The sequence below is a fragment of the Typopeltis vanoorti genome, chromosome 8, assembly GCF_054136105.1.
Source record: "Typopeltis vanoorti isolate ZY-2024b chromosome 8, IOZ_Tvanoo_1.0, whole genome shotgun sequence".
NCBI classification, from domain to species: domain Eukaryota; kingdom Metazoa; phylum Arthropoda; class Arachnida; order Uropygi; family Thelyphonidae; genus Typopeltis; species Typopeltis vanoorti.
The window spans coordinates 57,584,445-57,712,764 of NC_143556.1; the positions used below are offsets into that span (position 1 = coordinate 57,584,445).

A 128,320-nucleotide genomic window follows, 5' to 3' on the forward strand; every position below is an offset into this window, starting at 1 on the left:
TAGCCAATGAAGTTTTAACTGAGGTTCAGCTATTGCTGTTACCCTCCTGCCATGATCAAAGCTTATAGCCCTATATTACCCCATCCATACATTTTCTTCTACAGATAACGGGGAATATGAAAAGCATTCTTGCTTCAGCCATCTAGCCAAACAAACAACAACAACAACAAAAAAAAAATTCCGATATAAGGCAGAGTGAGGAAGGACAATACCCAGGGTAACGGATGGCAATGCTGTAGCCAATGAAGTTTTAACTGAGGCTCGGCTATTTCCGTTACCCAGCCATGACTAGAGCCTTTAGCTCAATAACAGCCCATCCACACATTTTCTTCAATCAAGTGAAGGGATAAAGAGTCAAGGACTTAGTCAAATTCCACCCCCCCCCCTCGGGAAAAAAAAAAAAAAACTCCGATACGAGAAGTAATTCCAGAGGGTAACGAATGGCAATGCTGTAGCAAATGAAGTTTTAACTGAGGCTCGGCTTTTGCCGTTACCCCAACATGATCAGAGCTTATAGCTCAGTAAAACGTTATTCATATGTCCATAATTTTCTTCTACAGATAACGCGGAATATGAAAAGTATTCTTGATTCGCCCATCTAGCAAAAAAAAAAAAACAAAAAAAAAACCTCCGTACGTTTTCATTCTGAACATATGCTAAGAATGAAAACGTAAAGAGTATTAATGATAATCCAAGAGTTTTAGTCTTATCAAATATGTCTGGTTATTTAGCTAAATTCTAGGAAAACATAGCTTTGATTACACGTATGATACTTTTAGTTAATCTTCAAATTAACTGGGATGTCTGTATCATTTAAGAATACCATTCGTGGTCTTAACAGTTGTTCCAATGTAATTCTAAGTTTTTATTTCTTCCACTCATTCATAATAGTTAGTTATTCACATTTGATACCGTATGGTTACTCCGTGCCTCAATAGGGTTTTGGGAGTGAAGTCTTCTACCAGTAGTGGTAGAGTCGCAGAATCCCTTTCCACCAAAATTAATAGGACAATCACAAGCATTTGGACTCGAACTTGCAGGCTGAAGAGCCGATACGCTAATCACTCGGCCAACAGGCCAGCATTCATTGATGTTTATAATTTCTCCATCCTCAGTACAATTATTTTTCGTATTAAATTGCCATTCTTCATTACTTCTGTTTTGTTTAAATTTATCTTTAGCCCAATATGACCAGACACTCGAGCTAATTTCCTTCAATTTATTCCTAGATTTCCTTTCTCTCGAAACAAGGAGAGCAGATACGTTTGTGATTGTCTGTGGAAGTAGTAGTGGTGGCAACGGACGGTAGATGGCGTTGATATAGTTCCGGTGAGTTGTAGTTGGTGGAATCAGATGTAGAGTAGGCGTCCTCCCTCGACGAGTCTTTGGACTCCCTAGAGGTGTCACGTGATAATAATATTGCATGCTTTTTATGCATTATTATTTTCACTCTGTTTTAACGGTGATTCTAAAACTAAAACATCTCTTGATTTTTGATTATTTTCATTTAAATCTTTTCTTTTTCTTTGCTCTCTGATTTTATTATATGAATATTTTCTTTTAAAGCAACTGTTCACATTTTGGTTAAATGCATAGAATTTCTCTTTAATTAGTTTATTTCTTTCTAGTTTTTTTTTTATTAATTATAATTTTAAATCTAACTATTCTATAATCATTTGCAGTATTAAAATAATTTAATAGTTTAAAGCTTTAATAGGCTACATTATTTATAATATATATCCTGTTTGTTATTATAAAATCTATTTCGTTAAAGGTTATTGGGACTTCTTCATGCCCAGTTACGATGCTTTTTTTTAAAATAAAGTTAATAATAAAGAGTTTGCTATCTTCAGTAAATAAGAAGTCTCTCCTCCTTAATGTTTCTTTCCAAGTACGAACTTTTTACTAACGAATTTAAAAGGAACTTCCCCCCCCCCCCACACACACACCCAGCTGGAACTTTAGCAATCGAATCCTTGCCATCGAAAACGAAACAGCAAATAAACCATGATCAAATTATAGATCAAAGTAAAATTTCAATATATTTTTACTGAATTCGTACTTTTGAATGTTTGCCGAATAATTTGCCTTTTTGTTCGAAGAACAAAACATTTGTGCTTTTAAAAAATAAAGTTAAATTTTTGGTATTCTATAAGAGGAGAGACCAAAATTAGAATGATATAGCATTCTAATGCTATCTTCTTGTAATAGATATACTTTGTATACGTGTTCTATTTCTTATTTTTCTTATTTACTTCCTTTCTCCATTTTGCTAATATTTCTATTTTCGAGACTTCTGAATAATGATCTGAAAAAATTTCACTTTCTCTGTAAATATGTGTATCTCTCACATGTGGAGAGATGACTAGTTTCTGATTAGTAATGTTCTAATCAGTTATAGATCTTGTTCCTCTACCATTCAAAGTATATTTATTTATATTCTTTTTTCGAAAAATTTTTCTAATAGTTCTTGATCATTGTTGTTCATGCAAATTTCTCCATATTTTCCTAAGATATTTGGGATTGGATTATTTTCAACTGTAGCTTTAAGATCCCAACTAGGAAAGAAGATTCCGAACAATTTCATGAGAAACTACAAAACAGCCTTTTTTATTACATTTCTTTAACTGTTTTTTAGTTCCTCGTGAAATTGTTCGGAATCTTCTTTCCTACCCCCTTCAGAGGCATATACTCCTATGATATTTAAGTGACTTCTATTTGTTTTTAATTTAACTGTTATGATTCGATCATTTACAAAATTGTACTTTCGTATTTTATTTTCCCATTTATTATCGGTTAAAATGGCCACACAACTAAAAGCTCTGATATGTTGGTCCACTCCACTATATAGCATAGTAAAACCATCAATATCTTTGTTCTCTTTAATTTCTTTTTTTTTTTTTTTTTGGTTCTGTAATCACGGGTATATTAATATTTTTAGGTTTCACTTGTTTTACTAATTATAATTCCTTTATTCTTATGCTTCGCACATTCCACGTGGCTACTTTTAAAATGTCCGATATTCCTAATAGGTTACCTTTATTCTTACTTGGTCGTTTTCCATTGTTTCGGTCTGATGAATTTTCCAGTTCAAACGTCTGAGTTGTAGAATTTTTATTTTTTTTTTAAATTTGGTAAGATAACCAGCCTTACGCAAAACCCTCCAACCTGGAGGACCAGGATATCTCTCTCTTCGTTTGGTCCCTGCCTCTCGACCTGTCCAGCTAGGGAGGCGCAACCAGTAGCTTAGCTACCGTTGGCATAGCTCTTGAGGTCATTGGTGCGCACAAGCCTCCTTAGTAACACTTCATACCCCTCCCCTCCCCGACTTTTCCATCTAGATTTCAATCTGTATCTCCGAAAGTACAATATTTACTTTGAGTTCTGAAATACATATGTTCGATGCTAATGTAATCAGAAGGTTGTCGTTTCTATTCAAATGAATACTTTCATACGTTTCCATTATGATAATCGACTCTTTTTTATTTGCTTTGAAAACGTTCCATGTCTTCGAAAAAAGTAGATAGAAATTTCAGAAAATTTCATAAATCTTCTGAAATTTCAAGAAATAATTCTTGTTAGAATAATAATAATAATGAAAACCTTCTTCCCATGATATATGGAAACGTTTGTTAGCTAGGTGGAATCAGTAAGAGTGTTTCTAGAAATCCAGTGTAAATGAAGGAAGCGATATAGAATTATTTGTCCTTAAAGAAAAGAGAAAATAAGACAAACCTGAGATAGCATCAAATATCCTGGGAACTGACTATATGTGTATAGATTGCTTAATTGAGAAGTGAAGTATCTAATTTTTCATCAGATACTTGAGGAATTCCGAGATTTAAGAAAGACGTCACATTTGTATGCAATAAATATATACTTTGTTCATTCAGGGGGTATATTGTAAAAATGTTTTAAATAGAGAATTAATAATTTTGTAATATATATATATATATATATATATATATATGTGTGTGTGTGTGTGTGTGTGTGTGTGTGTGTGTGTGTGTGTGTGTGTGTGTGTGTGTGTGTGTGTGTGTGTGTGATCATAGGCTTTTACTCGGTTGTTGTGATACATTTTAAAACATAGATTTAATGACTTAAAAACCTAGATAACTTATAAAGATTTTAATGAGAATAATACAACTAGTTTCGGCTTATAACAGCCTTACTCATGTATTCATAAAGGAAAAGAATAGTAATAAACATTGAAGTATCCACAACGTTTTTTAGATACAGTTTTTTTAGATATTCAATATTTATTACTATTATTTTCCTTTATGAATACCTGAGGAAGGTTGTTATAAGCGGAAACTAGTTGTATTATTCTCATTAAAATCTTTATAAGTTATCTCGGTTTTTAAGTCATTAAATCCATGTTTTAATATATATATATAATGAATTTCTTTGTATGAAACAAGTATGAAAATTATTTGGTATAATCATTAAAATTACTTCATAATAGCATTCCTCTATTATATTTAGTAAAAATGTATTTCTCAATAATATTCCTTTATCATATATAATGAAAAAGAGAAAAACATATCAATAATGTATAATATTTTAAGAACTATAAAATATAATTAAATTTTTGAAACACGATTTATTTATTTAGATGAATCTAATATACAGGGTGTTCGGGATAAATTTGACAGTTTCGTAAGGAAAAAGAAAATCTTCTTTGTATCTATTAAATTTAATGAATTGACAAAAAAACATTACAGGCAGAGTTAATTACAATACTATCAACAAGATTTACTCAAAATAACCACCATTAGCATCGATCACAGCTTCAATTCTGCTTCGGAACCTCGAACAAGCTGATGCTACAGTCTCCCTGGGAAGGGCCGCAAAAACTGTTTTAATTTTATCCATTAACTGGGCTTTTGTATTACTGGAAGTGCGATTGGTGTCTTTTTCAACTGCGCCCCATACAAAATAATCCATGGGGTTAAGGTCTGGGGAGTTTGGAGGCCAAACATTTGGACTGGAGAAGTCGTAGAAATTTTCAGACAACCATTTTTCACTTTTCCCAGAGGTGTGGCAAGGGGCCGAATCCTGCTGCCATACATACGGCCTACCATTGGCTACCCTTGTTATCCAGGGCTTGACTACAGTTAGCAACTCCACGAACAAAGCCCGAATTCCAATGCCAGGGTTCTTCAACACCTGTTCCTGCAGATTTGCGAGGAATTCTGCTGTACGAACGTAATCAGATCGTCTGCTAGGGATCTTTCTTCTTGCTACATCCTCGTAGTCACCATTGCAAGTCTCTAGTTCATGCCTGATTGTTTTTACTGTATTCAGGGAGCATTGGGCAGCAGTCGTAATATCCTTATTTTGATGGCGGGCACGAATCATCATGATACAAGTTATTCTCTTCCATGATTCAGGTGGGTTCCAGCTATTCATCCTTTCTGACATCTTGTATATGAATGAAGAAGGGTCCAAACTTTTAAATGAAGAGAAGTGTGTGTTAATACATGTAACTTACGGAAAAATATAATTAATTATAAATATGTCAAATTTATCCCGAACACCCTGTACAAATAATTTAAGATCATTTAAGGTAATCTATTGCTGTTACCCTCCTGCCATGATCAGAGCTTTAATAGCTCAATAACACCTTATCCCTACACTGTCCTCTACAGATAACGGGGGAAGATAAAAAGCATTCTTGCTTCGCCCCTTTAAGCCAGTCTTTATAAGGACTATAAGGACTATTAAAGTAATTTAATGGGGCAGTTAGAGATACACTTAAAACTCATAGAAACCAAATTTGCGATAAAAAATTATCCTCTATCTCTCCTATTCATCACTATCTGGGAGTTACTGGAAACACAGAAATAAAAACAGTTCCCTTCCCCCATAATCTCAAACCATGGCTTAGTTTACACAGGTGTAGATAAGGCAGAAGCCATACCAAAGACTCTAGAGGAGCAGTGCAAACCCTCTTATAACAACTTAGATTTCAATCACTTGTACAAAATCCACATACAGGTCAGACACGCTTTAAATCTCCCGGATACCAGCGCTGACCATATTGCATCCACATCACCTGTTGAATTATATGATATTATTAAAAAACTTAAGAACAATAAAGCTCCTGGACCAGATGGCATCTCAAACAGGGTGATCAAGCTGCTGCCTCGGAAAGCTGTAGTGCACCTGACCAGTATAATAAATGCAATCGTAAGATTTCACTATTTTCCTTCCACCTGGAAACTGGCTGATGTAATTCCTATTCATAAGCCAGGCAAAGACCCACACCTACCACAAAATTATCGTCCAATCAGTCTTATCTCTAATCTAGGTAAGGTTGCGGAGAAGGTCATCCTCTCACGACTCCAAACCTCAGTAAATGGCCCAGACATCCTCCCTAAAGAACACCATAGTACTACCCAGCAAATCCACAGAATTGTGGAATACATCACCACCAGTTATAACCGGCTCCAGTACTCACGAGCTGTTTTCCTAGACCTATCCAAAACATTTGACAAAATCCGGCATTTTGGACTCCTACACAAACTCATCTCAGCTGGTACGTCACTAAAAATGGTTCATCTAATCCATTCATATCTTCAGAATATATCAGTGCAAGTAAAAATCAACGGTTCTACATCGTCCCAGCGACATATCTTTGCTGGAGTGCCACAGGGATCCCTACTGGCTCCATTGCTGTTTTCTGTATACATGTCAGACATCCCACACAATCCGATGTCTTCCATTTTAGCCTTGTATGTGAACGATACAGCAATACTAACCAGATCTCTCCGACCCCATTTCGTTACCAGAAAGCTTCAAGAAAACCTTCTAAAGCTGGAGGGTTGGTTCTCCAAATGGAGATTGGAAATCAACCCCCAGAAAAGCTCAGCCGTTCTTTTCTCAAAAAGGCCAATGTCTCCTGCAGGAGATGTGTTACTATTCAATACTAAAATTCCCTGGAGGACAGAAACAAATTACCTGGGTGTAATTCTCGACAAAAGGTTATCTTTCAACCAACACATCGAGTCTACGTGCGCAAAGGCATCTAAAGCAATAGCTCAGATCTATCCGCTAATTAATAGAAATAGCAAGCTCAGCAACAGAATCAAATTGCAGCTGTACCAGATGACGATTCATCCTATAATCACCTATGCCTCTCCAGTCTGGAGCCACACCGCTAATACTAACATTATCAAGATAGTGTAGAACAAGTGCTTGAGAATGATTCTGAACGCTACGTGGTATGTTAGAAACAATCAACTTCATAGAGATACAAATATTCCTTATATTTTCTCTTTTCTAGAATCCTTAGCACCCAAGTTTTCCCTAAAGACGTCCACACACCCCAACGATTTGGTTCAGCAAGCTGCAGCATACGAGGCAACGGACATATTCAAATATAGAAGACCAAAAGCTATATTAGCTTCCTTTAGCGATGCATAATCTCCATGCCCATTCAGGGCGAGCAAACTGCTCATAAATTTTACCCTCACTGTAACCACAACAGATAGCGGGGAATATGAAAAGCATCTTGCTTCCCCCCTAAAGACATAAATGTCAATTGTCAATTAAGATAATCACGAAAAAGTGGTGTGGATTGAATCGACCGTGTGATGCGGTGATTAATACCCTTGGAGGGTAATGGATGGCAATGCTATAGCCAATGAAGTTGTAACTGAGGCTCGGCTACTGCTGTTACCCTCCTGCCATGATCAGAGCTTTATATTATATAGCTCAATAACACGTTATCCTTACACTGTCCTCTAGAGATAACGGGGAATATGAAAAGCATTCTTGTTTCGCCCCTTTAAGCCAGTCCTTGGTGATTTTAAGGTAATCACGAATGTCTTGAGTATAATCATCTCATGGTAACATATGGCAATGCTGTAGCCAATGAAGTTTTAACTGAGACTCGGCTATTGTAGTTACCCAGCCATTACCAGAGCTTTTATCTCAACAACACTCCATCCAGACATTTTCTTCAATTAGATGAAGGGATAAAGAGTCAAGGACTCAATCCATCATCCCCCCCCCCCAAAAAAAACGAAAGTCTTTCACAAGTGTATTTTCCTCTCTTATATCTTGTATTTCTCTCTACTTGTGCGGGATGTATATTTTATTACTTCAATTTCTTAATGTAATTAGTTGGGCTACAGAGACCTTCAAAATTATGAAAATATAGTTTTCATTGCTTCATTTTAAAAGAATCTTGTTTTACACACAAGTATATTCTGGCGAGTGATAACAACTAGAGAATTGTTCTCAATGATTAATCTAGATATTTTTCGCGTAAGTAGCTAAAAAAGTTAATTAGAGAAAAATTATTAAAAATTTTTGTTTTAACTATCTTGGAGTGATTTCAATCGAGTTTTCATAATCTTGCATAGAAAGATAGGTTTCCTGATTCATCCAAATGGATTTGAATCCATCAATTATTTTTTTCATTGATAGATGGGGAAGAAAAGTGTTCATAGAATTGCGAAGATGGTATGTAATATCGATGCAGGTTTCTTCTTGAAGTTTTTATTCTGTTTCTTCAAGGAAATCTTATGGTTTGAAAGTAGTTCCAGATTATTTTGATCTCTACAGATAGTCCTTATAAGGACTGGCTTAAAGGGGCGAAGCAAGAATGCTTTTTATATTCCCCGTTATCTGTAGAGGACAGTGTAGGGATGAGGTGTTATTGAGCAATTAAAGCTCTGATCATGGCAGGAGGGTAACAGCAATAGCCGAGCCTCAGTTAGAACTTCATTGGCTACAGCATTGCCATCCATTACCCTCCAAGGGTATTGGATTGAATGAATCAATCACTGCATCTCACAGTCGATTATTCTCTTCATCTCTACAGATCCTTATAGTCCTTATAAGGACTGGATTAAAGGGGGCGAAGCAAGAATGCTTTTTATATTTCCCGTTATCTGTAGAGGACAGTGTAGGGATAAGGTGTTATTGAGCTATTAAACTCTGATCATGGCAGGAGGGTAACAGCAATAGCCGAGCCTCGATTAGAACTTCATTAGCTACAGCATTGCCATCAACTGTAATTAACTTCCGTATATAAAAGCAAGATTGTGGTAGCTGTTCATGTCGTCACACATAATTTTAAATAATAAGGATTATAATGGTGAAGTTTTTATAATAAAATGTTTAAATTCGTATTACCTTATCCAAATTTAGTTTAAGCTACGTTGAAATGTTTTTAACTACCAGTACTGATGAAGGACACAATAACTGTTGGTGCAGTTTTTTTTTGCTGCATTTTATTACAACTTATGCCACTATGCCTACTTTGCGTTGGCATCATCACTACGCACGTTTTCCTAACTCATTCCATATGATTTTATAAAGTTATCGATGTAGTTAATTATGTTCCACATGTCGTATAATTTTGAAAGTTTTCCAAACATACAAATACAAAATAAAAATGGATGTTGGATGAATCTAACGTTAGTGGCATTGTAAAATTTTCTGAAGCGAACAGTATTGTTGAACAAGGGCAGTGCTTTCACTTTTTGCCATACCTTCTGATTTAACACACAATGCAATATTTCTTATTAGTGATTTTCCAACTGTATACTATATGGAGGGTTATACGATAGATCACTTTGTAAGAGGCCTCTGTTTCATATTTTCATTATCTGTTTTTTTTTGTTTGTTTGTTATTTTCATATAAAAAAAAACGTCTTTAAATTTGAAATTTATTCACAAATGCCATGTCATGTACGAGGTGGTAAAGGAAGGATTTACTAATTCAGTATTTTATCGCATACTTTGCACTGAACATCAAAAGCAAATTTTTGATCTTCAGTGAATCCAAATGACAAATAACTCGTGTCATCTTTACGTGTTTTTGTACTAGACGGTAATGGAGTTAAACCGAGTTAGCCAGTTCTCCTAACGAAGCAGATGGATGCCTCTCCTCTCGCAAAGAGTGATTTTTCATCCCGCAGAACACACCACTTAATATACAATATAACACAACACTGGCCTCACAGATTTAGTTGGTTCGTGTGTAATTCAAAAGATTCCAAAGCTATGGGGATTATTTTTATAATATATATAATGTCTTATATTAAAAAAGACAAACAAATATATTTGCCTCTTTGACCTGTTCTTGGAGTTTCTTATCCAGTTATATATATATATATATATATACTCGTATATGAGAGAGAGAGAGAGAGAGAGAGAGTAATATGTCTACTACATGTTTCTCTTTATACACCCTCTGTCCAAAAAGAAACCGAAGTTTTCGAAAATAGAAGAAACTAGTGGCACCACCTGTTGTATCTTTTTCTTGTCGAAAGCGGCAACCTTCAATAGTGTTGTGTCAGCTGTTTATGACATTTTTTTCATTAGAAGCTTAGTTATAGTGCCAAGAGTGAAAGTGTGTTTTACGAACGGTCGGAAAAGGAGTTTCAAACAGAGAGCTGCGATTGACTTTTGTGTTACAATTGGTAAACGTTTTACCGAAACGCATCAAATGTTTCAAAAAGCATACAATGATGAATGCTTATCCCGTACTCAAGTTTACGAGTGGTTAAGCGATTTCAAAGTGGTCGTGAGACTCTTGAGGACGACGAAAATCCGGGCCGTCCAAAAACTGGACTGAGCGAAGTTAACATCCAATAAGTCCGTGATTTCATCAAAGAAAACCCGAAATCGTCCGTGAGATTGATTAAATATGAATTGGGAATTCCAAAATCAACTGTGTACAACATTTTGACCGAGAGTTTGGGTCTTCGCAAATTGAATTCGCGATTTGTTCCCCACAAGTTGACCGACGACCAAAAAGTGTATCGAATTGAACACTGCAAGGACCTCATTAAAACCGCTCGTAAGGACTCAAACTTCCTTGAAAAGATCGTTACTGGAAACGTGATGTTTTGAGTATGAGTCCGAAACAAATCGCCAGAGTGCTGAGTGGAGATAACCAGAAGAGAGGCATTCGAAAAAAAAGTCGCTTGGAGAAGTCAAAAGTAAAGCCAATGCAGATTTGTTTCTACGATTCCAAGGGCATTATCCACAAAAAATTCATTCCGCCTGGCCAAACGGTCAATAGTGAGTTTTATCTCGAAGTTTTGAAGCGATTGATAGCGAGAATTCTTCGCGTACGGCATGAATATCGTGACGACCGACCGTTCGTCAAAACACACTGTATCTCTTGGCACTATAACTCGGCTTCTAATGAATCAAATGTCATAAACAGTTGACACAACACTAATGAATGTTGCAGCTTTCGAAAAAAAAATGATACGACAGGTGGCGCCACTAGTTTCTTTTATTTTCGAAAAGTTCGGTTTCTTTTTGAACAGAGGGTATATATAATTTTATGTGACTTCCACTCATAAAAGATTATTTGCAAACCTCTACTACATTCTTACCGTGGGGGGGGGGGAGTTGAGGAACTTTCATTTTTCAAATTTTCATATTTTATTATTAATTTGATTTATTTTATAAATGTTTATTTATATTTAAGTTAATCTGGAAACCCTGCTCTAGAAACCAAACACGATCTTTTTCAAGCGACTTCAGGCCTCCATAATTTATTCCTAATATTTCTTACTCTATGTGTTTAATAAAAAAAATTAACTGCAGTAGATTTTCCAAACTTAAATCGTGTTTATTCTTCTTCATACACAGTACACAGTCTCTTTAATCATATATTTTAATAATTTTGAGTATGATATTTTTGTTTGTCCATTTTTTAAAGAGAGAGACTATTACTGTCGTTTCCTGATCTTCAGCGTTATTACTGTGGACAATATCTTCTTAGAGAATAAATATTTTTAAATTTCATACTGTCCGTTTTAGGTAGTTAGCAAAACAAAACGTCCTTGAACAAAAAGTAAATGCAAGAGGATAATGGGAATCAGAAAGTGGAATGAGAAAGCCACAAAGAATTATATAAATCATAGTTAAATACAAATTCACTAGAAGCAGAAATTAATTATAAACACAAAAGACTAAATAACAGAAACGCATGCAGGAAAAGAATAGAGAAACAGGGGGATCACTTCATTGGAAAATTGTAAAGAATTTTACGGTAAAAAGACCATATAAATACAACAGTGAAAATCACAAATAAGAAAGTAAAAAAAAAAAAAACAGTAATCAAAGAAAAATCATAGCAAGATTTCTTCCAAAACTTATGGCAAGATAGTAAATAAATATAAAACCTATTGATGAGTCATTAATAATGACTCAAGCATCCTGTTTGTCAAACAAACTCAAATTATTTAAAAGTATCTAGTAGCAAGAAAAATGCAAAATTGGAATAAGCTATTATCATTCCGATATACATAACAGACGATAAGTGTAAATGTGAAGCTGTAGAGGAATAAGTCTTCTAAATACTTGCTATAAGTTATATACACCAATATTTATTTCAAAACTCAAATCATATATAGAAAATGACCTTTGTGAAAAACAAAATCATCATCATCATCATCATCATGCATATCAAGGATTTAGGCCAAACATAGCCTGTTCCGGCCTTAGAAGTCATCGTTGAATCGTTTAAGAGGACGTCCTGGTTTTCTTTTTCCGAATGGCTTGTACTTTAAGGCTTGTTTTGGTAATCTTTCTGTTTTCATTCTTTGAACGTGTTCCATCCATTTATGTTTATATTTTTTAATTTTTTCTATTACTGGTTCTTGGTTTAATTCTTTCATAATATCTTCGTTTCTTTTGTGATCTAATAGGGTATACTTTGCAGTTTTTCTCATAAACTTCATTTCTGCTGTTGTTAATCTTCGTTTGCCTTTTTGTTTTATTGTCCAGATTTCGCTTCCATACATTAAGACCGGTAGGACTAATGTATTGTATATTTTAGTCTGGTTTGTTTTTGAACTAGGTTTGGTTTAAATATACAGTTAATTACACCTGTTATTTTTAAATATTTTGCAATTTTTACGTTTATATCTTTTTCATTTTCATATGTGGCCATACATCCTAGGTAGTTAAATGAATTCACCTGTTCTAAGATCTTGTTATCTATTACTATTTTAGTTCTTTCTGGATCTTGTCTTTTAAAGGCCATAGTTTTCGATTTTTCTGTTGATATTATCATACCATAATCGTTGGATATCTCATTTAGATCTAAAATAGCTTTCTGTAGTTTATCTTCAGAATTTGTAATTATTATTTGGTCGTCGGCAAAGAGGAGAGTGTTTAAGTTTGCTGTAGGAGAAAGTTTAATTCCTTGATGTAAATTTTTATTCCATTTTATTACTATTTCATTTAAGTAGATATTAAAAAGAGTTGCTGAGAGGGGACATCCTTGTCGGACCCTTTCGTTTCTCTCTCGTATATGATAGCTCGTGATTTAATCTTATTTGTATTTGAGTATTTTCATATATACTTGTGACAGCTTTTAGGATATTATTTCGTATTTGTCTTTGTTTTAATATGTTAAATAATATGTTTCTTTTAACTTTGTCAAATACTTTTTCAAAGTCAATAAATGCAATATGTTTTCTAATTGTATTCTCCTCTTTTCTCTTTTATTAATTGTAGGCAAAAGGCCGGGTCTATACATGATCGTCCATTTCTAAATCCATTCTGTACTTCTAAAATAAAGTTTTCGGAATATTTCATTAGTTTGCTATTTAAGATTCTGCTATATTTTGAAACAGGAATTTAGTATGCTTATACCTCTATAGTTTTTAGGGTCATTTCTATTACCTTTTTGAAAGATAGGAATCACAATTTCTTTTTTCCATTCTATAGGGGGGATACCAGTTGAATAAATTTTATTTCAAAATAATAAGAGTCTTTCTTTGAATCTTGTTCCTGCGTATTTATATAGTTCTGAACCTAGCTTATCTTCTCCAGGTGATTTTCCATTTCTTGTTTCTTTCAGGCTGATTTCTAATTCTTCTTTAGTTGTTTCCTTTTCATTTTCGTTAATTGTTTGCCAGTTATGTTTTTTAAAATATTTATCTGTCCACAATTCTGTGTAGTAATTTAGAAATTCTTCTAATTTCAATTCGGTGCTTAATTTTATGTTTTCTTTAGGATCTTAGTGGATTTCTTTAGTGGATCTTATTTTGTATAAATCATGTTCTAAATTAGAAACAAATTTGTTCCTTGATTCTCTATGTCTTTTTCTAACTTCTCTTTTAGCTATGGCTCTTTCTTTTTCCTTTTTGATTATTTCTTTGATTGTATCATTCCAGATCTTCAGTTTTTTCTTTTATTGAATTTTTTGGTCATTTCTAAGCTTTCATTTGCTGCTTCATTTAGTATCATTTTTATATTAAGCCATTCTATTTCTATTTCTTCATTTTGTTTTATTTTGTCTAGATATTGGTTAATTCTTTGTTCATATATCCATTGTACATTTGTGTCATTCGATAGTCTAGTTTTATAAACAAATGTTTCAATTTTTCTTTCTGTTCTTGTTACTTGTAGCCATTTAGGTGGTAACCTTAATTTTATTTTAACAAGGAAGTGGTCACTGCTTATTTCATATCCTTTGTGAACTCTAACATCTAGTGAAAATTTTGATGTCTTTTCATTTAGTATAAAGTAATCTAATATTGATTTCCATCCTCTTGCTGCTTAAGTATATTTCTGTATGTGTTTATGTTTATAGAAGGAATTCATTTTTTTAGGTTATTATAAACTACAAAGTCAATCCATTTTTTACCATTTCTGTTTAGAGCATGTTCTCCATGTATTCCTATATTGTTATTACTTTTAGTGTTTCTAATTCTTTCTTGCATTTGTTTCGTGCTAAAATTACGTATTCATTTTTATTTATTTTATTATATATGTCTTGTAGCTGATTATAAAAATCAATATTATCCTGTTCTCTTCCTTCCTCTGGGGCATATGAACCAATTATTGCTAAATATCCTCTATCTATTTTTATTCTAGCTACTATTATTCTTTCATTCCATAATTTATAATGGTTTAACTGTTTTGAAAGGGAGTTATGACAAAAAGTCTTCATTAAAAACAAAATGGCTTCATTAAAAACAAAATGGCTTCAGGGAAAATTGGGAAAACGCAATGGCTTCAGTAAAGGACGTGTTGACATGTATTGACCCAGCTTTTATTAAAAATCTTAAATGAAAAGAATTGTGAATTCAAAATAGAAACATACATATCGTTTTTAGACTAACAGAATTAAAATGTGATTTATTTTTCGTTTTATGCCATAGTGCCATCTGTTTATTCCCTTGTTACTTTCTGTATGTAAATTATTCGCTAAATAAATAAACATGGAACAAATTGTGTGGATCATACTCAAGAATTTAAACATTCCCAATTAGCTGTTTTTAGCAAAAACTAACATATATCAAAAGAAAACTGTGAGAATTAATCAAAAAATTGCAAAGTGGAACATAAATTGAAGAGTCCGTCAATGATGCCCTATGTCACCGCTCTTATTTTGTGTGCTTGTGTGTAATAATAAAGGAATATAAGAAAAATATAAAACCACATATAAACTGAATCGTGGAACTATACTTAATACTTTTTTGTTGTTTCCAGATAACGAAATAATCATAGCAAGAAGTGAAGATGTATTCCAATTATCCTTATATTCCCTAAACATAACTATTAAAAAAATTAGAATGCAAATATTAGCAGACAATAAATCGTGGGTTTTAAAGCAGTGCTTCCCAAACTTATGGATGTAAAGGCCCCCTTGGAAAAATTAAAATATTTCATGGTCCCCATCAAAAAATAAAAAAATAAAAAATTCTTAATAGAGAGATATATTATTATAATATTTATTGTATTTATATTCAATACAAAACATACACAGCGAATATCGCAAAAATCAAATGCAAATATTACATTTTTAGCATCTTACATACACATTTGATATGCCACACTTAATCTTAAAACATTTTAAATTTGTTTTCATTATTTCACGGCCCTCTCAACAAAACAAACGGTCCCTAAGGGGACCGCGGCCCACAGTTTGGCAAGCGCTGTAATCTAAAGCACTATCTCTAGTCAGGAATAAAGCCTTGATTGAAAATAAAATTTTAGAACAAATTCAGTGCTTAAAAACACTTAGTACGAATTCTTTTATAAATGATAAAGAAGTTGAAGTTGATGTCAAAATTTCAAACTTCCTACTGATAACAGGGATGGTCAATAATATTTTCAAACTAACCAAATTCAAGTGCATATAAGATATGCACTTGTAACTTTATAACTAGTGATAAAGTTCTTACAAAACCTTATCTACTGCAAGGAAGTAAATTATGGACCAAAAAACAACTGCAGAAAAAAAAATTGAAACCGGAGACTTCCAAACCATCATTATGAAATTACCAGTAACTATAGTTTGATCATTAACTGTACATTATCTTTATAAAAGTGTTAGAAATAAATAGTTGTGATCTGGGGGTTAACATTAAGCTTGAAGATAATAAATAATACAGTAAAAATAAATCCTAAGCTTCATTCTTTATTCACTCCTATAACAAAATACAAACAACATAGAGAACAGTATACAACAAACAGGTCGTGAAAATCAGTTTTTTTTTCTCCATCCTCGACGGAAAAATTCACAAGAAATATAACTTACTGTATAAATGAGTATTTATAACCGTCTTATAAACTAATAAAATGTTTTAAACAACCATGCTTCATCTCAATTCTACTAAATGAATGACATTACATCTTAGTAAACAGTAAACTGACATAAAACATCAACATTCTTTGATTATATGTCTTCGTAAGAAACGATAAAGTTTAAAAAATGGATCACTATGAATACAATGTATAAAATTCTATCAACCATTCACGTGGATGTCGCTTTAGTCGAATCTATTTCAAACATCACATTATTAAACACATTCTAAGCATGTCAAAGGTTTAAAGCGTGTTTGTTATGCTCGTATACTAAATAGCATTAAAAATGGTTTAAAAGCTCATTTATTCCATATATTTATATATCAAGAGGTTTAATTGTTTATTTTTAAATTTAACAATATTTATTTGCTAACTTAGCACAACCACTTCGTTAAAATCGATTCTAACCAACCATATACCAAAAATATTATGCAATGCCCCAATTATTTAGAAAGAATTTATTGTTAAAAATTTTCGACTTTTTTTTATGAAAATAACAGTAATTTATGTTAAAAACAGTAGATCGTCATAACGCTTGAGTGACATTTATCATAGCGAGTAAAGAATCGTATAGGGAGAAGATGCACACCAGGAATATTTTTGTTTGTTTGTTTCACAGTTCAAAGAACTCTCTACTCATTCTCTAGTATAATTGATTGTCAGAAATTCAATCGAGAATTAATCGTTTAATTATCATCATTGAATTCAAGGTAAACAATAGTGTTAAAATAATTGTCGAGATCCTTAGAAAAATGATTAATTTCATTTTATAGTTAATTAATTACAAGTAAAATATATTTTAGTATGCCCTGGGTGTTTCATGCATAAATTATTATTTTTTTTTTTTATTGTATGTTCCTTTCAGAACATTCTATTATAACCGCCCTCTACCATCGGTAAATGTAAATAATAAAATCTTATCGTATGTAAAATACAATGTGTATTTTATTACTAATATTAATATTAATAATTTATTACTAATATTAATATTAATAATTTATTACTAATATTAATATTAATAATTTATTACTAATATTAATATTAATACTATTGATATTAATATTAATAATATTAAACAAATATTAATCGACGATTTACTTTTTTTTTCTTGCGCAACAGTTGTCAGATTTTAAACTGTTGAGATACTGATTGACGTATTTTACTAAATCTCTGTTATTAATTGTGTTTATATTTATCTTTATTAAAAAAATAAAGATAAATCTTCTAATGCCTTTTAGTCCCGAATGGAGTACACGGGATTACTTTAGCCTGACTTTTTTTATTTTTTTTTGAAGATCGGTGGGGTAGCTGGTGTCTATCTGTCAGTCATCCCAAGTGAGCTCAAGCGATTAATAAAAGTTTTTTCAGGGTAAAGATTACGACAAACAAGTGCTGCCATCTTGTAGACTTAAACCTTAACAGTTATAAGTTATGTATTTTTCTGGTAGATTTTTAAAAATCCAAGATTTCAAGACTGAAATCCTACTTGTTTGTATCCAAGATTAACTCGGATACCAGCCGAAGAAAGGTCTAGAAAAAAAGTCTCCTAGTCGCGACTAGAATCAAACCTATAATGGTAATTCTTCTGGTAACCTATGGAAACAAGCATCGTTTTCGCAGGACTATATTAGGTAATTGTTATTTATAAAAAAAAGTATTCGATTTATTCAGTTAATACTTTTCTTCATATATAATGGTTATTGATTGCCCTTTTCATATTTAGAAATATCATAGGTGATTAATTAGTATATATTCAAAATATTGAATATTTAATTCTAGTATTATTAGGAATTTATAATTTAAATCTATCATTTGTTTTAGATTTTAAATTATACTTAAGTTATAATATTTTTATTTTATTAAAATACAGACACCTTTAAAATAGCTGGATATTTGCTTTATTTGAAATCATACTAGATTACTTGTGTGACGTGATTCTCAATATCCAACAACCTAAAGTCCTTTTTCAGGATTTCCAGGATAACAAATGGCAATGCTGTAGCCAATGAAGTTTTAACTGAGGCTTGGCTATTGCCGTTACCCAGCCATGATTAGAGCTTTAGCTCAATAACACCCCATCCACACAGATTTTCTTCATTCAGATGACGGGATAAAGAGTCAAGGACTCAGTCCATCTCCCAGTTCTTTTAAGAACTTGTGTGACGTTTACAATAGTTTATATAAATATAAATATAGTAAACGATGTTGTGTTTAAATAAATATAAATATAGTAAACGATGTTGTGTTTAAAGCCACTAATGTTTAATTTAACTACTGTTTTCTAAATTTTATTCTACGTGCGATGCATAAAATCTCAATATAAATTTGGCTCGATAAATTTTTAGCGTAAATAATATATGAGAGTAAATTTATGAGGCTTTCTCGTGAACATTAAATTGTATTTCTGGCTAGATATTCAAACACAATTTTTTAATATCGGAATTTTTTTTTCAGAAACTAAAAAAAATGTTTATATAATTTAAGTAGTCTACGGATAAACATTTGTTTGGCATTAATTTTCCTGTGTGGTGGCCGGGATAAGAATAGCTCCACTGCAGCCCATGCATGTCGTACGAGGCGACTAAAATGGGTACCCAGGGAGGGTAAAGCTGTAGCCAATGAAGTTTTAACTGAGACTCAGCTATTGCTGTTACCTTCCTGCCATGATCAGAGCTTATATAGCTCAATAATAATACCCCATTCAAAGATTTTCTCAATCAGATGACAGCATTAAGAGTCAAGGATTCAGTCCATATACCCAAAAATAAAAATTATGCCATTAATTTGGGGAAAATGTTCTCAATACTGTTGAAACAGTCGGTTTATTTGTTTATCACGACAAAATTCATACTTTTATTACTTCGAAGTTCGATTTAATACATATCGCAATTCTGATTTCGAGAGTTCTGTATAGAGTAAATGAATGTGTGCTACTTCCCTATAGAGTTTACTCTGTAGGATGGTAATTATATAATCAACCGAATCATTTATCGGTAGATTTACCCTGTTAAATGTATTATGAAAAACGAGGAAATTATGCCACCTCATATGCATAACGTAGTACTCATTCTAGTTTGAAAGCGATGAACTTGGGGGGAGGGGGGGGAACTAACAATGACAGAAGTAATTCACATTTATCAGCACCTTGTTAAAATACTTTGGAAGGCGGTATTCTAAGGATTATATAACAATCAACATTTATTCAAGAGTTGGGTTGACCGGCATTGCATCTACCAGTTGTGATAGTTTAGAAATGTCTACTTTCTAACTTCTATTCAATCAGTTCCCACATAAATGCACACTCACACAGAAATCCCATACAACAATAGTATTAAATAGGAAGTTACAGGAAATGAATGTATTTTATAAAAGAATGACAAATCGATAATTATATCTAAATAAAAGTACGTTGGTGGATTAATAAATTTAATCCCAAATTTAAATTAATTTTTGCAGTTCTTTCTAAATACGACAGCATATTTTGATATTAAATATAATTACTTCTGTTATAAGACGAACATTCTTTTAAAAACAAACCACTAAGCCTAAGAATCTTCGTTTCTAAGAAGCTATTCACAACATAACTGACAGTTTCTTCACAACAGTATATCTACACCTCGTAATTCTTTGTGTCAAAGAAGACCACACTGCTTTTATTCCACCTCTATCTTCTTCTGTGTGATATGGTTTGGTACTAAGGACGTTTCCTATAACAAGAGCAGTGGCACAATACTGAAGATATGTTATATCGATAAATGTCTCTTTACCGTAAGATCAATATCTTTAGTTTCGAGGCAAACAGTAAAGGAGCATTGCACAGTTTAGCAGGTGTAGAAAGATATTAATACTGCTGTTGAAGAAAGACAAAATTATTTTACCGTACAACAAACGTGTGTGATAGAGAGAGAGAGAAAGAGATGACTGCATTTTTCAAGCACTCTCGTACCATTGAAGTAGTGAAAACACGCACACACACACACGCACTCACGCACGAAGATTTCTTACAACATTCTTTACTCACATATTACGCTCACTCTAGGAGGGGCAAAAATGAAACTTGTTTTGAGCTCATTCTACTCTCCTCCATCTGAAAGTAAACTATGTTCATCGATTGTTTAAGCCGTTAGGGATGTTAGCATTTGGATCATCTTCATCGTCGTCACAAGGTGGCAGCACATTCCGTTCGAATTCTCCTGGCATGTTATTGTTGCCTGCAGGTCTGTAGTTAGCTACCACAAAGGCTTTTGGTTGATCCTTTATTTTAGCTACGCCAACCCCCATTTCAGATGTGCTTTTCCAAAGTAGTTGAGAAAAACGGTGGGCACCTATAGAAAGGGAGCAAAAAATAATACGATTTATATAATTTATATACATGTATACAAATTAATTAATATGAAAGTAAAAATCAAACGCGAAACCAAAAAAAAAAAAAAAGAGGTGAAAATCGTGGAATTCTTTAAGAGGCACAATCTCAAATATAACCCAAAACAATTCAGACTGAAGATAGTGATTAAAATAAATTTAGTAACATATCAAAAGTTGAAATAAGAATTTGCCATCGGAAGATATAACGAGGAAAGAGAATGAAAAGTTTATGCGCAAAATTCAGTTGAAACGAGTCAATTATGAGAGAGATTTGGTTCGAAATAGGAACGACCAAATAAGGCTACTTGGGGTAGTTTGTATCTGATATTTTGTTTAACAAGAGACGTAGAGGAGATCAAGTTGAAATCGATAAGTTAATTCAAGGCATGTACGAGTACGTTAGACAAGAATGTGCTGCACTTGGCTGAACCAGAATCTATTAGAAAGATATAATAACTAAGTATTGAGGGAAAGAAAGATAAAATGAACAAATATATGAAGTTTTTCATTTATTAGCGTTATGGTAGAAAATATATGCAATGATCTGCCACATAACATGTATCTTACAGAGAGCTATAAGATAAGATGTGAATGAATTTTTACAAAAACTAACTTATATGTGGGAGGTGAATTTGGGCACAGTGGCCGTTACTCAGTACATGATTCACCTATTTCATTTTTTTTTAATTCCAGTACTGCATTTGTTGGTATCGAACTATTTATGTAAAGATACTTCAGGTTTCTTCTCATAAATATAAAAAATGACCTCAAACACATTTGGAAACCGTCATATTTTTATGTCTCCGACCCATGATGGTTGTAAACCTATAATACATTTGATAATGTGGCAAAATAGGGACTTTTTTTTTACATTCACTGTAAAGGTACAAATATAAAATTTGATAACTTATGCAAATACATGAATAAACTCACTTAAGTCTTCTGTGGGTGTTAAAAATCGTTTTCTAAGAATTTCAAGAAACAAATCTCAGAAGAATACTTCTAAAAAGAATCCTCAAATATCTTGCATAGAAATAAGAAGACTTATGAGTGCTCACGCTTAACATAATAATAATAAACATGGATAAATATTCTTTGAATCCCGTCTTAGACTGGATTCGAACCCAGGTATTTCGAACGGACTGAACAACGAAGGATCTGGAGACATTTGGATGTTTTGCTAACCGAACTGATTTCATATATTGAATACATTCTTTCAAAACAATGAAGGTTTTAAACAGGCTTCGATACGTCCTCTAGGGGTGCAGATTGACCCAAATAGAGATGCTACTAAACCGATTACAGTGGAATTAAAATTAAATTAGAAGAACAGGAGAATAATAGCTTAGTAATATATCAAATCAAAACCAACATTTATATAAAAAAGACATTATTTGAAAATTATGAAGTGAAAAAATTAACTGAGTGCACTCGGTCTGGTTTACCGACTGATTAACGTACCTGTTCCAACAGAATTCGTATGTGGTATGGATGTTTGTGATTCTCTTCAGGTAGGTGGGAGATAATATTATTCCTCGCACCAGTGCGAAACTACACCCGAAGTCATTTGTCAAAGTTCCTTGTTTGATTACTACAGCAGTTTTCACATTATATATTTTAAAAAAATCAGTTAACGACCTTTATTCCCGAATAGGGAGTAGGTGAGGCCGTTTTTTAGTTCTATCTAACATTTGGAGACTGAGTGCACAGTTCAATCTCCACCGGTAGCCAATCAGAGATAGCTAGCCCAAGGTTATCACAAATTTAATCGCCACGCAGTGAAGAGACAACTAACAAGTGCAGCCCTCTCGTGGTTACTAACCCTAACACAATACTTTTAATATCTGAAAATGGTGTGGGTTCGACGGTTGATTTTCTTCAGTTTCTGGGAGAAAAAAAAATCCGCTTGCCCGTGCCAGAGATTGACTAACGAGCAAGCTATTTTTTTTTTTTTTTTTTTTTTTACTCCAGGAAATTCGGATTTTATTAAATCCTATTAAAGATGAGATAATAAAGATCATATTAAAGATTTAAGAATCACGTTAAAAATGAGGACGTTAGGAAGGAACTTCCTAACGTCCTCATAATGATATTGTTTGTATTCAAGAATGTGTGAGCAGGGCTAATGTAAAGTGGATATGGTCACTTGAATAGAATGAGAGAAAAAAGGTTGGCAAAACAGGTGCCAAGATGGCAGGAAAGAGACCCAGAAGAAGACCAAGATCTAGGTAGGTTGATTCAGTAAGAAAATTGCTTAAAAGCATGAAATATTAGATACAAAAATACTGGAGTGCAGATAAGTAATAGATTAATTTGGGGGAAAATTGTTGAGAGGAGATTGATAAAAATGTAAACTTAATCATGCAGTGCTGTCATAGTAGACTGAACAACCCTTGAGGATACATATCAGGAAATTGATGATGATGACGATGAAGTTCCTTCATAAGATGTCGCCTTGGCTATGTACAAAACAAGACGCACAAGGGTTGTTGACTAAATCACACTAAACTATAATATATCCCTTTTCGAAAACCACTTTATCTCCGATCTCGTATCAGTAAAATTTACCTCAATAAGCACACAACCAGAACTTTGATTGGTCACGCTTTTTTTTTCTTTTTTTTTTGCGAATCAAACTAGGAAATAACGTATTAAGTACTGCGGATAATACTTATTCCAGGGGTCTTCAACCTTTCAGACAGTGCGGGATGCATTAAAAATTTCAGTGAAGCCCGTGGGCCACTTTAAAATTGTAAGATGCTTTCCAGATTCACAGGAACACTGTGCATTTGATACTTTACATGAAATCCTATAAAAATAAACAAACTCAGCTTTAAGAGCGTAGGTAGGAGTCGGATTCATGATAAATAAATACAATCAATACTTGAAAAAATATAATATAATGAAGAAAACATTCATTTTTTACAATGTCAATGGGAAACTTGGCAATGGTTTTCCTTGACCAGCTTGTCGATGTTGGTATCAATGTTGGAAGTCGTTATGCGCAGAGTGTTCTCGAGATGTTGGTCCGTAATCTGAGTTCTTGTCTTGGACTTCACATGATTCATTCTGGAGAAGAACTGCTCACATAAGTATGTGCTTCCTAACAAAGCACACATTTTCAAAGCATGCCGGCGAAGATTAGGGAATGCGTCCTCAGAAATGTAGTCTTTGTGAAATGTAAGCAAGGGCACAGTGAATAATTTTTCTCTCAAAGAAGATTGTTTCGGAGTGCAGCATTGACACTAAATAGCATTGAAAATAAATCTAATGAAGACTGTTAGTTACGAAAATCACTAAATCTCTCTTCGAACTCACTTCGCAACACGGCTCATTTTGTAGCGTATTCCTCAAGAGACGAACAGTTGGACTCAGCGAGAAGCTGAAAATGAGTTAAGTCTTTTTATGCGAGTTGTGCCTCCCAAAGTTTGAGCTTAGTCACAAAAGAGCTTTGATGTGATCAAACAGTGTGCACCAGTTGATCTTTGGATTGTAGCCGCGTATTTAGGTCATTCATATACATCGAGATGTCGGTCACAAAGGCAAAGTCTGCCATCCACTTCGGATCGTTGAATTACGCATTCGGCTTCCCCCTTGGTTTGCATGAACTCTGTATTTCGCTCCTTAAGTCAAAAACTTTTTAAGAACCTTCCCTCTGCTCAACCAACGCACATCACTATAATGAACCACATCGTCGTGATCCGCTTCGCATTCTTGGGTCAAAAACTCTTGGAATTGACGATGATTCAATTCTCTTGCCTTAATAATGTTGACGACAGTCACAATAACTTTCATGACATTCTCAAATCCAATAGTTTTCGCGCACAAATTCTCATGGTGGATTAAACAGTGGTAATAGACGAAATCGTTTCCTTCTAGTTCCGGTTCTTTCCGTAGCAGCGCAACAAACCCTTCGTTCTTTCCCACCATCAAGTACCGCTTGGCGCTGGTAGATGGCTGAAGAAGCATGTCTATTTAATATTTATTTTTATAGGATTTTATGTAAAGTATCAAATGCAGTGTTCCTTGTGAATCTGGAAAGCATCTTACAATTCTAAATGCCGCAGTATAGCTTAGTGGCCCGCGGGCTTCATTGAAATAATTTTTTATTTAATCGCGTTTTAATGTTAAGTAGTCATTTTTTCAAAATGGCCGGCGGGCCACAGTAAAGAGCTCCGCAAGCCATGCGTTGAAGAGACCCCTGACTTAATCGAAGGAAATAAAAGAGCAAGAAATGTTCACTAAGAACCCAAATAAATTTTTAATTCAAGTAATTTTTTTATTACTTTACAAACATTAAAATATTCAGTTTATTCATCTATTGAAAAGATTTAGTGGTTATTTTTAATTAAAGCGAGATACACAACATTTTAAAAATAGTTTATCTGATTATGAATGTATGAAAATACTTTTCTGTAAAGCATAATGGAATACTAATAATTAAAAAACAAGAAAAAGTTCGCAATTTCCAATTACTGTATTGAGATTTCAGAGAATCAGAGCAACATCATTAAAACTATAAAAAGTAATTCTAAAATCGTTGTGTATTTACAGACGAAAAACCAATCATGAACATTGAACTCACAACCCACATAATCATTATTTGATAAAGTTGAATAACAAAGTGTTTTTTGGGGGAATGTCCGACCATACCTCCTCGTGAACCCCCCCCCCCACCTGGAACCTTGACGCTTTTGACCAAATTTCTTATGGTTCAATCTCAAGGTGACTAACGTGACAACGTTATCCAATTTTCCAATGAAGAGTCACAGAAAGAACTCAACCAATGCTACCGTGTCCTGGAAAGCCGACGTGTCTTGGGCTGCAGTCCAGGCTCCTGATAGGAAATATGCTACGAGGACTCATATTAACATTTTGCAATTCAATATCAATGGTACTCAGAGAAAAATGGATTAACTTAAATACATGCTTAAATCAGCATCAAAGGATACACAACTCTTAGGAAAGAAAATGAGAGAAGAAATGGTAGAGGGCTTGCTATCCTTTTGAAGATCAGAAATCAAATTCAAAGAAATCATTGTATATCAATATTTAAATAATAACAGTTTAATGGAAGCTTAAGCTGTTGAAATACATCTACCAAACCATTCTATTTCAATTACAAACGTCTACCATCCTGATTACACAAATAGCGACACAGGCATCATTGAAAAGCTAAGCGAAGCTCCAACTGACACAACCGTCATACTTGGTGACCTAAATGCAAAAGCCCAAAGTGGGGCTCCCCCGATTTAGACCATAGAGGTCAATATTTGGAAAACTTCTTTACATATTTGGAATTCACAACAATTAACAACGGACTGAGTACTTATCTCTCTAAAACTACAGGAACTGAATCTGCTATCGACATCACAGCTATTAATTATAGCATTGCATCAAGGGCAGAATGGAAAATTTTGGCAAACGCCATCAGTGACCACAGATCCATAATAACAACACTAAATTTAAAGATTGATCAAGAACACCAAATCAAGAGGACATGGAACTTTAGAAAAGCCGACTAGACAAGGTTTATCCAAATCTTGGAGACCCTTTGTCAAGATGAACCTGTCTTTGTAAACCTTGATAGAAAATTACAAATCCTTACTTCACACATCAATAAAGCTGCCAAAGCCACAATAGCAAGAAGCAAACGGAAAAATATCTGGATACCATATTGGAAAGATCACAATATCGATTCAATGATTACAGAAAGAGACATTATCAACGAACAATTTAGAATTACTAAAACTGATGAATCCAGAAAGAAACTAATGGATATAACACACAAAATAGATCAGGAAATTTGGAAGTTCAAGCAAGAGAAATGGCCGGAGCTTTGCGGTAACCTGGATCCAAGAAAAGACAGCCAACACTGGAATATTATTAGAATCCTAGACAGCAACATCAAAGAAAAGAACCAACAGAAAACAAATTTCATCATAAATTCTGCGAAAAAAGATATTACAGATCAAGAAATTGCGAACACACTGGCAAAAAAATTATTCAATGAACTCCAAATTTCAGTATAAACAGAGAGGACAAGACCCTCAATAAACTCACAAGTAAGATACTAAAACAAGTAAGAACATACCAATCTAATGACATCTACATCTTCTCTGAAGAATTTACGCTAAGTGAACTAAATTTATCAATTGAGAAAACTGCACCTAATAAATCTCCTGGTGATGATCTTATCTTTGGTCATATGGTCAAACACCTTGGCAAAAATGCCAAAGAACAACTTCTGGACATTCTTGTTACTTCTTGGCGAACAGGCAAACTACCAAAAGAATGGAAAAAATCAGTTACTGTACCCATCCTAAAACCTGATAACAATGCTGCGGAATGTCAAAGCAATTAATTAGTATACTCTGCAAAATTACTGAAAGAATCATACACTTCAGACTCGTCCACTGGCTCACAAAAAATAAGAAAATTAACTTCTATCAAACTACGTATAGAGCGCGTCATTCGACGACAGATCAATTATTCTAATTCTGGCAAACAATAATAGACTCATTTCAGGTAAAGCCAACAAAAAAGACAGCTGCCATATTCCTTGATATGACTTCTGTTTTTGACCCTGTTTGGATCAAAAAATTAATACAAATAGAACATGATATCTAAATTAGAGGAAATGCTTTAATCTGGATCACTGATTTCATGAGAGGAAGAAAGATCAAGGTTAGAATCAATGCAGCAATATCTAGAGAGCAGAGAACCTGGGCTGGTTCCCCAGGGCTCAGTCCCTTACTATTCCTTTTATACGTCAATGACATTCATCCTTACCTTATAGAAGACACAAAAGTCGCTTTCTACGCAGACGATATAGCCATCTGGCACACTAGTGATATCGGAAGAGATTCTAAACAAATCCACGAGAGGATTATAAAAATAGTCAGATGAACTTAAACTCAAAATCAACCCAGATAAAACAAAACTAAGCATCTTTAGTACAGACAAGAAAAGTTGACATTCCTACAATCTCAAAGTGATGATCAACAACAGACTAACTGAAGAAGTCGCAAATCCAAAATACCTTGGTATTACGCTTGATGAGGAATTACGTTTTGCTCAACGCATCTCTGACACTTCCAACAGGGCCCTCAAAAAACTAAATATATTGAAAAGGCTTTGCAAAACAAACCAGGGCGCAAAGCCAAAAATTCCCAAACCTGCTTACACTACTAATAAGGCCAATAATGGAATATGCAGCACCATTCTAGTAACCTTCGGCTTCGTCGGTAAAGGAAAAATTAGACAAAGTACAAGTAAAAGCGTCCAAGATTATCATTGGTGCAGTCTCATCCACTAACAACATCAGAGCCCAACAGGAATGTGGGCTTGAGAGGACAGACGGAAATTTGCCACCATAAAATTCATTAATAATATCAGAAGCCTACCAAAGCGATCATATCTCCCTAAAAATTTATGAACATTGGAATCAAAAATGCAGACTTCACAGATCATCAAGTTTACAATATAATGAAGGAAACAGGTTTTGATCATCTAAATGCGCACATAAGTAAAAAAATCTCTATTTTCCAGTCCTTTACTTTCAAATACCTTCATAAATCTAAACCTTACCAAATCCTATACAAAAAAAGAATCAAAAGAAACGCTCAAAGAAAAAGGCCTAAATATTATCAACCTTCTTTCATCCTCCAAACAAGTTATTTGTTATACCGATGGATCATCAGACACCAATGTCTGATGATCCATCATTTTTGAGATTGGTGTCTGATGATGCTAACGCATTAGCAAAAGTTAAACTAATTCCACTGAAATCAGAGATACACCACCGAATTCCCGAAATTAATGTTGACAGGAAGACCTCCACCTCGATGGCAAGACTCCGAACAGGACATTTTAGAGAAATGAAGATTAATACAGATGATACGAGAACATATAGAAACCGCAACAACTGCCCTAATACTGAACTGACACTCATTCACATTCTTCACCTGTCCAGCAATTACAGCAGCCTAGCAAGCAATAAACTCTAATCCTGAACAATAGCTCTATACGAACAAAATCATCGACAAAGCCAAAGCAGTTAAAGGAGCACATAAAAATATCTGACTCTTCAAAGGACAAGACGACAACAACAACATAACGAAGTTTCACTAAAGAAATAAAAATCGAAGCAATTATGACAAAAGGCAGTGGAAAGGTTAAGCTTTAGTGAATATGAATGGATGAAATAAAAATACATACTTTGCAACAATGTTTCATATTGTTGTTTGCGCGACAATTATGAAGCCAAATAACTTGAACATTTCGTTAGTCATATCTCTGTCAATATAAAGTAATTAAAACTTCTAATTTGTAAACTATATCTATTTTGAGAAATAATGGTAATAACAATGATGATGGCGAGGACGCAATGATGATGATGACCCTTTCCAAAATTCTAGACTAATTACTAAAATAAAAACGCATGTAATTCTTTTTTCAATGGACGTTTTTTGTTCGTCAGAGCTTTATGTTATTAAAAAAAGCAAAATATAAATGAACATATCAATGACTTTTGCTATTTTTTCCAAACGTTTTGGCAGTACATTTGTTAAAAACTGACAAAGAACATTTTTTAAAGAAATATAACTTTCTACTTTTCAATATTGCAACATTAATATTACATTCCCTCCATCTGACAGCTTTTATTAAATAATGCATATTAAATATTCATACACAGTAGATTAAAATTCTGCCCCGTGATGGTTATTTATTCAATGTATAAATAATTCACTGAAATCCCCCCCCCCTCTCTCCCATCTCCCTTGGAGTGGCTTCAAAGTCGTTTACTGTTCCAGGTGTGGCTAGGGGTGGAGACATTTCGAAAATCACTTTTAATATTGGGTTTGAAATATTTTTTGTTCAGAGTTTTCCAAACTTTGCTAACATTATAAAAAAGGAAAGAAAATTGATTATTTTTAATTCTTTGAAGCACAGTGATCATTCGGTTACTGTAAAATGTCTACACTAATCGTTTTGCCAAAATAAGTCGGTTACATAGAAATAAATAATCAACTCTAAATGCGGATAATTTAATGACAAAATAAATAAATGCACCTTTTTTCCATCCTGGCTTGTTGTAATTATAGTTACGAATCTCTTTATACCATTCGGTGACTACATGTTCGCCTTTTGGTGGCCGTGAGCTCAAGTCAACTACACAAATGTTTTCTCCAAGAGCTGAAAGTAAACAGAAAGGAAACAACATAATTAAATATTGTAAAAGATACCACAAAAGAAATGCTCTTTTGAAGGCATCATAATAACACCATATTATTTTAGTTCATCGATTACGGTAGCAACGAACCTTGAATAAAATATTTGGTTTAAAATACAGTATATATAAACGATATTTTAGTAGTAATCATGAAAAACGAACACTTAAAATAAACTAAATTATGTACGCAGACTATGCGATGGTTCAATATTAAAAAATACAACGAATGACAACATTCGTCATTTAAAAATGATCTTTGCAAATCAGCCTTCTTTCAATACTTAGATTCTTTTCATCTTTTCTCATTCATATTCGGTGTTCAATATCCAAATGGACAATTACTATTCTCCTATTGCGTTCCAATTGACATTTAAAAACCACGCAGCACAGCACTAATAAAAAAAAACGAAAGATAAAAAAAAAAAGAAAGAAAAACAACTCACTTCGCTTTTTCGGTATTCATGCATGATTGCCGTAATTAACGATGTCTTCTCTCAAGTGTTTATTCTCTCACACACAATTTAATTTCTCTTCGTGTAATCTTATCGATGTTCAGTCATGCTCGTAATCGAAAGGAACTACATTTATTATTACTGTTTTTTTTTTTAATGGGGAAAAAGTCGTTTTGTTACTATGCAGTTAATTGACAAATTCTTTTGAATTTGTGCTCCAAAATTAATTTAGTGATAACTACGGTATTAATTGAACATAATTAGTATGAAAAAGTTAGAAATAACCAGTCAAGCATAGAAAGTACATACATCAATGTGAATTACAGCTAACGTATATCTTAAGGTTGATATAACTAGAGTTCATATGACCATCTTTTTTTTTTCTTTTTTAATACTCAGTTAAGTAACCTGTGGTTCGTACAAACATCTTTGAAAATCGTCCTAAGGTTTTCCATCTATGTATTCAGAAGTAGAGAGTCGTTTCCACGTTATATTTTGACAGGAAAATGCCAATTATAGATCATTTGGATTGCACTGATAAAGTTAAATCGAACAATTAAAAATGCTATAATGGATTAATGGCGTTCGTTGAATATCTCATACTATACACTTAGCTACACCACTTCCGGAGGATGGACAGCACTATCTAGCACTAAGATTGCTACACTCCTCAAGTCACATGGAATACGAGTGGCTTTTAAACCTCCAAAAGACAGTCATCCTTTTTTTTTTTCAAATATGCCGGAGTCTACAACATCCCCTGTTCGTGCGGCTTAAACTATATTGGTCAGATCTCTAGAAGTTTTGAAATTAGAAAAAAAGGAACACGTAGGAGACGTAAACAATAATAGAGAAGACAAATCGGGGTTAGCTTTTCATTTCTCCAGGACAAAACCATACCAGAGAATGGGACAAAAGCTCCATGCCCTACTTAGAGGAAGATTTCCACTCTAGAATCATAAAAGAAGCCATAACAGTGATCCGTTTAGAACAAAACCTAAATAGAAACGAAGGATTAATTCTGCTTGAGATTTGGAAGACCCTCATAAGATCTTTAAGCATGCCAGAATTAAATCTTACTGCCAATTACAGACCGTTCCTACATAACAACAAGTGAGATCATACACGCTCCATGCGTGTGATGTACGCGTTCTTCTGTTTTTTGTAAAAATACAACTGTATTCGGTTCTTCCTTCATTTATAGATTTAGTGTAACAGTGTTAGCGTTTAAGTTGTCTTACATCTATTTTTTACCCTGACGAAGCCAAACAGCTAAAGTTGGCGAAACTTGTCGTTTTTTTCTAACTTAGTTTGAAATAAATTTGACCTATAAAAACCCAAATAGAAGTCAATCTCTCCTAAAGCACTTGAAAGCTTACACATAAAATTAGGAAATCTCGTTACTGAAAATTTATCATTTTTAGTAACAAAGTACCGTCTCATATTTTGTGTAAATTTTTCTAGAACACATTCGCCAAATACAATAAGAAATGTTTAAATATTCCTATTACGCTTCAGTTTCTCCTTTATATGAATGGATCCAATACAGCTATTATTGGCTTTGACCTAAAATAGTGAGCATCAATCGTTTCATTATGCATACGTAATAATGCGTGATTAGTATAATATAAAGCCATTATTTTGCTATACAGTATATGTTTTTACTTTTATTCTACTTTATTTTAAATTTAACTTGTCTTTATTTTATTATTATTCTATTTTTATTATTTAGTTATTATTAAATTTCATTTATTATTTTATTTTATTTATTTTTTTGTGAGGAGATTGTAATCAGCCCTAGACCCAGTAAGAAAAGCTATGGCTTCGGACAACCATAACTTACAACTTATACTAAAAATGGTGACAAATGCAAATTGAAAATAATAAAAACATTTAATGTCTAGACCTTCAGCAACATAAGTAACCTGCTAAGGCATAGGACGTAATCGAGAACAAAAAACATGGCAATTTTGCACTAATACAAATAATTAAGTAGTTGACATTTATCGCTGAACGTTGAATCGTGCCTGCATCGTTTTCACAGGAACGAAATATCTATATAGCAGAAAAAATGCTCAAAATAATGAAATAAGAATGATGCAGCCACTCATCCTATCAGCGAAAAGGACTCTATTGTTATAATAACAAATTGCAGCATTCCAGTTATTTAGAGTAATGCTTTAGATCATATTAATAAATAAATATGTATCATTTAATGCATCTCATTTCATTCTTAAATAATAAAATGCATGAATAACTTGCAACAATTAATACTTATTCAGGATATACGAGAAAATAGCCTTAGTTATAACTGATTAACTTTATATTAGATAAATTTAGAAACCTCATACATTTACAAATAATAACTCAGAATCAATTATTTTTAACATTAAGGTTCAAGATGGAGCTACTTTTCTTTCACTGTCAAAGTGACTAGAAGTAGTTCGCATTATTGAAAAATCCTTCATTTTATCTGACTTGGAAAGTTCTTATGGAGCCGTTTTATCAAATTCCTTAAGTTCTCAACTTTTACATACCTGGATTTTCACTATATTGAAGAAATCCTTTTTCTGACAACTTGCTAGCCCAGCCCTGAGCAATATTGGCTAACTCGTCAGACCAGCATAGTGGAGGACAGCCGTGCAAAGTGCGGTAATTATTGTGAACGTTGAATGTTTCCTGTTTGAATGCCTCTAAGTTCATCCCAGGATCTGAAATTATATAGAAACTCAATATTTTGTATAATCAAAGGAAATAAAATCACAGAAAGTAAATACAATAACCACCAACATATATAGATAAAACTACATACAGAAATCCTTAATAACCAAAGGAACAAGTTATTTGAGCAGTATATTCAATTCATATGCTAAAATGTAAGTATCTGGAATCTCTTTGATTCAGAATGTTAGTGTGTTCATTTCTAAATTAATTAATTGGAATGTTTATTGTCTGACCTTACATTAATCACTCTGATAGCTGAAATCTCAAATAAATAAGTAACGTAAAATTAAAAAAAAAAAAAAGAATAACTAAAAGAAAATCAACAATCTTCATCAGTGAAACCTTAACTTAGGGATCAAGAATATTTACTACCTAGCGTCTATTCGATCACAATTTGAATTTAATCTTAAATTTTAAGTAAAAATTAATATAATTTTTTGTATACTAGTATAATATAGCAGAAAAAAGTTAAAATTTTAAATTTTTCTCAAAAACTCGATTTTTACTTGAAATATAATTATGCACCTTTCTAATTTTTATATGCAATTGTTAAAATAAATTATTTCAAAAGTTAAAATATGATGGAGGAGGTGGGGTTTAAGATTCAATCCAATACCCTTGGAGGGTAATGGATAGCAGTGCTGTAGCCAATGAAGTTCTAACTGAGGCTCGGCTATTGCTGTTACCCTCCTGCCATGATCAGAGCTTTAATAATAGCTCAATAACCTTATCCCTACACTGTCCGCTACAGATAACGGGGAATATGAAAAGCATTCTTGCTTCGCCCCTATGTAAGCCAGTCCTTATAAGGACTTATAAAATATGATAGTAAAGGATTAGATTGAATCAATCGACCGTGAGATGCGGTGATTGATTCATTCAATCCAATACCCTTGGAGGGTAATGGATGGCAATGCTGTAGCCAATGAAGTTCTAACAGGCTCCGCTATTGCTGTTACCCTCCTGCCATGATCAGAGCTTTAATAGCTCAATAACACCTTATCCCTACACTGTCCTCTACAGATAACGGGGAAGATGAAAAGCATTCTTGCTTCGCCCCTTTAAGCCAGTCCTTATAAGGACTATAAAATATGATGGTGGAGATGTGAGTGATTAATACCCTTGTATGGTAATGGATGGCAGTAGCCAATGAAGTTCTAACTGAGGTCAGCTATTGCTGTTACCCTCCTGCCATGATCAGAGCTTTAATAGCTCAATAAGACCTTATCCCTACACTGTCCTCTACAAATAACGGAGAAGATGAAAAGCATTCTTTCTTCTCCCCTTTAAGCCAGTCCTTATACGGACTATAAAATATGATATTGATAATTTAGTAATGAAAAATTTTCCTAAATAAAAATTGATAATTTTTTTTAAATATAATTAAAATAAAATATTTTAGTGATAGTATAAACGAATTGTTTGATTAATTTAAAGGCGTTATTATTTTTTTTTTCGTGAATCTCACATTTGAAAGACTATTAACCAGATATGTAGGTTAGTACCGTGGTAAACTAAGGGTTAATTGATCCAGAAATCGTGCCCTTCCAAACCAAACATGGAACTTAAAAAAAAAAAAAAAGAAAAACTACTTCAGGCCTCCAATTGGATGGATAGTAATGGTTTCACACCGGGGAATAAAATTCATCTACCACCCCAAGTAGATTAATACTTTTAGTATTAATTTAAAAACTTAATAAAAATTAATTAAGAATTTACGTTGAAAAAGAAAAAATTAACTTGGTAATCTGATATGATACTGATAATTTTGAAATGGAAAATTTTCCGAAATGAAAATTGATAAAAATAAATAATTAAATATATTTTGATAATTCCATTTTAAAATTTGATTTGAAAATGGGAAATTATTCGGGATAAATAAAATACTAAAGTAATTAATGATTATATTACTTTTAATTTATTTTGAAAAGGGAAATTATTCTGTTTTATGAGATCTTTTCTATTTATATATAACAAGTAAACCAAATAAATATCTAGTACCTCTTTATTTTTTAAATAAATGTGTTGAATCACATTTAACTTATTTCTATACTGAAACACGTCGTAATAATGACATATTTTATCTGCCTATCACTATCATCAGAGTAATTTGTTGAATACTGGCAGTTTACTGTGAAACTGGTTCTTATAATAATAAAAGAATTGTTCTTGTGCCTGAAAGGTCATCAGCTCGCTAAAACATGAATAACTTCTTAGCAAAGTGTCCTTAACAAATTCTTCTCATTTATTATTTAACTGATGCTCTAATTTTTAGGATAATTTAAAGGATAATTTATTTGATCCAAATTAGCGTCATTTCTCATATAGACAACGAAATATCACTGCACGAAAACTAGCATTTGTTTGTATAGTGAGTCACATGCATAATGAGGTCTCGACCTTCCATCTCTTTACTACAGACGTTATCCAATTTGTGTGTCCGGCTTATGACTGCTATATTTACAACAGTGTGACAGAGCTCTAGCGGATTTTAAGCACAGGAAGAAGATGACGAAGCAAAGAACTAGGTACAGGAGGGAAAACGAAAAGGACACCAAAAAAGTTGAAAATTAAATTGTCGTCACGGTCTGTAAATTGTGATCGTGTCTATTTCTGCAGTTATATAGTTTACTTTTAATTTGAATTAAAAATCTTAATATACATTATTTCGCTCTTTCTGAAAACTATATACAAACTAGAACAATTTTATTCTTATACTATTCAGTTGCAATTGATAGTGACAAAATTAATAACTGAAAATTCTTAAATAATATTGAGAAATTATGATTTTAATTAAAATATGGTAATATACCATTTTTATTTATATATATATATATATATAAATAAAAAATATATATACACAACTAGCTTGATTACGGTATCAAAAATAATTGGATTTCCATGATTAATTCGTCAATCTTATGTTTAAGTAGCCCATTTAGTAGATAATATGTACTGATTCGATCATGTGATCAGTTTCCTACTTAATAACAACAATATAAATAGCTTGGTTACGGTATCAAATAGTTTGATTTTTGACTAATTCGTGAATACTATGTTTAAGTAGCCCATTTAGGGTAATCATCATATGTTACTCTTTCGCGCAGGCCTACACATTTTACCGCGTAAGCTTCCGTAACCAATAATCCATGGAATTGGTTGGTTGCTCCTTATTTCCAGTGGTATCCCATGTCTATCGAAGCGTGGGTTCACGGAGCCGGTTTGCTTGCTTTTCGGGAGGAAAAACTCTAGGATAAATTGGGGAAAAAACACTGCTGTCCTCGCCCAAGACCGGCTAACTTGGCTATGGCAGATCCTTAAGTTCCTCACGTCTCCGACGAGGATCGAACCTAGGACACTCCTTCTCCAGGCATATGGTTGCGAAGCGCATAGCCACTAGACTAACCGCGCGAGAGTAGGTAACATATATTGTATTTAGTAGGAAATATGTATTGATTCGATATCTTCTATCCGATCAGTTTCCTGCTTAAAACAGCAATATAAAAAGCAAAATAATGGATAAATTGTACATTCGAATTGAAAAAAATCCTATTTTAGATTTGACTGATGTAATGTTATGAGTCTAAATGTACAATAAATTAGCGACATATTTTATAAATACTCTGATTTAATACAGTAACATCATCTGAGTACATTGTCTCAAAGTGAGACACTTGAAACATATTGGAATTCAGATTAATAGATTCAACCGCTGCTAATAGTCCACGTTTTAGATTTTCATAGCAAAGGACATTCGTTCTTTTGTATGCGAAATAACTTCATATCTAGAAAGAAAAAAAAATGAAAAAAATATTCGCTTTCTCATTTTAGTATTATGCAGTCTCATAAAATTCAACATAATTAAACCTTTCAATAAATACTTACATTTTTTTTTTTTCCATGGTGAAGGGGAAAAAAGTTCTTGCTGTTATTAATTCAGTATTTCCTCTTCATTTGCGTACTTAGGGAATCGAGAAATTTTTCTATAAGTATTAGAGTGGACATCAGCATCTGTTGTGGCCATTTTGACCTCTTCCGTGGCAATCTTCAAGTCTTGAAAGGGAAACTCATTTTTGGAACGATGTGTATTAAGTTACATGTAAGAGTGTCTCTTAATGAATATAGAGGGCGCTACATTATATTTTACGGTACACGTCAATTCTGCTTATTAATTTATAGTTGTCTTGTAGATACGAAAGTGCTTTAAATTGACCTGAGAACTGTTTGATACGCCTTGGTCATTTTTTTCCAAGTTGTTGATAATAATTATACAGTAATCATTCAGTGCAAATCACCCATAAATATAGAATTAAAAAAAAAAATGTGAACTCTTTTAGAATCTCTAGATTCACCAAAATCTGGTGGTTTTTTTTAGAACAGTACTTTAGTTGTAGTTCTCGCAAATTGTTTTTGTCCAAGTCAGCCATAGGCACTTCATGAAATATAATAATAATGAGAGATGTGTCTCAAATTTACTGGTGGCATAATTTGCAACCAAATCAGTTGCAAATCTCTGCGGTGTTTTAACAATTTAATGGCAGTTTCAGATTGGCTTTAGATATTCGTTCGTTTGGTATATAATTTAAATATACTGCATTGCCTCTTTCAAGGAGTTGATAGCTAAATTATTATGAACATAAGCAATCGTAGTTCAAAGGTCCTTTTTCGAAAACTAGTGCCATTGTGTGCAACTCAAAATGATATTACTAATGTGTTTCTTTCATGTTAATTGGATGGATTTAAGGTCGCTCCCTTATGAATAATAAAAGAGAGAGAGAAAGAGAGGAAGAGGCAGAAATGATAAATAAAAAAAAATCAGCTGTTCCTTCCACCAAGCCCTGAAACCAGCCACTGAACAGATTAATTGCCAACCATAATGCACATTGCTTCATGGCCTATCCAGCCGGCCCCCATGAGCGTTATCTCTAAAATGACTGCACCGTGAATCATATCTAGATCGATTTTCTCTGAAAGTAATCATTCTAATCACTACTAACTCGGCCGCAGTCATTTCAACTTGTATTTTTTATTCTCTGTACTAATGGAGGTATTAAGAGATGAGTAGAAAATTAATCTTTACAGGTTCTTTTTTATTTTTTTATGTTTACTATATCATCTCCAAAAATGTTTGCAGAACAAATGATGTCTTTTACCTATAACCATGCAAATCAGCCCACTCTTTTCACAGGGATAAAAAAAAAAAAAGCTAAATGCTCTCTGATTTGTGTTTAACTGTATGATAAAGAAATGATACTTTTTATTATGCACAGCATTTACAGATTAAAGTCTTCGATTTAATAATAGCTCAGAGATAAAACGTAGTTTAAGATCAGTGTGAGATTCTTTTGTACCTACCTCGCAAAAGAAACAGTTCACCTTATTTTATGAAGCACTTTAATTAATAAACGAGTAAAAGTCGTGAGTTATCAGCTTGCTTGTCATCCCGTGATATTTAGTGCTTCGAATATAATGAGCTTATTTAATATTAGTCTATTATGCAGGTGTCAACACGTCACTATAAGGTTTCGAGTGGAGAGGTACACCAGAACAATCGGTGCATAATAAGAGACTGGTGTGACTAAAAGCGGCTCTCTGTAGTTCGTATACGGCTCCATTGAAACTTCTACTGCTTTATATCTGCTATGCTACGTCATGCTTGGAACGTCACAAGGGTATTTACTGTGGCTGTTAAGTGATGATGTACATTGCCGTGTTATGTCTCCGACTCATTTCAAGTTGGTCACCCTTAATAGAGAGAATGGTTGCCTACGGAAATTTATCGACATTGCAGAAGCGTGAATCCACCCTAAGGATATAGGTGGGAATAAATGGCGATATATTTTTAATATGTCGTGATTTTAAAAATATGAAAGCGCTCTAGTCACTACTGAAAACTGAAGCTGAGAAAGTGAAAAATCATTCTTTTACCACCTTTTTAAAAAGAATCATTTTCATGATGATTCATGAATCTTCTCGTGAAAAGGTGGGTGTGGTCTTTGCTCTTGCAGTTAATAAACTACCAGAAAACATGCGCAGTTAACAGATATAATATAATATACCAGTCTTAATTAATATAAACATAGAACCATCTCAGAAACATTAGATTGGTTGTAATATTTTCGTATCTTTGGCCAATTTGGCCTAACCAATTGGCGAGGATATTTTTGCTTCTTCAGATATTCATCGGATGGTCAGCCTTCCGTTTTTCCTATTAAATTGCTCTCTTTGTCGGCTAATTCTCCATCTATTGCTGTTGAAAGTGTTCCAAGACGTTCGTTATTTTCGACAGTTGTTAATCTTTCAAAAAAACGATCGAACAAAGTGAAAACCTGAATGGCTTTGTATCATCAAAATGCTATTTTCATTCATCCATGTATTTTGATGGTCATCACACCTCTTTTCATAAAAAAAAAATTAACATATACTTTGTTAATTTTTGGCTGACAAAATACGATGCTGCACCACCAGGATATGTGATTTATCACAGAAACAAGGGTAAACGCCATACTTATTCTTGATTATACATCATATATGTACATGTGTATCCAAATCCACCCACAAATGGTTGACGATTTATTGTGCAATTAGTAACGTGGCGAGCTAAGGATTATATAATCCTATTTCATCGGTTCTGAACATAAAATTATTTCAAGCCACTGTAGTCCTCCAATAAGCAAGACTCACTGGACGATGAAATCCATTATCCTTTAAAAACTATCAGTTAAGTCACAAGTAAATGTTACTGCATACTGATCTAGGAACCATTAAATTTCAACATTAATAGTTTTAGCATAGCAAATAAATGCAAGCATATGTGCTATTTTTCAACTATTAAATCAAAAATATTATTTGGAAAAGGTGTCTTCAACAGATTTCATTGATCTCCCATTGTTTGTGTTGGGAATTAATTCCGTGAATTTCCTGCCTTTCTTTTGTTTGTCAAGATTACATATGGTGCTGACAGTTAGGACTAATTAATGATATGGAAGATCGAGCTATTATTCACATGAACGAATTCGTTCAACGCATGATAAGTTTAGATGGGGAAAAAGTAAATTCTATTATTATAATCATTACATCACATCACGCCATGACTTAGAAACGGGATAAATAGATCGATATGAAGCTTAGATTTCGATGTATAATGCAGATGTTACCCTAATAAAAATAACTGTACTAATTGATAAATACATTTAACATATGTATTAAGCAAATGAACACAAATAATCATCGATATTTCCACATCTCGCCTGATAATGACCATTTATTTAAAGTGCACACAAAAGTTTTAAAAGTATTCAAACATTTTAAGAGTTTATTACTACTTAACGGAAAAATTATGAGTCAGAATGAAGGTCCACTGAAATTCAATAAAAGAAATGTATAGTTGCCTAACATCAATTAAATAAGGGTGAATAATTAAGAATCTTTACACACATTAAATATCTGTTTACTCTGAATACAGTCTTAATGCGATTCAACTCAGTACCTCCCTTTCATTTTGGATCACGACTATTCTTTTAAGATTTTTGGTGAACATGGAAGAACCGTTTTGAAATTATTTATTTTTATTAAAATTCGATTAGTATAGTATTATACTGTAGCTAGATTATTCACCAAACAAATATTAGGTTTGACGATCCATAAAATAAAGTCAAACAAAGGACAATTGACTGACTGAAATATTAGGTTTGACGATCCATAAAATAAAGTCAAACAAAGGACAATTGACTGACTGAAAGGGCAACCCATTCCTTTCCTTTTAATAATCCATAATTATTATATATTATGGTTTTGGAAAACCTTTCAATTATATTTTGTATTGCATTAGTTTAAATCCATAAAAGTAATTTAGTCACACGGTAATTTAAAAATTAAATAATTTTGTATAATAATTATATATTTTTTCTTCACAGAAAGACTTTTAATCACCTCTGGAAGTATTATCCAGTTCATTTTTTCCCCACCACCAGCTATTAATTAACATTCTACAATCTCGGACTATCATCAAATAAATATCGATTAATGCAGTATGGCGCTAGATTACCTGATATGTACACAGCTTTCTGTATTACAATGGAGCGTTTCTAAAATTTACTTCAAATATGTAAATATTTTTAAAATACCTTCTAAAAAATAAATGTTTGCAGTTCAAAAATTACTTTAATAAAAGGACGTATTTTTGTATTTTTAAATATATTGCAGTTTTTCTCAGAATAGCCACTAGAATTAGAGACTTCATTTCCCCCTCTTCCATGAATTTTAATTCCTATATCTAAATATGAATATTCTTTCCAACACACTTTATATTTTTACTTGTATCATTTTCATAATTTTTGGATTAATTCCTTTCTCTCTCTCTCTCTCTCTTTCTCTCTTTTATGTCTTAACGAATTCTTGGGATTTTTCTTCAGTTCCAGAGATCTTCCTTATATTTCTATTTCTTTCTCTTCAGATTCGACGAAGAATTTACAAACCTGATTTCTCTTCGTTATTTTAGTTTCCTATGCGAATTTGCATTTCCAAATTTAATGACGTTTATTTCTATTTCCCCTTCCGTTTCAAGATTAGTGATTTATTTCTGTCCGCATTTAAGATAACCATTTCTATATTTTATAGTAATTTATTCGTTACTTATGGTGTAATTCTATTTTAAAATAATACTCTCTAAATGTTTTATTATATTAGAAAATTAAATTAAAATTTTAACTATAATTTCATTTTTAATTTTTTTTACTGATATAAGTCTGTTTTTTATTTTGCTGTTTGATTCATTTAGACATATATTTAGACTTAAACAAAATAATATTCGGAACTGCGCGAAACCATTTAGCCGTTACTAACAACTATTGTGATAATTTGTGACGTCATGAGACGTACACTGGTGTTGTTGTTGTTGTTGTTGTTGTTATGTGCCACCCAGTTGTTTTCGACTCTTGGTGATCTTGTGAACAAAGGCCATCAATCCCACTCGGTCTCTTGTCATTTCTTTCAGTAATTTTAAGTTCAAGTTGGTAAGTTCTTTTATGTTGTCCATCCAACTCTTTTATGGTCTTCCTCTTCTTCTTCTCATTCCCTCAATCTTCCCCAACATAACTGCCTTTTCCAAATGATTCATCAGCTCGCAATAATATGTCCAAAGTACATCAACTTTTATTTAATGATCATCGCCTCCAAGGAGCATTTTTCTCGTTATATTCTCTAAAAACTTTCTTATTGGTCATTCTTGCAGTCCACGAGATTCTTAATACTCTCCTCCACACCCATAATTCAAATGAATCAATTCGCTTTCTATCTTTCTTCTTAGTAATCAGCTTCACATTCATACATCACTATTGGAAATACCATTGCTTTGACAATTCTAACTTTCATGGCCTTAATTACACCTCTAGCTTTCATAATTTTTGTCAGGTTCAACATCGCTTTTCTTCTCATGACTATCTTTCTTTTAATTTAATCTTCACATTTACCATCATTTCTGATTCTGGACCCCAGAAAAGCATAACTTTCAACAATTTCTATTTTATCTCACTCTATTATAAATTCGTTTAAATTCCCAGAAGCCATCACTTTTGTTTTGCTGATATTTAAATTAAGCCCAGCTTTGTTACTTTCCATCTTAACCAATAACCGCTCCAGATCTTCTTTAGTTTTTTCTACGAGAGCTGTATCATCTGGATATCTTAAATTATTTATTTTCCTACCACTTATCTTAATTCGAGCTGAATTTATACTGAAGCTTCTTGATTGTCATACAGCTCTCTTATCAAGATTAGATGTTCAGATATTCCCTTTGATCTCGTTACAGTCCAGTCTGTTGTGATCCGCACAATCAAAAGCTTTCTTAATCAATAAAACAGATGAATACTTCCTTATGAAATTCTCCTGTTCTTTCCATAATCCATCTCATGCTTGCTATTTGGTCTCTAGTACCTCAACTCCCTCCTAAAGTCAGCCCATTCTTGTGGCATTTCTCTATTCACATATGGCTCCAACATTTGTTGAATCACTTTGAGCATAACTTTACTTGCATGTGAAATTAAAGAGATGATTCTATAATTCTCACAATTTCTAGCATTTGATTTTTGGGGGGTGGGGTGAATACTGATGTTTTCCAATCTCTAAGCCAGTATATTTTCTTCCAAACCTGTTGACAAATTTCAGGCAATATAGTGACTATTTCATCCCCAGCTGCTCTCGATAATTCCACTTATACACCATCAGCTCCAGGTGCTTTCCCTTTTGGCAGCTGTTCCATTGTTGATATCACTTCAATTTTCATTATCATGGGTTACTCAACAAATTCTCTCCTTCAAATTCTCCTTCCATATTATTATATTTCTTGCACAAATCCTCTACATACTCTTTTTTTCACTGCTTCTTCTTTCTTAGGGATAAGCTTCCCTGTAACATCATTTATTTTTCTAAACAGATCTTTTGTTCTATACATAATATTGCTTTCTTTAGTTTCCTTGCACCTTTTGTTTATGTTTTCCCTTATCTTTCCTAGCCTGTCTTTGGAAATCTGTACTCAGTCGTCTAACCCTTTCTTTGTTTCTCTGAAGTTTCATTTTTCTTCTTTCCTCTATTTGAATAATTTCTTTTGACAACCATTTACAATCTTTCTTTCTTGTTGCTTTATTAAGAGTCTTCTTTGCTGCTTCTATGACTGTACATTTTGTTTCTTCCCACAGTTTCAATTCTTTTCCTGTCTTACCCATTTTTTTTAATTTCTTTCGACTTCTACTTTAAATGCTTCATTTATAGGATCTAAATCAAATCTGATACTGTCCTTTTGTTTCTTCTTAACCGTTAATTTCAGTTTAACTTCAGCTATCAATAATTCATGATCTATCCCATAGTCTGCACCAGGTTGGGTTTTTGCTGCTTGAATAGCACACCTCCTGCTGGCAACAATATAATTTATCTTATTTCTGTATTCTCCATTAGGTGAAATCCATGTGTATAATCTTCTTTTATGTTATTGAAAGCAAGTCTTTGCAATAAAACGACTGCTCTCAACACACAGACACACACAACATCCTTTCTCCTGCTTCATTCCTCAGTCCAAAACCAAATTGCCTCATTCTTCTTTTCACCCACGAACACTACGTAACTTTATTGGACATTAGTCCTAGATTTCGTAACAATCACAAACACAGTGGGTTATAAGTGCGAGAGATATGACACATTGATAATATTCCTCGTTTCTTTTCTTTCTTTCTTTCTTACAGTTCAAGACGTTTTAACTACAGGCAAAGCCAAATCTAAGACTTCGCTGTCATCGCACAGGTTTAGCCTGAGCTTGTTTAGAATTTGTGTGGAACGTGTTTCCGATGCGTCCTTCGCTTGGCATGACGTGACCGTGTGTGTGTGTGTGTGTGTGTGTGTGTGTGTGTGTCGTGCATCACACGAATTATTGGATTTATTTGCGGGTGTGCTTCTTCCCATTTCACTTCTTGAAAACCGATATACCTGTTCGAGAATATACACAATTGACAGGCCTACCGTTGTATATGATCTTAGGTGCTGTCATTAACAGAACAAAAATAAAAAAGTAAAGCTATTCATAGATATATAAATAACCTTTCGCAACTTATATATACAATTAATACATAACATTAAATGTATTAATTTTTAGTAGTCAAGCGAGTGTTTAAATAATCTAGGAACGTATTAAATGCCTGTACTTTGCATTACAAATATAAATTCACCAAATATGATAGCTAAGAATTTGTTTTTATTGCAATATAAATATATAGAATTCTCTTGAAAATAATTTAAAAATTAAAGCTAAATTCATTCTGTCCTGATTAAAGATCTCGTCGTCCACTTCTCAGAACATGGAAACAATTTACCTTAGTTGAATTATAAGCAGATTATGTTGGCTTCTTGCGAGAGATTTTGCATTCTGTAACAATAACAACAATAATAACAATAGCATAAGAATAACGATAATAATCGATAACTATGAAAGATAAACATCTGCTTTTAAACATTAGTAAAAATTCTGTTAATCACAGAGGTCCTCAATTTAGTTAGCGTATGCTCGCGTATGAGCTGTTAATGTAAATGGGGGGGGGGGGTCAACAAATCTAATAACAGATATCAGGGTTTACAGATTATAAAGTTACTGGGGGAAAAAAGTCGATTTCCAGGATGGCTAAAGATGGAAGTATATTAAAAAAAGTCGAGAGAAGGTGTATTCAAAATAAAATTCATACAAGAATAAAATATTAGAAAATTGTACCAAAGAAAATGAAAAATAATTTACTACAGATGGAGGGTAATGAAAATATGAAAAATAATATTACACACACACACACACGCACACCATAATAAAGAATTCACCAAATGAAGCTGGGGGGGGGGGGTATAGTAAATAGAACATAGTCATCAATATATAAAATCCTGTAATACATGAATCATAACTAAAGAGAGGAATAATTATGAAAATGTAAGGAAAGATAATGATTTGAGCACTGCTAACATAAATAAGTAACAGTAACAAATCAGAAACCATAATATTGGTTGAATTAACTGAAATTCTTAAAAAAAAATAAATAAATAAAATAAAATAAAAATTAACAAAAAAAAAACAGCAAGAAATGATGGAATAAATACGCTGGCTTGGAACAACACAAGAGAGTATTAAATTTATTGAATAACATTTTTATGATTAATAATCGCTTCAGACTATTAAAAGGAGAGGGAGACTATTAGAGGGAGAAAAAAAGTCCTTTTTAGGACTCCCAGGGTAATAAATGGCAATGTTGTAGCCAATGAAGTTTTAACTGAGGCTCGGCTATTGCCGTTACCCAGCCATGACTAGAGCTTTTTAGCTCAGTAACACTCCATCCACACAGATTTACTTCATTCAGATGACGGGATAAAGAGTCAAGGACTCAGTCCATCGCCCAGTTCTTTTAAGAACTATTAAAAGGAGTCCATTCTATTGCCTATTTTCAAAACAGGGAATATTACGTACACTATATAAACTGTCGTATTAACGCAGTTTACGAAGGCTTCAAAATACTCTGTATGCATTGCCATAAACGACAAATAAAAAAAAATTACACGCCTGAAATATATCTTTTATATTCAACAATAACTCCCAGCAACTAACGGATATGCTGTCCATTATGTCAAAATATTCTTCCTCTCTTTCCCACAAGAAGATATCGAAAACGTACATTCCTAAAATTCCCATATATTTATATAATCTAAAAAGCGCTCAAGTGCATCTTCGTATATTTTAATTATAAAACTATCTTCATCCATTTATTCACCAACTTCAAAATTCATTGTCAATCCGTTGTAACATTCCTCACATCAGATCCATCATTCGTTCTTTAAGATAGCGCTTAATTGAACATTACTGCAATTGTAATATCCTTATGATACGGACTATTTATATTCATGGCCAAAACAAAATACAAACACAATAACGACAACAATATTAAAAAAAAAAATAAAAAAAAACATCATCTGTGAAATATCACTAAATTCTCTACAGTTGAAGCACATCCCCCCCCCACACTGAAATCGAGAAAAGCACCATTATGAATTTCCAAGAAAACGAAAGCAAATTAGGAAAAAACTGATTTGAATCCATTGCAATAAAAACCGACCAATACGTTATAAACATTATAAGACCCTATTTAATCTCGCTTTGATCCAAACAAAAAGATACATTACTCCTCTTTATTACTCTCAAACCAATCCAGCATGTTTTCACATTCTACTATCTAAAGAGGAGTTCTCCAAAATGGTAAGGGCATCATACTGCTTGCTTTTGCTGTATTACTATAAGCTTTCAGTTCTTTCCTTTTAAATATCATAATTTTTTATTGTCTTTTAGTCTTTTATTCCATTCATTTATTTACGTCTTCGATCTCTGCATTTATCTTATGTATTGATTCCATACTTCCGCATTTTTGACGCTATTGTCAAAGTCAGCACTACAATTTTAGCATCTGATTATCTCCAAAATTATAGAAACAAAATTGATTCGACATGTAAACAGAATGTCACCCAATGGACTACCCAAAATAATACTAAACTATAAACCAAAAATAAAATAAATTCGAGTTTGAATACATTTGGGTGTTACTTAGGTGCATATACATGGTTGTCAATAAACAAATATGAATTTGGGTGTTTTGTGGTGTTCATGCCGTTGCCACCATTGATGGGAGTCTTCTAACTCCTGGTGGAAGGTAGATAATAATAATAATAATATAAATAATTTGAACTCAAAGCGTAGTTTATATCTGATGTCACGCTAAAAGATATGCTTCATTTAGAGTCACCGATCAGGCAACCGTTCACGAAAAAACCAATAATTGAGGACCTCTGTATGTGAAAACAAAAAAATACTAAATGATACTTACCTATTTGGTTACGAAGAATCTGTCTGTGGCGATACAATTCACACAAAGACGAAATAGAATGAAGAATCACTGGTAGAGTAAATTTCATCTCTCCAATGATCCCTATTTACAAAATAAGAGATGAGGATGAAACAATTGACTATTAGCAGTTAATAATGAATTGGTGGCTAAAGAATACTCGGTTGCATCCATGATATAAATGTTGGGTGTAGACTGAATGATCATGTCGATAGATGAAGCTAAGTAGATATGGAGAAGGTTTCGTAACACATCACTTTTTTCCCCTTCTGTTTTGCTTGTTATATTTTTGGGAAAACAGCTTTAGTTCAGGGAAGGAAAACTTCAGCTTGTGCATTCTATAACATGAGGTATTTTCTGAATACAATGTGTGAGAGTACAATATTTTTCCTTCAGAATTGGGGAAAAAAACAAATACAGAACGTGTTTATTTTCCTAGGTGAATTTGATTTATTTGCAACAATTTGCAAAAATTAAAGAATGGAGAATGACTTGGTTGCATTTCTTTCTGTAGTTACTTCATAATTTACTTCTTTTATTGTGTTAATTGTATTGATATGCATCTTGTATTTACGTTTCTTTAATCCGAATAGGTTTCGATGAAATTTATGAAAAATCCTTCAACAATTCTACTTTTATAATGGGGAGAACTTTGTAATCATTACGAATTCTAATCAAATAATCCTGTTAACAAAGAAAGGAGAGCTTCTTCTATCTAGGAAACATAGAAAAACCAAATGCCAGTCTGAAGATTATCAGATACATTTCTCTTCTTCATGGTAAAGTTACTAACGGTAACACGTGCCCTTGTCACTTAATATTATTTGAAAAATTATACGTAACGTTCTTCTTGCACATTTCCAAACTTCTCAGAGAACTTGATTCCACATATAAAGGACGAGTATTGTATCATTCTATGCTAATTTTCCCTACAAAGTTTAAGTAGTCTACCAACTGATCGAAATATAGATTTTGTCTTGCAAAAATCCATTTTTGATTGCAGTAAAGTATATAGCTGAACTTTAAGACCCAACAAGCTAAACAACTATATTTGTTATTAAGATATTATCTTCCAATATTACTTTAATTTCAGAGCCCTTTGTCATGAATAAAATCAGAAACATTACCAGTAGAAACGATTGTCGGTTGCTCTTTATTTGAGAAGAAATTTCTTCGAACTTGGGAAGACGAGAGTGTTTACTAGTCATGATTCGTAGAAGTCTTTTCACAACTGTGTTTAAATTGGTAATTGTAGGTAAAAGGAGTCGGATCTTTTCTATCTATGACAGTTATTATTCCTGTCTTACATTCTGTAAGAGTAAAACTAGTCTTCGATAATCACCTCTACAATTCTGTTCTCTGCAAGTTCACTTCCATTTAGCAAGAATACATGCTTTAAAGCCGAAGCAAAAGAATGTGAGATAAAGCGAAATTATATTGCAGAAAATTACAAAATTATAATGTTTTAGATTTATAAATTACACGTGATCTGCTCAAAGTACGTATATTTTTTCGCACTTCAAAAAATGTCTTCATCGAATTTCCTTTAATATCCATTAAAAAATTTTTGAGCCTCGATAAAAAAATACAATCTGCATGGAAACTTGACGAATACGGAGAACTTTATTTCTTATAAAGCATCCTCTTTTCAGGATTCCGTGTTTTTTTTTTTTTTTTTTTTTTTTTTGTGCAAAATCAAAATTATTTGTTGATTGTTTGTCACACCTTCAACATATTACAACTACGATATCCTCGAATACTCTTCTGTTAACACACGACAAACGAATTTTTGGAACTAAGTTATACGAACTTGTGAAAATTTGAACCTCTTCCACTGTTTTTCGTTAACACATTTAATCGTCAATCATTTCAAACTATACTTCGTACGTTTCCATATTTTAGTCTTTTCTCGAAATGAACCATCATACACAGCGTGGATCACTTTTATTACGTTTCTGTTTAAGTCGATGGAATCACTCAACACTTATTGGGGGCTCTTTGCAATAAATCACAATGGACAAACTTGTCTAAGCCTGCACAAGCATGTTCTGTACTGTCAATAATATGAGCGCGTGATTCACATTGAAATATACAACAAATCCGAGTTGTCGTTTGTTTTTAATTTTTTTAAAGTAATTATTGCGTGTATTCAATGGGGAGAATGAGTTGAAGCAAGTGAACACAAAGCAACACAACACAATTTGTTTTGTCATATTTGGCAACAATTTCGTGAAATTTGTGAATTAATTTGATTTATGATTTGATAATATGAAAATTTTAAATACATTGTCACATATTCATAAATTGAATATATATATATATATATAAGTCATCTTTTCTTCTTCATTTTTTCTACTCACAATTTAGACATCCGCCACTAATAATTTTGGGAATTCATTTTCTAAATTAAACGAAAGTCCATTTCAAAATTCTAGACACGAACATCGAACGGTTTAACTTTTCTACCATCAAAAAGTAAATGTCAGATTTCCACCCAATAAACAGACGACCACACGCTCCGTTAGACAAATGGATTAGGGAATATGAGCCATCCCCATAGTAAACAGTCACACCGGTTTTATCTTGTTAACCAACCCATGAAGCACTTTTCTTAAAAGGAAAACATCGAATAAACTTCACGTAAATTAGATTAACCAAGAAATGAATCACCACTAATTGGATACACTTCTAGAAACAGTCATGGAGAATATGTTAAGTAACATGTTTCATAAATTAAATGTAAAACAGAGTGTACTTCAAATAAATAGAATAATCACATGAAACATAAGAAGCGTTTTGAAGAGGAGGATGGAATATATGCGGGGATTTTTCAAAAAGAAAAAAATGAAACATGAAAGCTTCTCATATGCGCATGAACAAATTTAAAGTTTTATCATTATTATCCTTTTTTTCTCTTTTTTTTGGGGGGGGGGTTCATGCGAGAAAAAAAAATGAACCACCATTCATTTCACTTTATTAATAGACATTTCAATATCTAAGTGCATTTTAAAACTAATTTATACTTTTTTGACTTATTTCTTTAGATTTCTATGAAATAAAAGTCAAATGGAAATAACGGAAAGTTCACTGGGAAATAGTACTAGAACCTCTTTATTATTCACGACAGCAATACCAAAAGGTCAAAATATAAGAAAGAAAAATCATCATCATTATTTCCAAACCTAGTCGTCAGTTATCGGAAGGGTAACGTATTGATCGTAGAATCAATAGGACTTTTCCTGGAGTTGTCAAGAGGTACAATAAATATCCTATCCCTCCAGCTTTGGTTAGCATAACTTTATGATAACGTCTATGACACTAAGTCTGCAGAAAAGTTAACAGTTCGATTTTTATCACCGATTAAATGAACTTTTTATAGGCTTTTTTTTTCAACCGACTCTAAAGCTAGTCAATCTCGAATGCTGAACATTTAACTACTAGCACTCAGCACTCTAAAATATAACCGACAGTCAACTATATCAGTGAAACTAAATTGATCATCGCTGAATGACAGAAGTAGCACTGATTTTTCTCCTAGAAATTTTGACTTTTAATCCCACATGCAATTAAATCGACCAAAGAATACGCGCTACTAACAAATAAAAATACTATGGGCAGTATGTGTGTGTAAATTGAGTAGTGTAGACAGCAGGTCGTGTATGCCCTCCAGCGATGATTTCTTGGCGTTCATAGAAGAGTCAAGTAATAATAAAAATAATAACAGCATTAATTAGGAAGTTATGTTACTTGACGATGACAAGCCATTGATCCTAACACAAAAGGAAAGACGAGATAATAATAATAATTAATAATTCAGAATCTCTCCTAATAAATTCAACTGATTTCGCGTTATATAATCATAGCCCACATTTCTCACAATGTTTGTCGACACTTAATGAGTATATGAATAATAATTACTTGTATAGAATGGCAATTGCATATTAAAGCAGTCTTAGTTTTCAAATGCATGGTTTCTAATGTAAATAATTTACATATGATGGATTTTTACGGGAAGGTAGGGGTATAAGACAGGATTTCATTTCAACAACGGTATTCTGTCGCTTTAAATTCTTGCTATGAGAAAATAAAAATCACACTGTTAAAGTATTTGAATAATTCTAACTTTCGGAATATGAACTATCATTCTAATTATTTACTTAAAGTCGCGTTTAATACTGAGTTGGTAGCACGATTTTAATAATTAACATACGAATGCTACGTTCTCTTCAGTTGTTTATAAAGTGCATAAATATATATATATATTTATTTTTTTTTTATATTTATATTTATATTATATTATATTTTTTTTTTTACTTAAATGTACTTTTGTTTTTTTTTCTCTCTCTCTCTTTCTCCTTGTACTACTTTTGCATCCTACTTTCGTGATTATTCCATCGATTCTTATACGCAAAAGGAGGGATCAATATTTCTCTTGTTATAACTTCTACAGAAATATTTTAGGGCAGAGTACTTAAGCCTTTTAGCTTAGGTATCGATTACAGCCATAATTCTGAGTAATGCCAAAGATTCAGTTTATACACAGGTATCTACATGAGTTCACAGACCGTCATCATTTTAACTATAGAAACTCATGGTGCGTGCTTTTTCCATAGACTTCATTAATAACATTATAACAGTGACCCAAAAATAAAGTAGGTCGTAAGACTTAACTTTTCCACCATAAAACCGTTAGTAACTAAAAATAGGTATTAATGTACGACGTGTTATTCTCCCTTCAGAAAGTTTAAACACTACAATCACGAAATGTCTTTGTCGCCAGCTAAACGTAACGGCTCCCAATGTTCACAGAGGGAGCTGATAACAATGGGTGCGATGTGACACTCTGAATAGCATCCTAACCAGAGAAAAAATGTTAATGGTTGTACAAGCCTGTCTAATTTAGACAGGGAAATTTAGAATTCTTTGCATTTTTTTTCCTGTTCTTTAAAATGAACTCGAATCCTAGCAGATTAAATTTTAAATTAAAAAGAATTATGTCCTAGAAAAAAAGAACGTTGGTTAATTTTCCATTTATGCAAGCATTACTAAGAATTTTAATTACCTACTCGGTAACTACATTAAAGGTATTAGCAATATCTATTATTACCTCAAGCTAATTAGCGTGTGTGCTTTGCTCACGGAATCAGCTGACTACACTGTCGCCTTTATTCGTTACAAAAGTGTTGCCGACACGAACGGAGACACGTCGATAAGAAAACTAGGTCAGGAAAGTTTTGCTTTTTTTTTTAAAAAAAAATTTTATTTTTATTTTCTGTCTCTTTCTCTTCTCTCCTCTGCATTTTTCTTTCTTTCATTTTAACAGAAGAGTAGACATCTGAAACGTTGCTGGCGACATGATCAAAAACAAATTACCTGAAAGGGAATGTAAATCACCTTCAAAAATAATAGAAGCGTAGTTAGCATGTTACATTCCAGTTGTTACAAAATACTCTACGTAAAAAGACTCGATAAATGATAGAATTTTAGAGTGTTCTTATCATATTGTAAAATGAACTAATGAAATTATCTTCATAACTATTATTTCGAACTTAAGGTTTAAATTTGACTCATATTTTGATTCATGTGGATTTCATGATTTAACCGATATTTTTCGAAAACGCATTGCCTGTATAAATACAGTGGAGTCTCTTTTGTCTGGAGCGCCAGAGATTTCATTCAGTTCTGATGAAAATTAAAAAAATTATTGAATCGCTTCCTTATGTATAAAAAGCAACAATTAATAATTATCATATTATTGATAATTTAATTGATAAATTAAATTATCAAAGCGCTTCTGAAATTTATTTTGTATCATCCTGGATGACTAAAATACCCAAATTACCGAAATTAGGATTAGTTGAAATTATGACCAAGCAACTATTGTCATGAGATTTTTACACACACACACACACACACACACACACATACTTGTTAATGTAGGTTCTCAGGTCACAGTAGAAACTTTTCTCCAAATGATGCACCGGAATAAATAAATGATTGCTATTTCATTATAAAAATAAATAAATATACTACTACTGCTATAATCATTCGAATAAAACTTACAGAGGAACTCTTCACTCTTAAGAGGAGATTTTCTCTGTCACTCTCTTAAAATATGCTTATTCTTCAAAAATGCACTGGTGTCCAAAAGCTAAGGACGAGCTACCTTTCTATCTGTATATGAAAAACTTTTATGACTATAGCCAAATGTAGACATGTATTTATTGTTATCATACTAGTATTATATTAATCAAAAACGTGTTATAAATTTCATATAAATTAAATTGCAATACATTTTGGTCAAACGCTACAAATTTCTTAAGTCCATAGTTAGTAATTGACTAAGTTTAACAGACGTCAACCACAGTAGTAGTTTTTTTATTACGTAAATATTTCGCCCTAGGTATCTTAGGACATAATAATATGCATTAAGGGAAGAGCCACTACCCAGACCAGTTTCGACCTTTATTGAGGTCTCTTCAGTGAGAGCCAGGCCCAGATGTGGAGATACCAGGAAGAAGCAATAGCAAGGTCATCTCTACCTATAGGAGTTGCCAAAAGGTGTGCCACCTTTTTTATTAAATTACTCTGGATTTAGAGAAAGATGTTGAAAGTTAATTTTTCACTTCGTTAGACTGTATTAAATTTAGTTTAATCCTTTATCCAAGTGTGAGCAAACAAAGTTTGCGCACTGAGATAAGACTGATGTAAGCTTGCTCCACCTTCGCAGCGAGTTGCCTGGTGTTGTACTACTTTACCCCAGTCCTGAAGATATTTTCAGGCGCAAACTTTGTTTGCTCACACTTGGATAAAGGATTAAACTAAATTTATTACAGACTAACCAATTGAAAATTAAACTTTCAGTTTCTTAGGACATCACCAGTACAGTAGCGCAATACTAGGATGACAAGAGAAAGGGCGCGTACGTACAAAGTAATCCAAATTGCCTGCAGTGGCGCGTTGCGGCCTGAACTTAAATTAAATTAAATTGAATTAAATTACTTAAATTAAATTAAAATTAATTACAGTTAAGTTATTATTTTACACAATTTTGTATGACAATTTCCCATACTTTAGGGATGGCAAGAACATCATTGCGGTTTAGATTTGGTCTGTGGAGTAGGGAATCGGCACTTTCTTTATATAAACGTTCATATTTATATGAAGATCTGTGTAGAAGTTTTGTCTTTTTCCAATGGATCTTGGGGTTTGGGTTTTCAACTCCGTGTTGAGCGAGGCCTGATTTATGCTGTTTGATGAGGCGGATATGGTCTTGATGTTCCGAAATGCGTTTAAAAACTGATCTGCCTGTCTGTCCAAAATAAGAGAGTTCACAGGAGCATGGAACCTCGTATACACCAGCTAGTAGCATAGGTGAAAGTTTGTCTTTAGGCGAAGGTAACAAGTTGTGGATCTGGTTGATGGGTTTGTAGGTGGCAACAAGATTGTATTTCTTCATAATTTTCGAGAGCCGTTCAGAGATGCCTTTGATATAAGGTATGGGAATCCTATGGGATTGTTCGTGTCTAGGTTGAAGTGCGGAGAAATTGCTGATGATTTTTTGAGTTGTTTTGAGATTGTAACCATTTAGAGTGGCTGTGTTTTTGATTAATTCCAATTCTTGTTTTAGAGAATCTTCGGAGGAGCATAATTTGTGTGCTCTGGTTATCAATGATTTAATGATGCCAAATTTTTGAGAGGGATGATGAGCTAAAGTATTGTGAATGTAACGGCCTGAAAATGTCGGTTTGCGATAGACAGAGGTAGAAATGGAACCGTCTTGTTTTCTTTGGATGTGTAAATCCGGAAAAGGGATGCCTTGTGGGGATTCTCTTTATAATGTAAATCTGATGCGATGATGAAGAAGGTTGATTTTTTCTAAAAGCTGAAGTAGCTCTTGTTCGGAATGACTCCAGACTGCCAGGATATCATCGACATATCGAAGCCAAAGTTTTGGTTTCGGTTTGTATGCGAGGATTTTTTCTTCTAGATGTTCTATAAACAGATCTGCCAAGTTGGGTGACAAGGGAGCCCCATTGCTGTTGCCTCCACTTGCTTGTAGATTTTTCCTTTCCATGTGAAGTAACCAGAAGATAACAAATTTGAACAGTTCAACAATGTCCGACGGAATAGGTCTACAGTTTATTTATGGGGGATATTCGTGAAGAGAGAGACGATGTCGAAGCTGATTAGCATGTCTGTTGTCAGCAGTTTAATATCTTTTATTTTGGTGTGAATATCTGTGGAGTTTTTTATGAAGAGGTTGACTGGCCTATGTAAGGACGGGGAAGGCTTGATGAAAATTTTGATAACTTGTAAGTCGGACTACTAATTGAATCAACGACAGGTCTGAGTGGGATGTTGTTTTTGTGAAGCTTGGGTAAACCGTATATTCTCAGAGGGCTAGCATGGTATGTTTTGAGTTTTTTTTTATGTTTCTTCATCTAACGACGTTGTTTCATCGAGTAGCTTGTTCAGTTTCTTCAGCTGTCTTTTTGTGGGATCATAGTCCAGTTTTGCATAAGTATTTAGGTCTCGGAGTAGTATTCAATTAGTAGTCCGACTTACAAGTTATCAAAATTTTCATCAAACCTTCCCCGTCCCTACATAGGCCAATCAACCTCTTTAATAAAAAACTCCACAGATTTTCACACCAAAATAAAAGACATTAAACTGCTGACAACAGACATGCTAATCAGCTTCGACATCGTCTCTCTCTTCACGAATATCCCCCATAAAGAAACTGTAGACCTATTCCGTCGGACATTGTCGAACTGTTCAAATCTGTTATCTTCTGGTTACTTCACATGGAAAGGAAAAATCTACAAGCAAGAGGAGGGAACAGCAATGGGGTCTCCCTTGTCTTTATAGAACATCTAGAAGAAAAAATCCTCGCATACAAACCCAAACCAAAACTTTGGCTTCGATATGTCGATGATATCCTCGTAGTCTGGAGTTATTCCGAACAAGAGCTACTTCAATTTTTAGAAAAAACCAACCTTCTTCATCCTCGCATCAGATTTACATTAGAAAGAGAATCCCCACAAGGCATCCCCCTTTCTGGATTTACACATCCAAAGAAAACAAGACGGTTCATTTCTACCACTGTCTATCGCAAACCGACATTTTCAGGCCGCTACATTCACAATACTTTAGCTCATCATCCCTCTCAAAAATTTGGCATCATTAAATCATTGATAACCAGAGCACACAAATTATGCTCCTCCGAAGATTCTCTAAAACAAGAATTGGAATTAATCAAAAACACAGCCACTCTAAATGGTTACAATCTCAAAACAACTCAAAAAATCATCAGCAATTTCTCCGCACTTCAACCTCGACAAGAACAACTCCATAGGATTCCCATACCTTATATCAAAGGCATCTCTGAACGGCTCTCGAAAATTATGAAGAAATACAATCTTGTTGCCACCTACAAACCCATCAACCAGATCCAAAACTTGTTACCCTCTCCTCAAACTTTCACTTATGCTACTACCTGGTGTATACGAGGTTCCATGCTCCTGTGAACTCTCTTATTTTGGACAGACAGGCAGATCAGTTTTTAAACGCATTTCGGAACATCAAGACCATATCCGCCTTATCAAACCGCATAAATCAGGCCTCGCTCAATACGGAGTTGAAAACCCAAACCACAAAATCCACTGGAAAAAGGCAAAACTTCTACACAGATCTTCATATAAATATGAACGTTTATATAAAGAAAGTGCTGAATCCCTACTCCACAGACCAAATCTAAACCGCAATGATGTTCTTGCCATCCCTAAAGTATGGGAAATTGTCATACAAAATTGTGTAAAATAATAACTTCACTGTAATTAATTTTAATTTAATTTAAGTAATTTAGTTCAATTTAATTTAATTTAAGTTCAGGCCGCAACGCGCCACTGCACGCAATTTGGATTCCTTTGTACGAACGCGCCCTTTCTCTTGTCATCCTAGTATTGCCTTACTGTACTGATGATGTACAGTACGTTCTAGCTAACATACCTAGGACGAAATATTTACGTAATAAAAAAACCTACTACTCTGGTTCACGTGTGTTAAACTTAGTCATGAATTCTCCATAGGTTTCTCTATATAATCATTGTTAGTAATTGATGCAGAGTGCTTACTAACAGAAAACTATGGGTAGAGATATTTCAGTAGGGAATCCTAACTGAGGTGCAGCTGTAGCAATGTCGTGCCATGCTTAGCCGCAAGTGATTCACGAGTTCTTTAGACAAACTTGCCCATTCCTCCTTCAGAGCAAAAGATAAGACCTTGTTTGTTTTCTAGATGGGGGGGGGGGAAGACGCATTTCTAATGAACATCAGGAATGCGTCTCCGTATTCCGTCCCAAACGTTTTCTATGAGGTTGAGATCTGGGGAGCGTGCTAGCCACTCGATTCGATTTATATCGTAGTTCTCCAGAAGTATCTCCATTACTCATGTGTATGATGTGGTGTGGCATTGTCATCCATAAAAATGAATTCTTCACCTATAGCACCACAGACGAATTAACTTTTGCAATATAGTTCAGCAGTCATAGTCCCCTTTTCCAGCACTTGTAGTTCGGTGCGTCCATTAAGCATAAATCCTCCCCACACTGCCGTATCAATCCCTTTCAAGAACATTCTTGCAATGATACGCAGCATCATTTTCACGTCAGATCAAGTGTTGTCTAGAATCTGAGGAAACACTAAATCGACTCTCATCTGTAAAGAATGCGTTAGCTCATTGGTGTCTTGTCCAATTGTTATGGGTTCAACATCACTGAAAACGTGCTCTGCGATTACCACTGAAAACGTGCTCTGGATAAAGGGACGTAGACAACAGGCCTACGGGCGTATAGTCAGTCCTATTTGTTGCAGACATCTTACCACAGTTTGTTGAGATATCTGCGTATCTATCCTTGAGTGGAGCCGACTTGCAAGCTAACCTGCCCTAGTGCGTCGATTACGTCTTGCTGTCATAACCAAAAATATGTCTTCATGCTCCGTAGTAGAGCGAGGGCGACATCTTAGCAGACGTCTGGAAGACATTCTATTGAAACGCTGCCCAGAGCCTAGATACAACACTATGTGAGATTCCAAACTCTTTGGCAATGCCAGTAATTCTGCGGCCTTCTTCAAGCGTTTCAAAAATTCTTCTCCGGATGGAATCATCTAGATGATGTCTTTGAGACATTACAAAACATCCAAGTTTGATACGTCTGTATATGCGTTGTAATTCTTTAGAAATAGTGTTGGTCCTTAGGTTTTGGACACCAGTGTATTATCCAAATCAAGAATTCACAGTTTAAATCTAATTAGAATGGTACATTGTAATCCACTCCTACTCAGAAATATATATACTTTAGATATCAGTTAAACGTTAGTTACTATTAATTGCATATAAATGAGTAGTTACCTAATTAAGCTCATTTCCTCTAATATTATAAATTAATGATGCTAAATCTACTTCATTGTAGCTTGAAGGACAATATAATCAACGATTTAGAACAATAATAAAAGAAAATATCCAATTATTGCCGACTAAATAATAAAAAGGACGATCCTTCTGTGAACAGAGTAGAATTTACAGCCAGTTTTTTTTAACTGCATATAAAAGTATTTTTTCCAAGAACAATAACATCAATTCATAATAAAAATCAGAGAAAAATAAAAATCAGAAATAATTGTCACAGGAAAATCGGTAAGACAATTGTCAACATCATGACGAGGCTCAATTTTCTAGAAACATGTAAGTTAAGAATTGAAGTTACGATCCATCTTATTTATTTTAAATACGAATTAAATGCAGTTGGAGAAAATAAAGACCTTTTAGGCAATCACCTAAATGCATTCTGTATCGCATAAAAGTCATAGAATAGAGACAAATAACTGATGAAAGAAATGGCAAATCTGACAGTTTCTCTTTCTTAACTACTTTTTTTTTTATTATTACACAGTCCTCGTCTAGCCTAAGGAACAGGTTGGAGATATCTAATATTTTTCCTGACTGACCCTTCTTTCGGTATTCTAGTATATATGCACTGCCTGCACATGTTAACAAGTCTATTATTGATTCAAGTATCTTATACACTTGAATCAAAGTTTAAATGGATAGAAATTGGTTAAATAATATTAGCTAAATTGCGTAAAAACACCATTAAAGCTGACATTTCAATGCTAATATACATAATTGCAAAATCAATAACACAATACTACAAAAAGTTGACGTTCGCTTGCGTTTTTTAAATGTTATGAGTTACGTACATAGAGATTAGATTGAAAATTTTATTCTTATTGCAGAAATAAAAAAAAAGAAATATTCCTTCAATAAATAAAGCATGACGCATGCTTTGTTTAAAGACGGTGGTCAGAATCTGTTTTTGATTTTTTGATTTTTTACTTGCTATTCTAGTCACGTTTAACAACGACAACAAAAAGCAGCCTGTGTTACAGAGGTCAACTTGAGCGTTATTCCGCGAATGTTTTAACCCCCATCAAAACTTATAAACGGATATTTGGATAATTAAAACTTTATATTTTTTAAATGTGACTTCCACTCATGAAAGGTAAGTCTATAGCACATTATATCGTAAATGGACTAAAGATTTTTTTTCTATTTTTTAAATTAATTTTATATTTTTTGTACTTTTATTAGTTTTTTTTTCACATAGTCTGGAAACCCTTCTCTAGAGATCATACATGCAACTTTTCAAGCCACTTCAGGCCTCTATTAAGTGGACGGTGGTGTCACACCAGTCGAGGAAATTCATCGCCCACCTAAAGATAATTACAAACATCCATGCCCACAGTGGGATTCCAAACAATGGCCTGTTGATTGGTTGGAGAGCAGATACGCTAAAGACTTAACTCCCCAGGCTGATTATGCAAGGGAAACCAACATTACTTTAATGAAATAAACCAAATATTGGTCCGAAATTCATTTTCATTTTTGTCTTATATTGTTTATCTTAATCTTCAAAGGTTTCAAGGATATCTAATGATACAATAATGTCATTAATTAAAGCTTAAAAAGGTGCTGTATGTTAATATATATTTTCTAAATGCGTAGAATTTCATGTCTTAAATAAGTAATGGAAGATATAAAACCCTTTATTCTTCAAAATTATATATATATATATATATATATATATCAAAGTTCAGTCAAATCGGAGACAAGTGATCGATATTTACGACCAAGTTCGAGAAAACATTTGCACTAGCAACGGTGTAATCTTTGATAGATTTACAAGCGAAAAAAATTACAAAAAATAAAATAATAAAAAATCTCAGCAGGATATGTTTTTCAAACTCATGATTGGGGAGGCAACTCGTGGCAAAGATGGAACAAACTACAATTATAAAAATAATTTTAAAAAATTAAAATAAAAAAAAATACTTAAACTTAATATTTGTTTATCTGTGCTTGAAAGAAAAAGTCCTTGCATCCAGTATGACTGAACTCATCAAATTTCTAAGAAAGCATTTGAAAAACAGTAAAATTAAAGATATTACTAAGAATATATCTTTTTATATATAAAAAGAATTTGATATATATTAAATATATACAGGAAATTTCATTATATAACTTTCTTTCTATCTTATATGAGACATAACGTTCAGCCACTAAGTGCTACCGCCTCAAGTTGGCTTCCTTAGTGAACGCGTTCTATTAACCTCTTTTACCGTCCACCTGCCAGTGTGTAGGGCATTAGAACACGCTACTGTTGACTCACCTGAATCGGGCGAAGAATCCATAGCGATTGCCAGACGTCTGCCGCGACACTAGGTGACGTGAGTCTATCCCAGCCTCACGGGCGCCGGCTGTTGCGGGTAACCTGTATATGTTGCGGCGGTCAGGAGCCAATAGCACCGGAGTTTAGTTGTTCCTTACCCCAGTTGATGGGCTCTTTTGGTCTGCAAGGGTTGGCCCAGTGTGCATGTACTTAAATTCCTGCGAAGATAAACAAACAGCATTCACTATTTTGAGTCAATAACTGTCTCTGTAACTGTTCTTAAAGTTACAACTCACAGCATATACACAGAAGGGAAGCATCACACAGCGGACTGCACGCCCTTGGAGAGCGTAGAAATGATATAAAAGAGTAATGGGATAGACTGAAGAAAGTCACAGTAGCTACTCAGAATGGTGCTGACATAATTTAGCTGTCTGTAAATGAAGGGCATTATATGTAGCAAAAAACGGAGAGTAATTATTCAGAAGGGCTTGCACATTGGTTTTATCTTAACACTTTTTTTTTTATTATTTGGAGTATTGATATTTAAAACCTTTTGTTTTGTTTGCATTCGTAATGAATTTATGAACTTTTTTTATTTTTTATGTTTGAAATGCATTACTTTCAATTTTAAGATACCATCTTCGAAAATTCAAGAAAATTGACGGTTTATCCCACGTTTTCCAGTGCTCTTTCTACATCAAAAGTAACTTTGCCTAGCAATAATAGCCTGCTAACAACTTCACAGATCTGGTGATGTATTCTGTATTTAGAATTCTTCTTAAAACATGGTTAAAAAATTGGTGTATATTATAACGATGTATATAATATATATGATTGTATTTGGAAACATGTTTATCATGTTTCCAAACACAATTAATTGCATGTAATATATATATATATATATATATATATATATATATATATATATATATATATATATATATATATATAATATTATGTTTCAAGTTATGACAGATGTGCTGAAACAAGTAGAATATAGCATATACGGGTCGAAACTCTAGACGGATAACAAGCAGAATAGTTCTTATCTGGTGAATTGTTGAGAAAAATGGAAGAAAAACAAAAAGAAGACGCGGGAGGTGCATGAACTTCAGCTGCGAGAACGGAGAATCTAAAGTGCAAGTGATAGATGAAACTGCCCTCAATATGGTGAGATGCCTTTTATGAGGATATCTGTTAATCTAAACATGAATCCAGGGCTGCTGCAATTAAATTATCTTCGCATATACCGGAACCTTCTTAACATTGCCAGTCAAAATAGACACTAGAATGTGGATAACATTACGAGTATATACAGGGTGGCCATAATTAAACTTCCCCTATTCAGAGCCTTATGTAGCTCTATTTAACAATAGGAATGTCACCAGATTTGGTAGGGAGAGTAATCAAGCCATGGGAAGAAGGATACCTTGAAAAAAAAAAAAAAAGTTCGAAAAGTCGCCGATAGGGGAAATATGGTTCTATTGTAGCCGAGGAAGCCGAATTTGCATAAAACGAAATTGAACTTCTTTGCTGGCATCACAGGAGCTATAAAGTAAAGGGAAAACTTCACAAACGCATTCCTATTGAGAGTACTATTCAACATGTGCCTCACTTTACCATACAGCGCATTACTAGTAAAGTTATTTTACCTTAACGAGTGCAATCCATCAGCCGCTCTTCGTTAGTTTTAGAACCCGCCAGAACTTGGGTGAAGGTCCTCTGTTAGCGCAGTTAGATCGATGATTTGGAAGTTTGATGAAACAGGATCTTTGAAAGTTCCACCTGGGAGATAACGAAATCAGTGCCACCATGGGTAATTGAAAAAGTTGCCGCCGCGATTGTCGACAGATCACACGAAAATGTTGCTGGTAATAGTGCCACAATTGGATATTCCTTATTCCACAGCATGGAAAGTCTTCTTTGTGCAAAATTATTACATTTTATCCATACAAGATCAGCCACATACAGCAGCTGCTACACGATGATTATAATAAGCGACTAAGATTTGCTATGAGGCTTCTGGTCAAATTGGAAGTCGACGATGCTTGGCCTTGGAAAATTATGAGGGTGGGGAGGATGAGGGACATTTTTATCTGAACGAGACTGTAACCACCCAAAATTGTCGTATTTGGGCTTCCGAATGATCCCAAGCGCTCCAGCAACTCCCATGATAGTCACATAAAATTACAGTTTTTGGTGTGGCTTCACAGCAGATTTTATAATAGGGACATTCTTTTTTTTGAGGATATCACTACGACAGGACCAGTAACTCGTTCCGCTGCCGCACGGAAATATCGCGAAATGCTGAACAGTTTCGTTATTCTGAAATTTTAGCAACGACGATGTCTGGACGAGACCATTTTTATGCATGATAGAGCGCCTCCCCTCACATTGCACGAGCGGTAACTTCTACGGCATCACTTCAGTGGGAAAAAAAAAAAAAAAAAAAAAAAAAAAAAAAAAAAAAGATTTTTAGTTGCGATTTTTAGTTGTTGTGGTCACCTGAAGGTGCAATTTCTGGTTCACGAGAACTACCATTCCTGTGGACTAGAAATAAGGGCTAACCACTGTATATTAAAATTGTGATATATATATATATATATATATCACAATGGAACATCTCAGAATGGAAAGATATATCAATTTTATATGAAAATTCGTTTCGTATAAAAATGACGTTTTATTATTTAGTTATTTTTTAATTCCATGCTGATCTGGAATTTATAACTACAATAGCATCTTAAATACTTTTGAAGAATGAATCACAAATTGAAAAGATATTGTCCAATCTTAATACCTAAACAGTAAAAATTTAAGCAAGCGTTTCTAAAAGAAATGATTAAAAATATTCATTGATATTTCGTAGTCTAGTGGGTAAACCGTCTTTGTTTATCAAAATAATAAAAGTTGCGAAAGTAAATGAGTGCTTACTAAAGACAGATATTACTTGTCTTTGTAACAAGTGGTTACTCTTGGTTTGAAAGTAAATTATATATGATAAGAAATTATATTTTATTTTAATCCTTTAGCCAAGTGTGAGGAAACAAAAGTTTCCAAGAAAAGGATCGTCATGATTAGGCTACTTAAATAGAGAGATTAATAACTTCACACCAAATTGCATCAGTATCCCATAATGCATAGCATATTCTCTTTCCGACGTGTAGGTTGTTATTTCTTTCTCCGCTTACGCTCGATTTTCAGCCGAATTCGAAGTCTATAATGTTATGTTTTTATTTTCTTACCTCCCAAAAGTTAGCAAAACGTTTTTTTTTTTTTTTTCACAAGGCACCTGCTTATCCCATTCCAAAACAATGAGTTTCAAATTCCTAATCGATCATGCTAATTAAATATATTTCAGCACAATTGGACTAAACACAATATAACCATTTCGAAAAGTATTGACTTCTCAGAAAAAAACTCTGCATAATTACATTCGAACTGATAGTATTATTGGAAAAAACTAAACAGCAGTTGATTTCCTTAGACAGCTGATATCTGTCTAAGGAAATACAAGAGAAACACAAAGTACTCTTGACGCATTATTTTCAGAATATATATATATTATATATATATATATATATAATAACAATCTGGAAACAGCATAACCCATTACCCATTTGGTATGCAAAAGACTCCGCAAATAAAGATAGATACACTACTATTTGCAGATGATCAAATAGTATTAGCTACATCATAAGATAATTTACAAAGATCGTTGAAATCATTAAATGATATCTCAAAAGAATATAATAGGCCAATACTTAAAGAAAAAACAAAAATAATGGCATTCAAAGGAGAAAACCCAATAAGAAGTAAAATAGTGATAGATAATAAAATACTAGAACAAGTAAACACTTTCAGATACTTGGGATGTGATCTATCATACGAAGAAGAAAAAGACATAGACACTTAAAATATTAAACTTTGTCAAGGTAAATGGCATAATAAATAATATATTTAAGCCATCCCTAGTACAAAAGCATACTAGAATCAGACTATATAATTATTATTTGACACCCCCAGGAAGTTCAAGGACTCATCGAGGATGGGTACTTGCTCTACAACTCTGTCTCCACCATGCAATCCACCAACTACCGCACTATACCAACGCCATCTACCTCCGACCACTACTACCACAGACAATTACAAACATCGATGCCCACGGCGGGATTCTAGCCCGCAACCGTTTGGCTAAAGAGCAGATACGCTAACCACTCGGCTAACCAGGCCGAGTAATGTTTTATCAAAACCAACTCTACGGAAGCGAAACATGGAGCATGAAAAAGAAAGATGAAAAACGAATTCAAACAATAGAAATGAAATTTCTCAGAAAAACAGTTGGATATACCAAATGGGACCATAAAGCAAATGAAGAAATTTTACAATCCCTGAATATAAAATCAATTAACTACTACATAAGACAGTATAAAAAATGGATAGAACATCGAATGAACAACAGCAGACTACCGAAAATATTATACAAATATAAAATAAGTGGGAAAAGAAGAATCGGAAGACTAAGAAAGAGATGGCATGAGACTGGAAGAGGCCACTTGGCCCAAAATCCATGTTAGGAAGAAGAAGAACATAAAGTTAATATATACAAGAAAATGACAGTTATGACAAGCCCAAATATATTAGTGTGTGTATATATCCAAATTATCAAATTCTTATATTTGCCTAATGATTGGAATAAAATTGTTCAAAAACCCAGGTTTGTTTTCATCCCTCTTAAAAATAAATAAATAAATACGTTTTCTAATCAGCAAATAATATCTGAGGAGAAATATCACGTTCAATAATTAAATAAATTATCATAGGTCCTAACTCTGCTAATAATAATAATAATAAATACTACTGGATTTCTTAACTCAAGTCCAGTAATCCGCCATTTTGTTTTATAGCCTATCAGTAATTAATAAGTATGACAATAATAAATTAATAAATAGACCCAATTATTATATCGTTACTGAACAGATTATCTCATTCAGGAAGTATCGTTCAGGAAACGAAACCAGTTAACTGTAGGAGAAACAAAAAGAGTGCATAATTTTGTATCAAAAATCGCAGATTGCGTAAGGTTAACAATGGCTGTAATACGAGAACTGACACGTGATATCTTCTCTTTCTCTTACTCACTAACCAGTGACTATGAAATTTCAAGGCTTGTGTAGGATACAAAATAGTAACTTGCTCCAAATACATCTCATTGTATCTCTCAGCCACATTTTTCTTCTTATCAGTGTCTCTTAATGTTCACCGTGTAGGCTATTTATTTTGGGTGTAGTTCACTAGCTTGACTGCTAGAGGTTACAAAAAAAAAAAAAAAAGAGTATAAAAACACAGATTAATTTATTTTAAATAACTTTCTTGTAATTTCATAGATAAAAACTACAAATGGTCTTATATTTCGAATATACTGAACTTTAGTACAATGAATCTTAAAATCGTTCATTAATATTATCCCATATCTATTTGAAAGGCGAATTACATAAAAATGCTTTAAACATCTTTTATGTGTTAATTATCACCATTCTTTCGCATCCAAATGGTATTGTTAGGATTAAAACATTAAACTAACACTGGCTTTAAAAGAAATTGACATGTTCGCACTTCCACCCTGACAACTGCGTATTATATAAACACCTTTTTCTGTTCTCGTACAAGCTAACAATGCCGACTACTTTGCTACACCATCAGCAGACAGAAGAACCAACAACAGTAAAGCATGCGCGCGCAGACACAAATACTCGCCTTGGCCTTCTCACAGCTGGCAGGAGAGAATACGAACTACACGGATAACAAGAGGAATCAAAGCCAAGGCAACACCCTTGTAGCAACCTTTGGCTTATTTTATTTATTTATTTATTTTTTACTTTGCAGAAACGTTTCCTGCTCTCTTTTTCACACTATTTCTCAGAATGAACCGAATTATATGTGAATGTGGTGTCCTGACGTTAAAAAAAGTGTAATTCAAATAAATAAATAAAATGAAGAAAGACGATTGGTGGAAACATTCGCTCATAAATATGTGTTGCATATATCATTTGTGTGTAATTGTATTGTATTGTATTGTATTTTACCATTGATTGCATTTTGTTTTTATTTTTTATGCAACATATAACTTGCCAACTGAAATATTTCAAGTACAATGAAATACATTTAAATCAAGAGTTTTTCAAATACACATTTGTGATTTTATTAATTATTTTGGAAGTTAATTATTTTACTTAAAAACTTGAAAAATTATGGTTATTTAATAAAAAATAAACTTATCTTTTCCTTTTCCTTATACACCTTATTTTATTATTTATATCTTAATCTTTTCTATGATTTTCTGGAGGAACAAAAGTTCATTCAATCCAATACTCTTGGAGGGTAACGGATGGCATTATTGTAGTCAATGAAGTTCTAACTGAGGCTAGGCTATTGCTGTTACCCTCCTGCCATGATCAGAGCTTTAATAGCTCAATAATACCTTATCCCTACACTGTCCTCTACAGATAACGGGGAAGATAAAAAGCATTCTTGCTTCGTCCCTTTAAGCCAGTCCTTATAAGGACAAAAGTGCGAGGAGTAGGAAAGTCCTTTTTAGGACTTCCAGGGCAATGCTGTAGCCAATGAAGTTTTAACTGAGGCTCGGCTATTGCCGTTACCCAGCATGACTAGAGCTTTTTAGCTCAGTCATGGCTGGGTAACTAAACACTCCATCCACACAGATTTACTTCATTCAGATGACGGGATAAAGAGTCAAGGACTTAGTCCATCGCCCAGTTCTTTTAAGAACAAAAGTGCGAATGGGAGAGGAGGATATGAACAATCGACCGTGAGATGCGGTGATTGATTCATTCAATCCAATACCCTTGGAGGGTAATGGATGGCAATGCTGTAGCCAATGAAGTTCTAACTGAGGCTCGGCTATTGCTGTTACTCTCCTGCCATGATCAGAGCTTTAATAGCTCAATAACACCTTATCAATACACTGTCCTCTACAGATAACGGGGAAGATGAAAAGCATTCTTGCTTCGCCCATCTAGCCAGTCCTTTTAAGGACAAAAGTGCTTGTTACATAGTCTTTCTTGTCTTGTTTTCTTCCCCAGAAATTCATAGAAAAGATTGAGATATAAATAATGTATATATATATATAATAAAATATTTCTTGTTTTGTTCCCCAGAAAATCATAGAAAAGATTGAGATATAAATAATATAATAAAATAAGGTGGAAAAGGGATTTTTTTTATAAAATATAACCATAATGTTTCAAGTTTTCAAGTGAAATAATTAACTTCCAAAAATAATTAATAAAGAATAATTAAATGATTCAAAAAGTGCAATAAATCACAAATGTTATTTGATAAACTCTTGATTTAAGTGTATTTCATTGTACTTCAAATATTTTAGTTGGCAAGTAAGATGTTGAATAAAAATAAAAACAAAATGCAGTGAATGGTAACAGATTTGAACAATACATTTACACACAATGATATATGCAACCCATTTTTATGAGCAAATGTTTCCAGCAATCGTCTTTCTTCATTTTAATTATTTTGAATTACAATTTTTTTAACGTCAGGGCACCACATCCACATGCAATTCGGTTCATTCCGAGAAATAAACTGTGGATATGATTTTTTTTACCTACTATGACTGATAACCACTGTTTTTGCTATGAAAAAATTGCTTTCATTAGAAGCAAAACTCAATATCCTGTATTATTTCCCCGAAAAAAAGAACCCTTTTCTTCTACATTGCTCTTTCTTTTTTTTTTTTTTTTTGGCATAAACATTACAAATATCGCCATATCACATCCAAGGAATTAGGTTTACTCTTTCGCACAAGAAGTTGCTTATGCGAAAGAGTAAATCTGATTTCCAATTAATTATTATTCAGTTATATTGTATTCTATTCGGTTCTCGCATTTGGGATAATGTTCATTAAAATGCTTGGCAGTACAGAATAGAGAAATTATTTCTTTACTTCTCTACAAATCCAATGTTAACAAGTTTTTCTTTCTCCTCAAATTTCTGCCACTCTACAATACACATGCACTATATCATTAATTGTTGACATACATCATCAAAGGGTGTACAGAACACTCTGGATGATAATAATACATGATTCAGGTACTACTACTACTAGCTCTTTGTCAACGTATTTTCTTCCAAATTAATTTCTTATTTCTTAGTACTCGAGTATTGTTTCATCTTACATTTTGGTCCTCTAAGGCGCTAATAAAACTACCTGGAATTTGAGTTTTTTACTTGCCACGTTATCATCCTATCATCAAACATTATTTTATTAAACTTTCCTCCCCAATTTTGTTTTGCCATATACCTTAGGTTTGTTCACAGTTCTGCTGACACTTTGTTGAATGCTAAACAATGTAAAGTTCGTTTCTAAAATATTTTTTTATTAAAAATAAAAATATTATTTTTATTTTTAATATAATTATGCCATTTATACCACTGACACTTCAGTAATTTTCCTAAGAACTTCATATCTATTGGTCTGTAGCTTGAATCAACTGTTTAAAAATAATAATAATAATAAGTTGTTCAAAGAATAACGAACAATCTCAGAGCTATAAGCTTCAATCGGCTTAAACACTCTCTTGTATACAGTAGTTTAATTATTTGGATAATTTCTCTCTTACTCCTTATAATTTTTTTCAGCTGGCTCCTCACCGTATTAGCTTTGTTTGTTCTATTATGAATTACCATATTGAATTTGACATCTTCATTAAAAATTGTGCTTACATAGTTGTGATATTTACTTGTGCTGCAAGTTAAAAGTAGAGTGATGCCTTCCACGTTCTTTCCAATTTCACAGTTTTGCCCTTTTTTTCTGATTTTCATTATTAAGAGAGACCTTCAGGGAGTCAGGGACTTATCCAGGGAGGCTACATACTACACGCACCAGCTATCATACTTATTGTTGAATTCATTCACGATGCCTTTCAACATCCAATGGCAATCCATTCCAATCATGCGCTACCCTATGAGAGAAAAATCTAGCCCTCACCCTCTTCTTGGCGGCATTCATTCTCGGCTTCCAAGGGTACCCTCTCATCCTTTTACCATCCTCCATAAAATGAAAAATTCTATCACCTGAAATCCTGTATGAACCTTTCAGAAGTTTGTAATCATGTCACCCCTCTTTCTCCTTTTGCTAGCGTCTATAGTTTACAAATTCTCAATTTGTCTCCATAATCAGTATCCACAACTTGATATCATTTTTGATATCAAGTTGTGGATACTGATTATGGATACTCTCCTTCTCGCTTTTGCTCTCTTTCCACTGTATCAAAATCACAACGGAAACCAGGAGACCAGACATGCGCACAATAGTCCAAGTGAGGTCTTATCAAGGCCTTGTAAAGAGGCAAAATGACACCCTTTCCTTTCCATATGAAAGGTCGTTTCAGCATCGCAATTATCTTTTAAATTATATTTGCAATTTTTGCTACATGGTCCCTGAACTTCAACTTTCTATCCGCTAACACTCCAAGATCCCTAGCGTGATCAGTTTTTTTCTAGCATAATCCCACCAATATAATACGACATTGGATATCTAATCACTCCGAAGTGATTAGATATCCAATGTCGTTGGATATCTAATTCCATTACTAGCATTAATTTACTAGCATTAAACTGAAATTCATTTTCCCATGCCCACTGTTTCAGCCTATTCAAATCATTCTGCAAGTTCTGCATAATCAGCAGCATTCCTGATAACCTTACAATCTTTGAATCAGTAGCAAATAGCTGTATGTCGCTTGTCAAATCCTTCCCAATATCATTAATGTACAGATTGAATAACAGAGGACAAGCACTGATCCTTGTGATACACCACTATTTACCTTAAATCTTGCAGACTTACATCCCCCGGATACCACTTTTTGATATCTGTCAATCAGCCATCCTCTTATCCACGCTAATATTTTATCATCCAAATCCATATGCGCCAATTATGCAACAGGCTTCCATGTTGTATTCTGTCAAAAAGCGTTTTAAAATCCCAAAGTATCATGGTGTATTCATTCCCCTTGTCTACTAGTTCAATGGTAACATTATTACAGAATGTGAACAAGTTGCTAAAACATGACCTTCCCTTAGTAAACCCATGCTGTTCATTGCAAATTAGAGATTCACTGTCAACCCATTTCTGAATGCGGGCCCTAAACAATTTTACCAAAATCTTCACCACCTGAGATACTGATTGGTCGATAGTTGGATACGGCGGTCTTTGCACTATCCGTGTGCAATGGCATTACCATACATTCTTTCCATTCCTGAGGAATCTTTCCTGTTCCGAGACTCAAATTATATAGTATGGTCAATGGAATTGCTTGCCAGTTCAAGTGAACACACTTTTAGTACCCGTGCTGATATTTCATCAGTTCCTATTGTAAAATTCTTATTCAGTTTGTGCAGCAGCAGCTCTAATACCTCATCTTCTCACGCCGGTTTCTTCATTCAGTGAAGAGGTAGCAGTGAACTCAATGTTGCATACACCAGGTTGATAGTTTGTAGCAAAATCGACACTCGTTAGTTAAACAACCTCTTCTGCATCTATCACACTCACCCACCTGCATTCAGAAGAGTTGTTCTTCCATTCTTTCTTTTACCTGCAGCCTATCGATAGAATTTTTTTGGGTTATCTTTTGCTTGCAGAGATAGTTTCTTTTCATACTCTAAGACTTTGCTTTCCGTACAACAGTTGTGACTATTCTAGCCTGCTGCTTATAATTTTCATAACGGACATCATCCTTGTGCACATGGTATTCCTTCCACATGATCTGTTTCTTATCTTGCTTAACAAGACCACATCCATTTGATTCCTACCCTATTTATTATTCGAACTTTCGGGACACATGCTGATATTGTATCATTTAAGTACCACCTAATTTTCATCACATAATTTTCATACCAAATATGTTACATATGTTACCTGAAGACTTGAGCGTCTTTATTTAGGAAGAAAACATTATCCACATAAAATCAAGAACTCAGTTAAATACCTCAGATTTTGAAATGAAGTTTGAAATTCATTTTCCTTCATAATCCTCAGCTGGTTACAATAATGTCCGATGTTCTTAGAAAGGCATCAGTGTTTGAATCCTTTTTTGAGCGCAAAGAATATAAGCTTTTTCAGATCTCTCTCTCTCTCTCTCTCTCTCTCTATATATATATATATATATATATATTTTTTTTTTTTTTTTTTTTTCCCGTCAAGAAATATTTCAAGAAATTTACAATATATTGTAAATTATTCTTATTGCTAAAAAATAAGTTTATCTGCGTTGTTATATATTATGAAAAGGACATTTGCAAAACCTTACGATTCATACTTTCAATGATGAGGAAAAATCACTCGTATGTATTTGAGCACTTAATTGAAAATCACGTTCTATTACAGTTTATGATAGAGGGAAAACAGTAAATATTATGAATAATACAAAACTATTACTGTCCGACTTAGAATCACGTAAAATACAGCTGTAAATATTTTGCAGTTTGGCTTCAGAAGACATTGCGAAATGAAATAAATAGATTTTTGACTGTTCTCTATATCAACAGGAATGATAACAAAATACTTTTCACAACTCATTTCCACAAAACGTGGGTTCGGTTCTCGTCAGTGAAGTGAACATTTATCTTTAATAAATGGCCTTTCAACATAAGATGAAATTTGACAACTTCATACGGAGGATTGCAAGGTTTAGAAGAGTTATTTCAAAATTAAGTGTGCACATCGCGCAGTGATCAACTGAGATAATATAAAAACCTTTAGCGTCACGTCAGCTGTAAACTATACTCTTGAGTAAAAAAGTTATGTGCTAATTTTCTGTGTTTCCGTTTTTTTTTTTCCACAAGCCAACCTAAGAAAAAATATCTTTAAATAGCAAGGGGAGGGATGATTAACAAGAACCTGATCTTAGAATTCCTACGCAAATAAACCTAGATCTCTGGGGAAGTCCGAGGTTGTAATCAGGTTTTCCTATATTTTCAAACACGAATTTGTACGTTTGGCCTTTTATTTTATTTTTAAAATGTAACTACTTTTGTATTCTTCTTCATTTCCCTTCCTCTGGTAAGCTTCGAGATTTGGCAATTGTTGCGGTTGTTATTCCACGCGTTATTTTGAAGCAAGTGATTAAAAAACAGGACATTTCTTTCACCAACAAATTTCGCCTTTTAAATTGAATCTAGTTTATGCTCGTTTTAGTTTTTTATTTTCTTTCAGTTTGTGCTTAATTATAAAAAGAAAATTAGCATAAAAAAAGAAATAACAGGGAAAAAAATCTCGGGATTCTAATTAATTTTTTTAGAATCGATAATTACTTAGATGTTGGGTTAGTTTTTCTTTTAACAGTTCGGTACCTTCAACAGAAAGCAACCTCTGGAACAAAACCAAAGAGAGAGAGAGAGAGAGAGAGAGAATAGATAAAATGAAGTGGTTGGCTGTGAATGAACCAAGACAAATCAATAAGAAGAATTCACTAGTTACAAATATGCAGGTGGGTTTCATTTATAATGGCCTCTTTCAATAAATGATTGTTTTAACTTATTTAATTTGTCGCTCAACGTTTAGTTTAATTTTTCCACTGTGTTCTATTACAAAACATATTTTAAACAATCATAAATAACAATTGCAGAGTGCATTCACATGCTTTGCCTCAGACCGTCCTGGATCAACTTAGGTACATTCTGTCAGCCATATTTTTGTTGAAGTAAAACTGTACAAAAAGGAAAAAATGCCGATGAGGAAGAAGTGATAAGTCAAGCCTTCGGTATAATGGAGATTATATTGAAGGCCTGTAAACGTATTTTGTTAATTAAATGTTTGTTTGAACAACTAAGTACAGTTTCCAAAACCTCAGATTAAACCAAGTAGTTCCTGGATATTTGAACTTTTCACTCCAAAGAGACAAGCCATCCTACGAACACATACAGTAATGATAGCCACAAATATCGAGGGTGTGTGTGTGTGGGGGGGGTGCTGATTAAGCAAGAACCTGGATTGAGAGTTTCTAAGCAAATGAACCTAAATCTCTGTGGAAGTCGGAAGGTTGTTATATGGTAACTAAACTAAAAGAAAATGCTATAGTAATTTTACAATAAATGATAACGACTGTTGCCTACATGTGTATAAAATACAAAATGCATGCGAATATTAACTGTTGCATACATGCGCATAAAATAACGCTGTCAGGATGGGTGAAGCAAAAATGCTTTTCATATTCCCCTTTGTCCGTAATGTGTATAAAATATATATAAAGCTATAAGCTCTGATCATGGCAGGAGGGAAACAGTAATAGCCGAGCCTTAGTTAGAACTTCATTGGCTACAGCATTGCCATCCATTACCCTCCCTGGGTACCCAGCTTAGTCGCCTCGTACGACATGAATGGGCTGGTATGTAAGTAAAGCCCTCTCTAAAAATTAAGACGATCCCCCGGACCACTCCCTACGAGTGACCGCCTAACTAAGCTTTGGTTCCACTCAATGACGGGGCCCTCACCACTTAGCAGAACCGCTAAAAATTCCACGGAAAAGCATCCACCGACAAGGCCCCTCACAGGCCACGCCGGAGAACACCCTTCCCAGAGACTCAAATGCTCTCTCAGGGAAAATCCCCACCTCGAAATCCAAGCTCTCCCTCACCGGAAGCAAAATTTCGGAAGAAACCTAAGACAGCGAAACTCTCGAAACTCAGTGTCCCATTTTAGTAGCCTCTTACGACATGCGGGCTATAGTGGAACTATTCTTATCCCGTCCACCATAAGGGGTATGCTTTTTTTTGTGTATTTCATATGTATAAAATACATGTGATTATTAAATAATAATTATTTAATATTTTATTTAAAAATTGCTGTATTAATAATTTCTAATTTAAATCAAAACTTTGGAGAACATTAGAATATTTTTTAAATTCTTAATATTTAATAATGTTTGCTTCATTTTTATATAAAAAGTTAGAAGTATTTCTATTTTTATCTAATAATTTCTAATAATTCATAATTACAAATTATAATTTTTCAATAAATTGCTATACATTGTGACACACTAGACAAAATAAATTTTCCACTCAAGTGCAGCCAGGAATATACTTTTCACGCTTGATTTTTAAGCGTTTCCGTAGTGCAATTGGAAGAATAAGATGACATTTCGCCATTGGAAAAGACGTGAGGTCTTGGCGAGAGGAATCTTCATGTGGGCTTTTTTAACTAAAAGTTAGTTAACCGCTCTCATAGGAAGGTATCAAGGATTTTCATCTTGCGCATAGAGAAATCAGCCTTAGTACACACGCACTTTGCAGATACAATATTCTATTAGTAACGGGAAAACAGTGTGGACAGTCGGTTGTGTCGCATGAAAGTAATGAAATTGCTTAGCTGGCTGCGGTAAATGTTTTCAAGTTGAGATTAAAGAAATTTATCTTATTGACGCGCGCAAATCAACGTTAAAAACTTAATGGTATGCCGGCCAATTTACGAGCCCAAATGGGAAGTTATTAATTTATGGTTATTTGCATCTTACTCAAAGCTTTCAGATAATGCGTGAGTATGCAGTAATGAATGCATAAGGGATATTGATTTATTATGATGGTTCCTCTAACGCCTGGCTTCATGATTTTTTATTTCATAGTTTATTTTCTACAGATTAAACACCATTAATTTTATCATTCATGGTGATCTTTCTTAATAATCGAATAATTGCATGTTGGAACTCTTTTGTGTAAATCCGATGACGGAGGAATACCGGCATTGAATAAATCACACTAGAAATGTCCTCTTGGTAAGAGAATTGGCACCTTTGCTCAGAATGATAAAGGATGTAATAAAATAGATAACAATAATCTCTTAATTACTGTAATTTCTTAAGTGAAGTCAGTAATTATCTGCAAAAAAAAGGTATCTGTGGTACTGATCATGTGATTATAATGTACATGAGAAAATGATTTTGATACCACTCTTAAAATGTCAACAAAGAATTGTTGACATTTTAAGAGTTAAATTATAATACATAATTGTTAAATTATGTATTATAATTTAACAATTCTGAATATATATTATTATTATTATTATTAGATTAAATGCGACACCGAGTGGTAGAATAAATAAAGAAATAAATATATTTCTTTATTTATACTAAATAAATATAACTTTTATATACTATTTATATAAAATTGTAAAATCTATATTTATGTATATTTACATTCATATATATTTATAATCTGTGGATTTCTCGCCTACGTCATACCACTTCTGGAAACATGTCACGAAAATATTTAGAAAAATCTGTGCTGTTGCATTCGAGATTTCCCTGGATAGGTTTGGCATCGAGGGCTTTTTAACAAATTTCAGTCTTAGAGTATTACTTTTAAACGCATAAGTTTTCTTCTCGCACTATCTATTATCAATTCCTAAACACTGATCTTCACACAATCCTTCAGATTTTCATTATTCCATTCTTCAAAGAGATAATGAGGACCTGTCACCTCCGTTGCTTCCAAAACGCAATTTTGTGTTTCTTAAAAAAAAAAGAAAAAAAAAAGACTTCAGTACATTTCTTCTTACTTTTGATAACACTCAGCTCAATAGTCAAGATCAGAGAGAGCTCTCTCATTTTTTCATAGACTGACGCTTACCTCTGGCCTTTCCTGCTATAGATACATCGTTTTCATAGCATTCCTACTTCCATTTTTTTTTCTTCTTCATCTTCCGCCTTGAGTCTCATATCTCTTGCAATAGTGTTTATTGTATTCCATCTTTTTCGTGGTTTTCGACTTAATCAAAGATCAGGTCGAAAACCACGAAAACTTTGATCTAATATTTGATTTTTATTTTTCTATTTGTCTGATTATTCTTTCTTTTTACATTCTTTTGCCATTCCTTTTTCCTATCCATTCGCTTGCTGGTTGTAAGGCACACGTTTTGTATGTTTTCATTTCTGATTTGATCAAATTGCGCAGTGGCTTTTCTGCAGAGATTAACACTTCACATTTACATATTTCATGTATACATGTACATTTATATTTCATGTTAAGATTAATGTGGTTGGGTTAATTTTATCCGCCAGACATAGCTCATTATCTGCACAGTCTGCTTTCTGACATTGCATGTGTTCTCTAGAGGGATTGTGTATTTTGCGAAGAAAACATCACACTCTCGGGTAATGCATTCCAATCACACACCACTCCTCATGCAAAAAAACTTACTCCTCACCCCTTGCTCACACCCTCTTATACACCTTCCACTGATGACCTCTTATCCCCCCCCCCGGTCTTCTCCTGTTCTATGTAAAACCTCTTCCATATTAATCTTGGTAATAACCTCTTACCAGTTTATGTGTCGTTCATATCCCCCCCTTTTCCTTCTATCCACTAGACTGCAATTTGCATTCCCTTGATATGTCTTCATACTCAACATTCCATAGACCAGCAACACCTTCATGAATCGTCTCTGAACACTTTCCAACATCTCTTCATAATGTTGAAAACCCAGTGACGAAACATTTTTGCCCTTATACAATGGAAGCATATCATCCTTACTTCTACACGTCAATGTAATCCTCATCCTTGCCATAATCCGATGTGCTGTCCTCACAAATTTAGCAATGTGTTCCCGAAATTTTATGTCTTTGTACACAGTTACTCCCAGATCCCTCATTTCCTCTACCTTTTCTAAAGTATTCTCATTAAATGCATATTATACAATCATCTTTCTTACCAATTTTAAAACCTCGAACCTTACACTTTGTAACATTGTGGGAGCCACACTTACTTGCCCTTTCAGCCAATATATTCAAGTTCTGTTGCCAAGCGACAACATCCGCACTATAGTTCCTCATATTTCTCTTTATTTTAAGGAGTTCTTAAGATTTTTGTATATTATGAAAGCAAACAAAATTATACCATAAAGGCAGTTACATTTTTCTTTCTTTCTTTTTCTTCTTCTTCTTCTTCTTTTTACAATGGGAGTGTCATAATTTTGTTTCTTTGATTAATTCAGCTGATAAGACAGCAAAAATAGTTCACCATCTGCAATAGTATTTCCAAAGTATTAACAATAAATTATTATTTTTTTAAATTAAAAAAGAAGGTTAATAAATTCATCGTATTATTATTATAAATTATACAGATAATTTATGTTACATCGTATAGTATTGTTTACATAATTTATATAACATGAATTAAACTTTACATATGCATTCGAAAAATATTGATATTATTAAATTATTATAATAAATAAATATTAACGCATATTTATTTATTTAGTAATAGCGGGCTATTGGTTATTATCTAACTTTGTATTTCTTTTTTGCACAATTCAAGAATTTTTTTCCCCTCAAACTAATGACTAATACAAAATAAATATTTAGCGTTTATTTATTTATTAAATATTATTAAAATATTGAATTAATTTATTAAATTTAAATCTATCCAATCAAAAATAAAATAAAGTAAGTTATGAAAGCAAATTACTCAAATACTTGATCTTGAGTAGACATTCTCAACATTTTTAATGTCAATGAAATCTTAGTAGCCATGTGAGAGAGAGAGAGAGAGAGAGAGAGAGCTATAGAAACGACGAATTTAATAGCTATCTAGTAGAGCAATCTCCACGTATGGCTTGTTGCCAGACAAGCGCCTACAGATTTCCTCATTAGCTGTTAAATGAAGCAGGAAAATATATTTCAGACTTAGTTAACATGCAGTTTAACAAAATCATGTACTAAGAAGAAGAGTTGAAGAAATTTGAAATCAGCTAATACTTGTTTTACCATTTAATTATATCTTTTAACCTGCAGGCAGATGTAGACTATCTTTCAAATCCAATGCGAAAGAAGGTACATGGAGTTGGAAAGCCGTTCCAAAAAAAAAAGTATTATTTTTCTCATTACAGGTTGCGATCTTTGTTTGAGGGCAGTCATTTGGTTTACATCGATCAGAAACGATCTCGCATTCGACATCAGCTACCGTATCGGACACAGCTAAAGTATTCCAGTTACCAAGGTAACGCCAAATCCGTTTGATTTACTGTTCCCTGGTCACTTTGTTATCTTATCATTTTATCTGAGTTGAACTTGATCGATACAACTCGAAAACTTCATTTTTTTAAGTTTGATTTATATGATAATTTTAAATGTGTTACTCTTTAATTTTTTCCATTCTTTTTTGCATTTCCTTCATCTTTCAAGATGTACAAAATCACTCTAAAATTTTATTTAATTTTTTCAACTACATATTTTACTTTTGAAATGCATAATCTTTCGATATATTATATGATTTATTTTAAACAGAATAAAGTTCAACACTGACATATAAATTATATATAAATATATAACATACGTAATATAATTTTAAATTTAGTTTTTATATTTCAAAAAATTAAAATAAATTGATTAATTATGAATTTTCAATTTTACACCTGTTATAATTAATAATAATATTATTTAAAATTTTAACTATGATAATCATGCTACAAAGGTTGGAGAGCACGGGAATCGACCGTGAGATGCGGTGATTAATGCCCTTGGAAGGTAATGGATGGCAATGCTGTAGCCAATGAAGTTCTAACTGAGGCTCGGCTATATATATTGCTGTTACCCTCCTGCCATGATCAGAGCATTAATAGCTCAATAACACCTTATCCCTACACTGTCTTCTACAGATAACGGGGAATATGAAAAGCATTCTTGCTTTGCCCCTTTAAGCCAGTCCTTTTAAGGACATGCAACAAAAAATTATCCTTTTAATTTAATTATGACTATTGTGCAGAATAATCAGTGATTAAGGTAAAACCATCGTTATGGTATATGGTATAGAATCTTACAGAGCGAAATATTTCCATTTTATTCATTAAACTAAATTGATGAAATCACGTAGGAAACACCCGCTTTCCTATACTGTTCGCTGGGAAAGCTTAAAAATTGTTATTTCAGACTGAGCGTTCTAATTTGAAGTTTATGCATTTTGAAAAACCTGTTAAATAAAATGAATGGTTCGGAGTTTGACTACCGCCCTGCTCGAGGACACCGCAAGAATTATGTTGAAGTCCGTACGGAAATATATTCAAGAACATAAAACATCACCTAATTCACTGAATGACAATTTATTTATAACTGAAAAATATAAACACATTTTCACATTACACATGTGTAGTACTTACTAGTAATGAGAATGCTTATGACGACACAATTTTAATTTCAAAAAGATATTCGTTTACTAATAATCATATATAGAAAATTCGTTTCTATAGTTGCATGCTTTGTGAAGACCTAAATTTACATAGGACGTAACAAAAAAAGAAAAAAAGTTCAATATCACGTATTGTCTAAATTTTGGTCTTCTAGCAATATAATCCACCCCACATCACTGTCTCCTAGTGCAGTGGTGGCGAACCTTTTTATGTGCGCGTGCCAAAAATTTACAAATCGAGTTGCTGACGTTCCGGCGCGTGCCAAAATTTACCAATCGATTTGCTGACGTGCCGGGTAGTTTTTAATAGGGAAAAAATTAATAGAAAATTAATTTTTCTATTAATTTTCAAATAGAAAATCAATTTGAAAAAATTTTTTTTTTTTTTTTTTTCAAATTGATTGGTGAAACGCTCACTATATTTACTAGAAAATAACTGGTACCTCTGATTTTATTTTACGAAAAAAGACATTAAAAAGTGTTGCATATGCCTCGCACACGAAAAATGTCTAAACATGTTCACGTCGAGGCGATAGTAACTTGCTCCCTGCGGTTAACAACACCCCTCCCCAACAGCCATTATACTGCAGATGCAAGAAGAAGTTCCGTCAGAATGATAAACGACACCCCCCCCCCCCGTCGTGAATATGTTAAAACTAAGAAATATATAGTGAATGTTGTTATGATAGTTTCACATGTTATGGAATTCGGTTGAAGAGAATTAGCCTTTGAACTCAACAATTGTCCGTTGCCTTTGTCTTTGGGTCACGCGATATTTTGTTAATACTGCACCAATCATATGCGCGTCTTCATAGCTGCTCTCTGATGTAAAACAAAATTTAACTTGCACGTATTGTAACAATTAAAAAAAGGTTGAATAATTTATAAGCGTATAAAAGGATATCACCTGTAAATCGTTGACGTGCCACCTCTGGCACGCGTGCCATAGGTTCGCCCTCTATGTCCTAGTGCATTTAAAATAAATAAATAATACATGCTTTGTATTCCTCTGCTTGTAATTGTTAATTTTAAATATTGCAGAAATAAAACACGTTTTCGAAAAAATTACAGAGCATGCTTTGAATTTAAAAAAATAAAAAAATATCGCCACTTAGCATTATGAGGTAGAAACCAACACAGGCAAGATAAGACCTTCCCAATCCATTATGTTTAAATTTAGAACAGGCGTTATTTGGTTTCATTTATTAAATGAAAAGTTAAAAATTAATTTAAAGATTTTTGGATACTTTAATGATATATTTAATTTTTAAACTTGTTTTCGATATGTTTAATAAAACTATATTTAATTATAATGTGTTAATACACCATTTTTGATCTAAACAACACCAACATGATATCATTTCTGATTTAAATTATGATTACGATCCCATAGACTGCTCCATACATAAATTCAATCGAATATGTGCTGCTTAAACTGATGTAGCATTTCACAAAAATGTCTGATGGCTTAAGTTTATCTGCACTAATGATATTATCCTCAAGCAAAAATAATTATTAATTCCTGCTTTAGAGTAATCGAAAATCTCTGTTCCTGGTATGCGTTTTTTCATATCCTATGAGAGATTAGCTGTAAGAATATACAAGCCGATCGTAAATTTGACCTCTCCAAAACAAACGAAAAATAAAAACCGGTTACAAACACAGTAGGATCTCAAATAAAAGAAGAAGAAAAACAAACATTAATACGTTCACGACTTACTTATGCTTAATGATGAAACCATGCAAGCATAATGGAGAAAACACTACAAATACAAATTGGATTGCGTGCAGATAGGAACGAAAATGTAGCTTGCACGCACCCATTGCTAAGCAACCACTCCTATACGTCTTTCATTTTCTTTCAACAATGCCACAGTACAGTTGCATTCCACATACAAGCATAAAATGAAGAATAACCACAAGGAAAAGGAAATTATTAACGCGGGCACAAACCATTAAGTACTAAACCATTAATAAATCTAAAACACGTCTTTATAGTTGAATTAAGATGAATTAATTCCCACGTTAGAGAGCGTTTAATAAATAAAACAAACCATATTATTGTCGGGAAAAAAATCTCACGTTTTACATCAAAAACATTGCATATTCAGGCATCACAACAGTTCCTACCAGACATCTTCATTGTTCCATAGTCGAACACAGGTAACAACAAGTGAATCCCAAGAACACAGTTTGCTACTGTAAGCCACTGAAATTCGCGGTTTACTAAGACTTAATTCCTGGTAGCCTGCAGCTACGGGGGGAAAAGACTTCTGAATCTAACGGGTGAGAACGTGCGTTTCCCGGGTAACGTACAATTGATGTGAGTTTCGAACTAGGGAATGCTAAAACGTGTGCTGCTGCTGCTGCTGCCGCAATACAGCGAAACGACGGCCAGTAGACTTCTGGCACGTGCGTTTCGTGAACCGGGCTTTGAAGCCATCTTTCTTCGATCGTCACGTAACCTCGCACCGGTGCACTTCCTTCTAACGCTAGTAAGGCTGAAGAGTTGAGCAAACACGAGTGGTGTCGTTCGCCATGGGGTATCGATTTTCTGTGGAAGTGCTTCGTTCCAGACACCCCACTTCGGTACGTTTGTAATTTGTCAACTGCTGTTTTGGGGTGGAAAAGAGGGGGAGGGGGTTAATGAAAGAGCCGTAAATGTTTATTTTCTTTCATAGCTTCTTTTTTTTCTTATATAGTTATCAGAATGACTTATGACGTTAATTAATTGCATATCATATATTAGCCGATAGATTAGCTTGGATGTTAGTGAGACACCTTTCATAGTTGCTGTTGATCACGTGTTTATTGACTGTCTGGGTCGTAGCTCTTAAAGAGGGAAGAAATGAGCGATCTAAATTGAAGGTTTATATTTAGCACCTATTCAAATGCTGTTCTGGATTATTCATAAATAAAAAACGTCGTCGGTATGACAAGAAAAAGCTTTGTATGTATATAAAAAAGAGGGTGGAATTTTAAAAATGTAAGCCGTTACATACTGTAGCGACTTATTTGGTATTGTAAAAACCATGGAAAGGGGAAAAAATAAAATAAAACGACAACATTGAGTAGAATTCACATGACTCAGTGTGTGTACAAATGTACATAATCTCTCTACTAATGTACATGTTCTTTATTATATAATTAGAAACCACAAACAATAAAAGAAACGGAAATAAGAATATTTAAATATTATAGAGCATTAATTCAGACTATTTAGTCTTTCTACTTTGTGGCATCAGTGCTGTGCATTAAAACGAAAAAAAAAAAAAAAACTACTGTAACGAAAATGGACGAATTTGTTAGCTACCCTCCCTTACAAGTTTGAATAGATTCTCTCTCTCTCTCTCTCTCTCTCTCTCTGTGTGTGTGTGTATGTGTGTGTGTGTGTGTGTGTGTGTTCCTCGTTTTACCAAGAGGGTTTGTGGGCTATTTTAGGATGATAATGCTAGATTCCATAGGAATTAATTAGCGTGAGAGTAATTAGAGAAACATCCTAAGTAGGATGTAGGATTTATGTAATTATTTAAGAGGGGTTCCATTTAGAGACAGTATCTTATTTGAAAATAATATATATATATATATATATATATTATTTTTAAGAATATGTGTCAGCGATGAATTTTCAAGACCAAACGCAAGTATGAGTATCTAAGAGTCAAGATATAAAAGAATCTCCAAAACACAGGTAGGAAATGGGAACTAAATCATAATATATTTTGATATTTCTTTTAAAGTGAAGAAAAGAGCTTCGAGCGTTTAAAAAAAAATAATAAAAAAGTGGCATCTGAAACTATGATCTGAGAGATGGCTGGAAGAATCTCCCTTGAAACTCGGATTTTTCTTCCCACCAGTGAAGCAAACTGGCAAGAGGTGTGTGTATATATATATATATATATAGGGATATTTCCTAACACGTAATACACATTGGCCTCATACCGTTCGTTGTTTCGGTAAACCAATTCAAAGTTATGACAGAGGGAAAGGTAACAAAGTCCCATAGAATGAATAACATCATTTTAGTATGATCTTCCAGCACCATTGAGAAGAACAAATAAGTTACATTATAAACTACTGTGGACCAGGAATACCTCCATATTAAAAGAAAAGGGTTGGAGTGACAACACAGTGACAATCCCTGTAAGTCCGGGACTTATACTGACATCTCAAACAGGTGAAATCCTTCTTGTATTCAAGTTTCATAGTAACATCTTTACATTCAGCACTACGTATTTAATTTTCCTAAACTGAATAATCATATTAGCGAATAAAAACTCAAAATACAGAACTTTCAGACCGCCTAGAAAAGTTGAATATAAAACATGACATGAGCCTTCTTGAGGCTTTGTATATATATATATATATATATATATATATATATATATATATATATATATATATAGACGACAGTAAATTAATACGAGTAGCTTTCTTTAGCAGTATTTTTTCAGGATGCAGTTGTTACGAAGAAAGGTCTTGCTGGCTTCGCTTCCATAACACACCACAATCGTATATCTAGAATTGTCGGTTCAATTCTAACAAAATTACCAACAACGCAAAGGGAAATATCTTGTCTAAAAATGATTCACTCCTACCATATCTATTTTATTCCGCTTAGATATCCCACCCATTTTAAAATGGCGTCCTGTGGCACGATTGCGTGAATGCCGTAGTTCTGTTATGTTTCTCAGCTTCCTTCTCCTAGGACCCACGTTGTATCGAACCGTATAAAAGCTTACGCGGTTTCTTCCGCTCGCTTAGAGTGTATGTCGCATACTTTCTTATCCATATGTAAATTCTTTCTTTCCTTGATTTCCCTTATGTCGTTATTCCACTTTCCTTCATCCAATATTCACGTTCTGGTGGAAATCTACTTAGATTTCCTTATTCCCACCGCAGCACCTCTTTGCGCGAAGTTCTTTCTTCATTATATCTCGCCTTCACGCCCTTCTTTCTTCGTCCATCAGATTCTGCTTTTTTTTTTTTTTTTTTTTTCCCTCGTGCGTGAGTCAAGCACCTTCCATATTCAGCAGACTGCTTCCCGGCATTCACACTGTGTGATGGCGCGCTATCAGTTTAGTTCTGCTTCACCTACGCTATCAATGATTCATCTTTATTGTATTCGTCTTTATTAATAATTTAATATTTATTATCGTGTGTTGATATTTATTGGTAAGTTTCTTTCTCAATGATCTATAAGCTTTATCCCTTTCCAGTCCTGAGATATTTTTATCTGTGTGTGTGTGTGTGTGTGTGTGTGTGTGTGTGTGTGTGTGTGTGTGTGTGTGTGTGTGTGTGTGTGTGTGTGTGTGTGTGTGTGTGTGTGTGTGTGTGTGTGTGTGTGTGTGTGTGTGTTGGTTTTCATGGGATTCTTTGAGATGCTTACTTATAGCAGTTACGGAACTAGGAACGCAATGTTTACGCATTTTTAAAAAACAATCTGGTTGGAAAAGGAGAAAGAAAGATATCACACACACTTATTATTTATTTACATTTCATTTTTAATGTTTATTATTTATTTATTTAGTTTTACTTTTATTTATTGTTTTTTTCCCCCGATTCTGTCTATGCTAAACCAGTAGTACATTAGTAACATAAGTAGGCTAAGGCTCAGATAATCTGGAAATCCTGGACCAAACCGTTTTTTTTTTTTTTTTTTTTTTTTTTTTTTTTTTTTTTTTTACTGAACCGTTTAGACCTCCAATAAGAAAGTGGTGGCCTCACATCAGGAAATGAAAATCATCTACCATTAAAGACATTCACAAACATCCATGCCCATATTCGCATTAGAATCCACTTTAAGTTCGTTGAAGAGCGAAAAATCTCTCCCCACACACACACACACACGTTGTGACTAAGATACGGAAAGCACTAGACTAAACCTATTTCTTGCCTCATCGTTAATGAGAATTTGCTGTTACCAGCCAGTTCGTTAACTTTGCGATTAAAAATACGATTAATATCTTTTGATGGAATATGAAGTTATAGAATATTAGCCCAAATCTATTGTCAATTTATCAACGAAACAAAGCGATCCTGAAAGACAACTTGGCAGTAAACCTTATAAAAGGAAGGATATCCTTTATTATTTTATAGAAAGTACGTAAGCAACGTTTGCCTTTGTGACTAGAAAAACTTTCAGTTTCCTGCTCTGCTTAGCATTGTATTACATGTAAAGCATGGAGAACTCCGCCCAATACGCGACATGCACGTTTTTCGATTAAGAGTTCACTGGCCTGATATGTGTGACAGACTTTTAGTTCTTATCAGCGACTGGGAATAACTCCAAAATTCCAAATTAACTTATGTTTAATTTATTAAGTGCTTTTTTTTGTTTTTGTTTTTGCTTAGCTAGCTCCCATAGATGACATATAACTTTCTTGTAGCATTCTTCAGTCTGTTCTTTAATAGGCAACAAATATTATTCTTAGGATTACTTCAGTGAATATAGTCAAGAAGACTTACAAACCTTCTTAGATCATTTGAATAATCACCACCAATACATCAAATTCACATCGGAACTAGAAATGAACGGCGTCCTCGCCTAGATTTAAAGATCACTAGGATGTCTGATTGTCTCAAATTTTCGATGTTTTGAAAAACAACTCACACAGATAGATACTTACATGCCTCTTCTCATCACTTCCCTCGGCAGAAACTCGGTATTATTTCCACTCTGGCCCATCTGGCGAAATCTCTAATTTCAGAAGAAGAAGAAGATCTTCAAAGAGAACTTAACCACCTCAAAGGCACCTTCTTAAACAACGGCTACTCACCTCGAAGCATTACTAACCGTCTATGCCCACGTCTTCAACCTCAGCAAGAAGATAACTCCAATCCTATTGCACACATTCAATTACCGTTTGTAAGTTCTCTATCACAAAAATTGGCGAAAATTATAAAGAAAGTTAACATTAGAACTTACCTCACTACCCTACCAAAACTTCGTTCTTTCCTGAGTCAACCCAAGCCAAAACACAACCAACTTCAGTTCCCAGGAGTTTATAAAATCCTCTGCAGTTGCGGAAAACCGTATATTATGGGCAAACCGATAAATCGGTCTCATTACATCTCGAAGAGCATCAATGTGATATCTCTTACAAAAGAACCCGTGCAAGCGCCCTCTCCAGTCATGTCCTTTTCTCTGCCAACTCTAATTTAGAAGAGCGTCAACACCAGATAGACTGGAATCTTACTACTAATATCCATAAATGCGCTGACGAACTAGAAAGGCGCATCTTAGAATCAAAAGAAAGAGTTCTGGACCCCTCACGCTAGAGACCTTCCACGCGGACGCCAGTTCAAATTTGACAGTTGTTATTCCTAACTTGTTTATATGAGAAGTCTATGGTTTATCTTGTTTTTTTTTTCCAGTTTTTTGTGATAATTTATACACCTGAAGAAGTCGACGTTCCGACGAAACTAGTTGTGTTTTAATTAAAGTTTTTATCTTACCTTATCTCGGTGTTCCTAGTCAGTAAAATTATGATTAAAAAAAATATATATATATACATATACAGGGTGTTCGGGATAAATTTGACATATTTATAATTAATTATATTTTTCCGTAAGTTACATGTATTAACACACACTTCTCTTCATTTAAAAGTTTGGACCCTTCTTCATTCATATACAAGATGTCAGAAAGGATGGATAGCTGGAACCCACCTGAATCATGGAAGAGAATAACTTGTATCATGATGATTCGTGCCCGCCATCAAAATAAGGATATTACGACTGCTGCCCAATGCTCCCTGAATACAGTAAAAACAATCAGGCATGAACTAGAGACTTGCAATGGTGACTACGAGGATGTAGCAAGAAGAAAGATCCCTAGCAGACGATCTGATTGCGTTCGTACAGCAGAATTCCTCGCAAATCTGCAGGAACAGGTGTTGAAGAACCCTGGCATTGGAATTCGGGCTTTGTTCGTGGAGTTGCTAACTGTAGTCAAGCCCTGGATAACAAGGGTAGCCAATGGTAGGCCGTATGTATGGCAGCAGGATTCGGCCCCTTGCCACACCTCTGGGAAAAGTCAAAAATGGTTGTCTGAAAATTTCTACGACTTCACCAGTCCAAATGTTTGGCCTCCAAACTCCCCAGACCTTAACCCCATGGATTATTTTGTATGGGGCGCAGTTGAAAAAGACACCAATCGCACTTCCAGTAATGCAAAAGCCCAGTTAATGGATAAAATTAAAACAGTTTTTGCGGCCCTTCCCAGGGAGACTGTAGCATCAGCTTGTTCGAGGTTCCGAAGCAGAATTGAAGCTGTGATCGATGCTAATGGTGGTTATTTTGAGTAAATCTTGTTGATAGTATTGTAATTAACTCTGCCTGTAATGTTTTTTTGTCAATTCATTAAATTTAATATATATATATATATATATATATATATATATATATATATATATATATATATATATATATATATATATATATATATATATATATATATATATATATATATATATATATATATATATGCATTAAATTCATTAAAGTCAATTCATTAAATTTAATATATATATATATATATATATATATATCATATCAATTAACCAATCGTTAGAAGTCTATAAATAGATGTTTAATTAAATTCATAAATAGAGTCATTGATGAATTAAATAGATTCTACTTTTATACAACAAAATTAGTGCAAATGACTGTTTCAAAATTTTAATTTCTTATACCAAGAGAAGTATAGTGTTTAAAATTTTATATAATTATTATAATAATAATGATAGCTAAAATATTAATAAAACTTAAATATTATTAACAGATAATGTAATTTAATTTTTCTTCCATTATTTTAATAAATATTAGATATACAAATAGTTTTGCATTAAGAGTTTTAATATAACTTTTTGCTCCCAACACGTTGGGAGTTTTCACAGCAGAAGCTCACAACATTACAATTAAAGCTGTAAGGGATATTGGTGTTTCTTGTGGACTCTTCTGTCAGTTTGTTTTATAGGAATGTAAAACCGTGCCACAAGTGTATTAGACTAACTTATCACCACTTGAAAAATCCTTATATTCTTCGCATCCTTTAATGAAATTCTAACCTAGGTTTTTCAAACGGGAGGACAAATGTGCTCACAACTACGTTAAGAAAGCAACAGGTCAACCTTCAAAATACTTTGCTTCAAGTATAATATCGTTTTCTAATTCATTTTCAAAGTACCATAAAACTGTTTATTCGCAAGGTTCAACATCTGGCATTGCAAGCACTTTACAACCGAAAAACATTTGGTGATTACATGACTTCATTCCTTAACAGATGTTTATTTTTAACTTAAAAAAAAAGTATCATCTTAATATTTATTGGAAGAAAAAAAAACACTAATCAATCTACAAACTTTTGGATAGTCCTTCATATGCTATTATTGTCAAAGTCAAATATTAGTAAATCAAAGTACTCCAAAACAAATATCGGTGGGCATTCTAAAATAAACAGCATCCCGAATCATTTTCAGAGCCATTTCAGCAACGACAAAGGATTTTTGTGTAACAAAATCCTGTGCCTTTCTACCCTAAATCTTAAAATGCTATTTATAATTTAATAATTTTTATGCTAGTTTTCATAATGACCTTGCGTGTCAAGCAAGGAGTGTGCAGCAACTATTAAAAGATCAAAGAAGTCAGGAAATGAACAGTTACTGGAAGTTCGCTATTCATCTGTTGTCTTGGTGGTATTACGTACGTATTTCTTAACTAGGAAAAGAGGAAGTTCTTACTCGACAGCATCATTACAAGAAGTGACAAGTGCTCAAAGAAACACAGACTATCCATTAGTGGACTCGTAGCATCTAGCTGACAATCTAGCAAGCTATCCATCCAATCATTTTGTGGCTAGGAAGCGATCAAGCCACACATAACAAGATAAGACATTGAAAGGTTTCGATCTAAAAGAGGTTTTCGCCCACTTCCTTACGTACAAGAAATATGTTTCCTGACGTTTTCTAGAGATGAACATTCTTCCAAAAGTCACTTATGTTATGAAATATCAGCTTGTCTTTCACCTTTCCAATCATTTACCCTCCGGATGTAACCAATTAAGAAGAAAAATTACACAGCTTATTGTTTGTTATTAATATTTTACTCTTTATGTTACTATTTTACTCACTTTGCAATTAACATTTTATTATTTTACTTTCTTTTCTAAATAAAATCGACTTACACCTTAAATTAGGCTGAAGTACTACCTATTTGTTTAATAAAACATAGATTGCATCATTAGTAAATGAACAGGACAATAATTTGCTTTGTCGCCAATGCATTTTAACGGTTTGGATCGTGTTCACATAAATATTTTATATTCTCTTCATATGGGAGATATTAAATTAGAGTGTACATTATTTTTTCGCCTGGTGTGACACCGTCAGACAACAAACACCTTGCATAACAGAGGCCTTAAGTGACATAAAAGAAATATATTTGCTCATCAGAGAAGGCTGCTTGCTGATCTAATTCCTGCCCACTCATAGTACTAGAGTACAAGTTTTCAAGCTGTAGTTGTCCTATGAGATTTATATTTCAAATATTAAAAAGTTGATCATTTTAAAATAGCTGCATATTGCATAAAGACTACTTATTAACCGGTTAATAAGTAGTCTTTATTAATAAGTAAGTCTTTATTCTGACTTATTATTTTTTTAAAATAAATAACGTAATGGAAATTTGCCTATAAGTCCTCTCATTTGCAGCGGTTTCTATGGCAACAGTGTCATTTAGATACCATAAAGACAGCTTAATGTCTTGAAGTCTAGAAATATTCATTACATTTTAGCAAGTGTGTGTGTGTGCGCGCGCCTGGGTGCAACATTTTATGTAATTGGAATGTGTAATTTGCTGTTAGGTTTTTGGTGGAGTGAGGAGACCTTTTTGTAATCTGATAGACACTTCTTTTTGTTCTGTTAAAGAATTGTATTTCCTTTATTTGCACATTCCTAAAGTTTTTTTTATTATCAGATGTCTGTTTAGTTTTAAGGGGATCAACTTGCAAAGAATTTAGGAGAGTGCTTTTTCTTCTTCCCCTAACTCTTTGTATAGCTGAATTAAAACGAATAATGGATAACGTCCAGGCAGTAGGCGAAAGGCTAAGGAGACTGAAAGTCTTGGATCGTAGGGTTTTGAGTTACAATTATGTTGCCCAACTTGAAGACAGATCATCTTACAGTCTCTTAAGTTAAAAATTACGTCCAGCAAGGGACGTAATTTTTAAAAATTGATCATTCTCTTTATACGATTTTTCATTTAAGACAATTTGTTAAATAATCGTAGCATGTTATGATGGTAATTGAAACCAAACCAGGAAGAATAAATTAATTAATTTAAAAAAAAATCAATAAACTGCCAATTTACACTGCTCATCAAACGTTAGCGTACAATTTGATAGAAAAAGTACAAATTGCAATATCAATGTAAGAAGTTTTTTTTTTCCACTTGGTTAGACTATAAATTATATATTTAGTTTAATCCTTTATCCAAGTATAAGCAAACAAAGTTTGTGCCTGAAGTATCTTCAGGACAAGGAAAACTCGTGGCAAAGGTGGACTAAGTTCTGAAGAACTCATATTATGAGTTCTGCATTGCTTCAAACTTGGTATCACCTCTGGGTCTGGCTACCATTGAAGAAACCTCAATAAACGTCGAAACTGGTCTGGGTAGTGACCCTTCCCATAATGCATAGCATTATACATGTCCGCAAGGAGATGTGCTTTGCATTATGGGATACGAAGGAAAGTGATCAGAACTTAGTCCTCCACCTTTGCCGCGAGTTGCCTCAGTCCTGAAGATACTTTAGGCGCAATCTTTGTTTGCTTACACTTGGATAAAGGATTAAACTAAATATATAATTTATAATACAATGTAGCCCACAAGTATACTCCCCTATCTACTGATTTAAACTCTTTCCGATTGTCAGATTATATCCCATGAAACCCTACCTGAATTTTGCCATTAATATCTTATATCGATGTCCTTCTTCGAGCTGCACATTCCAAATCATACAAGTAGCTTTAAATGGCAAGCTACTTTTACATACCAAACTGATGCTGGTAGAGATGCTGACTAGGAGTACAAAACACATCGTATTTATAAATAGTTCCCATATTTTCGTTTTCGTTTCAAGCCATATTTGAGCTCATGCTTCTATTTCATTGCATTATTTAATTTTAAACTCATTTTTGTATTCATATTCAAGGGAGTGCTTAGTAGCTATTTGGAAAGCATTAATTTGAATGCATAATTATCCTTCTGTTTTGGGCCGAACTAATTTTTGATTATATAGAATTTCTAATTTTTATTTTAAACTCAATATAACTGTAAAAGACATGCGTAATATTATTATTTTCGCTCTCTCTTGTTGTATCGAACTTTGTGAGATACATGCCTGAATGAAAACAATTTATCCATGTTTAATTTAACAAACTTTAAATATTTGCTACTAGCATATCAAAGGAATAATAATATATGTCCTTTACATTATTATTATGTTAAACCAATTTGCGCATTTAACCTTCGGAAGCTCTGTTGGTAGTCCAGCTATAAGAAATTACTAAACCTTTGGAATGAATTAACGAATATACGTACAAACTTAGACAACATACATACAACCTTAGTTCGTATATATTTGATTTTCTTCGTTCATTGTATTGTTCGTTTTTATTGGCCTTTACAATTGTCTATCTACTCAGAGACAATTTGTATCTTCCACATGCTGAATTACCGAGGGGGTATCTTTATTTGTCTTGCTTTTGCGTGATATTATTTAAGTTGCACGATATGAGTTTTATTCTATTAGTTTGAAATTTGTCTTCAAATTTTTAAGAGGTGTTTTCAAATTCTCGCAAACTGATTTTAAGATTTTTTTTCCCTTGATCACGCACAATATTTAAATTATATCTCTTCCCAAATACATCATAGTTATTGCATTAGTTATTTGTTTTTTCTATTACCCAAAGAGCTATAGTAATAAACAAGTGTAGAATAGTATTCGTTAAAATTATTATCTCATAAAATATTTCATATGCAAAATAAAAATAAAAAAGTGAACCAGATAATAAGAAAGCAAAATAATATTCACTTTAATAATTATTGGTATTATTGTTACTGTAGTATTTATTCGATTTTTTTTATTGAAAAAATATCTGATTTTTGGATGAACTAGTAAAATTCGAAGGGACAGTTCCATCCGAAGATGGTAGAATTTTTTTCTTTCTTTTTTCTTTCCTTCTTTGTATTCTTCGTTTCAGTTCAATTATGTCGAATTTGTCCTGGTTTCCTTCAACAACGTAAAAACATGTATATTCCAGATTTAGTCGAAATCGTGAAAAGATGCAGCATATAAATAAATGTATCTTTAGAGAAAACGAACCCCTATATTACCCCCTCACTTCACTGTATTGGTCTTAATTGCTCATGGATTTTGTCCGATGTTTGATGCAACAGTAGATAAAATCAGTTGGATATGTCTAAAGAGTGAAACTGACTGCTACAAACCTCCTCTCATTTTCACAATTATTGCATCGGACTGAATTTCAAACAAAAAATTAAAAATATGTTTCTTAATTTTTGTCGAAACCTGAACACGAAGACAGTCAAATATATTTATATATGTTTGGCAGTATGAGGTAGAAGACAGTCGTCTTTGGCCTGTTATATACATTTGTCAAATGAAAATGGCCTGCTGATAATGTTCAACTGGAATTCAAGAAGTCGAATTTTGGCCCCGAATGATTCTTTAGGAAGAGGGGTTCCACAATTTGCTGGCAGCAGCTTGGCTGAAGAGTCAGTAGCGTGATTCAAAATTGTTGTTATTATGATCTGCTATTCGTATTTTATTCCAGAAAATATCGAGATGATAATTTGATTCCATATATACTATTTAATATATACTATGTTGATAAAAGTATTTGGACACATAGTTGTGGTTTAAAAAATGCATTTTAATTACATTTCTAGTACGGGGTGGGACCACCTTTGGCCTGAATGACAGGAACTACCGTTCGAGGCATGCTTTCAACCAATTTATGATACGTCGCAACAGGAATATTCTTCAATTCCTCGCGAAAAGCTACCCCCACTGCTGATGCTGAGATGACCACTGTGGTCTGGAACGAATTCTGCCTTCCAATTCGACCCGAAGATATTCGTGGGATTCAGGTCTAGACTTTGAGCCGGCCAGTCCAACACTCCAACGTGTTTTGTGGACATCAGTATCGAACACACAATGAAGTGTGGCATGGAGCACTGCCATGCTGAAACATGCATGAGTCATTACCGAAGTATTTCCACAGCGTCGAAAGCATGAAGTTGTCCAGGATAGCCATTAGACGTTATGGTTTTGGGCAAGTTCACAAATGGACCAAAATATTATTACCAGAATCACTTACGTTTACTTTCGATGTCTTTATTTGTAAAATTTTCGGCTAAGTAGCAAAACACACAATACTAAGTAGCAAAGAACAACAATTCAATTGAAAGCACGTGATATTTTGTGCACTATCGGCTGCACGAGAATAGCTCCATCTGCATTAATAGAAATTACAATATATTAATTTAGTTAAGAAATTATTCTTAAATGGGAACAAAAATTGAATTGCAAATTAAGGAACGCATAAATGGTGAGTATTAGTCGGTATAGTAATTTGGTATTTGGTCAGTATTATAGTTTGGTACAGATTCGTTGATGATGTGTTTGCTGTATGGAACACATCCTTATCCAATCTCCATGAATTTCTTGAAAAAATTAATTCAATTAACCCAAGAATCAAATTTATCCTGGAAGTAGAAGATAACACTTGTCTTCCTTTTCTGGATGTTCTCATTCTACGTCAACCAAATGGTAGTCTACAGTTCTCAGTATGCAGAAAACCAACTCATACTGGTAAATACATTGATTCTAATTCTAATGGTTATAATGAAAAAAACTATCGAAAAATAATGAATAATTATGGCCGTTGTCCTAACCACCCTCAAGAAGAAATCACCAGAATTTGTATTCCATATGTTAAGAGAGCTTCAGAAAGCATAGCAAGATTACTTCGACAGATTAACGTACAAGTCGCTTTCCTTCCAGTTTGCAAACTTAATACATTCCTTATCTCACCAAAAGACAAATATCCTCCTCCTCTATTTTATCCTGAAGTTTACAAAATCCCCTGCTCGTGTGACTTATGGACAAACTGGTTGAGCTGGACAAATTAAAAAGGCCAACAAACCAGTTTAGCAAGCCACGCATTATCTACAAAACACAGAATTCAGTGGAAAAAAACCAAAATTTTACACAAAAGCTACTTTCTTCTGGAAAGACTTTGCAAAGAAAGCTGTGAAGCCAACATTCACAACCTGAACCTGTACAAAAACGATTGCCTAAAACCTTCTCAATTTTGGAAAGTTATATTGATTAATACTCACCATTCATGTGTTCCTTAATTTGTAATTAAATATTTGTTTGTATGTAGAAATAATTTATTAATTAAATTAATACGTTGTAATTCATTTTGAATATCTATTAAAGCAGAGGGAGCTATTCTCCTGCAGCCTGCAGCCGATAGTGCACATAATATCACGTGCTTTCAACTGAATTGTTGTTCTTTTTAGTGTTTTCCTATAACTGTATTGACAATGGCTATGAAACTTAGCCGAAAAGTTTACAAATATAGACATTAAAATTAATAATTAAAGTGATGAATTCTTCCTCTTACGTCTCGATTTTCAGACGAGCTCCCCATCCAAATATATATATATATATATATATATATATATATATATATATATATATACTATGTGATCGCACAGGAAACCTTCATTATTTATATGCCCTAAACATGTCAAAGTTATCAAAGTCTTATAACAGCTTCGTAATCATGTTGCATTTATACGTATAAAATCCTGTCATCTGTCAAGTGTTCGCAGCCTCGCTCCTTTCCTAGGTGGAACCGTTGCAAACGGTACGAAGGTCAATAAAGATGGAAGTGTTGATGTGACAGTTATGCTCTGTGTCAAATTCATCACGTAAGATGGAGCGACCATGACCTTTTATTTTCTTTTTATCTTCCTCAGCTGGTTCTCATGCAAGGATAACAATAACACTAGAAGTGTTGCAAATTTATATTCTTGATAATTTTAAAATAGGGAAAACGATACTTATTGTGGAATTTACTAAAAGTAAAAACAAAGTAATTTATTCTTTCTAAACATGAAAAGACCGAGGTGATATTCCTCAGTTGAACGCGTGACGCTGACGCTCCAAATCTATTCATGTTTGGTGTTCAATAAAAGCACCAAGCATGAAGAGATTAATATCAATTAAAAAAAAAAAGAATAAATTTACTAAATGATTAACATAACGACGAAGATGAATGCCAAGTTTCACCAACTCGATCAATATTCACAATTTATATCTTCATTTTGTTCCCAGTGTTAAGGACTGATTAAGATTTATCTGCAGGTGGCTTATCTAACTGAAATTACTCTTTCTAGCTACTGACATTTTGCTAATTTAACGAAAATTGATTTATAAGGGAAATAACTTTATTCGACGGTAATGTCAAGATAATCTATTAACTCCGAACTTTTCTGATTAGTTCTCTTTTCTAGGTTTTAATATAACGGATATCTTAAAGCTATTGAGAAAATCTGATGATATAATGAAGAAAAGAGCACCTATAACAGTCAAGAGCTCAGTATGGAATGCATTAATTAAAAACATCGGGTGTCCAAAGAGTTCACCTTTCCCTTTATTGCCTGAAATATACTGTACTAATGAAACACAGGATTAGTTATCGAAAATGCGAAGCTATTACGAGGCAAAGAAGTGGGTATGAAAACAGACGAAAAAAAGTACGCTTGAAAACAGACGAAGAAAGTATGTTTGAAAGCAGACGAGAAAGTGCTTTTGAAAGCAGACGATAAGGTATGTTTGAAAGCAGTCTATTTTAACCAATAAGAATTTGCCTAAAAAAACAACCACTATTTATGAAAGCAGACGAGAAAGTGCTTTTGAAAGCAGACGATAAGGTATGTTTGAAAGCAGTCTATTTTAACCAATAAGAATTTGCCTAAAAAAAACAACCACTATTTATGCTACGTTCTTCCAAGAAACGTTACCATGTAAACTAAACTGTTATAACAAATTATAACGTTTATTAGGAGCATATTTGAAAGAAAATATTTAAAAATATTAAAGTACGCAAGAATGTTTTGGAATGCCACCAGCTGTTTCTCTTGTTACGAAACAGGAAACTGTTTATAGTTACAATGACTGAGTAAGAGTCACGTGAACACTCTTGAACTACCGTTATTCCCACTAATAAAGTGACAACCACCATGACACGATTTAGTTAATGTAGTACTGCTGAAAAGGATATGACCTATATTGAGAAAAACTACGATTAGTACCGCATTGCTTACGGAAACTACAATAGACGCAATTTAAATTTACTGATATAAGGAAAATTGTGTTAAACTACAGAGAAAAAGCCTTTGGTAGACGACTCGTCGCTAAATGACACTTCTCTTTTTTTACTTTAACTTGTTGTTCGCATTGTTTCTTACCCTTGGTACTAATTTCTAAATAGTTTAATGAGACATTATTTCAAAATTAATGGGAACAGGGCAAATATTTATAGCGCTTTAATTGAAATTATATTTACCAATGCTGTTACGGTGAAAAGTGTGTTATTTATATCAATTCACTCCAATTTCTACATATAATTTTCGAGTTTTGCAACAACGATAACATAAAAAATAAACATTTTTCTAAATCTAAAATGGCAATGAAACCAATTAAATATATAGCACACACACACACACACACACACACACACACACACACATACACAAGGAGAAAAAAAATCCTAAAAGTACACAACAGTATGTTCATTCTTTAAATATAATGAAGCGCCATCTACTAGCAAAATTCAAAACTGATTTTCAAAATACAACGTCGAATAAATAAAAATGAGATAATTAAGATCTAGTTCACATATTTTATTAATCATATATTTATCGTGATCATTTACGGATAGAAAATTATATGAATTAAAAACAAGTTGTAAAGTACAAACATATCGAAAAAAATCGGTACTTTTTACTATTTTTTTTTCATGAAATAAATCTGAAAAATTATATATATCCAAATTCAAAATTGATAATGAGTATCAGGTTAGTCGTCAGGAGTTTTAATAAACTGTGTCCAAGAAAATGTCAGTTGCAGATATTATAGGAAGAAAATGAAATCTATTTTAACACAATTAACATAGTTACACACACACACACACACACACACACATATATATATATATATATATATATATATATATATATATATATATATATATATATATATATATATATATATATATATATATATATATATATATATATATATATACAGGGTGTTCGGGATAAATTTGACATATTTATAATTAATTATATTTTTCCGTAAGTTACATGTATTAACACACACTTCTCTTCATTTAAAAGTTTGGACCCTTCTTCATTCATATACAAGATGTCAGAAAGGATGGATAGCTGGAACCCACCTGAATCATGGAAGAGAATAACTTGTATCATGATGATTCGTGCCCGCCATCAAAATAAGGATATTACGACTGCTGCCCAATGCTCCCTGAATACAGTAAAAACAATCAGGCATGAACTAGAGACTTGCAATGGTGACTACGAGGATGTAGCAAGAAGAAAGATCCCTAGCAGACGATCTGATTGCGTTCGTACAGCAGAATTCCTCGCAAATCTGCAGGAACAGGTGTTGAAGAACCCTGGCATTGGAATTCGGGCTTTGTTCGTGGAGTTGCTAACTGTAGTCAAGCCCTGGATAACAAGGGTAGCCAATGGTAGGCCGTATGTATGGCAGCAGGATTCGGCCCCTTGCCACACCTCTGGGAAAAGTCAAAAATGGTTGTCTGAAAATTTCTACGACTTCACCAGTCCAAATGTTTGGCCTCCAAACTCCCCAGACCTTAACCCCATGGATTATTTTGTATGGGGCGCAGTTGAAAAAGACACCAATCGCACTTCCAGTAATACAAAAGCCCAGTTAATGGATAAAATTAAAACAGTTTTTGCGGCCCTTCCCAGGGAGACTGTAGCATCAGCTTGTTCGAGGTTCCGAAGCAGAATTGAAGCTGTGATCGATGCTAATGGTGGTTATTTTGAGTAAATCTTGTTGATAGTATTGTAATTAACTCTGCCTGTAATGTTTTTTTGTCAATTCATTAAATTTAATAGATACAAAGAAGATTTTCTTTTTCCTTACGAAACTGTCAAATTTATCCCGAACACCCTGTATATATATATTTTCAAAGAAGAAATTTCACACACACACACACAGAGAGAGAGAGAGAGAGAGAGAGAGAGAGATTACCAGAGAGCAAGCTATAATTGCTCGTAAAGAACAGAGTTTTCGTCCCTTAATAGGCAACGACGATGACTTTTGGGCGGAAAGGCTAAGTTCAAATCTCGTCGAGGACGCAGTATATTCATTATAAGGTCTTCTCAGCTAAAGGTGAATTACAATGAAGAAAAAAAAAAGTTCAAAAGAACACCTGCAGTTAGCAGCTCATCCTAATGAGTACTGATTGTGATAGGTTTGTAATGTTTCGTAAGTAGCATTCACATGGAGAATAATATACACCCGAAGAAAGGTTGGAACTCAACTGAAAAGGACAGCAAAAGACTCCCATATCTCTTACAAATATCGAAATAACCGACTTACTGCAAAGATCTTTCCCGTTCGTGTTATGGCAATCATCCAGGATAATTTCGCCACCTCAGAGGTTGGCATTTCAGGTGGACAGATGGGACTTGATCTTTCCTTAATCGGCATCTTTTTTTTTTTTTGATAGAAATAAATAACTTTTATTTCCGTTAGTTTCATTATACTTCGAAATGAATTTTAATGGCGGGAAAAAAGCTTCTGCAACATGTTCTCGAGAAGAATAGTGTGAGATTTGGCAAGACACTTGAACAATATTTATTGAAAGTCAATTGTTGCATCAGTTTTGTGAAAGAATTCTTTCTGAACTTACTTCGATGCACAGAGCAAGGGATTACTTACTCACCGACATAAACTCTCTCTCTCTCTCTCTCTTGTTATTTTTAGTGTCAGAAATTTCTTTTCTGAAGTGATGAGAACTCTTTGGAATCTGCAAAAATAGGAGGACTCTTCTACATAATGTAGTTGCAACTCTGTAGAACTGGAACTCGTGTTCCATCTCTTCTTCCTCTTCACTTACGGCAATACAACATGATTAATGATCTAGACTGAAATCCAGAGAAAACATTTATTCTTATGTTTTTGATAAAGTCACAGACGTGAAGTCAGTCTGTCAAAATTTCCACTCAATTTTGCCAGACTGACTCCAGATTCGCCATCTTCTGTCCACAGTGGAGCTCCTTACTAACATCATCCACTTCTTTACAGAAGTCTCGGAAATGTTTGAAGAAATTCGAGTCATCAGTATAAACATATTCTAGGGCATGTAATCGGGTCTGGAACAAAGATTTACTTACCACCTTATGATCTTTCTTCTCCTCTTTTCAACTAAAGCGCGGGTTCCCTTCACTACATATAACCATTACCAGTCTCTTTGCTTTGGAATTCCCCACTAGCGTCAGAATATCCCAGTGCTCTGTACTTTTATCAATGCTCTTCCTCCTGTACATAAATAAATTTTGTATTCGGATATTGACTATTGTAGAAAAATTGTAGAATCTAGAGAAATCATCCTCAACCCTGTACATTTAAATAATAATTTAAGCTATAAACTCCCAGACTGTCATTCTGCTGTGATCACATACTGGCGCTCACGAGATGCTATACGCACGCACTCACCCAACAATGTGGCCAACGAAGGAACCGCTTTGAATACGTTAACTACAACGTTTTCACGTTAAATATGTATAGTGACTTTCCTGTGATGTTCACAGTTTTTATCTTTAATGTTTAATGTTTTTTCTTTTCTTTTATGAAAACACCTGAAGAAGGCTGTAAAAAGCCGAAACTAGTCTTGTGATACTATTAAACCTTTTTTGTTTACTCTCGGAAAAATATGTTTAACAACCGAGTAAACTAACCTCAGTACACACACACACACACGCACACACACACACACATACACACACACACACACACACACACACACACACACACACACACACACACACATATATATATATATATATATATATATATATATATATATATATATATATATATATATATATATATATATATATATATATATATATATATATATATATATATATATATACAGGGTGTTCGGGATAAATTTGACATATTTATAATTAATTATATTTTTCCGTAAGTTACATGTATTAACACACACTTCTCTTCATTTAAAAGTTTGGACCCTTCTTCATTCATATACAAGATGTCAGAAAGGATGGATAGCTGGAACCCACCTGAATCATGGAAGAGAATAACTTGTATCATGATGATTCGTGCCCGCCATCAAAATAAGGATATTACGACTGCTGCCCAATGCTCCCTGAATACAGTAAAAACAATCAGGCATGAACTAGAGACTTGCAATGGTGACTACGAGGATGTAGCAAGAAGAAAGATCCCTAGCAGACGATCTGATTGCGTTCATACAGCAGAATTCCTCGCAAATCTGCAGGAACAGGTGTTGAAGAACCCTGGCATTGGAATTCGGGCTTTGTTCGTGGAGTTGCTAACTGTAGTCAAGCCCTGGATAACAAGGGTAGCCAATGGTAGGCCGTATGTATGGCAGCAGGATTCGGCCCCTTGCCACACCTCTGGGAAAAGTCAAAAATGGTTGTCTGAAAATTTCTACGACTTCACCAGTCCAAATGTTTGGCCTCCAAACTCCCCAGACCTTAACCCCATGGATTATTTTGTATGGGGCGCAGTTGAAAAAGACACCAATCGCACTTCCAGTAATACAAAAGCCCAGTTAATGGATAAAATTAAAACAGTTTTTGCGGCCCTTCCCAGGGAGACTGTAGCATCAGCTTGTTCGAGGTTCCGAAGCAGAATTGAAGCTGTGATCGATGCTAATGGTGGTTATTTTGAGTAAATCTTGTTGATAGTATTGTAATTAACTCTGCCTGTAATGTTTTTTTGTCAATTCATTAAATTTAATAGATACAAAGAAGATTTTCTTTTTCCTTACGAAACTGTCAAATTTATCCCGAACACCCTGTATATATATATATATATATATATATATATATATATATATATATATATATATATATATAAGAAAAACATTTTCCTTTCGGGTGTACAATAGCCCCCCCCCCCCCCCACCCCCCCCCCCCCCCACCCCCCCCCCCCCCCACCCCCCCCCCCCCCCACCCCCCCCCCCCCCCACCCCCCCCCCCCCCCACCCCCCCCCCCCCCCACCCCCCCCCCCCCCCACCCCCCCCCCCCCCCACCCCCCCCCCCCCCCACCCCCCCCCCCCCCCACCCCCCCCCCCCCCCACCCCCCCCCCCCCCCACCCCCCCCCCCCCCCACCCCCCCCCCCCCCCACCCCCCCCCCCCCCCACCCCCCCCCCCCCCCACCCCCCCCCCCCCCCACCCCCCCCCCCCCCCACCCCCCCCCCCCCCCACCCCCCCCCCCCCCCACCCCCCCCCCCCCCCACCCCCCCCCCCCCCCACCCCCCCCCCCCCCCACCCCCCCCCCCCCCCACCCCCCCCCCCCCCCACCCCCCCCCCCCCCCACCCCCCCCCCCCCCCACCCCCCCCCCCCCCCACCCCCCCCCCCCCCCACCCCCCCCCCCCCCCACCCACAGACATTGGGGAATCGGTTCGGTTTTTCCATTTGCCACACCACAGTCCTATGGTTTTATGTGTGTTTAGTTTGGCTCCTGAGGCTGCCTGATATTGTTGGTATGCCATTTGTATGTTATGAAAGTCCTCTTCTTCATATATGTACATATATATATATATATATATATATATATATATATATAGAATATATATATATATAGAATATATTCTATTCTATATATATAGAATATATTCTATATATATATATAGAATTAAGGAGGAGCTCAAAACATAGATTGGTTATTTCATTATAAATTAAACTTTTTTTCAATCGCTGTTCGGAAGAATTAGAAACTAAATTGAAATTAATGATCAGTAAAGCAACACTCATCGAATAAAGCACATTTTTAAAAAGAATTAACGAAGATTAATTCTGAAGCCAGACTCATTATTGTTCCTATTAAGTAATATATTCTGAAATTTTCTTTCTCTCTTTTTTCACATAAAGTTTACAATGTCTACAACCCCATCCCTCAAGAGGAATGGCTGAAGAATTAGTTGAAAAATTAGCCCAAACTCGAGCTGTCATTTCATATCCAGAGTACACCTGGTATGGTGCAGAGTTTTGAAGTTGAATCTTACCTTTGTTGATGCATTAATAAAGAACTTCTCTCTCTCTCTCTCTTTATTATTTTTTTTTCACCGAGCCTTTGTAAGTCAGTTTGTATCGATGATTTACAAAGGGTAGATGACTCCAGTCGGTATCCTTTGACTCTAGAGAATTAGAGACACACACACACACACACACACACAGGATGCGCGCGCGTGCGTGCGTGTGTGTGGTCTATACTGTAGAACACTAACACAAAGTATTAGATGCTTTTTATTCGTCAAAGTTTTTTTGTTTTCGGAAATTCGGATTTTTCCCGAAATACACACAAACAGGAAAACCGGACAGACGAACATGCGCCGTTATCAGACATAATACAGTTTCATATCTTTAGTTGCACTGGTTACGATTCCAAACAAACAAAGAAACCTTTCTTCATCTACACAACTGATATGTTTTGTTTTGTTTTGTTTTGTTTTTTAAGTAAAAGGTCGTACTAAAAATGCCTTGGTTCGAATATGTACACGTTCTAGTAAGAGATTTCCGTTGTTGCTGAGTTCTGCTGATCAATGGATATTTCAAAATTAAGAAACTCCCATTATATTGTAAAGTTCAGGTCAAAGATTAATCCATCAAGTTCTTGTCATTTTTTTAAAAAACTTCAAGAATAATTATAACTGTAGAACATAACACAAGTCTACACTCCTAACTCTTAAACAATATAATTCTAATTCTAAGATATTGCCAAATAAGAAACTACACACTCTGCAAACTTTGAATGTGGAAACCGAAATATATTTGGATTTAGATAAATACCATTTATTTTGGTAGAGCATTTTCGATATAATTTATTATTGAGAACTCGAATCAGAGTGACCACTTAGCAAAAATATTTGGTACTGACTTATGCAAGAAAAAGGCACCAAATCTGGAAAAAAAAAAAAAAAAGTACTAGATTTTTATTTGCTTTCATTTCACTGTTTTTAAATTAATTAACTCTTCAGAAATAGTAAAATCTGTAGTTGATGAATGTTTCAATTTTTCTTTTGCCAAAAGAAGCCATTTGAAGTTGATTTTTTATTTTATTCTTATTTATTGTCACTGCTTAAAATATTCTTTCAGTTGCTTTTTTTCCCTGATATTTAGAATCAAATTTAAATTTAGAAAGTTTTTCTTGCCACTTTGTCCATGTTTAAAAGACAAATCTAAATAATAATAATTTTGATGAAGAATTGAACAAGTTTTTAACAAAATTAATGAAAACACCGGACTTCAAACCCACTGTACTGAACAGACACCTACTTCAAATCAAACTGCGATGCGAGCAATGAACTGAAATTCGATCATATCTCATACAACATCGATTATGTCTCACTCTTGAAGTTTGAAATTTTTTTTAAAATTTCAAACCTTTTGCATAATGGGGTTCAAATTACGCTGTGCATCAATAAAAGAAGGTTACTCATATTAAAATATTTAATCTTTCCATTTGTTTTCATTGTTGTATTGATCTTCTAACGCGAGAAATGTTTTGAAATAGCGAAGAATATATTTTCACTGTCTAATGCCAGTCACATTACGTGAGTAATGGATCGGGTGGGGGGAAGAGAAGGTTAGCGAACAGTGAGAGGGGGGAGGAAAAAAAAGAGAAATCACGCTTGTGTCATTGAATATGTGACATATGGGGAAGTGGGAGAAGAGAAAAATATTAAACTCATCTGTCTAACTCTCATGTTTTTGTTATTATTCGGAAGGAAGAAAGTGCTAGATCTGTTGGCGAAGGTACTAGAACACTAAAAATCTATTGCGAAAGTAACACTAATTCGAATAACAATTATTAGAATCTTTCGAATTGACAATTGACATTTATTCTTTAAGGGTGAAGCAAAATGCTTTTCATATTCCCCGCTATCTGTCGTGGTTACAGTGAGGGTAAAATTTACGAGCAGCTTGCTCGCCCTGAATGGGCATGGAGATTATGTATCGCTATAGGAGACTAATATAGCTTTTGGTCTTCTATATTTGAATATGTCCGTTGGCTCGTATGCTGCAGCTTGTTGAACCAAATCGTTGGGATGTGTGGACGTCTTTAGAAAAAAATTGGAAGCTAAGGACTGTAGATAAGAGAGAATATAGGGAATATTTGTGTCTCTGTGGAGTTGGCTGTTTCTAACATACCACGGGGCGTTCAAAATCATTCTCAAGCACTTGTTCTGCACTCGCTCTATCTTAATAATGTTAGTATTAGAGGTGTGGCTCCAGGCTGGAGAGGCATAGGTGATTATAGGACGAATCGTCATCTGGTATAGCTGCAATTTGATTCTGTTGCTGAGTTTGCTATTTCTATTAATTAGCGGGTAGATCTGAGCTATGGCTTTAGATGCTTTTGCGCACGCAGACTTGATGTGCTGGTTTAAAGATAGCTTTTTTGTCGAGAATCACACCCAGTAATTTGTTTCTGTCTGTCAGGGAATTTTAGTATTGAATAGTAACACATCTCCTGCAGGAGACATTGGCCTTTTTGAGAAACGAACGGCTGAGCTTTTCAGGGGGTTGACTTCCAATCTCCACTTGGAAAACCAACCCTCCAGCTTTAGAAGATTTTCTTGAAGCTTTCTGGTAACGAAGTGGGGTCTGAGAGATCTGGTTAGTATTGCCGTATCGTCCGCATATAGTGCTAAAATGGAAGTTATCGGATTGTGCGGGATGTCTGACATGTATACAGAAAACAGCAGTGGAGCCAATAGAGATCCCTGCGGCACTCCAGCAAAGATATGGCGCTGGGACGATGTAGAACCGTTAATTTTAACTTGCATTGATCTATTCTGAAGATATGAACGGATTAGATGAACCATTTTTAGTGAGATACCGGCTGAGATAAGTTTGTGCAGGATTCCAAAATGCCAGATTTTGTCAAATGCTTTAGATAGGTCTAGGAATACAGCTCCTGTGCATTGGCACCAGTTGTAGCTGGTGGTGATATATTCCACAATTCTGTGGATTTGCTGGGTAGTACTATGGTGTTGTCGAAAACCAAACTGTTCTTTAAGGAGGATGTTTAGGTCATTTACTGAGGTTTGGAGTCGTGAGAGGATGACCTTCTCTGCAACCTTACCCAGATTGGAGATGAGACTGATTGGACGATAATTCTGCGCTAAGTGTGTGTCTTTGCCTGGCTTATGTATAGGAATCACATCAGCCATTTTCCAAGTGGAAGAAAAATAGTGAAGTCTTAAGATTGCATTTATTATACTGGTCAGATGCAGTATAGCTTTTCGAGGCAGCAACTTGATCACCCTGTTTGAGATGCTGTCTGGTCCAGGAGCTTTATTGTTCTTAAGTTTTTTAATAATATCATATAATTCAATAGGTGATGCGGGTGCAATATGATCAGCACTGGTATCCAGGAGGTTTAGTGCATGCCTAACCTGTCTGTGGATTTTGTACAGATGATTGAAATCAATGTTGTTATAAGAAGGTTTGCACTGATCCTCAAGATTTTTAAGTATGGCTTCGCCTTATCTGCATCTGTGTGGACTAGGCCCTGGTTTGAGATTATAGGGGGAGGGATCTGTTTTTATTTTTGATGTTTCTCAGTAGGCCCCAGATAAAGTGATCAGTAGGTGAGATAGAGGCTAACTTTTTATTCCAGACTTCGTTTCTATGTGTTTTAAGTGCATCTCTTACTGCTCCATTCAATCTGTTAAGCACTGTCTTATCCTGAGGTGCGCGAGTGTTATGAAATCTCTTCCTAGCTCTGCTCTTCTCTCTGATAAGGTCCATAATGTCCTCAGGCAAACGATCAGGCTTGGGAACAGGTTTCTGGAAGGTTGCAACCATTATAGCGGACTTAATCTGTTGGGTGAGGCTAGTCACTGCAGATTCCACATCTTCTGGTGTGCATATGTGAGGGACGGGTCCTATTTGATCCCGAAGTGCTTTAGACAATCTCTCCCACGATATGCCTGAATGAGAAGAAGGGGACAGGCATTCCTGTTCTCCCAGTTGCAGTAGAATTGGGTTGTGATCCGACGACAGCTCGTTTAGTGATGTAAGGCTATACTGTAGTTTAATGTCTTGCAGGATGGCTATATCCAGGATATCAGCAGTGCCAGATGTACTGAGATGAGTTGGTTCGGTAGGTCCAGCCACAACAGCAGGGTTTAATCCTGTGTAGCTAGAAAGGATGCGACCATTTTTGTTAGTAGATTTACTATTCCAAGCAGGATGCTTTGCATTGAGGTCTCCAGCAATGATGACCGGTCCTTTTACTCCAAGGATGGCATCCAGATCTGAGGTCAATAATGTCTTTAATGGAAAGTTGTATGCAGAAAAAATTTCGAGGTTTCCAATTGAGTTTGTGAGAACATTGATTCCTGTGATTTCAAGGTTGGTGGTAGTAGGGTTGGTTATTGAGTGATGATTGATATAGTTTTTGATAAGGGTGGCTGTACCTCCACCTCTATACCCAAGCCTGTCGTTTCTATAAATCTGATACCCTCTGATTTTCAGGGTGTCAGCAGGCCTCAGGTGAGTTTCATTAATTAGCAGTATATCTGGGTTGTATCTATTATTTAATTCCTGGATTTCTAACAGTTTGTTTTTTATACCGTTGGCATTCCAACCGATAATCCTAAGAGAGTTTGGGACGATTTTTTTTTCTGTGCATCAGAGAGTGCAGATAATATGGATTGGGTTTGCTGTAGGAATCTTTTTGTGACACTTAAGGATGGATTTGTGTTGCTGAAATCCTGCAGTATGTTTGCAAGAGAAGAAGTGATAACAGCTGATAGATTTGAGTGTGGATTATTCCGGTTCTGGGTTTGTACTATCTGTTTGGAACGGGCCACATCAGCATATGTTCTTACTTGATGTTGAAGATTCGTTTTCTTAAGGGGCTCAGTTAATGATGGACGAGCACCTGTTGTCATGTTTTCACTCTTGGAGAACTGGGTAGCCTGAGCTTCAGGAACTCTCGCACTAGATGACGAGGTAGATTGATGACTTGGATCATTCCATCTGTTTTTGGGGTGATGTATACACCCTCTATAATTAGCAGGGTGAGTACCCCACAATTAGCGCACTTAGCTAATTGTGGGGGTGATTCTCGCCACATTTTAGGCATTTGAACTGAGCTTTGCATAGCTTCTGGGCATGGCCAAATTTTTGGCATCGGTGGCACTGCCCAGAAGATGATTTCTTTCTCAATGGTTCTGGGGTGATTTTGAGTCCACAGATTGATTTTAAATTATAAATGTCTTTGTAAATGTTATGAATTTCTACTAAAACTAACGACATAGGTGTCTTATTTGATCTAAACATTCTAGTAACCTTTATGGGGGGTAGTTCCTGTACGTTAAGGTCAGTAACTATTTCATCTGTGTCAATATCCTCGGAGACTCCACGTAAGACTACTTTCAGATTTTTTTCAGAGGCAAGTGAAAATGTGTGATATTGGGTTCCTCTAGTGTCCAGTTCCTTTGTAAGATTTCTATAGTCAGCCACCGTGGTGGGCTGGATTCGTATTCCCTCGTCTGCATTTTTAGCAGACGTGTAGCGAATCTGTGAATTAGCCATGATGGTTCTGAGTGATGTCCATCTCTGCTTTTCCCTTAGGATAATCGGTGGCACCTTTTCATTGGGGGAAACAGAGGGATCTGAAATGGGAACATCCTCGTCCATACCAACAACATTTGTTGACTCAGCAGCAAGAATTTTTCTCTTCTTACGTGCGTGGGTTTCTTCTTGATCAGAAGGATTAGAGGTAGAGACAACTAGATTGAGTTTTTCCTCCATTTGAGGGGAGTCTTCATTTTCCTCAACATCGACTTCAGGTGAGGAATACAAATTTAATAGCCGGGCCAATCCCGTTCAAACTTTTTGAGGAGCTTTTTAATAAAACTGAGTGCTAGCTTTTTATCGAGTGACTCGATAATAGTGTCGAGGTCAATCATGCTAGTAGGCCATGACAACTTGAACTTCTTTTGGGAGTTTATCAATGAGTTTATCAGTGAGCTCTTTATCAAGCAAATCAGTGAATACGTCTAGGTCAGCTACGCTCATATCGGTTTAACTGCGTATGTGCGTTAATAAAATATCCCGCAGGTCTGAAGACCTGCCAGCAGAAAGTTTTGTAAAATATCCCGCAGCCGCAAAGGACTGCCAGCAAAATCAAGCATAGGCGTGTCAACCAGCAATAAGATGTTAAAATACAACAACAATGGCGATACTAATGGTAGTAGGCCTAGCGTATCGCCTTTGTGAAGTCAGTTGACTTACCTGGATAAACCAGTATGGAAAATAAAATGCCTGTTTATGGAAGCAAGCAACTAACTGATGTTTATGGCAGCAAGCAAATAACTGATATTACTAATGATTAAGCATATGGAAAATAAAATGCCTGTTTATGGCAGCAAGCAAATAACTGATATTACTAATGATTAAGCATAAATCTCTAAAAACTTATCACTCAAATTCACAATTCACCATCAATAATATAATACACGACACAAAACACTAACACGCGAGCCGCCATCTTCCCCGACTCATTCGAATCCTTGGAATGTATTAATATGTATTTAGAAGATAAAAGACTACTATTGGTGTATAAAAATAAACTAATTTTAACTAGTAATTTTAAATTTTAGAGAAAATAAAATAAGAAATATTTTTGAAATTTTAAGAAATAAAATTTATTCTTAAGAAAAATATTGATTGACTTTGATATTAATATATTTTTCTTGTGAATAGTTGAAAATTACTAATATTTTTACTGTATTATTTATCAGGTACCTAGGTAATTTTCTGCTAGTAATCGCAGAACAATATGTTTAATTGGCGTGAAAGCAGTTAAAGTGAAAACGCAAACATAATATCCCCGTTCCTCAACTGCCGTTTTCGAATTGCCAAAGATAAGCTAGTCTGGTTTGGTTGATTCTCTTATAATTATAGTTTTCTATAAACACAGCCGAACAATAAAGCCAGACACGCCTCGCTACTCTAACTCAGATATTTGAACCTTTAGCAATTATATCGATCCAGCACACTTTACCGGTTTACTCGGGTAACAGTTCTATAGCCCTCATATTAGCAAGAGTTCGATGAAAGCAAAATTATTTGATTAACAATATTTTGTCCAAGAAATTCACAATCAATTCTATACATCGTAGTTTTATTATAAAGATGGCATTTCACGAAATCTTAAAATCTAATTTGTCTGTGAAATTTACCTATTTAATAATATGATGAGGTGATTATTTTGTTTTTCTACGACATTAGAAAAATATTAGAAATTATTTCCCCTTAATTCATAATTAGTAGATCTTAGATATTGTTCCTCTAATTCACATCTCCGTTAATGACTGAAGAAGAAATGCGTGATGAAGTTTAGGAGTAGCATCGAATTCAGTGGAAGGCGAATACATTTTGGATTTATATTACACTTTCAAGCTTGTTACCTACTCTAGAGTTCGTCTAGACAGTTTTTTTTTTCTCAATTTCTTTTTTTTTTTGTTTCTTCAATCATCTTCGTGTATCAGCAACTCTTTTGCATTGCTTCTTACCAGGTCTTTCTCTTCTTCATCCATTTGGTTCATGCATTAGGATATTCTCCAGCAATTTTTTATCATTCATCGCATTAACATGTCAATAACATCAGTCTTTCCCCATTCATTATCCACATATATTTATTTACATAGAAATAATCCACATATTTCTTATTGATTCTTGATTTATTCTTGCTTCGGCTTGTTAATAATTCTGTTTATAATTCTTTCCCAGATACATGTGATTTCTACAAATCCACGAGTTATGTACGTCATTTGCTTTTAATTCTTAGCTGATGTCTTGCTGTCTTATTAATCAATTGTCCAAGTATCACAATATCACAAAGACATCCACCTAGAAAGAAAAACGACTGCTTTCTTGATATATTAAAGCTATCTTTGATCTTATCTCTTATTATTATTCTTCATTCAGTACTGTAATAGCATTTTAGTACAGATATTAACATACAGTTGTTTATTTTATTTTTTAACGAATAATCACGAATTTATATATTCTAAATGTCGTTCATGCTTTTCAGATGTTTTCTTGTATTTTTTTTTTAAATTTTAATTTGTAAATCCTGTAAACAATTTTATTATTTTCTTTTTTTTCTATTCAAACAGTTCCATTGTTTGAATAGAAAATATCTTTACTCCAGTGCTTTTTTGTTTATATTCGATTTTTCATAAAATGTTATCCTCCTTTTTCTGTAATAACTCAGCGTATGTTCTCCTTTCCTTTAAGCTTATTATTTATCTCTTATTCTTTTTATCATTCATAAGTATTGTTCAATGTTCTCCTTTCTTTTAAACTTAATATTTATCCTTTCTTTTTATCCGAAATATTTAATTGAAATATTCGACTCGTTCAGTACATTAATCCAAACTGTTAGACGGATAACAGTCATTCTGCATACGCTGCGGAGATGGATTTCTAACCATCCGTAAATTTACGAATCCTGTTAAAAACATTAGCCTAAAGTTGAACTGGTAACCGTCTTAAAATTCGAATAATTTTCAATCCAATCTTTTTAAATGCTTCATAATCTTTATGAATGTTCTGTAGAATTGATGAATATTTGTAAAAATAGGCAAAACATTAATTTAGTTGAATAATATTATTCAGTTCGTTTAATATGCAGGTAAGAATGGGCGATTAGGGAAGATTTCGCTTGGAATTCTTCGGCTGTGAACTCGAATCGTACTTTAGTAGGGATATTTATACAAATTATTTCCACTTTTGGAAAGGAATTAGGGTTCTCAAAATAAATAAATAAATAATAAAAAGCTGACCTGTGATTTCCATCTCCCGACACGATATCATCACTTTACTTAATGTAGTGCTTCCCAAACTTATGGATGCAAAGGCCTCTTTGGAAAAATTAAAATATTTCACGGCCCCCATCGGGAAAAAAAATCGTAATACAGACATATATTATTATAATATTTATTGTATTTATATTAAATATAAAACATATGCAGCGAATACTGCAAAAATCAAATGCAAATATTACATTTTTAGTATCTTACATATATATTTGACATGTCAAATGTATATGTAAGTTATATGTCGCCGAATTGAAGCCTTTGGCTCTTCATATATTTAGTTGTTCTAATGTCTTAAACATTTTCACCAACAAGTCATATATCATCTGTATATCCTATTCCTGTTCTGTTAATGTGATCTTTTACAATTTCTCGAATGCATTTTCCTAATGCTATATTAAAAAGATGGGCGAAAAGGCATCTTGTTGCTTCAATCGTGTCTTAATATCAAAAGGCTCAAATCTAATTCATTAGCTGATACCATGCTTCGGTTGTCAGTGGCGTAAATTTTGATTAGCCGTATTATCTTATCTTATGAGGTATTCCTAGTTCATCTAATATTCCCCAAAGGCCTTCTCTATAAATGCTATCATATGCTTTTCTAAAGTCTACAAATAAAATATGGACCTGCAAATTATATTCCCATTTTTTTTCTTGTATCTATCTAAGGGTAAACATTTGGTCAACTGTCGATCTATTTCTTCAGAATCCTGCTGGATATTCATCAATATTTTCTTCAGCATAAGGTTCATTTTAGTATAATATTAGATAAAACTTTGTTAGGAAATATGGCTCCTCTTAGAGAATAAACGACTGGTAGAGAATAATCAATCGAAATCTAATATATGGAAAAAAATATCAAACTCAACTCTTTCTGTTCTTGTAGGAAGAAGAGTTTATTGTGGTTGTATTAGGAACTGGAAAAAGTTATAAAGATACAAAGGCAAACAGAATTTTTGTCTCAGCAGGCAATAAAAGTTTCATCACTTGGCTTCTTCCCAAAACAGGCAAGTTTTAATGCATTCATGAGGTCCTTAATATTGAACTATAAAGAATTTTACAGTTCAAAATTTGCTTTGTTTTCATTAGAAGGTATCTCTATTTTTATCGCTCATTCTTATGGCTGTTTAAGCAATCTGTTTAAAGGCGAAGCAGTGTAATCTACATAGACACGACATTAGCTTTTATACCAGAGACAAAATTATTTTAATAAAGTGATTGATTTTTATTTAACTTTGGATACTTGTGAATACGTAAAAAATAAACATATTCTTTTCATCTCTGGCTTTTTTGAAATCGACAGCAGTAAGTCTCTCTCTTTCTCTCTCTCTCTCTCTCTCTCCATTTACAATTGTTAGTGGACTGCCATGGAGTGTTAGATAAAAGAAATTGTTCTTAATCCTAAACGGTATTTATTTGTATCTATCGTAATTGTGTGTATGTGGTGGGGAGATGGTCTATGGTCGATTTTGCTGCGTTCCAGGATTAAAACCCGATTTCCTTCTTGAAAATAAAATGATTGACTATTACTTTAATTACTAGTAAATTCACTAGATCCCATAGATAGAATCCAAATTATGTCTTTTTCGGCAAAACTCGCCTCATGAAAATTATCAGAAGATTACTTAAGTTTGAATATAAGTATTATAAAGAAATGTTTTAATTATGATCATCTTTCTCACACATTTTATTTTTGTAATATGAAGTTTTCAAGTTAAAACGAAAACCAATAAAATATATATAAAAAATAATAATAATTCTAATCTAAAGTTTTGATATTAAAGAAAAACGATAGGCAATGATAAAAGTATTGTTTTTTTTTAAATAAATAAAAATAAAAACAACCTTACTGTTTCTACTCCGTTTTATATTTGTAATATAAAGTTGTTTTCAAAATCAAGCTCCGATCACTTTTCTTGAGAAGGGATGTAAGTTCTGTTCGCTACAAACTTGGTATTAATTAGGTCTACCTACTCACTGATGAGACCTCAATGAAGGTTGAAACCGGTCTGGGTAGTGACCCTCTCTCATAATGTAGAACAGAAATACAGCTCCTAGCTAAGTTCACATTATGGATAAATATCAAGAATAGTGATCGGAACTTGCTCCACCTTTGCTATGAGTTGCCTCAGCTTGCACTACCTTAAGGGTCAGTTGATGCTATCCAGGTATTTGCTTACGCTTGGAATCGCCGAACTTATATAATTTCTATATTCCGCATGAAACTCTTTTGAGTTTCTTATTCGGCTAAGAAACAATATGGGATGCATTAGAACAACATTTAGAAAACTCAAAATTGCTGCTGAAAACTAGGATTGCAAATCAACCAGGGTAAAACTGATTATGTAAATATATGCGGACATCACAATCAAGGGGGAAAATGACCAGTTTATTATTGATAACCTGAAATTTAAAAGTGCCGTCCCCCTCAAATATCTCGGAACAGTGATTATTCGAGATAGTAAAATTAGGACAGAAATAAGCTAGGATAAATTAGGATAGAATTAGAAGCTAGAATACATGCTTCTAATTCTATCATTCACTATATCATTTATTATCTTCCAAAATTCTGTCAAACGGGATAAAAAAAAAGAAGTATACAAGACAATCATTAGACCTATTCTTTCGTATGGAGCAGAAACCTGGAACATAACAGACCAGGATGCAAAAGTGTTGCAGATCTCTGAAAATAAAATGCTCAGAAAAGTCTATCGACCTGTAAGAGATAACACAAGGGGGTGGGAAATGGAAAAGAAGAAACCATCAAAAATTATATGAACTCTATAGATCCCCCACTGCTAGTTGATGAAATTTGAGCAAGCAGATTGAGATGGCTTGGACATGTGGAAAGAATGGGTGAGGAGAGAATGGCTGAACAAGCATTTCAGATGAAGCCTGATGGAAAGCGATCTAGAAGTTGACCTTGGATGGGTTGGAAGGATAGCATCAAAAAAAAAAAAAAAATTAATGAGATGGGAATCCAGGAGTGGAATGAAAGAGTGCAAGACAGAAAGGAATGGAAGAAGTTGGTACCTGCAGCAAAGAATCGTAGAGGTTCAGATAGCATAAAAAATTCTCTAATCGTCATAAGAAAACTGAAAGTTTAATTCAGCCGTCCTAATTATCTAACAACTTACTGATCCATCCAAAAATTTAACGCTACAATTCATTCTGTTCTAATTTCTCCTAATTAAAAATAAAATTTTCTACTATGAACTTTTTGTAGCTACAAAGCTAGAATATTAACTTACCATACCGTTCCGTAAGCTTCCTAACACAAGGGGAAAAATTATTCCCCTAATAGGAATAATAAAGTAATAGAAATGATATTACCGACAGATTATTTATTTGGTTGCCTGTAGAAAAAGGAGAATAACCATTAATGTTTAGAACATTTTTTTCTGATCAAAATATATAATTTTAAATGCTTGACTTTTCTTTGAGTCTCCTGTTAGCGTGCTAAGAATCATGGCCCTACTCATACCTTCCATTGACGCTTTAAGTGTTACCTTACTATTTTTTTGGTGAGGGTGAGGGACACCAATCTAAAGAAACTTTTAGTATTTTCGTCAAGTATTTTTGGATATGTCCATACCACATCATCAATAATAATCTTTTTTTCATGTCCATCATCCATTTACGTTTTGATATATCTGACCTACACACACGAAAGGTTGCAAGACGGATAGCATATCAGTCCTTGTGTGAGCAGTTAGATAATCATTTGTCATCCTTTCTGTTCTTGATATTATAGTTAATCTAGACCGCTCTGGTGGGAAAAATTGAATTTGTTGTCTCAGAATCCTATAGACAGCCTTACCTCGAGCATGGTCCACCATTGTTACATGACTTTATTATTCCTATTAACAGAATAATGTTTTTCCCCTGTATTAGGTACGGTGCAGTAAGTTAATAATCTAGCCATGTAGCTACAAGAAGTTCACATTGAAGGTAGCTATGAGCGTACAAGTTGACGCCAAAGATCGCCCCAAACATGATAGAGAGGATTTAAGTCTCGTGATTGTACTTCCACGGCAGTTGTTGGGTATCTTCGCTTTCAAGAAGATAAGATATTCTTCCGTTACTTGAGCTTTATAGACATCGACACTGTTATGTAAAAGAATAAAATCTGCAAAGTCACAGTTAGGATTCGAGGATCTATTCTCGATGCCTGTGCATAGTTACGGTATCCCTGTCAAAAACACGAAGAATGGTGTGTGGCCGATGATCATTATACCACCCCACACGAGCACACTGCCTCCACCATGAGTGTCCCATTTTCTGATGTTGTAGGGATGGTCACGTTTATTATAATAATAAGTAATTAATTCGTGACGCGTTAAGCCAATGTACCACATTCGCTTGTGACTTCCAGCTTCAAGTTGTCTCCAACGAGTAGCTATCTCAAAGAATCATTTAAAAGATGATGACTTGCCATTGAAGGTACTGGAGATGTTGCTGACCTACTGAGCAAGCGAAAAAAACTCGAATGAAATGATGTAATCGCAAGGTGTGATTTTACAGGCATGGGTAATTTTCTTTCAGTGTGAACCTGTGGTAGATCAATTTTTATTATATACACTCTAAATTTGATACAAGAGTGCTTATTTCATCAAATATTCGCACTCGGACATGCTGTTACAAATTAAATATTCATTAAAAAAATCTGTTTTGTTAATTTTGTCAAACAGTGTACTGCTATTGACGGAATTATTGAGAACACAAATATAGAAACGGAACATGAATGAAATCAAATATGCTTTGAGAATTTAAGGGAATTATTACATTTGATGTTTTATATATATATATATATATATAATAATAAGTAATTAAATTTCTTAAAGAATAATTTTATTTCTATATTTTATTTTAAAAATTAAGTTTAATCACACAAACCTAATATAATTTTTCATCAAGTTAGCTTATATTTTATTAGAAAAAATTAGCATTTGCAAAAGAGATGAAAAAGGCTTGGGTGAATCAATCGACCGTGAGATGCGGTGATTGATTCATTCAATCCAATGCCCTTGGAGGGTAATGGTTGTCAATGCTGTAGCCAATGAAGTTCTAACTGAGGCGAGGCTATTGCTCCTACCCTCCTGCCATGATCAGAGCTTTAATTGCTCAATAACACCTTATCCCTACACTGTCCTTTACAGATAACGGGGAAGATGAAAAGCATTCTTGCTTCGCCCCTTTAAGCCAGTCCTTATAAGGATAAGCATTTGCAAATGAGGAGGAGAGAATGGAAGAGTCCTTTTTAGGACTTCCAGGGTAACAAATGGCAATGCTGAACCAAGGAAGTTAACTGAGGTTCGGCTGTTGCTATTATCCTGGGTGATGAGTTTTTGAGTTCGCTCTCTTAGGGTTTTTGCCTTAAGGGAGCAATTTGAGTATCCGGGGAAAGTGTTCTCCGGCATGGCCCGCCGAGGGGTTCTTGCCGGTGAATTATTTTCTTCGGAATTTGAGCGGTTCTGCTCAGTGATGGCGTGTGGGTGGATGGCCATCACTGAGTGGAACCAACGCTGAGATATGGACGGTCTTTCGCCCACTATGGAGTGGCCTAGAGATCGTCTGATTTTTTGAGATTTTACCCTTTACTTACAAACCAGGACTTCCAGGGTAACGGATAGCAATGCTGCAGCCAGTGAAGTTTTAACTGAGGCTTAGTTGTTGCTCTTATTACCCAGCCATGACTAAGGCTTTTAGCTCAATAACACCCCATCCACACAGATTTTCTTCATTCAGATGACGGGATAAAGAGTCAAGGACTTAGTCCATCTCCCAGTTCTTTTAAGAACTAGCATTTGCAAAGGTATCCCCGTGTGGTTGCCAGGATAAGAAAACAGCGCAGACGTAAATCCATTCGCGTCGTAAGAGGCGACTAAATGTAAGCAGAGTTTCGAGAGTTTTGCTCTCTCAGGTTTCTTCCGGAATTTCGCTCCCGGTGAGGGGGGGGGCTTAGATTTCGGGAGGTTTTGCCTGGGAGTGCATATTTTGAGTCTCCGGGGAGGGTGTCCTCCGGCACAGCCCGCTGAGGGGCTTTGTCGGTGGATTCTTTTCCCTGGAATATGAGCGGTTCTTCTCGGTGGTGGGGGGTTGCCACATCACCGAGTGGAGCCAACGCTGAGTTGGACGGTCTTTCGGCCACTAAGGAGTGGTCTAGAGATCGTCCTAATTTTTAGAGTCAGCTTTACTTAAAAAAAGCACCAATGCAAATCCAAGCATGTCGTAAGAGGCGACTAACTGGACGCTGAGATTCGAGAGTTTGAGTTCGCTCTCTTAAGGTTTTTGTCTTAAGGGAGCAATTTGAGTCTTTTCACCTTTTCCGGAGAAAGTGTTTTCCGGAAAACACCTTCTCCGGAGAAGGTGTTTTCCGGCACGGCCCGACGAGGGGCTTTGTTGGTCAATGCTTTTCTTCGGAATATCAGCGGTTCTGCTCGGTGGTGGTGTGTGGGTGAAAGGCCATCACTGAGTGGAGCCAACGCTGTGATGGACGGTCTTTCGGCCACTATTGAGTAGTCTAGGGTTTTTACAGATTGGCTTTATTTACGTATCACCAATGTAGCTAATGCATGTCGTACGAGGCGACTAAAATTTGTACCTAGGGAGGGTAATGGATGGCAATGCTGTAGCCAATGAAGTTCTAACTGAGGCTCGGCTATTGCTGTTACCCTCTTGGCATGATCAGAGCTTTATAGTTCAATAACACCTTATCATTACAATGTCCTCTACAGACAACGGGGAAGATGAAAAGCATTCTTGCTTCGCCCCTTTAAGCCAGTCCTTATAAGGACTAGCATTTGCAAACATAACGATTTGGCATGAAAAACTGTTCCTTTTTAATGAAGGAGGCATTATAAATTCAATGTTAGGATAGGGGAATAGAGCGGCTATCCGTGATTAAGTAATAATAACAGGGATGATTTATGGAATTGTGATGATGAACATGATGCGCTTCTAGAAGAAATAAGAGAAGAAACAGATAAATTTAATTGGTGGTAGAGAACACGTAAGCATTGAATCATAATCGCTTTCAATTACTGCTCTATCGTAAGTATCCAGACTGATATACGAAATATACGGTATCCAGATATACGAAAATGCAGTATAGTAAAATCCCAGTTAGTGAACAGTTTGATTTCTTATGATTTTGTCTTATTTTCAGTGTCAAAAAATAATCTGTTTTTCTTCTCTCTCTCTCTCTCACGGCGAGTTGTCTTCCACGAATAATAGTTCTCCACACTATTCTTCTTTGTCTTGCTTTCTCATCTGAACGAAAATTGCAGTACAACGTTTATCCTAGGATAAACGTTGGACTGCATCTAGGACTGCTCTTCCATCCATCCATTGATAGTAAGATGAAAATGCTCTAAGGAGCGAAATTTTAATTGTCTGATCCTGCGATAATTGTTGTGTGTAATTTAAATCTTGCACCCTATTATATCATGCCAATATATGGGATCAATTAGAGGTATGTCATTTCAAATGTAGCTTTTCATAAAGATTTATTTGTAACTTTATATATCTTATTCCACCACCTTATTGCAGTTTTATGTTTTTATTTTTATTTATTTATTTTTGTTTTATCTTTCAAATTGGATGTCATTATGTACACATTGTTCGGTTATTTGACTATTAAGTGAAATGTTTCTAATTATCTTCTTTTACATAGGATATCTACCCATTTTATATTGCACATTAAATTATAATTTCTATTTTCATTTGACTTAAAATCATTTAAATTATTTGGTATTTCAAATGCGCCGTTCATTTATTTTTATAGATATTATATTAGTAGTAACAAACATACCTTACTATATCAGAGATTTTACTGGATTTAGTGTTTTTTGATATTGCGAATGATAATTATCTAATATTGATTGACTTCGAATAATTATATTATAAAGCATAAGAACATGTAACTGCTAAGCCTAAGCGCTTCGGTAGTGCAAATTGTTGTATATCTAATACTAATTCTGTTATTTTAAAATTTGTGGATAAACTTGTGAACCGAAACAACTCATAGCATCTCCAAGGCCGGAAATGACCACAGCCGATAACGGACGATTGGGAATTACAGCGGGTTATTGATATATAGAACTTAAGCGACTTGATACAGCACTTCAACAGAGATCAAGAGCTTGTCATGTTCAAGAAGCTATTGCAGAATTTTGAGATAGAATGGCCGAGTTTCCCAAACCTTTATGCACAAACAAACGATCCTGAAGGTGAGGAGGAGGATGCAGAGGATGAAAATGCAACTGTCTCGCTTCCTAAGGAGACCAAACAGACATGATCTCAGGAGGAACACCAGCAAGAGACGCAGAACCGAAGATGACCACATGGAGGAAGGGAGACAGTTGCATTTCATCTTCTGCATCCTTCTCCTCACCCTCCGGATCGTTGCCGATCCTGAGGGTGAGGAGAAGGATGCAGAGGATCGTTGCCGATCCGAGGGGTTGCCGAGGCCATCACACTTGACCAGATCACTGCAGATCTCATCAACCAGGATCTGACCCCAATCAAGGTAAGCAATATGTATAGAACAGAAAAAAGCCATTGCCACTAGTGCTGGTCGAAATTAATAACATCCAAAAACAGACCTACGAGTTAACTGCAGTCTGCGGATCTCACATCACAGAACCACTCAGAAAGAGACCCTCAGCAGGGTAATGCGATAGATGTCAGAAATTTGGCTATGCCAAAAGCTCTGCAAAGGGGAATATAGATGCCTGAAAAATGCGATAAAAACCATCAAACACCTGCACCAAGCCAAGAACCACACCAGGAAGATTTGCGAACTGTGGCGAGCCTCATCCTGCCAATTATAAAGGTTGCAGCTTCCATCCGAAAACTCGTGGGGCGGTAAGAGCCACACACCCCCCCCCCCCTTCAATGCCACACGAAGCAACCAGAATGATTCTTTTCCAATACAAAATAATCCAAAATCGATAACTCAGGAAAGAATCCAACCTCCAAACAAAACCTATGCAGAAGCAGTGCGATCAATGGGTACAGCTCCTAATGATCAAAAGAGCCCCAACCTAGCAGCAATCTTGATACAATCCTCGCTAGCCTAATGCTCCATGAATTCAGCAAAAACAGCCATCACCATCTTCCACAAAGAGATTCCTACAAGGAACCCACTCCATTCTGACAGCCCTCAGTCATAAATAAAAACCAACCGAATTCCCTTCTGATCGCATCCTGGAACAATTGCCAACTGTCATTCAAACAAGATACTGGAATTACAAGAGTTCGCCCACAGACGCAATCTTGATGTAATTTTAATCAATGAAACGCACCTCCGACCTGCACACAACCCAAAACTAAGAAGTTGCTCCATGTACAGAACAGACAGACTCTGCACCAGAGGAGAAGGTACCGTCATCTACATCAAAACCTATCTAAAGCACAATGCCATAATCAACCCACAAACCATCAACCTGGAGGTCACCGGCGTAGAGGTACACACCAATAATGCGGGCAGAATTAAGATATACGCAGATTACAACTCACAAGCAACCACCTGCTGATGTCAGACTTAGACGCCATCCTCGGCACCACAGACTCCACCATCATAGCAGGAGACTTAAACGCCCAGCACACAGCATGGTTCAACTGCTCTGTCAACAGAAATGGTCGCATGCTAAACAGCCATACAACTTAAAACTCAGTTGCAGTAGCAGGATCCATAGAACCCACTCATCACAGCCCTCGTGTCAGATCAGATATGCTTGACATTGTTATATTCAGAACATCAGTTTTCAATATCAACTAGAGACGATCTAATCTATCGTCAGACATCAAATCCCCTCCTGCTTAAACTAGGCACTGAAGATCATCATTATTATCATTAGAAAGTGGATTACTTTTCATTACTCTTTTTAGTATTTTTTAATATTTATATAATTTCTTTAAAATATTTAAAATATAAACCGACAAATCCATTTTATTTTCCTCAGTTAATGTACCTTTTAACACCCTAACACAAGTAGCACACAAAGACTCATGTTTTTGTAAGAAACACGAGCTTTTTCTTTCCCAATTGTCTTTTGCTGAATCAACTTTGGAATATAATGTTTGATTTACAATACGCGTATATCGAGGATAAAAGCTTATCTAGGTTGAGAACTCTGAAGATAACAAAAGTATGACTTTTTCTTTCTTTTTTTTTATGAGAAGAATGAAGAGAGTATTTCCAGACATCTGTGAGACAGAACAGATGGCAGCAAAATTTCTTTAAACTGAAAATATGTATATATATATTGGTAGAACTAAAGGATGGGTAAATATTTCTAGAAAATAAACAAGTTAGATAAGAGGATTTGCTGTTCTTCAGGTGAATAGGGTAACGATGAAACAACAACAAAAAAAGATTCGTAAAGGAGTTCTGATTAATGTAAACAGTTAACCTTCTCGAATAATTATAATTACGCGTCGCCCAGAATTTAAAGAATACTGAGACGAATGAGAATTACTGAAAATCCAATTAGATGATGTTTCCAAATGCATTTACCTCGTACAACAGAGTTGCGTTGTTTTGATACAGGCTTATTTAAATTTTTATTATACTGAGACATATGCAGAATCATTCTTACATCAATCTAAATAGCGAGCATTTAGATTGTTAAAAAGTTATTATTTTAAAAAAAAATTAAAACACTAACTAAAAAAAGGGAATGGTGAGAAATTATGAAAAATAAAATCTATAAAATAATCTGCCTTTCCTGTTGGCAGAATAAGATTTGAAGGAAGGGAACACATATTTTCCTATCGATTTCCTTAGATTAGTAAGAGCTTTTTTTTTTTATTTGAAGTCGTTTTCATCTTAAACGGACCACCAAATGCATGTGGACTGTTGATAAGGGATGAAAGCTAGCCAAACAGATAAATCGTGCAATGAACATGTTAACGTAAACAGAATTTTAAACCACTAGCTAACTGTCCCACGACATAAATAAAAATACAGACTTACCGGTCAAGCATGTTTAGGAAGAATAATTTTTCTATGTGAACATCTTGAAGTTTTTACCATCAGCTGTAGTGTCAGAATAAGCTAGTTATTATTTCTTTTTCTATATATAAATGGCTTCTTTCTTTCGTTTTTTTTTCTTTTCATGTAATCTGCCAAAGACATTCCAGACGTTTTTCTGATAAAAGTTGCTTGTAGTGATCTTAAATTCACTATGTTAGAATTATTCAACCTTTTCCAAAAAAAAAAAGGCTTGGATTATTTAATCAATGTACCGTATTTAGTACTTCCTGACGTAATTTATTTGATGCTGTGAGATGAAAGGAGTTGTAAATTTCTTTACTCGCATTTGAAGTTTGATGTTTTCAATGATTGTCTCCAAGCTCACTGAAGCCATTTAACGATACATCTATGTATATAAATGTAAATATCATATTTAGACCCAATACCTTATTCTAGAGGAAGGAATGAAAAAAGACTGTCCACTTCGCTGGTTCTTTTATATATATACAGGGTGATTATAAGATAACGTCAAGTGTTCAGAGCCCTCAACGAGCAACGTATTGGGCGAAATGCACCAATATTCGGTAGAAGTACACAGTGGAACATCGGGATTCGATTTAACGGGAAAAAAAGTACCAAACGTCGCCAACAGGAGAAATTTTAACGCTGTTTACCGAGTAAAATGCATTAATTTGCATTATCACGTTTCTTGTGAGCGATCATGCAATAAAAGGAAAGCCTGTGAGATTTCTTATCATTCGTAGACGAACTGCTTTTCGATGACTCTTACCTTACCTGAGTGTGCTTTGTTAGTCAAACTCTATTATCAGTGGAACAATGCTTGTCTTCGTGATTTTCGGCGTATAAAAAATTTACGAAAAGGACCGATTAGCGTAACAAACTTACGAAAACTGATTCGGCGATTTGAAACTACTGGAACTCTAGCAGTGCAGGTAGGCAGGGGACGCAAACCAGTCAATCAGCAACTTGTTCAACAAGTTGCAACTGCTATTGTGGAACAGGAGATGACGAATGTGCAGGGTACCAGCAGTGCACGAGCAATATCCCGGCAAACGGATATCGCATACATAATAGTGTGGAAAATCCTATCAGATGTTGAAGTTATACCCCTATAAAATCAGCCATGTTCAAGAATTGCGCCCTGGTGATGCGACCACACGAATCGACTTATCTTTGAGATTCTTAGCACGCATGGAAGTGGATGATGCATGGCCGTGGCAGATTTTATGGAGTGACGAAGCGCACTTTTATTTGAACGGTGATATTAACACACGCAACTGTCGCATTTGGGCTGCAACTAATCCGCACGTGTGTCTGCAGATGCCTATCCACTCGCCGAAAGTCACAGTGTGGTGTGGATTTACGACATCTTTTATCATCGGTCCATACTTTTACGAGGAAAATCGCCAAAATGGACCAGTGACCTGTTCCGTCAATGTTAACAGGTATGCCAATATGCTACAGAACTTTGTGGTTCCACAACTGCAGCAAAGAGGATGTCTCGATTCGACCATCTTAATGCAGGATGGTGCATCACCCCACATCGGACTTCAGGTACAGCGTGATTTGCGACAACATTTCTCTGACAGAAGAATCATTAGTCGTGCATTTCCCACGCCATGGCCACCGAGATCGCCTGATCTCAATCCCTGTGACTTTTGGCTGTGGGATTTCTTAAAAGCATTGTGTATCAAGGACATGTACCCGATATTCCAACTTTGAAAGATCGAATAACGTTACACGTGAGACAAATCTATTCCGATATGTTGCGAGACACTGTGGAAAATGTCGTGCACCGTATGCAGTTCCTGGAACATCAGAATGGCGGTCATATTTAACCTCATTTGTAATTAACAATAAACGTCATGAAATTGATGTGTGCTGTCTCTCATTTGCCATTTAGTCATTCATTAGTCACACCTACTAAAATTAATTTGGCAGCGCTAAAATTTCCCCTGTTGGCGACTTTTGCTACTATGTTTTTTTTTTTTTCGTTAAATCGAATCCCCATGTTCCACTGTGTACGTCTACCGAATATTGGTGTGTTTGGTCCAATACATTACTCGCTAGAGGGCTCTGAACACTTGACGTTATTTTATAATCACCCGCTATATATATTTTTCTTTTTTTTTTTTTTCTCCCTGCATTTAATTCTACTATTACTTTAAAAGTAAAATGTTTGTTCTGTACCAAACAACTGAATAATGGCAGTAAAAAAGCATTTCTATAATCTTCAAACAATTTAGATATTGTGTTTATTCTCTCTTGAATGGCATCAGGTGCCTTAATCTCTTAAGACTGATCTTAACCTTAATCTGATAAGTATGGAGCGTGTTCGAAAAATTTAGTCGTGTTTAGCTTTAGCCAAATAACATGACCCTATAAAAATGCTTGTGTGTGTGTGTGTGTGTGTGTGTGTGTGTGTGTGTGTGTGTGTGTGTGTGTGTGTGTGTGTGTGTGTGTGTGTGTGTGTGTGTGTGTGTGTGTGTGTGTGTGTGTGTGTGTGTGTGTGTTTTAGTTTATCGCTAGGTGGTGGACCATGGACTTGGGATATTATTGAGACTTGGGCTCGCACATTTTGTGGTTCTGGTAGCGAATTAAAAAAGCTTACCTGCTCAGTACGATTGTAAGACGTTTATGTTTTGCTCACTGTAGTCTACCGCTTGGTGGATTAACGGGTTATAGTGGATTTTGCAAAATTTTGCAGCTCTTTCCGGTGAGAAAGTTTTGATCTCATGGATATCGGCTTCTCGGCGAAACTGTTTGTTTCTTACGATCCATGGTGCATTGAACACTATTCATAAGCATTTTTTTCTTTTTGGTTCATCTGTAGGTTTCATTTGCTTGTTAACGTTTGAATCTCCTAGCGGGTGAGCCATACATTAGGAGTGGCCAGATAAGCATCCTGTATAGGAGCAGATTAAGTTCCTTACTTAGCCGATTACGACGATTCAGTAACGGTTATAACTTCCCTGTTGTCCTCTTTGCTTTTGAACAGATATAATAGACATGAGTTGTGAAGCGAAGCGCTTTATCTAGTTGTAAAACGTCTGATGATGATATATCATTCAAAGTGACTCCCATACACGAAAGGGTGTAAACTTGTGACAGATTAGTACTATTGCTGAGCTAATCCTTTCTTCTATTTTATTTTATTTTATTTCTGTATTTACAGAAATCCCTCGATTAGTGCGCCTAATGCGTTCTTTAAAACAGGCGCATTAATCGAAAATTCGCTAATCGAATATAATAACCTGCGGGAAAAAGTATAATTCGTTCCTCAAATTTTTTGAACCTTAATTTTTTTATAAAAGAATTAGGGTGTGTCTCAGGGCCTAGTTAAAGGAAAACCATGAAGCTGAAAGAAAATAAAACATATTCGGAATATAAATTTATTATTCTGCTTCTTAACAAAGAATTGAGCTAACGTAGTTTGTGCGGCCATTTTGTTTCTTTTTTTCATACAACAGACGGTATGGATCTATTGCCTCTTCTACTCTTCTGCAAATTTCACTGCTTCCCTCTTCGTGATCAGGGTCAGCCTCCAAGCATTGCTGCTTAAAAACTTCGATTGTACAATAAATATTTTCAAATTGTTTCCTTGAAATCTCTTTTGGCTGACTATCAGTGTTTTAATTTTTTTCATATTCTTCGGGATCTTCCCGCTGTGCATCTAAATTTAGCAGGTTGGAATCACTCAATTTTTCAAAATGAGATTTAATTAACTCTTGATTTAATTATCATTGAAGGAGAGAAAGAAATGAAGGACGTACGAATTGGTCGCCAACCAACACGGGAAATCACATCCTTTATAGATAATTTTTCCAACTGTTATATAAGCAAAATAGTTACCACTTTAAAAACTACAATAATCATAAAAGAGAAGTTAATTTTCCGACATGTAATAATAAACAACTCATCTCAGAAGACGGATTGATTACTCTATTATCGGAATGGATTTTCCTTTTTGTGATATGCACAGAAGTGTCGAATGGTCTCGAATCTGTGGGCGTGCTATAGCAGACGACATAAATTATGGCGGTAAAAATTTGGAACATAGTGTACATGGAAGTAGTGTAGTATGCCATTAAAAATAACTTTGTAAAATGTTTTAAATCGGCAATTAAATTATTTCATTCTGGTGAGTGATTTTTTAAAATAGTTAGCCATAAAAATATATAGATTGAATATTTTTAAAATCTGTAATATTTACTTTTAAGATGTATATAGGCGCACTAATCAAATTTTAGAGGCGCACTAATCGAATTTCAGAGGCGCACTAATCGAATTTGGGTATCGAAAAAAATGACGCACTAATTGGGGGCGCATTAATCGA

The 128,320-nt window shown here is 34.3% G+C and overlaps 1 protein-coding gene across 8 annotated transcripts; it reads right to left on the bottom strand.

The window, feature by feature from the left end:
• Nucleotides 1–16,398: 16,398 nt before the first annotated feature.
• Nucleotides 16,399–83,121, bottom strand: LOC150104017 (Golgi-associated plant pathogenesis-related protein 1-like). 8 transcript variants are annotated; one of them, XM_090396680.1, is made up of 7 exons: nucleotides 82,792–82,833; nucleotides 78,439–78,549; nucleotides 61,498–61,715; nucleotides 47,751–47,852; nucleotides 33,171–33,344; nucleotides 30,022–30,144; nucleotides 16,399–20,906 (listed from the first exon to the last, which is right to left on the bottom strand). In XM_090396680.1, exons 3-7 carry the CDS (start codon nucleotides 61,517–61,519, stop codon nucleotides 20,686–20,688), a joined length of 642 nt encoding a protein of 213 aa, XP_090252806.1. In that variant the 5' UTR covers nucleotides 61,520–61,715; nucleotides 78,439–78,549; nucleotides 82,792–82,833; the 3' UTR covers nucleotides 16,399–20,685. The 8 variants fall into 8 exon arrangements, with proteins under 8 accessions (XP_090252806.1, XP_090252803.1, XP_090252805.1 ...); XM_090396677.1 differs by lacking the exons at nucleotides 78,439–78,549; nucleotides 82,792–82,833 and adding an exon at nucleotides 82,840–83,121; XM_090396679.1 differs by lacking the exon at nucleotides 78,439–78,549 and having other exon boundaries at nucleotides 82,792–83,121.
• Nucleotides 83,122–128,320: the final 45,199 nt, after the last annotated feature.

Excerpts from the sequence above, each read along its gene's own strand:
- LOC150104017 (XM_090396677.1), bottom strand. The coding sequence starts at position 61,519 with ATGGATTCTTCGCCCGATTCAG. Across the intron at positions 47,853-61,497 it reads GGATTCTTCGCCCGATTCAG|GGATCATTGGAGAGATGAAA; the intron begins GTGAGTCAACAG and ends TTTTGTAAATAG. Across the intron at positions 20,907-30,021 it reads CAAGCCAGGATGGAAAAAAG|GTGCCCACCGTTTTTCTCAA; the intron begins GTGCATTTATTT and ends CCCTTTCTATAG.